The 137,517-nt window shown below is 32.0% G+C and overlaps 24 protein-coding genes across 37 annotated transcripts; 14 read left to right on the top strand and 10 right to left on the bottom strand.

Moving 5' to 3' along the window:
• The first annotated feature begins 7,559 nt into the window (after positions 1-7,559).
• On the top strand, positions 7,560-8,588 carry LOC137826598 (uncharacterized). Its single transcript, XM_068632621.2, has one exon. The coding sequence runs from the start codon at positions 7,711-7,713 to the stop codon at positions 8,305-8,307; it is 597 nt and encodes a 198-aa protein (XP_068488722.1). The 5' UTR covers positions 7,560-7,710; the 3' UTR covers positions 8,308-8,588.
• Positions 8,589-9,660: 1,072 nt separating this feature from the next.
• Positions 9,661-13,143, bottom strand: MEF7 (Tetratricopeptide repeat (TPR)-like superfamily protein). The gene has a single exon (XM_068632374.2). The coding sequence runs from the start codon at positions 12,898-12,900 to the stop codon at positions 9,808-9,810; it is 3,093 nt and encodes a 1,030-aa protein (XP_068488475.1). The 5' UTR covers positions 12,901-13,143; the 3' UTR covers positions 9,661-9,807.
• A 906-nt stretch (positions 13,144-14,049) lies between these two features.
• Positions 14,050-14,850, top strand: LOC137824407 (uncharacterized). The gene is made up of 3 exons (XM_068630045.2): positions 14,050-14,254; positions 14,386-14,455; positions 14,556-14,850. The coding sequence occupies exons 1-3, from the start codon at positions 14,077-14,079 to the stop codon at positions 14,698-14,700; spliced, it is 393 nt and encodes a 130-aa protein (XP_068486146.1). The 5' UTR covers positions 14,050-14,076; the 3' UTR covers positions 14,701-14,850.
• A 346-nt stretch (positions 14,851-15,196) lies between these two features.
• Positions 15,197-18,469, bottom strand: LOC137824406 (SNF1-related protein kinase regulatory subunit beta-2). 2 transcript variants are annotated; one of them, XM_068630044.2, is made up of 5 exons: positions 18,452-18,469; positions 17,539-17,717; positions 16,699-16,865; positions 16,455-16,617; positions 15,197-15,693 (listed from the first exon to the last, which is right to left on the bottom strand). In XM_068630044.2, the coding sequence occupies exons 2-5, from the start codon at positions 17,713-17,715 to the stop codon at positions 15,367-15,369; spliced, it is 834 nt and encodes a 277-aa protein (XP_068486145.1). In that variant the 5' UTR covers positions 17,716-17,717; positions 18,452-18,469; the 3' UTR covers positions 15,197-15,366. The 2 variants fall into 2 exon arrangements, with proteins under 2 accessions (XP_068486145.1, XP_068486144.1); XM_068630043.2 differs by lacking the exon at positions 18,452-18,469 and adding an exon at positions 17,852-18,152.
• A 7,668-nt stretch (positions 18,470-26,137) lies between these two features.
• FLA2 (FASCICLIN-like arabinogalactan 2) lies at positions 26,138-27,832 on the top strand. Its single transcript, XM_068628696.2, has one exon. The coding sequence runs from the start codon at positions 26,271-26,273 to the stop codon at positions 27,480-27,482; it is 1,212 nt and encodes a 403-aa protein (XP_068484797.1). The 5' UTR covers positions 26,138-26,270; the 3' UTR covers positions 27,483-27,832.
• A 1,729-nt stretch (positions 27,833-29,561) lies between these two features.
• Positions 29,562-32,918, bottom strand: LOC137825889 (nudix hydrolase 2). Its single transcript, XM_068631691.2, has 8 exons — positions 32,363-32,918; positions 32,223-32,288; positions 32,008-32,145; positions 31,763-31,840; positions 31,628-31,678; positions 30,960-30,994; positions 30,449-30,557; positions 29,562-30,044 (listed from the first exon to the last, which is right to left on the bottom strand). The coding sequence occupies exons 1-8, from the start codon at positions 32,504-32,506 to the stop codon at positions 29,832-29,834; spliced, it is 834 nt and encodes a 277-aa protein (XP_068487792.1). The 5' UTR covers positions 32,507-32,918; the 3' UTR covers positions 29,562-29,831.
• Positions 32,919-33,004: 86 nt separating this feature from the next.
• LOC137825888 (uncharacterized) lies at positions 33,005-36,760 on the bottom strand. Of its 3 annotated transcripts, none has more exons than XR_016514652.1 (8): positions 36,208-36,445; positions 35,178-35,305; positions 34,997-35,053; positions 34,774-34,866; positions 34,398-34,493; positions 34,184-34,308; positions 33,570-33,713; positions 33,005-33,503 (listed from the first exon to the last, which is right to left on the bottom strand). XR_016514652.1 is itself a non-coding variant. In XM_068631688.2 (8 exons), exons 2-8 carry the CDS (start codon positions 35,301-35,303, stop codon positions 33,267-33,269), a joined length of 861 nt encoding a protein of 286 aa, XP_068487789.1. In that variant the 5' UTR covers positions 35,304-35,305; positions 36,208-36,760; the 3' UTR covers positions 33,005-33,266. The 3 variants fall into 3 exon arrangements, 2 of the variants coding, with proteins under 2 accessions (XP_068487789.1, XP_068487790.1); XM_068631688.2 differs by having other exon boundaries at positions 34,415-34,493; positions 36,208-36,760; XM_068631689.2 differs by having other exon boundaries at positions 34,415-34,493; positions 36,336-36,475.
• Positions 36,761-37,685: 925 nt separating this feature from the next.
• LOC137825873 (protein ACTIVITY OF BC1 COMPLEX KINASE 7, chloroplastic) lies at positions 37,686-45,529 on the top strand. 2 transcript variants are annotated; one of them, XR_016514651.1, is made up of 18 exons: positions 37,686-37,923; positions 38,871-39,493; positions 39,689-39,832; positions 40,479-40,604; positions 40,823-40,910; positions 41,505-41,598; positions 41,931-42,024; positions 42,113-42,167; positions 42,332-42,423; positions 42,566-42,736; positions 43,202-43,258; positions 43,343-43,426; positions 43,759-43,843; positions 43,925-43,986; positions 44,072-44,146; positions 44,718-44,822; positions 44,930-45,124; positions 45,206-45,529. XR_016514651.1 is itself a non-coding variant. In XM_068631671.2 (18 exons), the coding sequence occupies exons 2-18, from the start codon at positions 38,906-38,908 to the stop codon at positions 45,277-45,279; spliced, it is 2,136 nt and encodes a 711-aa protein (XP_068487772.1). In that variant the 5' UTR covers positions 37,686-37,923; positions 38,871-38,905; the 3' UTR covers positions 45,280-45,529. The 2 variants fall into 2 exon arrangements, 1 of the variants encoding a protein (XP_068487772.1); XM_068631671.2 differs by having other exon boundaries at positions 44,983-45,124.
• Positions 45,530-48,341: 2,812 nt separating this feature from the next.
• On the top strand, positions 48,342-52,905 carry ACAT2 (acetoacetyl-CoA thiolase 2). Its single transcript, XM_068631670.2, has 13 exons — positions 48,342-48,550; positions 48,930-48,995; positions 49,207-49,305; positions 49,381-49,554; positions 49,645-49,750; positions 49,830-49,968; positions 50,051-50,194; positions 50,558-50,643; positions 51,311-51,410; positions 51,560-51,670; positions 51,753-51,794; positions 52,128-52,214; positions 52,608-52,905. The coding sequence occupies exons 2-13, from the start codon at positions 48,950-48,952 to the stop codon at positions 52,695-52,697; spliced, it is 1,224 nt and encodes a 407-aa protein (XP_068487771.1). The 5' UTR covers positions 48,342-48,550; positions 48,930-48,949; the 3' UTR covers positions 52,698-52,905.
• A 1,986-nt stretch (positions 52,906-54,891) lies between these two features.
• On the top strand, positions 54,892-57,305 carry TIM10 (Tim10/DDP family zinc finger protein). 2 transcript variants are annotated; one of them, XM_068628717.1, is made up of 6 exons: positions 54,892-54,997; positions 56,098-56,145; positions 56,322-56,374; positions 56,505-56,543; positions 56,740-56,809; positions 57,049-57,305. In XM_068628717.1, exons 2-6 carry the CDS (start codon positions 56,104-56,106, stop codon positions 57,097-57,099), a joined length of 255 nt encoding a protein of 84 aa, XP_068484818.1. In that variant the 5' UTR covers positions 54,892-54,997; positions 56,098-56,103; the 3' UTR covers positions 57,100-57,305. The 2 variants fall into 2 exon arrangements, with proteins under 2 accessions (XP_068484818.1, XP_068484819.1); XM_068628718.1 differs by having other exon boundaries at positions 54,963-55,093.
• A 1,005-nt stretch (positions 57,306-58,310) lies between these two features.
• On the top strand, positions 58,311-58,798 carry LOC137823529 (uncharacterized). Its single transcript, XM_068628716.2, has one exon. The coding sequence runs from the start codon at positions 58,311-58,313 to the stop codon at positions 58,518-58,520; it is 210 nt and encodes a 69-aa protein (XP_068484817.1). The 3' UTR covers positions 58,521-58,798.
• A 241-nt stretch (positions 58,799-59,039) lies between these two features.
• On the top strand, positions 59,040-61,305 carry LOC137823528 (protein NOI4). The gene is made up of 3 exons (XM_068628715.2): positions 59,040-59,616; positions 59,709-59,897; positions 60,949-61,305. Exons 1-3 carry the CDS (start codon positions 59,611-59,613, stop codon positions 60,988-60,990), a joined length of 237 nt encoding a protein of 78 aa, XP_068484816.1. The 5' UTR covers positions 59,040-59,610; the 3' UTR covers positions 60,991-61,305.
• Positions 61,306-61,890: 585 nt separating this feature from the next.
• On the bottom strand, positions 61,891-64,433 carry LOC137823527 (transmembrane emp24 domain-containing protein p24beta2). The gene is made up of 5 exons (XM_068628713.2): positions 64,319-64,433; positions 64,024-64,236; positions 62,590-62,776; positions 62,347-62,454; positions 61,891-62,188 (listed from the first exon to the last, which is right to left on the bottom strand). The coding sequence occupies exons 2-5, from the start codon at positions 64,234-64,236 to the stop codon at positions 62,055-62,057; spliced, it is 642 nt and encodes a 213-aa protein (XP_068484814.1). The 5' UTR covers positions 64,319-64,433; the 3' UTR covers positions 61,891-62,054.
• Positions 64,434-71,232: 6,799 nt separating this feature from the next.
• Positions 71,233-75,618, top strand: LOC137827231 (Ypt/Rab-GAP domain of gyp1p superfamily protein). Its single transcript, XM_068633489.2, has 7 exons — positions 71,233-72,630; positions 73,409-73,525; positions 74,312-74,490; positions 74,574-74,667; positions 74,745-74,822; positions 75,074-75,175; positions 75,290-75,618. The coding sequence occupies exons 1-7, from the start codon at positions 72,148-72,150 to the stop codon at positions 75,422-75,424; spliced, it is 1,188 nt and encodes a 395-aa protein (XP_068489590.1). The 5' UTR covers positions 71,233-72,147; the 3' UTR covers positions 75,425-75,618.
• Positions 75,619-76,976: 1,358 nt separating this feature from the next.
• LOC137827230 (Actin binding Calponin homology (CH) domain-containing protein) lies at positions 76,977-82,208 on the bottom strand. 3 transcript variants are annotated; one of them, XR_016514573.1, is made up of 15 exons: positions 81,915-82,140; positions 81,631-81,759; positions 81,369-81,539; positions 80,792-81,030; positions 80,530-80,701; positions 80,378-80,416; positions 80,154-80,222; positions 79,913-80,029; positions 79,367-79,578; positions 79,032-79,240; positions 78,744-78,943; positions 78,337-78,494; positions 77,979-78,075; positions 77,739-77,830; positions 76,977-77,415 (listed from the first exon to the last, which is right to left on the bottom strand). XR_016514573.1 is itself a non-coding variant. In XM_068633487.1 (15 exons), the coding sequence occupies exons 2-15, from the start codon at positions 81,715-81,717 to the stop codon at positions 77,257-77,259; spliced, it is 1,971 nt and encodes a 656-aa protein (XP_068489588.1). In that variant the 5' UTR covers positions 81,718-81,759; positions 81,915-82,208; the 3' UTR covers positions 76,977-77,256. The 3 variants fall into 3 exon arrangements, 2 of the variants coding, with proteins under 2 accessions (XP_068489588.1, XP_068489589.1); XM_068633487.1 differs by having other exon boundaries at positions 79,082-79,240; positions 81,915-82,208; XM_068633488.1 differs by having other exon boundaries at positions 79,082-79,240; positions 81,631-81,748; positions 81,915-82,137.
• A 3,715-nt stretch (positions 82,209-85,923) lies between these two features.
• FLA7 (FASCICLIN-like arabinoogalactan 7) lies at positions 85,924-88,285 on the bottom strand. Of its 2 annotated transcripts, none has more exons than XM_068628986.1 (2): positions 87,953-88,285; positions 85,924-87,001 (listed from the first exon to the last, which is right to left on the bottom strand). In XM_068628986.1, exon 2 carries the CDS (start codon positions 86,946-86,948, stop codon positions 86,175-86,177), a length of 774 nt encoding a protein of 257 aa, XP_068485087.1. In that variant the 5' UTR covers positions 86,949-87,001; positions 87,953-88,285; the 3' UTR covers positions 85,924-86,174. The 2 variants fall into 2 exon arrangements, with proteins under 2 accessions (XP_068485087.1, XP_068485088.1); XM_068628987.1 differs by having other exon boundaries at positions 87,839-88,041.
• Positions 88,286-92,633: 4,348 nt separating this feature from the next.
• Positions 92,634-94,932, bottom strand: SCN1 (Immunoglobulin E-set superfamily protein). Its single transcript, XM_068630116.2, has 5 exons — positions 94,280-94,932; positions 94,111-94,177; positions 93,446-93,664; positions 93,248-93,372; positions 92,634-92,931 (listed from the first exon to the last, which is right to left on the bottom strand). Exons 1-5 carry the CDS (start codon positions 94,478-94,480, stop codon positions 92,860-92,862), a joined length of 684 nt encoding a protein of 227 aa, XP_068486217.1. The 5' UTR covers positions 94,481-94,932; the 3' UTR covers positions 92,634-92,859.
• A 3,510-nt stretch (positions 94,933-98,442) lies between these two features.
• LOC137826453 (uncharacterized) lies at positions 98,443-100,165 on the top strand. The gene is made up of 2 exons (XM_068632421.2): positions 98,443-98,645; positions 99,247-100,165. Exons 1-2 carry the CDS (start codon positions 98,445-98,447, stop codon positions 99,805-99,807), a joined length of 762 nt encoding a protein of 253 aa, XP_068488522.1. The 5' UTR covers positions 98,443-98,444; the 3' UTR covers positions 99,808-100,165.
• Positions 100,166-100,931: 766 nt separating this feature from the next.
• Positions 100,932-104,100, top strand: LOC137826525 (PTB domain engulfment adapter). Of its 4 annotated transcripts, none has more exons than XM_068632515.2 (4): positions 100,932-101,240; positions 102,021-102,102; positions 103,176-103,334; positions 103,701-104,100. In XM_068632515.2, the coding sequence occupies exons 1-4, from the start codon at positions 101,061-101,063 to the stop codon at positions 103,763-103,765; spliced, it is 486 nt and encodes a 161-aa protein (XP_068488616.2). In that variant the 5' UTR covers positions 100,932-101,060; the 3' UTR covers positions 103,766-104,100. The 4 variants fall into 4 exon arrangements, 3 of the variants coding, with proteins under 3 accessions (XP_068488616.2, XP_090150746.1, XP_090150747.1); XR_016515221.1 differs by lacking the exon at positions 103,701-104,100 and adding an exon at positions 102,883-103,002 and having other exon boundaries at positions 100,933-101,240; positions 103,176-103,306; XM_090294620.1 differs by lacking the exon at positions 103,701-104,100 and having other exon boundaries at positions 100,933-101,240; positions 103,176-103,644.
• A 6,146-nt stretch (positions 104,101-110,246) lies between these two features.
• On the top strand, positions 110,247-111,831 carry LOC137826452 (NAD(P)H-dependent 6'-deoxychalcone synthase). The gene is made up of 3 exons (XM_068632420.1): positions 110,247-110,667; positions 110,972-111,215; positions 111,316-111,831. Exons 1-3 carry the CDS (start codon positions 110,348-110,350, stop codon positions 111,694-111,696), a joined length of 945 nt encoding a protein of 314 aa, XP_068488521.1. The 5' UTR covers positions 110,247-110,347; the 3' UTR covers positions 111,697-111,831.
• A 4,289-nt stretch (positions 111,832-116,120) lies between these two features.
• On the top strand, positions 116,121-118,009 carry LOC137826451 (NAD(P)H-dependent 6'-deoxychalcone synthase). Its single transcript, XM_068632419.1, has 3 exons — positions 116,121-116,633; positions 117,127-117,370; positions 117,471-118,009. Exons 1-3 carry the CDS (start codon positions 116,314-116,316, stop codon positions 117,849-117,851), a joined length of 945 nt encoding a protein of 314 aa, XP_068488520.1. The 5' UTR covers positions 116,121-116,313; the 3' UTR covers positions 117,852-118,009.
• An 821-nt stretch (positions 118,010-118,830) lies between these two features.
• SAR3 (SUPPRESSOR OF AUXIN RESISTANCE 3) lies at positions 118,831-125,220 on the bottom strand. 3 transcript variants are annotated; one of them, XM_068632415.1, is made up of 6 exons: positions 125,130-125,220; positions 122,120-124,685; positions 121,334-121,457; positions 120,285-120,433; positions 119,729-119,826; positions 118,831-119,347 (listed from the first exon to the last, which is right to left on the bottom strand). In XM_068632415.1, exons 2-6 carry the CDS (start codon positions 124,619-124,621, stop codon positions 119,152-119,154), a joined length of 3,069 nt encoding a protein of 1,022 aa, XP_068488516.1. In that variant the 5' UTR covers positions 124,622-124,685; positions 125,130-125,220; the 3' UTR covers positions 118,831-119,151. The 3 variants fall into 3 exon arrangements, with proteins under 3 accessions (XP_068488516.1, XP_068488515.1, XP_068488517.1); XM_068632414.1 differs by having other exon boundaries at positions 125,146-125,220; XM_068632416.1 differs by having other exon boundaries at positions 124,985-125,172.
• A 631-nt stretch (positions 125,221-125,851) lies between these two features.
• LOC137824098 (uncharacterized) lies at positions 125,852-130,687 on the top strand. The gene is made up of 16 exons (XM_068629555.1): positions 125,852-126,118; positions 126,201-126,355; positions 126,445-126,524; positions 126,596-126,691; positions 126,809-126,932; positions 127,411-127,469; positions 127,566-127,631; positions 128,052-128,122; positions 128,463-128,559; positions 128,965-129,039; positions 129,230-129,328; positions 129,624-129,767; positions 129,857-129,886; positions 129,971-130,033; positions 130,141-130,218; positions 130,309-130,687. Exons 1-16 carry the CDS (start codon positions 126,003-126,005, stop codon positions 130,387-130,389), a joined length of 1,434 nt encoding a protein of 477 aa, XP_068485656.1. The 5' UTR covers positions 125,852-126,002; the 3' UTR covers positions 130,390-130,687.
• Positions 130,688-131,478: 791 nt separating this feature from the next.
• On the bottom strand, positions 131,479-133,339 carry LOC137825459 (polygalacturonase). The gene is made up of 5 exons (XM_068631122.2): positions 133,231-133,339; positions 132,915-133,140; positions 132,527-132,612; positions 131,894-132,412; positions 131,479-131,745 (listed from the first exon to the last, which is right to left on the bottom strand). The coding sequence occupies exons 1-5, from the start codon at positions 133,330-133,332 to the stop codon at positions 131,527-131,529; spliced, it is 1,152 nt and encodes a 383-aa protein (XP_068487223.1). The 5' UTR covers positions 133,333-133,339; the 3' UTR covers positions 131,479-131,526.
• Positions 133,340-137,517: the final 4,178 nt, after the last annotated feature.

The raw sequence follows: 137,517 nt of genomic DNA, 5'->3' as shown, positions 1-137,517 counted from the left end.
CCCGACATCCGTCATTGTGTCTGTTGAGTTGTGGCTGAGATTTGAGCCCCAAATTCATCCCACAAGATTTTCAATAAATTTTTTATTCATGACTGCCAGAGCTAAAAGGAAGGTTCGTTTGTGTGTGAAACTTTTAGATTTTTTTCCTAAGTGAATACTCACCCGTTTGACCTGAAACCTATCGCGTTATGCCCCAAATTCATTCAAGATTCTTATGTGGAATTTCAGGAAAAAACTATTTCGGGAGAATTTTTGAGAAAATTTATGCAAAACCAAGGTTATTCTCTACAAAAACTTGTGAAATTTCACCCTATTTTCTGCAATTTTGTTATGGGTCCGTATTGTGTTGAAAAAATTGACACAAGTACTTTCATATGTGGTTTTCACCCAGTTAAGGAGGCACATCCATAAATAAATCACAAAGAGAAGATACAGGGAAGAAAAGTCACGATGTTTTGTTTTTGAAAAACCAGTTTTGTTCACTCTCGGTGTGAGACTTACAACGCCTTACCCCTTGGGTATTTTGGTATATATTTTTTACCCGACATCCATCATTGTGTCTGTTGAGTTTTGGCTGAGATTTGAGCCCCAAATTCATCCCACAAGATTTTCAATAAATTTATTATTCATGACTGCCAGAGCTAAAAGGAAGGTTCGTTTGTGTGTGAAACTTTTAGATTTTTTTCCTAGGTGAATACTCACCCGTTTGACTTGAAACTTGTCGCGTTTTGTCCCAAATTCAGTCAGGATTCTTACGTGGGATTTCAGGAAAGAACTATTTCAGGAGAATTTTTGAGAAAATTTATGCAAAACTAAGGCTATCCTCTACAAAAACTTCTGAAATTTCACCCTATTTTTTGAAATTTTATTATGGGTCCGTATTGCGTTGAAAAAATTGACACAAGTACTTTCATACGTGATTTGCACCCAGGTAAGGAGGCACGTCCATAAATAAATCACAAAAAGAAGATACAGGGAAAAAAGTCAGGACGTTTTATTATCGAAAAACTAGTTTTGTTCACTCTCGGTCTGAGACTTACAACGCCTTACCCCTTGGGTATTTTGGTCTGAACTTTTTAACCGACATCCGTCATTGTGTCTGTTGAGTTGTGGTTGAGATTTGAGCCCCAAATTCATCCCACAAGTTTTTCAATAAATTTTTTATTCATGACAGCCAGAGCTAAAAGGAAGGTTTTCGTTTGTGTGTGAAACTTTTAGATTTTTTCCTAGGTGAATACTCACTCGTTTGATCTGAAACCTGTCGCGTTTTGTTCCAAATTCAGTCAAGATTCTCATGTGGAATTTCAGGAAAAAACTATTTCGGGAGAATTTTTGAGAAAATCTATGCAAAACCAAGGCTTATCCTCTACAAAAACTTGTGAAATTTTACCCTATTTTTTGAAATTTTATTATGGGTCCGTATTGCGTTGAAAAAATTGACACAAGTACTTTCATACGTGATTTGCACCCAGGTAAGGAGACATGTCCACAAACAAATCACAAAAAGAAGATACAGGGAAGAAAAGTCAGGACATTTTGTTTTTGAAAAACCACTTTTGTTCACTCTCGGTGTGAGACTTACAACGCCTTACCCCTTGGGTATTTTGGTATGAATTTTTTACCCGACATACGTCATTGTGTCTGTTGAGTTGTGGCTGAGATTTGAGCCCCAAATTCATCCCACAAGATTTTCAATAATTTTTTTATTCATGACCGCCAGAGCTAAAAGAAAGGTTCGTTTGTGTGTGAAACTTTTAGATTTTTTTCCTAGGTGAATACTCACCCGTTTGACTTGAAACTTGTCGCGTTTTGTCCCAAATTCAGTCAGGATTCTTACATGGGATTTTAGGAAAGAACTATTTCGGGAGAATTTTTGAGAAAATTTATGCAAAACTAAGGCTATCCTCTACAAAATCTTGTGAAATTTCACCCTATTTTCTGGAATTTTATTATGGGTCTGTATTGAGTTGAAAAAATTGACACAAGTACTTTCATACGTGATTTGCACCCAGGTAAGGAGGCACATCCATAAATAAATCACAAAAAGAAGATACAGGGAAAAAAGTCAGGACGTTTAGTTATCGAAAAACCAGTTTTGTTCACTCTCGGTCTGAGACGTACAACGACTTACCCCTTGGGTATTTTGGTATGAATTTTTTACCCGACATCCATCATATTGTCTGTTGAGTTGTGGCTGAGTTTTGAGCCCCCCATTCATCCCACAAGATTTGCAATAAATTTTTGATTCATCACTGCCAGAGCTGAAAGGAATGTTCGTTTGTGTGTGAAACTTTTTGATTTTTTTCCTAGATGAATACTCACCCGTGTGACCTGAAATCTGTCGCGTTTTGTCCCAAATTCAGTCAAGATTCTTATGTGGATCTTCAGGAAAAAACTATTTCGGGAGAATTTTTCAGAAAATTTGTGAAAAACCAAGGCTATATCCTCTACAAAAACTTGTGAAATTACGCCCTATTTTCTGCAATTTATTTATGAGTCCGTATTGCGTTGAAAAAATTGACACAAGTACTTTCATACGTGATTTGCATCCAGGTAAGGAGACACGTCCATAAAAAAATCACAAAAAGAAGATACAGGGAAGAAAAGTCAGGACGTTTTGTTTTCGAAAAACAAAATTTTTTGACTCTCGGTCTGAGGCTTACAACGCCTTACCCCTTGGGTATTTTGGTATGAATTGTTTAGCCGACATCCGTCATTGTGTCTGTTGAGTTGTGGCTGAGTTTTGAGCCCCAAATTCATCCCACAAGATTTTCAATAAATTTTTTATTCATGACTGCCAGAGCTAAAACGAAGGTTCTTTTGTGTGTGAAACTTTTTGATTTTTTACCTAGGTGAATACTCACCCGTTTGACCTGAAACCTGTCGCGTTTTGTCCCAAATTCAGTCAAGATTCTTACGTGAAATTTCAGGAAAAAAAACTATTTGGGGAGAATGTTTGAGAAAATTTGTGCAAAACCAAGGCTATCCTCTACAAAAACTTGTGAAATTTCACCCTATTTTGATGCAATTTTATTATGGGTCCGTAATGTATTGATTAAATTGACATAAGTACTTTGATATGTGGTTTGCATCCAGGTAAAGAGACACATCAATAAATAAATCACAACAAAAAGATACAGGGAAGAAAAGTCAGGACCTTTTGTTTACGAAAAACAAGTTTTGTTCACTCTTGGTCTGAGACTTACAACGCCTTACTCCTTGGGTATTTTCGTGTGAATATTTTACCCGACATCCGTCATTGTGTCTGTTGAGTTGTGGCTGAGATTTGAGCCCCAAATTCATCCCACAAGATTTGCAATAAATTTTTCATTCATCACTGCCAGAGCTGAAAGGAATGTTCGTTTGTGTGTAAAACTTTTTGATTTTTTTCCTAGGTGAATACTCACCCGTTTGACCTGAAACCTATCGCGTTTTGTCCCAAATTCAATCATGATTCTTACGTGGAATTTCAGGAAAAACTATTTGGAGAGAATTTTTGAGAAAATTTGTGCAAAACCAAGGCTATCCTCTACAAAAACTTGTGAAATTTTGCTCTATTTTCTGCAATTTTATTATAGGTTCGTATTGCGTTGAAAAATTGACACAAGTACTTTCATATGAGATTTGCACCCAGGTAAGGAGGCACGTCCATAAATAAATCACAAAAAGAAGATACATGGAAGAAAAGTCAGGACGTTTTGTTTTCGAAAAACCAGTTTTGTTCACTAACGGTTTGAGACTTACAATGCCTTACACCTTGGGTATTTTGGTATGAATTTTTACTCGACATCCGTCATTGTGTCTGTTGAGTTCTGGCTGAGATTTTAGCCCCAAATTCATCCCACAAGATTTGTAATAAATTTTTCATTCATCACTGCCAGAGCTGAAAGGAATGTTCGTTTGTGTGTGAAACTTTTTGATTTTTTTCCTAGGTGAATACTCACCCGTTTGACCTGAAACCTGTCGCGTTTTGTCCCAAATTCAGTCAAGATTCTTACGTGGAATTTCAGGAAAAAACTATTTGGAGAGAATTTTTGAGAAAATTTGTGCAAAACCAAGGCTATCTTCTACAAAAACTTGTGAAATTTCGCTATATTTTCTGCAAGTTTTTAATGGGTCCGTATTGCGTTGAAAAAATTGACACAAGTACTTTCATACGTGATTTGCATCCAGGTAAGGAGACACGTCCATAAACAAATCACAAAAAGAAGATACAGGGAAGAAAAGTCGGGACGTTTTGTTTTCGGAAAACAATTTTTTTTCACTCTCGGTCTGAGACTTACAACGCCTTACCCCTTGGGTATTTTGGTATAAGTTTTTTACCCGACATCCGTCGACATCCGTCGACATCCGTCATTGTGTCTGTTGAGTTGTGTCTGAGATTTGAGCCCCAAATTCATCTTAAAGATTTTCAATAAATTTTTTATTCATGACTGCCAGAGCCTCGTTTGTGTGTGAAACTTTTTGATTTTTTTCCTAGGTGAATACTCACCCGTTTGACCTGAAACCTGTCGCGTTTTGTCCCAAATTCAGTTAAGATTCTTATGTGGAATTTTAGGAAAAAACTATTTGGAGATAATTTTTGAGAAAATTTGTGCAAAACCAAGGCTATCCTCTACAAAAACTTGTGAAATTTCGCCCTATTTTCTGCAATTTTATTATGGGTCCGTATTTCGTTGAAAAAATTGACACAAGTACTTTCATATGTGGTTTGTACCCAGGTAAGGAGGCACGTCCAATAATAAATTAGAAAAAGAAGATACAGGGAAGAAAAGTGAGTTCGTTTTGTTTTCGAAAATCAATTTTTTTTTCACTCTCGGTTTGAGACTTACAACGCCTTACCCCTTGGGTATTTTGGTATGAATTTTTTACTTGACATCAGTCATTGTTTCTCCGTTGAGTTGTGGCTGAGATTTGAGCCCCAAATTCATCCCACAAGATTTGCAATAAATTTTTTATTCATCACTGATAGAGCTGAAAGTTATATAAAAATAAAAAATATAAAAAATTAAAAATTTGTTCATATTCAAATTATTTTGTACTGCAGTAAATATGGAGAATTTTTGGAATTTGGATTAGGGAGAGATTTGGAATATTCAAATTAATAAGTTCATTCATACAAAGCCTTCTTACCTTTCACACATATTTATTCAATTTTATTTTTCTAAAAGTATAAAATGGAGTAACTTAGAGAAATTTAAATTTATTTACCAAAAAATATATTAATATTTTAAAAAAATCTGTAAAAGTAACTGATAATTAGTGTATAATTAGACTAATTAATAGGAAATTTGTGAGAGATTAAGTTAGAATTAGTGTGTGTGTTAAGATTAGTGTGATAGCACAATTTGTAAAATGAAACTAATTTGGGTCAAATCCAATGGTGAGGTCAGTAGAAACAAGCCCAATATAATACATCACAAACCTTTTCTCTTTTGTTATGGTTATAAATAAAACTTGTTTTAAATTAATTACAATTTTATCTATTCTAATTTAACGAAATACAATTTTTTTGTAAATCAATCGCTAACTTTTATTTTGTAATTCTAAAATATTTACGAAAATAGACAGAGAATGTTAAATGATTTATATATTATGTTAGAACATTTATTATCTTAATACTTATCACTAATCAAAGCTAGACTATTTAAATTTAAGTTCTGGTTTTAGATTTAAATATTGAGAATATAAATACTCAACACTAATTTTATTATTTATAATGATTTATTTGAAAATGATGGTATATACTATATAACACCGACACGGAGATACATATAATCTCTAAAATGTAGGTTACAGAAATACATATCTATATATTATATAATTATTAATTATATAAATAAAGATTTATGTGCACAAGTATATTTCAGTTTTTTGAGCTAAAATATGTTTTTCATAACTGATTCAAAATGATTTGTTCTTTATTTTTATAATCATAATAAAAATCTATACAATAAATTTAAATTTTTAAAAAATTAATGTATATTTTTTTTAAATTGTGTTAGACTTGTACTAGAATTATCATAAATCCAACAAATATTTTTTGAATTGGAAACTTCATTGATATGTGTCCCACAAGTGTCGATGTTCGATACTGTGTCCGACGTAAATACATCATTTAAGAGAAGTGTCCGAATCTGATAAGGTATATAAATACTTAAAAAGAAGAAAAATAGTTAAAATAGTTATGTTTTTTTGGACTTTAAGGAATGCAGAATCTCCACCAGAATAAAGTAAAATTAGAAGAAGAAAAAAACATTTGAAAAGGTGAATCTAGAAGACATTAAGTTTGATTATTGCATCAGTAGTTTCAGAGAATTTTCTCACCAAATCTACACTTTCTAACCTTCTTTATAAAACAATATATGAAAATCCCAAATCCACCAAGTAAATTAAATAAATATGGGTTTGGATTATTTGTCTCAATCATAACTCTAATCATGTTTACTAATTCAATATTTAAATTTAATTAAAACAAATTTAATATAATTTTTTAAAAATTATTTACATAATTGTTAAGATAATAATATTAAACAATTTAACATTCATGTTCAAAGTTATAGAATCTAATTGGTAGTTGGAGTACGAAAACAATTTCTGAAAGCGCGTTACTTAATTGTCCCTCTTTTGTTGAAAGATTAAAAAAAACATTAAAACCTTTGAATGTATTATTTATTATATAATTAATAATTCAATGCAGATTTTATATTTTAAAAATAACATGTGATAAGGTGCATCCCACATGATGTGATGTGACACATTTAATTGTTTTTATCTTATAATAATTAAAAATAATAGTTGACTGACTTTGGGTCGTTTTACAAATTATCCCTTATTATATAAAAAAATATTATTTTTACATAAAATCAGAATCCCAATGTAAAAATTATATTCCGGAATAGATTTAACTGACTAAATTAATAATTAATCGTGCTTTGGTGACATTTTAGAAAACATTATTGAGATCGATATTGATAAATAAAATATAAAATAATTGCATACAATTTTGTTAAATGCATACAATATTGATAATAAAAGATAATAATATGATATTTTTGATTCAATAATAAAATTGTCAATAAGTAAATATTAATCATTTTAGTTTACTCATAATGTAACTTATAACTAAAAGATAATAATAATTGATGGAAAAATGAATCAAATATTTATTAGTAAATAAACAATAGAAAAAAGGTAATTAAATATTTAAGATATAGCTTTCTTTAGTTATGGAATACAAAAATATGTTTATGAGGAAATCCAATTATTTATTTTCTGTCAAAACCCTTTTTACATAATTACAAATAAATTTAAAAATAAATTAGAGAATAGGACAAAAAAAATGGTATTGATGGCTACTATGAAAAGTGACATAGAAAAAGTAAGAGTAAAGATTCAAATGATAAGATGTAAATTGTAAAGAAGATTCTGCGGTTTCTTCTGCATAACTTCTTAAACACTCTCACCACATAAATAAATAAATAAATAAATAAATATATATATATATATATATATATTTCTTTCTGCATAACTTCTTAAATACTCTCAGTATATATATATATATGTTCTTTCACCAAACACAACACTCACTATCTTCGTTCACAGAGCACATGCGATAAACTGAATATCAGAACACAGGGCATAGATTATTTGAAGCATCCAAACTCTGAACTTCATAATCACTTACTATCTCACAATCCCACCAAGAGAATGAAGACAACAATCCAGTTTCTGGTTTGTTTTTCTCTGTTCTGTGTTCTGGTTTCTTCACTTCCTCTGTTCCTTCAATCCATGAAGCCATTCCTCATGGAGTTCTTCAGCTACATGGTTGAAAAGAGCTTCATGTTCCTTCTCTGTAATGGCCTTCTTGCTTTAATAGCCATCACCTCTGGTCTAGTTCATTCCTCTTCACCACCAACCACTCATCATCAGAGTATAGAACAGCCTGCAGCAGTTGTTCACTCAGAGAAAACTATACTCCTAGACTCCAAGGAATCAGACATTGCAGTTGCAGCACCAATTGCAGGTGAGGATACTGAAACCCCACAAGAAGAAGAAATGATTTTGGTGAATGTAGAACAAGAAAATGTGGTGTCATCATTAGATGAGCAAGGAGAGGAAAATGCCCTTGCTGTCATTGAAGAAGATGATCATCTTGGTGTGGATGACAATGAAGAGTTAAACAAAAAATGTGAGGATTTTATCAAAAGGATGAAGGCAACGTTCTCTTCCAATAACTTGGAGCTAAGAGCTGTGAATAGTTTATATTTTGCAAATCAGAATTCGCTGGTTGCTGCTGTTAATTAAGTAGTGGTTTATCTCAGAGTTTTTCTTCTTTAGAATTCATGACTTTAACTAACAAAAGATGTCATAGTTTTCCAAGTTTTTGGTACTTCTGGGCGCACATATTTTTGCTTGTAACAATCTCCACTGCGTGGTTGTGTCAGACGATGTTGTATGTTCTGTTTTTTGGACGATGTTGTTCTGTTTTCTGGACTATGTTGCATGTTCTGTTATCTGTATTGTGCTCCAATGTGTTATCTTTGCTAATTCTAACATATTACAAATAAATAGTTGTTTTGAATTGATTTGTAGAGTACGTAATCTCTTCACAATACAAGGGTTGATTGAACTTTGTCGGAGATCTCATCGATTAGAGATTAAGACATTTCATCATATATAAGTGGTGCAACCCTCACCTCATTGAGCCGGTTTTATGAGATTGAATTAGGCTTAAAACACACTTCTTAACCAAACTTCATAGAAGATTATTTTAATATACTAAAATAATAAACTATACTTTAGTTGAAACTCAAATTATGTTATCCTATACCTTCAAAGATCTCAACACCAATCCTTGACTGAATCCACTTTTATTTAAGTCTTAATCATCATCAACTTTATATTGAGTATTACCTTTTATAAAACATGATTTTTTTTCAGCCAATTTTTTCTTGTTTATAAAATCATCAACTTTTTTTGTCACAAGAATATCTATAATATAATAATCCTATAAAAAAAATCAGAAGAGTATTATATGAGTTTAAATGAGATTGATTCCACATTAATTTTGAGTATTTATATTTATACTGAAGATTGGAACGTTGTGCCCTACTAATTTGAAACGGTCCTTCTGGTTGGCAAAGAAAGTACGAAGCAATTGTTTACTTGACTTGGGTGAGTCAAGTCTTCTGAGAAAGCCAACAAAATCACAGGCCATTGTTTTGAAAAGGATAGAGAGACCTAATTTTCCACAAAAATCAATTCAACTTTACGAATGTGGGCCTAGCTTCTTTTTCATTCATAAACATGGTTCTCAATTTCAACTTCTTCTATTTTTAAACCAATCAACTTTTCCAAGACACGTTTATATGCAAAGAAATACAACAAAAAAAAGAACAAATCAAAGATTGTTACTTTTTACACCATTATAATCAAAGTGTAGTTTATATTTAAAATCAATTACATAATTGAAACTTACTTTCATTGGGTTGTTTTGTTTCATCAATATTTAACTTCAACATGAAAGCATTTATATTTTGTGTTTGCTGGATGAGGACAGGAACACACCTTTTATATCTTCCTTTTAGGACTTGGTTCAAAGTTACAGCAAGAAGGCACGTATGAACAGAATGAACACAATTGAATTCAGGTGTGAAAACAAGACAATTCCATAAATCTGCTTTATAGTTTGGATAACTGATTAATTTCACAAGTTCAGATTAAGAAAAGAGTTCAAAAAATGGCACCTATTCCTATATTTCAATAATCTTACACCAAAGAATTTCCATAATTGTTTTGCATCAGTCACCAATAATCCCCACAAGAACATATGCCATCATCAAAATGGTGAAATCTATTTGAATCTCGTAAAATTATCTTTCGATTAACAATCTTTGATATGTATTTGAAAGCAGTGTGACAGTCACCACAAACCCGAAGGTTCTTCATTATCCTAATTGGTAGCTCAGATTGGCGTGTGAGAACAAAAGCAATCGCTAGTTTCTCACTGTGATAGCTGATAACCTCTTCTTTGTTTTCATGTTCAAGATCATGGAGTGCATATTTGGTTTCAGGCACATATCCCACACCCCTCATTTTGTTCATCATCTCCTTGAGTTTTTCATAGATTTTTTCTTTTTCTGGGTGTGTTTGGTCTCCAGCCACAAACACATGAACTCCATCCTTCATGGTAACCCAACTACACCCAGCTTCCTTCTTCGCTGCTGCATTCCTCATTGCTAACCTTGCCTCTGCCACATCTTCCCACTTCCCACCAGCAGCATGCATGTTAGAAACAAGTACATAGTTCACACCATTCTGTGGCTCTAACTGAATAAGCATCTTGGAAGCCCTCCTACCTAGCTCTGTATTACGGCTATTAGCACGACAACATGCTACCAAAATTGTTCTCCAAATAAGGGCATTAGGATCCACTGGCATTGTTTTGATGAATTCCTCTATCTTATTAACATTACCTGCCCTCCCAAGGAGGTCCACCATACAAGAGAAATGCTCTATTCGAGGGGCTAGTCCATATATTTCACTCATTGATTTGAGATGCTTAAATCCTTCATCAACCAACCCTACATGACTACAGGCTGATAGGACACCAACAAAACTGACATGATCTGGTGATTGGCCGTGCTGTTTCATTTGTCTAAAAAGCTCTAGAGCTTTTTCTCCATGTCCATGGCGTGCATAACCACAAATCATTGAATTCCAAGAATATATGTTCCTCACAGGCATCAATTGAAAGAATCTCGATGCATAATCTATCTTTCCACATTTCGCATACATGTCAACTAGTGCACTGCCGACAACAACTTCAGATTCTAAACAAGCTCTTATTGCACATGCATGAACTTCCATACCACGCTCTAATGTTGCAACCGAAGCACATGCACTAAGAACAGTGGCAAGTGTGAAACCATCCAATCTTTGGCCCCTTTGCATCATAAACCATACCATGTCCATGGCTTTATGCAGGATGCCATTGTGAATATATCCAGAAATCATTGAATTCCAACTGACTTCATCCCTTCGCTCCGACATTCTAGAAAAGATAATCTCACAGTCCTCAGTCTGCTCACACTTCCCATAAAAAGCTAGAAGCGTATTCTCAATGGCATTGTTATCAGCAACGGAGTATTTTAAGATTAAAGCATGAATTTGACGGCCCAGTTCAAGAAGAGAGAGAGAAGAAACTGCTGCTAAAATATTTATAAATGTTACTCTGTTTAGTTTCCATCCAGCTTGCATCATCTCCAGGAAATATTTTATTGCCTGTAAGACTGACTCGTCTGAAGTTGCTAGTGCACCAATAAAAGAATTCCAAGAAACTTGGTCATACTTTGGCATTAGAAAGAATACTTTCTTACACTCGTCCATGTAATCAGTTTCAGCATACAACGTTAGAAGAGCATTCGAAACTGAAACATCCAAATCTAGCCCATGTTTGATCCCTTCAGTGTGTATTTGTCGTCCTAACATGATCCAACCCAAACTTGCACACGAACTCAAAGTACTAATGACTGAGAATTTTGAGGCCACCATTCCATTTCTCTTCATTGTATGGAAACAGGCAACTGCTTCATCAAATCGTTCATTGTGGTCTAGGCCAGAGATCATAGAGTTCCATGAGACAGAATCTTTACTGGGCATGAATTGAAAAATTGAACGAGCATTATCAATAGCGTTGCACTTTGCATACATATTCACAAGTGCGTTTCCAATCAAAATCCAGACATCAACCAAGGCATTTCGAATTAGATAAGCATGAACCTCTTGACCCTTTCTCTTCCCTTCTTTCAAATCTGAAAATTCACTAAAAGAACTTAAAAGAACTGCATAAGATGATGCATTTATTTCAACCAAATTGTTCATTTGCTTGAATATCTTAGCTGCTTCTTCACCATGGTGCTGCTTCGCAAGTCCGACCATTAACCCATTCATAGTCACTGCATTACGATCACTCATCTGTTCAAAAATCATTTTAGCAGAATCTATTAAACCATGCTTTGCAAACCCACTGACCAATGCACTACCAACATATAAATCTTGTACGAAGCTAGATTTTTCAATCCTCGCCAGCATCTGCTCTAGCAAAGTCAGTCCACGGTCAACCAGAGAGCATGCAGCAGTTACTAAGCTACAAAAGGTATATTCATTAGGCCTGCAGGTTAATTCTGTAGCTTCCCTTTGCATGCTTGAAAATAAATTAAAAGCAGAAATTGCATCTCCCGTACGACAATAGACCGAAATTATAGAATTCCAGGATGCAGAAGTTTTAATTTTTATTTCATCAAAAACACGACGAGCATCGTCAATGGAGGCCGAGCAATGTGAATACATGGACATTAGCACATTAGACAACACCATGTCCGAAGCATAAGGAGATTTGGAAATTAAGCCATGAATCTCCATCCCGAGTTTGAGCTTATTTGGACCAATCTCTTGGCATGCTCGAAGAGCACTACCAATGGCATAGTGATTTGGCAAGAGACCAGTTGAAATGACCCCTTTGAATAAAACACATGCCTCATCAGGCATGTCATTCTGTGCATACCCAGAAATTAAACAAGACCAGGAAACGAGGTTCTTTTGCGGCATTTCATCAAACAGCTTCTGTGCGGAAACCAAGTTGCCGACTCTGACATAGATGTTGACAAGAGTATTACACCAGAAAACATCATTGATAAGCCCATATTTGTAGATATGCAGATGAAGCTGATGGGCATCTTCCACGCTACAAGAATCTTTGTATCGATGATATTCCAAATTCAAAGTTGGAAATTGGAGGTGGTGATGAGATATGTTGCAGTGATATACTGATAAAGCTAACTGGGCAGAAATAGCATGACTTGCATTGTGTAACAATCGCCTGTAGCAGAGAATCATGCTTTCCAAAACTCTACCAAGCCATCATTAAACAGGATTCTTCTTCATATCAAAGTTTGCTGCTTTTCAATCACACAATTTTCTAGCTCCTAATGCTCATACCTCTTCAAAATTTGTGCCCAATTTTATCACTTTCACTTTGTAGTTAAACACTTATTTAGACAATATGATCCACAAAATATTTCTTAAAGTGAGAGACACTTAGTTTTTCATCTTCTTCTATTCTTATTCTATGTAGATCTTTTCTACCAATAAATTTGGAAATTTGACTTCTCATTCTTTCAATTATGTATATATATATATTTTTTAATATCCAGAAATGTATTTCACACTATTTCTATAACTAAAATTTCTTTATCCAATAGTTTTAAATTACTATTCTGTTATCTTTATCCAAAGCATTGTCATTCTTTATCCAAATAACCTTTTTATTTTACAATATTTTATCTTTATCTCTAAATTGAATATCAATAATTAATTTTAAAAATCATGTTTAAGACAATTACTTATTATAACTTTTAATTATTTTTTAAAATACTTATTTATTATTGTTATTACATGACTTAGAAACAATTAACTCCTTCTCTCTCGGCTTCTCGGTCACTTGCTATTAACTTGGACTTTCGGTTACTGAATCAACTAGATTGGACTCTGATATATAGGCTTAGACTTGTTCTCAACTAATGAATCTGAACCATCACTCAATTATTAAATTTGGTTCAACTCTCGGCTTCTAGGTCTAGGATCACGGGTGGGTGTGTATCGATAAGGGGCTCAAAGAATAAAGTCAGAATCAATTTGTTTGATTATCAGACAAAAACACTCTACTTGCATATTAAACATATCACTTATTTATAGAGGTTGTTGTTGGGTATTAACTTGATTGAACTTTTACTTTTCACACCTTACAATTACTAAGTATATTTTTAGTGTTTTTGAACTTATTTATTAAACTTTGACACTCTCTTATTTTATTCTATTATTTATTTATATATTTTAACTTTTAATATTCTAAGTACAATTATAAACTTTAATTTATAAAAAGAATAGTTGCTAAAGAAGTAATTAGAAAGAAAAAGGTAAATTACAATAAAGAAGTGGCTGCATGGAGGCCAGGTCATTGATCAGTCGGTGAGATAAGGGTAGGATCCACACCAATATCCACAACACTATGTGATGGATTCCTCATCACTTTGCATTGCAACACACACACACATCAACATGGCTGCCAAACTCACTCTCTCTTCTCCCATTTCCTTCAAAACTTCTTTTCTGCCAAAATCACTCCCACTTTCTCATGCTTTATGCTCCCCAAGAACTAATATTACTGGTGTTAAAGTTCATGCTAAACTAGGTAACAATCAATCACTCACTGTCACCTTCTTTTGCTTCACTTTTATGTAGTTATCATTATAATTATCATCCTGTTTCCCATTCTGGTGAAGTGAGATTGAGATGATAAACTTGGGAATGTGGCTCTATTAGGTGGTGGAGATGAGGAAGTCAAGAAGGGAGACAAGAAGAAATTCATCACCAGAGAGGAAGAACCACAACAGTAACACTTCCCGGTTTCTTCACTTCATAAGTTTTTTTCCCTTTATTTTCTGGTCATGTTTGTTTCCCAAATGCTACAAAAAGGGTTTTGTGTGGAGCAGGTATTGGCAGACAGCAGGAGAAAGGGAGGGAGAGAATCCCATGAAGACCCCTCTTCCTTATATTATCATATTTGGTATGTCAACTCCTTTTGTAATCTTGGCCATTGCTTTTGCAAATGGTTGGATTAAGGTACCCATTCGATGAGACAACACTTCGTTGTCTACTCTATTTGTTAATTCTCACCAATTTTAAGCACTTTACTTCTCAAACTACAGCAGAGAATTTGCTTACTTTTTCACTTATGTAAAGACATTATGTCTCGTATTCATGATCAAGAGTTCACTCCTACCACTATGTATGAGCATTATGTTACACTTATAGATAGAAATTGATGAAACTGAAGAAATGTAGCATGGTCTGTGGAATTTCAACCAATATGAAAACAAGGTTAGTCTTGTCTATCAGAAAGAAAGTGGTGGAAAGAAGAGAATATGGACACATAAGGAAGGTGTATACTCACATGGTAGTGCTATAATATGCATAGTATGTTCATTGGCGTGTCAAATTTAGCTGTGGGGAGGAAGAAAGTCATAGTTCATGTGTCACATTATTATATGCTCGATTAATCATTGAATTTTCATCACAGCATGTGCAGTAAGCATATTCAATTTGGAAATGTTAGTCCTTGAAAGCAGGACAATAGTCAACCACTATGAAAATATGTTGTATATATCCCCTGAAGTGTTTTTTACAAGGAAAGCAATATTTGATTTACCTATTCAAATCAATTCTCTACACATCAGATTAAGGACCTTAACAAATGTTCTCATAAAGGCAAGTACAATAGAAGACAAAATTCATACAGCTTCATCATCTTTCCCTGCGCAGGGACTTGTACAATTCAGCAGTAATATATTTGTGTTGAAACTTGTATGTTGATCGTAGTGCCACAAATTGAGCACTTTCAGTTTTGTGTATGAATAGATGATTCAATTCCAGATGAGTAGGCCTATGGATAACACGACTACCACTCGTAGATGAAGGCTCATGTCTCATTGCCAGTGGTAGTTGTGGTGGTAATTCTGGTGGGGGCTTGCTGAACTCCTCTTCATTTAAGTATGAGTTATCATAACTCGATGGTGGTGATGGAGGATCTTCAAAATCGGATAAGTTTGCAACTATTTCTGGTATATAGTCCTGAAAATGGTTAATCATAAAGCTGTAAGCATTAAGCATACAGAAAAGGACATTGAAAATGCATGTCACTTCAATAAATATATCATATAGTTTTATGATATAAGTTACATGAAGATTAAATTGCAAGAGTTGAAAGGATTATAAGTTACGACCATGTAATTCACTCAATACTCTTGAATACGAGCAATACATTCTACTGTGCAAACAAAATTTTATAGCAATGGATAGAAGACTAGTGAAAGCAACCTAAACTATCAGAAGTTACAACCCTACACTTTGTACTAGCAAATTCATTCTAGAGCAGAGATACTCTAACGAAAATACCACATGAAATTCAGCTTTAGCATGTAACTATCCATGGTTCTATGGTTTCCTCACCAGACAACAAATTTAAAATGAGAAAGTGATATATTGACAACTTGCATCAGTCTACAATCTCATTTCTTTGCCTAAAATTTCAGTTTTTTTACATGAAGTGACAAAACTATCCTTTCTTTCTATCATGAATGAGAAGTTATATATTGGAGCAGGTTGTCAATGTTTCATTACTGTGTTAAAATAATCCTTGAGCACGTGACTTAATGGATTTAGTATATTATTGAATAGATATTGTCCTCATGCATAAGCAAACATGGTCTCAAAATAAATGTCAACTGAACTGATGATCCTGATAATGGTTATAGTGAAAGATAAGAGTTGTGAAGATGCAATAAAGAGGAGATCATCTACATTTCCTGAAAAATAAAGTAGCATGAAACTACCTGCAAATCCAATATATTGTAGCCATAACCTGACTCGTCAGAAGCAGATGGAAACTCTGGAGCATGTGTCAAATAGCCATCTACAATGAAACGATAATGGTAGATACCTATTGGGAGTGTTTTAACAAGGAGAAAATTTTGATCTACTCTCTGCAGGGGCTCCCTGACAAGGTAAAATTTGTCACATCATAAGATGAAGTAAAAGCAGAACTCTGTTTGGAATTTAAAAGTTGTAGATGGTTACGTGGTCTCCCAGTTGTCCCATGATCCTGCAATAGCAACATTGGTGGCTGCATGATTCCACATGATCTTCACACTTTTCAACCTTTCATAAATCACAGATTCTACATATCCATTTTGTGGCAGGGGTTGCGTTACCACAGCATGTCCTTGCATGGCAACCACAGGTACCTTGAAAATAGCCATTTTAAATTTGGTGTTTCAAGGTAAACGTCCATTGTGTTGATGTGTTGTTGTACCCCTCAAGATATTTATGGTCACAATAGCTTAGCTTCATTCAATGTCACTTTACTCTTAACATGCAAGTTCTTCATCAGATTAAAAACATTAAATCCTTGTTGTATTTGCAGAAACTTTTATTCATATACCTGGGAGTGAACTAATGTTGCAATGGCATGCATGTATCAAGTCTCAGATAATTCAATAAACCTCATAATTCCCATTAGACCAGCATTATTTCTCATTTGAATGGCAAACAAAAGTAGAATTCAAAATAGTAAATCCACCTTAAATTTCTATCACTTGAAAGATTACTCTAATCTTTGTTCTATGAACTAAAATCCAACTTTAGCTGTACCATTCCACAAATCATTATTAAACAGTAAGTGGAGTCAAGAAAATGCTTTCTCAGCATCCCACTTTCATAAGATGCTTATTGCTCACTACTTTGATTAAATTTCACTGTATCTATCCCCTCTTAAAGCTAAAACCCAAATGAATACACTTTATAAAACTACAACATTAAACATTAACCTATACTTTTTTAAAAGAGAGAAAGAAAAAGAACAAACCCCATAATGTTTTTTCAATGAAAGAAATTAAGAAAGGATCATCTAACTCTGACCTGGGGTTGTATGAGCAAGGGAGGTAACTGAACCAAGGGATCTGTGAATCCGTTGGTACTGCGAAAGAGAGCTTCAGGCTGCACAAATTTCATGTCTTGTTCATGCTCATAGTTCTCTTCATCCTTTTTAACCCCAGAAGAACCTTCACCATCCTTTCCTCTGCTGTTACTTCCCATCACTGAAAGTGGATGAAACCCAAATTTTGATGCAAATCACTACTACCCTCAGAATCAAAACACAACACAAAAACTCCAGCACAGAAAGAGAATAGGGCAGATAAAGAAGAAAGAATTAGAAAGCAATCTGGCATACCCTTTTCAGAGCATAAATAGAACAAACCCTTGAAAGAAAACCAGGAATTGACTCAAGGCAGCAGAGTGGCATTGTGGTTATAGAAAAAAAAATAGTTTTTTATTTTTGCTTTTTTTAATATTTGATTACTCTCTCTCTCTCTCTCTCTCTCTCTGGATGGCACTTTTCCCTGCCTTAAAGCAACTGAACAAATATACAGAGTTTTATTCTCCAATGAATTTGGAAGATTCCACAGGGAACTAATAATCATGAGTCTGGTTTAAAGGAGAATGTTCCCCTGCTATCAGGAACAACCAAACACTGTCTAATGAAACTGTACATACTTTTTTCATAGTTTCTTGTCCTTGAGTTGGTCAATTAAATTAAACTAATTTCTGTTTGTAAAGCCATCAAACATTATAGAATATTGATTCGGTACCATAATGGATTACAGCAGCTAAACGAGCTTGTTTTGAGAGTAATGGAGTTGAAGTCAAAAGCTAGTGGAAAAGTGAAACGACATGTGAAAGGAAAAGGTTCGAAGTTGGTACTTGTTATTTAACTAAACTCATAAGATGGTATCTTCAAAAAATAACAAAGAAAAAGAAAATCATAAAATACCATTGTCTTGTGCTTCTGGTCTATGCAGAAAAGCATGAGTGTTGATTAGATTTGACATGTTAACTTTGTCTTTTTTCTATTTTGTCTGCAGCTTCTTGTCTTGCACAATAAAGTTCAATCATTTCCATACCAGTGCATTTCTTTTGCCAATAACAAGGCAACCCCAAATCCACAACCCATCACATGGATGCAAAAATTGGAGAGATTCCTCTGGGTTGAATTTAGTTTAACTCAACTATATTGAAAATACTTTGATGATACTAAAATAATATTTTTTAGTTCAACCCTGTTGTTAATTATTTTGGTGCAATATATGTATCTTTTGAGGAATACTTTAAGTTTTGTTGCAAATGATGCCTTTGAGCCAAACACAGAATTTGAAATCCATGTTTGTATGTTGTGATTTTTTTAGTCTGATAAGCTATTTTATATTATGCAGTACATCGTATCAGATAAACAATGCATAAAGAGGGTCTTCTTGTATTACAATTCACTAGGCTCTTGTTATCGAATCCAACGACAGATTTTTTATCTTTTTCTAATGCATCTGCTCCCTTGAAACGAACAAAAAATTGCGCAATCAGGTGCTAACAAATCTCTTTTTGGAGGATTATGGCTGTGTTAGAGGACTCTTTTAAGTTACAATATACACTTAGTTTAAGGGTGTGTGTATAAATAGGTCACTTGAACCTTCTTTTTATCTGTCTACAATTGTAGGCAAAAAATCACTTTCAAGGGGCATTTTGTAGTAATGTATAATAAAAAATATTGAATCAATATTTTTATTTCGATACCGTCAATATAATTTCACATCGCTCAAGAGGAGGTCAAAGGCAGTTTATATACTTCTTTCTCTTCCAACTCCTCGAGACGTCTTTTAAGGACAAAATTGTGACGGAACACCGACTTTCAAAGCGGACAATACCTCAGATGCAGTGATTGACCTTAGTGATGCTACCTCTCCTGCTTGAGGTCGGAACATTGGCGTCATGGGCGTGAAAATATGTCTTTTAAGGACAAAATCGTGACGGAGCACCGACCACTAAAGCAGAACATTGTATTTTAACCACTGGCACAAATGATCCTTTCTTTGACTCCATTGTGGAGCCAAAAAAATACATTTTAAGGACAAAACCGTTACGGTACCTCAAATGCAGTGATAAACCCTAACGATACTACCTCTCGAACTTAAGGTCGAAACAGTTTTCATTTTCTACCATTCTCCTATAGCGTGATTAAGATTGATGCATCCTCTAAAGTATATATGCTAAGTGAAGGTTGTGAAACCCAAATAAATTCTCCCATGAACAAAAGTAGACACTTAAGGATCTTTTCCATTAAATGTCTGCTTTTGCGAATTTAAGATGCAACATTAGCATCCCAAGATTCCAAAGTTGAAAGAAGCATGTGAAAAGCTAAGTGAAAGCATGAATAGATTCTTGTTTAGGCCTTTGGGAGTTAAACAAGTAGTTTCACCCGTTCATGGACTCAACCCAACTTTACCAACCAAGTATCTATCTATCTATATCTTCCCATGTGGTTTGTTTTATATTTCCAAAAGGAGTGAGCATAATAGGTAGTAGTTGAGCATGTCTTAATCCACTAAAGCTCTTGAGAGCTAATTATGGAGGAAGTGGGCATCTTCTTTTAAGCATCCAATCAATGATCACAAGCTAAAGTAGAAGGAATGGTACCCCATTTTAATACTTTCATTCTTTGTTGCTAGCTAGGTGTCGACTGAACATTACTAAATAATCTAACAAGTAACAAGGATCATATTCAAATCTAAACAAGAGATTAAAAGAGTCGGAGATTAAGGAGAATTAGAGAATATATGTAAAATTTTAGAACTTAATTAACATAATACTTATGCCTAGCATAGTTTTGGTACTTGTTTGATGTATGCTCAAGAATAATATGTTTTGTTTTGTGTTTTTATTTGTAAAGCAAGCTCACAATTTAGGGAATCGTCTAACTGCAACACGATGGAAAAATATCAGGAACTGAGAAAGTAAATGAGAAATATATAAGTGTACTTACTTACTAGTCGAGAGACCGGAAAGAGACCGAAAGACTATTAACGTATTAAAAGATGAATAAAGTTAAAATGATATAAATAAATAATAAATTACGATAACACTGTATCAATGCCCAACAAATATGTTCAAAAGACTAAAAATACATTTAGTAAGTGTAAGGTGTGAAAAGTAAAAGTTCAATCAAGTTAAAGGCCAACAATGAGCACTATGAATAGGTAATATGTCTAACAGGTATAGTGTTGTTTTGTCTGATAATTAAGTAAACTGATTCTGATTTTATTATCGAAACACCTTGCAGATACACATCCAAACAAGAGTGAGTCTGGACCCAATAGTCGGGAACAAGCCCAAACCTACATAACAAAGAGTCCAAGTCAATTGATCTAGTAATCGAAAGCTCAAATCATCAGTCAAAAACCGAGAAGTCGAGTGAAGAAGAAGGAGAAAAAAAGTTAACTATTTCAAAGACCCAAAACAAGAAGAATAGAGTGCAAAATACATTTTTTTTTGTGATCATTAAAATAATTCAAGACTTTAAATTTAAAATTTAAAAAATATATTGAAAATATGATGTAACTTGTTTTTCTCGATAAAACATAATAGTTTTTTTTTTTTTTGTTATGGAATCACACTAATTTGGTGCATGATCAGTAATTAAGAACATAATCAGTAATTAAGAAAAGAAGGGAAAATACGCCAAACCATCGTTATCTTTGCTTATATAATAAACACCTTAAACAAGATGTTAGCTTTCAGGCAAAGTCATCCAAATTTATTTTATTTTATTTTATAATCTATTCCTTTGGGTTAATTTGTTGTTAAAGTCTTCAAAGGGCATTTGCATCTTAAGAAGAAAAAAAATGTGAGGTGCAACATGAAGAAAACAAATTGGTTTCGCAATTTGCACTGTGAGATGCTCAAATTTGCATCTTAATTATATTATTATTAACAAGTTTTTTAATCATTGGCACTTAATTATGTTTTTTTAATTAAAAGATTCTTTTCAATACACTGTTTATAAAATTTAATTCAATATTCATCCAATAATTTATTGTTACCTCATTTTCATATTTTTATACAATTGGTGAAATATTAAGCTTGTAAATTGGTAGGTAATACATCATTAATTAACATTTTCAATACATAAAATCAACTTATTTTAATAATGGATCTTAGTGAAAGCTGACACAGTAACTCAAAGTGATTACTTTTTTTTTTTCACACGTGGCTGAAGATAAAATTTAGTTAGGTATTTTACTTTCACTTTATGATTTTTAATTAAAGTTTCGTACATGCTGACAATTAAATTTACCTAGGTACATGTATTTTACTCTGATTAAAGAATTAAAATAAATCAATGCAATAAATGTTAATAATTTTAATATTCATGTATCTGCGCGTATGGTATTATTCTTTTCATAATTATTATTTTTTACTAAATGCTTGAAATTTTACTTTTCTTAGACATATTATAATTTTAAATTAATGAAGTTATATGTACTCTTGCAATACAAGCTTCTTTGTAATTAATATTCTAAGTCTGGTCAAATTTTCCATACAAAATGAAAGTACATAAAGCCCAAATAGGCTCAAATTGAGAAGCCAACCCATTGAGGCCTCAAGCCCGTTGATATTTTCTTTCTTTAGGTTATTTCTTCCTGGACCTCGTAGCTTCTTTTGGCACCCCCATAGGTTAAGGGAAAATACCATTTTGTCTTTAAAAAATACATTTTGGACTTTACAGTCTAGAAATGTGTTTTTTTTTCCTATTTACACCTCCCGGGATTGTAAAATTCATGTTATTTTCTATCAGATTCTACAATCTGAAATTTTTTTTCTATAAAAAATATATTGGGAATTACAAAATCTCAAAGGTATTCCAGATCTAAAAGTACTTTCTAAATTTAAAAATACCTTCTAAGTTCTATAATTCAGAAATACCTTCTGAATTTCATAATCTAAAACACAGTTTTTTTTTAAGAAACTCATACGCATTTCACCGCTCGACTGGAAATTCCCTCTGCCCATACCGTACTCCAGCTTGGTAGTTTCCACCGCCTATCCAGGGTTGAGCCATGAAATTTGACGGCGAACTTAAAAAGCCACCTAAACTCATTCTAGATTATAGAATTCCATAATTCGAAAATACCTTCTAGATTTCATAATCTGAAACGTAGTTTTTTTTTAAGAATCATTATGGATTATAGAATTTAGAAGATATTTTCAATCCAACAAATACCTGAAAGAGTTTATAATTCAATTTTTTTTCATATTACTCATTTGAAAATGAAAAACATTGGGAGATACCCAAGAACAAACATCCATTTCTTTAATATTAAATGGGCCTAATAAATCATGCATCCAAAGTTCCAAAGTAGGACCTTTTAGCCATGTGCTTGTTTGGACCAAAAAAGTACCATCACCCATGTTTTTCTCACATAACTTACCACCTTTCCCTAACTAGAAACTCCACATTAGTTTTTATGCTTTCACCACACTAACTAAAGAGAAAGAAAGCGGAAAGGAGGTACTTCTTGTTCTCATCGATGTGGCACTTCTGATTCTAATACATCTTATAAAAATCTCCACTTTGCATCAACTCATTAACCTATGCTAGTGGCATACCTACTATGAAACCAACATTGTTTTAACATGCTTCACAACACAAGGTAGATGTAACACACAAGTTTCTTCTCAAACATAGATATAGCAAATATATTCTTCGTTGTTGGAGATCCCACGTTAACTAGAGATTAGAGCCTTTCATTGTATATAAGTGGGTGCAAACCTCAATCCTATGAACCGGTTTTATGGTGTTGAGTTAGATATCTTTTTACTAACAGTTAAGTCACAAACAATATTTTTAATCTTAAAGTATTGTTTTATCACATCATTTTCTTTCTTTCTTTTATATAGGATAGTGTTCTCTCTATCTTCTCTTTGTATATAGTTTTGTTTTGAACTATATTTCTAAATTGATTACAATCTTATATATCCAGTCAATTTCTATAATTAACGTATTTCCTTCTTTATAAATTTTTTTTTTTAACTCCAAAAATCGACATTAAGACAATTTCACTACATAACCGAACTTGACACATAACCGCACATGACCTATATGTTTCAGTCTTCCATTCCAACTTTGTTAAATCTTGAGCATCACCCTCTCTCTTTTAGCTGACAATGGTGCAGTTAATTTATAACTTTGGTCACTTATCCTAAAACCATAATCAAAGAAACGAATAAAAGTGTCCTTGGGTAGCTTCTGCAAGTTTCTTCTGAGTAAGACACTGTTTGCTCCATTCTTATTGAAACAGTCCAAGAATAGGGTACCCCACAAGAGTGTATTTTATGGTTCTTATTCCAAATTTGGTGGCTGAACCTTTAATAATTGCATGGCTGAGGATGACAACTATGTATGAACCAATGCAAAACATAATTTATTTGTCCTTCAACAATTATGGAACCCTTTTCACAGCAAAAAAATAAAATGCTTCAACTGGTTTATTTGAATATTCAGCCAAACTTGTCACAACTGGCAAAAGATTTTGCTCTTTCTAAATCATTTTGCCGCCAATAATAGTTTCAACGTAAAAACATAAATGTTAGACAATAACACGTATCATATGAGACACTATTAATACTTTGACAATTCAAAAATAAATAAAGAAAATATTATTTTCACAACTATAAATTGAAATGTACTAATTTATAATTATGATTTGATTAATACAATTTTAATATGGTGTGTGGTTGTTAATATATTATTACTCTTATTCAATAACTTAATAAATTAATATTTTATTTTTTAATTTAAAATGTTTTTTTTTATATTATTATAAGGAGTTGCATGTTCAAGATGTGAAACAATCTTTTTCATAAGACAACTTATATGATATTTTTGCATTAATTACAGTATCCTATCTGAGGATGATAATTGAGATTTAAAATTAATAAACATCCTTAAAAATTATCCATAATGGCTAACATTCTTTCCTATTGCATCGGTTGTAAATAAGTAAGATTTGAATAATATAATAATTTTTTTTCTATATATTGCTGCAATATTTATTGACTTAACCGTAAAATTCTAACTATTTATGTTAATTTTTTAAAATTATAAATAATGATAATACGATTAAATAATTTACATTTTAGTGTACTTTAAAAATATATATAATAAATAGGATATAGAATAATTTTATAGTAATATAAAATTTTACAGATGTATTTTATGTGAAGTGAATTTTTAGTACACGATTAATTTTGAAAAAAAAAATATTATTTAGTAATTTAATATTTGATAAAAGTTATATTACTATACTTTAACACTTTCTTATGTATTTATTAATTAGAGTTTAAAATATCTTTGAAATAGGTTAGCTGTTTGATTATTGTTGTTTATAGGAAATATTTTTATTTATTTTATGAATTTGTCAAAAAATAATTATTTCGTTTTATTGAGTATGAACACCGACACTAAAATTATCACAGTTTTTTCTTTAATACAAGTATAAATCACTTGTCTTGAATCCTTCTCTTTGTCATTGTCGAAAATGTGTCATATTATGGAAGATATTTTAAAACTAAATAACCTTTTGAGAGAATTTCAGTCCAATTCTTTGTATAAAATAAATTTCAGCATCTAGTTGCAAATCAAATCTCATAATAAAGTAAAATATATAATAAAAAAACTATTATTTTATTTTTATAAAAGTTGTTTTTGTTGCTAATCCTTGAACTACTTAAAATCACACATTATAAAGTACATGTTAATCCTAAATTGCACCCTTGTTTAAATTTCCAATTTATGTGACATGAATTTGCTCATTATACTAAAAACTAACTTAACTAAACAAGTTAGTAAGAAAATAATTTTGGATCTACCTCGTCTTTGTCGTCATAGTTAAGAACAAGGTTTTATAATACATTCTTTTAATGTCATTTTGATCATTAAATAAAATCTAGGTTTGTGTCATAATTTCATAGCTTTAATCAATAATTGCATGAAATACTGGGAAGTGATATGAAAAGAAAAGCAGAGAGGTGCATTAGATTAGTGGGAAGCGGGGCCTAAGAGCGTCGGTGGGATTATTCACTCCAACTGCTCAACAACAATGAATCATTCTCTCACTCCGCTTTCAAACACATTTACCTTATTTCAAATTCTTTCGAACTCAATTTATTTGAAAGATAGTATTGATATTGTTTATTTTGAAATTGATATTTCTTATACTTTTCAAATACATTTATTTTATTTCAAATTCTTCTCAACTAGATATTATTCGTTTTAAAAGTCGGTGTTTTTTTCACTTTGTCATTTCAAACCCATTCATCTTATTTTAAATTGTTCATACCACAAATCTAAATGATAACATTAGTAGAATCAATCATCGTATGAGATATTTTTTAGTTTAAAAAGTCAAAATTTCGTTCCAATTTTTAAAAACTTATAAAAGTGAGGTTAGATAAGAGTATGTTTGAAATTTAAAGATAGTAAAAGAAAATGGTAAGATTATGTGAAGAAAATAATGTGTGGTGATGTGTGTGATGAGTAATAAAGGATGATGATGATGGGGTCCATCTCCTACCCAATACCAACCTGGCATTGTTTGTCAGCACACAAAAACACCAAATGAATAGAAAATCATTCACATAAAAGAGTGATAGATAAGTGCTTATGCTTTACTTTTACTTATAAACCCACACTCACACTCTCTTCTCTTCTTCACTCTTCACACTCTTTCTTTCTGTTTTTTCTTTCTTCAAATTACAAGCTAATGAAGAACCTTCTCTTCCTTTTTCCCTTTCTCTTTCTCCTCCTCTCCTCCGCCGCCAGCGCCGCCCACAACATCACGCGCATCCTCGAGAAACACCCAGGCTTCTCCACCTTCAACCACTACCTCTCCGCCACCCACCTCGCCGACGAGATAAACCGCCGCCAGACCATCACCGTCCTCGCCATCGACAATGGCGCCATGAACTCCCTCCTGGACAAGCACCTCTCCCTCCCCACTCTCAAAAACGTCCTCTCCCTCCACGTCCTCGTCGACTACTTCGGCGCCAAGAAGCTCCACCAGATCAACAACAGCACCACCCTCGTCTCCTCCATGTTCCAGGCCACCGGAGCCGCCGCCGGCACCTCCGGCTACGTCAACATCACCAACCTCAAGGGCGGCAAGGTGGGCTTCGCCGCCGAAGACAACGACGGCTCCCTCCACTCCTTCTACGTCAAATCCGTCCAAGAATTCCCCTACTACATCTCCGTCCTCCAAATCAGCAACCCCATCAGCTCCGCCGACGCCGAAGCCCCCACCGCCGCACCCTCCGCCATCGACCTCATCTCCATCATGTCCAAACAAGGCTGCAAGGCCTTCGCCGACCTCTTGCGAGGCTCCAAAGCGCTTCCCTCCTTCAAGGAAAGCATCGACGGCGGCTTAACCGTTTTCTGCCCCACCGACAGCGCCGTCAACGGCTTCGCCCCCAAATACAAAAACCTCACCGACTCCCAAAAAGTTTCCCTTTTGTTATACCACGGCGTCCCCGTTTACCAGTCCCTGCAGATGCTCAAATCCAGCAACGGCATTATCAACACTCTCGCCACAGAGGGAGCCAACAAGTACGATTTCACCGTGCAGAACGACGGCGAAGACGTGAGCTTGAAGACGAAGGTTAACACTGTGAGTATCATAGGCACCCTCATAGATCAAGACCCTTTTGTTGCCTACAAGATCAACAAAGTGTTGATGCCCAGAGAGTTGTTCAAGGCCTCCGACGTGGACGAAGCACCCGCAGAGTCACCAAAGCCTCCGAAGAAGAAGACCAAGAAGGGGGGGCAAGGTTCCTCCGCCGCCGATGCTCCCGCCGACGGACCCGCCTCGGATTCCGACGATCAGAGAGCCGCCGATGAAGACAGCAATGGGGTAAGTGGATTGCACGACGTGAGATTGGTGGCGTTGTTGAGTGTGGTGATTGGATTTTTGAGTCTATGAGAATGATTACACATTCATGATGAACTTCCATGGAGTGTCGGCAGTGTACACAGCTGTGGTCAACCATGATTTCAAAGATTCTTTTTTTTGGTTTTTTTTTTTTATATGTGAACCAAATAAAACAGTGGCACCGACATGTTTGAGGCCATGTGTACCTTTTTTTTTTCGAATCTGGTAGTGTTACAGGTTTTGTATTTATTGTCTGGTTGTTCTTATTTTTATTATTTAATTGGCTTCTTCTTCCTTATTGAGTGTGGGTAGATCTGGTTTGTGCTACCTGCCAGCTGGGATGTGTTCATATAAACAGTTTTACTTTGGTTAGAATTTTAATGTCTTGTTGTATTATTCTACACCCATCTGTTCTATCATATTAGCTTTATCATATCATAATGTATGAGATTCTATCATTATTATTTTTTTAACAACTTCTTTTAGGTTTTTTTAGTTTTTTTCTTGGTTCTAATTCTTTTATGGAAGGTTTGAAAGTTAAACAATTCCGGTATACAACCTGTTATCATGTTATTAAAATAAAAGAGATATTTTCATTATTTTATAAAAAAAATTTAAATTTTGTAAGGAAGTTTGTTCTTTTGTTTTTATTAAATTTCTTTTAGTTTCCTTTTGTTTAACCTATTAACAGCATTTTCCTCTTTATGAATCACACACTTTAATGTTGTATTTGCTATCAGAAGAGGGAATATAAATAAAGAAAAAGTAGGTTAAAAAAGAAATAAATAAATAAATAAAATTAAATATTTCTTTGTTTAACAAATAAAATATAGTAAAACATTTATTATATAATTTGATTTAATTAACTAAAATTAAGAAGGAGAAACCTTTACATAAATAAAAATATATGGAAATAATATAATAATACCACATATTATTTCTCCTCCCTTATCTGTGGAATTAAATCTTAAGTAACTACACTTCAAAATATGAGCTTTTTAACTTCTTTTTTCCTTGTATGTGCATAGATTTTTTAATTACAAGTTTTCATTTCCCAAACACTGTAAGATTTCTTTCAAAAATTAATTTATGTTTTTAATGTTGCATTTATATTTTCTTAATTAAAAATCCACAATACCATATTTTCTTCTTTATAATTTAATTCATTGATTTTTTTAGTTATTGAATTGGTTTTGTTCTACATAAAAAAAACAGTAACTCTTTCAGGATAGGATAATTGTAAAAAAATGTTGTTAGTTAATATTTATCAGTGAATCAAAACCTACTTTATGATGGTAAGAGAAATAGCAAACTTGTTAAAACTATAAAAAAAAGTAACTAATGACATTGGAGACATCTTTAGCTGCTTGAACAACTACTTTTTCTTCAGCAGAACACCAGAATGAAACCAATTAAGTCATGAATTCACCACAAGCAAACAATTTTACTTCCTCATTACACATAGCTTTTCCAGGAACATTTTGCATCTCAATCATTAATATATCTTTTACTTAAAAGACTGATAGAAAAACATAATTGAAAATGTACTATTGCAGTTATTAATTATACAATGGCAGGGGATCCGTATTCTGTGCAGCTACCAACAGACACGGATTCTCTATAATCACAACAGTGACTACTTCAAATCTTAACCATAAAAGACAGTTTTTAAATGCAGAGAATCGCCCCCCCATGGCCTCAGACTTTCAGAAAAACTACCTAGTTCTAACAAAAAGTGTCTGTTCATTTTAGCATTTGTCCACACTAATTTTCTACCTTAACACTCTGCATATCGATATGTCTATTGTTGCTGAAGATGGACTAGTGCACACTGATTTCAGTAAAAAGTCTCGCAGGCCCCACTGATTTCAACTTTTACCATGTGATGGTAAAAAAATGAGAAAAAGGTTTGTCAAGTATAGATGAAACATAATACATAATCAATTATGTATTTCACTCTCTAAAACCTTCATACAGAAGGTAAAAGTTACTGTCCAAGACTATGCTCCCAGATTTCAAAAACAAACTCTCTTTGTGTTCCTAAGAGATCACCCCAATAAAATAATTCTGCATGAATATGTTCAGCTTATAACATGTTCGGATTGACAGTCCTCCTCTCAACAAGAAAACATGATATTAAAAAATTAACAAACAGTAAAATGAAACCATATTATTCATTGGGGAGTAAATAAAGTAAGAAGTATGATATATAAACACCTCTTTTTATCAAACATCTAATGAACATCTCTTATTTCTCTCTCTAGATATCTCTCACTATCACATTATGCTTGTATTTATCTGGCTTTTGTCTCTTTATCTGTCTAGGTGTCTACTAGAATTTGGTGTCCACAAATATTTTGCCATATACAAGTATATGTAGAGGAAACTTGCAAGGAAATGTCAAGCCTGCTCCTTTTTGGAAGCTAACAAAAGGCTGGCATCCCGGTTGCTAAAATACAGATAGGATTTTTTGCCAGATGAAGTACAACTACACACGTTAGAAAAACCAGTGTAGTTGCCATCCAACTTTGAAGAGCATATTTTTTCAACAAAGTCAAAGTTCTCATTTCCTTGCACAAAAGGCTGGGCAGCATAATCTTCAATTGGCATCCACTGAATGAAAAAACGAGCCATATTAGAATGTAAACGAACTAGTTTAAAGAAAACTACTGAAATAACAAAAATTTGCAGGTACCAATGTGAAAATAAAGGATTAAATTAGGCTACAAGCTATAAACTTCTTTGTATGTGTTATTTGTTTCAATTCCAGTTCATACATTTTTATTAATAATTACAACTGCCAACACCGTTTTTCTATTTATAAGGAGTTGCAAATGAAATGGTAAAAACGGTATTTGCATATCTTGTTTTCAATTATCAGCAAATTAACAAAGTGAAAGGTGAAATAGTATGGTATTTTGTTTAGTAAACATCAAAGGCTGTCGGCAGAATGAAAATGTATGATCCTTAAAATGACAATTTATCTGAAAATCAGTGAGATTCTCAATTGATGATACCTTCGCTGCCTCAATTTCCGAAGCCTGAATCTGAATGTCAAAGGATAGAGGTTGCAACATGCACACAAAGAACAAATCTGATTTCTCGAAGAATGACTTGTGGCTTTGCCTGATACCAAAGAGATGAATCAAGAACGGTGAACGTGAATGTGTCACATTCAATATTAATCCATATTTCAGAGAGACAAAAAAATATAAACTATATTTATATGCATAGCAGCACGTTTATTACTTGTGAAAAATATGTATATGAGTACTGATATATTAACACTCTCTCGAAAGTAAAAACATACACTTCACACATTAATAAATTAAAATTTTATTAATTTTTATTTTAGTTTTTAATTTAAAAATATTATTACATTATTATAAACAGTGTCAAATGTATGTTTTTTACTCTTCACAATGTCAACAAAACTTTTCTCATGCTATTTTCAATAGAACACTAAGCATAACAACCATCTTCCATGACCCTACATATTAGTTTATGAAGAAAGTGTCGTGGTCTTACCTGAAAGCTAAAACTTCAACAAACTTCGTCTCTATCTGAAGAAAAGAATAAAAACAATTGCATTACACTTGGAAACAATCCAAAAATTATGTAATAATAAATTTCAAGATTTTAGAAAAAGTAGGTATGAATAAGTTATGAGAAAATTAAGAAAACCCAAAAAATTGACAGCAAGAAGGCATTATAAAAGAAACAAATTAAGCAACGATGGGAGGATCTTATGGTATATGATATATTTAGTAAAGCGTGATAATTTATAAATATTAAATAAACATGAATGCTGGTCTTTAAATGTTTATTAAATTATTTTATTCTTATATTTGAAAACAAAGTTTTGTAAGGAAAATAATAATAACTTTTTAAAATGTTGTACATAATTCTTACATATTCAAAAAGCATTTGTCTTATTTAAAAACATAATAAGTGTGGGTTTGCTGTTATTTTGACCAATCTCAAGAGAAATTTAATATTTTTTTTATAAATTCGACATTACAACTTGACATCTCAATTATACTCGATTATACAACTTAACATCTCAATTATACTCGATTATACAACTTAACATCTCAATTATACTCGTACATCATCAGTTATACGGATAACTCATATAACAACTATTATGACAAAAGTATTATTAAAAACTATATATAATGTGTTTGCTTGCTTACCCCTGTCTCTTCTCTGACTTCTCTAACTGCAGCTTCACAAAAATCCTCACCCTGCAAATTGGATCAAAAGTTCAAAACATATATGAAAAGATAATTTTGAAGTTTAACAATTTGGTCTAAAAGATTTGAATGTACTTCATTAACAACTCCTGTAGGCATCTTCCATACACCTGTGCCTCCGAATACGCCATTTCTTTCCTGAACCACAAGCATCTGTCAAACAAAACAAGATAACTTCACCTGTAACGTTTCGAATTTTTTTAAACAGATTGACAAAATGAGCAATCACACCCCGAAAATAATCTCAAACGGGTGTTCTTCCCACTGGCAGAAAAGCTTGAACTTCAAGTAAAAAAAAATGAAAAAAAAAAAAAGATCACCTCCTTCTCGCTGTTAAAGACAAAAGCACCAATACCCACGCGATGTGAAGCATTTGCAGGAAATGTATCAGGAGTATCTGGAATCCAACGCACAAGCATCAAGTAATCTGCCTCAGCATGGTGATACCTAAATCCAGCCTAAAAAGGGAAAATGGCTTCTTCATTGAGAATTAGGCTTTGCAAATAAAGAAATAATCGAATGCATTTTTTTTTACCTTGACTGCAGAATCAACAAGATTTGAATGCAGTATGGGCAACTTGAGCCAGACCCCTTTTTTTCCCTGCAAAACACGCACTGAACGTAAAAAAAACGTTCTATTGGATTGAAATTTGAAAATGTTATGAATGAATCTACCTGTTGCCTCCAATTGTACATTGAAGCTTCCAATATGGAAGAGAAGAATTTAGGATCCATTGGTTCATGATTCTCCACGTTTACAACAACTCCTCCATATTGATCCTCAACTGCACTAAGCAATTCAACCCTTTCAGCTTCCATTTGGGCGTTGAATGACAGGTGTGATTCTATTCTAATTGTAACCTAAAACTTTCAAGAAATTGTGGTTGCTAACCAAAAAGCTTGAGCTTCAACGATTAGAGGAGCAATTTATAATCTGCGAAAAGGTAACATTTGCATGTCGATTGAAAGTCACAGGTATTCGTCACAAAATTGCCTTAGATTGAAAAACACCCGCGTTGCGTGAGAGCATTGAATAAGCTTTTCAAATCTCTGAATTGTTATGCGGAACGAAACTGTGTAGAAAAATACTAAGTTGAATTGCTCCTTCCTATTTAAGTAAATTAGTTGAAAGACTTTCGGTTATGACTATGAAACATAAAAGTTCATTCTTCAACTACTTTTTTGAAGATTTCTAATATATTTTGGCATTGTTGAAACAGGGGTTAGGAATAGTCAATGAGTACAAATTTTCGCTAAGTTTTAAGGATTTTTATTATTAATGTTTATTTCTTCCGTGTAAATTTCCTTTGTTGCCTATTGAAAAGCATAAACGCGTCTCATCACTATCACAAACTTGACCTGATCCAAAATTGCCAGCCATGTCAATCTTTAATGTTACCATGCAACTGTTTCTGCAACTTGAAACTTTGCATGGCATTAAACAGTCATCGCAAAGCTAAACTAGGGACCAATTTCCATCATACATTTAATAGATTTAATCCTGATTCAGTTACCAAGTTACAAAATATTGTCCTATTGAATGATACGGTACACCTAGTTCTCACCAAGTTCTTCTATGTCATGACTCCTCTTCAGCTTCAGCAGAAGCAATTTCTGAATCCAATTTGTTTATTAATTCCTCGCTTACATGCTTAGAAACAGATATCATATCAAGAATGATGCTTGGATCCAGCCCTACACCTCCTCGTTTGGCTATGCCACAGATGTGCCCTTGCCTATTAACAGAGATGGAAACAGCAGAGCTCATTTGTGATTCCTCTTCTGATGTTGCATCCACAATATAGTGCCTCCCAATCTAGAAAGCAGAGATGGTAAGAAATTATCACAAGTATGGTCAATGTGAGAAGATAGCACATGTTACCTTAGTTAGTGTAACTATGACAGGGACTCCAGATGTGTCAAACTGCAGAAACTCTTCGTCGCTTACATCAACTTCTGGTTGCTCATCATTTGATGCTCCAGCAGCAACTTGGACTCTTGGAATACCTGTATTGCACAAAGCAGCCTAAAAGAACAATAGTTATTATTAGCTGCAAAGGGGTTTTTCCAGTTAATTCTGAAAATATGTTTGCATTCTCTGATTCACAACTCAACATCATGGTATTAAGGAAAGCCATGAGAAAAATCTCCATGGCTGATAGCAATTTGGTCAGTGATATTTATTATAAAGATTCAAGAAAACAGCTAGTAAAAGGATATTTTTAACTTTGGCTTAATGAAACAACTAGATAAAAGACTAAAAGTTTCAGGTATCTAACTTTTAACCGTTTCTTATATAAGTCTTTTCAAACAGCCCACATGGCATCAATGGCTAAACTATGGAAATGAACAAGAAAACTTGTGAAGTAAACATTAAAAATTGACAACATCATAAACGGATGATCTCTGCAGTGCTAATTACTATAACCAGAAATCCATCACTGTCATCTTTCCAGCTTTTATGGTATATTAACCTATTTTCGTTTTAGGTTGTACCTTAATGGCAGCAGCTAGGGCATCCAACAAATTTCCATCTGAACTAACAACAAGCCCATCAATGTAGAGATCCCAACAAATTTTTCCTTCAACGACAATAAGTGATGAAAGGTCAATGCCAGCACCTGAGGAAAAATCCATGAGTTCAACAGATATATTAAAAAGAGGCGACAACATGGAAGGAAAAGCATATGGTTGTGAGGATAATCTTCACCCAAGAAGGAAATAGACCTGCTCCACTTTTACCACCCAAGAGACAGTCTTGAAGAGCAATTGACAGTTCTGCTGCCAACTCATCACCCCCTCTACCCTATATGCAAGCCAGAGAAATAATGTACCAAATAGAAAAGTAACTTTGAAACATTAGAAGGAATATATTGAACAAAAATGACAAATAACAGAACAACAATAGCAAACATTATTACTGATGAAAACGTAAAGGTTATTAATCCAAGGCACCATTTAACTATAATTAGAGTTTTTAAGGATCAATTTATTTGGTTTGCTCTCAATGTCAATGATCATGGTACTTAAAGTTGAATGACACGAAAAAAGAAGAGAAGCAAGAAAAGTAATATAGAATACGCAACCTCAAAGGCTGGCTCTGCAGTCGAACTGCAATCAATATATATAGAGGCCTTTCCTTTGTCAGGTTGCAACAAGCTTGGTTTTCCAAGTTCAGCCTGCATTGTGTAGCCAATATATCATGGTTAGTAAAATAACACGTTCAATTTACAAAAATTGTTTATAGTATTAAGCAAAAGGATATTAAAAGTCAAGAAATAAGAGACAAACATTTAACTTTTAACCAACCTTAATACTGGCAATGACATCTGTGGCGCCAATTCTGACTCGAGCAGAACCATTTGCCTGCCAACCACTTAGTTTATCAAACGAACAGATTAAAACTATTTAAAAAGAGAAAAAATTCAATGGTCTGCCAAGGTCAAATCATCATGACAGCCAGCCAAATGTCAACTGATTAAAGTATTACCTGGGGAATCACTCCAGTTTCAACCAGGATTGGTCGATATGCCAATCTCTTTCTACCATCACATCGAAGATCATGAGCAATGCCACCTTGTATGAAATGTTTTTCTCCAAGAGATAAACCCACCATTCCTGCAAAACAAGAGTTATTTTTTGAAACTTTGCAACTACAAGTACAAAGTGGAAACTCTTAAATACTCTGTTATTAAACTATTTCTGTATCAAGCATATTTGTCAAGCCAAGATAGCAGTGTACCACTGCATTACAGTCTAAGTAGTAAGTATATATTTTCTGATTATCCATAAAATTGCTGTTGGGAACAAAATGATCTTATTAATAAAGTTTATCACTTCTCAATTGAAATTCTTAGAACTTGTGTACATCTTAGTAGTATGCTTCCCTCCATGTGGAACAATATATTCTAAAACCATTTAGAATGATTTTCCCAACCTGCCGTTGAGTTACCAAAAGGCAGAAAGTCATTAACTTGAAATAAGGAAACCAATCCTAACTCAAGTATCTCAAATGCTTGTCATCATTGGCTATTTCTTTCACTGATTTGTCCAACACAGTCCCTTTCTATACACAGGCAATAAACTCAACAGCTAAATGTTCTAACGGCTACATTCTACTCAAAGAATTAGGATCAATAGACAAAACACAAATAATAGGTCTATGGCCTTATATTAAAAAAAAACGCAAGGGACCTGAGTTTCGAGAAGCACTAGTATCATATGCCACATCACAAACACTCAAAATAGAGAACAAAAAATTTACAGGACCTGAATTTTCTTCTAAACTTTAATTTTGAATTGGTATTCCTGAAACCAATCATCATAATACTCACAAAGAACTTCAAGACCAAAATGGCCTTCCTAAGTCTAACCTTAGGACCACAATATCCAGATAACAGCAGATATAAGCATTGACAAGGCTATAAACACATGAACCAAAATTAACATCAACGTGGAACCATGTAGCTTATGGTACACAAGCAAGATAAAAATCTTAAACTGAAAAAATTGTTAAAAACCTGAATTTGAACAGGGAAAATGTTAATCAACAGCGTTTATCGCGATTGCTTCACTGGTTTTGAAGCAGAAAATTGGCTCCACAAAACCCCAAACCCTAGACAAGAAAATGCACTAAGCTTTGCAATACCTTCGAGTTTGAAGCACACAATTGGCTCCACAAACACCTAAACACAAAAAAGAGAGTTTGTGTTGTGAGATTTTAGGTGGGTTTCTGAGTCAAATGATACAAAATGCAATTTTGTATCATTTGAAAATTATAAAAACAAAAAGGGTCCAATATTTTGAGAAATTAAAATCAAATTCTACATATTAATGCAACATGTTTTACCCATTAAATAATTAAAATTGAATAAAACATATATTTGTCTTTAGAATATCACTCTCTCTATTTAGAATAACTAAATTATACGAATAATCTTTAAAATAATAAAAATCATGTTATATAATCCCCTAAATTCTGAAAAAAAATCAAAATTATTTCTTTCGAAATATTAATTACTATCAAATGCTATTTTAAAATTTAGCAACTCATAGTATGTGAAACAATTACATGAGTTGAAATTTTTTCATGACTTTGTTTGAAATTGAACGGAAATGATTTCTTTGTATGTTGATGGACCATCTCTTTGAAAACAGCCATACATGTTGAATTGTGTTGTTCTTGCTTGTTTACTTAATCTAACCATCCAATCAATAAACATCAAGTGAAAGTGAAAGAACAGAAAGAGAGAAAACAGTCATAGAATTTTCATTTAATAGTTCTACCTTTTCTGTTTACGTTACGTGAGGAAAATTATTATATCTTTAATATCTAATTATTAATAATATTTGTATAAATTAATTTACTCATAATTTTATATATTATAGATACATTAAATAACTAGTGAGACACAATGAGGTGAAGATTTAGAATAATAAATTGAAGGTTAATGTTTTTAATTTTACTACATGAATATGTAGTAAGTTCTATGTGTTATTTGATATTTGTGGTCTATGGAGTTCGAACACGCCTCTTACATGGTATGTTCGTGTGTTGGACACATATCGACACGGACACTTGCAAAACACTTGTATGACACGTATCAATGAAATGTCTAATTTAAAAAGTATTTATTAAATTTTTAACAATTTTAGTACAGTTCTAACACAATTTTAAAAAGGAGAAATACATTAATTTTTTAAAAAACTCAAACTTATTGTATAATTATAATTATAAAAATAAGGAACAAATCATTTTAAATATAAAAAACATATTTCTGCTAACAAAACATACTTGTGCACATACATATATAAATCGGTGTTTCCGTATCCTACATTTTAAATATTATAGATATTTTTGTCGCCGCTATTGTGTCTATGTTTCATAGTTTGTGGCTAAGTGAGGAACAAGGCAATTAATGAAAAACAGATATGTTTTCCGTTTTGTCGTTAACAACGTTAAGAGGTAGTAGAGTCTTACACGTACCAAAGCAACTGTGTTTTCCGTTTTTGTCCTTAGCACCCAAACTGAAGCAGATGTCAGTTACTTGAACTGTTCCATTTAAAACTTAGAAGCAACAACATGTTACCTTGTCCCTCTTCCATTCTAATTCTGCCTTTCACCATAAACATACCAACACGTTTTTTCTTTCTGCTTCAGAAAAATTATGCTATATGTTGCCAACTTCTAAGGTTTGTTCAACCTCTATTCACTGAAGTCCAGAGATACACAACAGGTACAATCATTTTGATTCCACTGGTTTCAATTTGCTTAACTATTTCTTTCAATTCTACGTGAATATTTGTTACTGCAATACTGTTTTGAGTTTATGCAACACTTTTTTTAATATGATTACTGGTTGCTTCTGATCATTGGTGACTAAAATAAATGATTTCAAACTGAGTTTCATCACAGTATTTGATCTTGCTTTTTGAACTTGATTGGTTCACTTGCCATGATGCATAAGATTAACAAACTTTTTCTTCTTTTCAACCACATAAAATCATGTTCACCAAGTTCATGACCTACTTTATTATGTTTTTTAAACACTTTAATGTGTTTGCAATGATTATGAGATGAACACACCATGATTTTTGGAAGAGCCTATAACTTGACCTTTGAAATTTATATCACTGATACGAGTAGTACAACCTATGAGGCTCAGACACTCTTCTTAAATAGTGTGTCCGTATCGGACACCGACATTCGTAGGATATATATATCGGTGAAATGTCCAATTCAAAAAATATTTTATTGAATTTCTGACAATTCTAGCACGTTCTAACACAATTTTAAATTAGAAAAATACATTAATTTTCTAAAAACTCAAACTTATTGTATAAATTTTTATTGTGATTATAAAAATAAGATACAAATCCTTTTGAACCAGCTAAGAAAAATGTCTTTCTGCTAAAAAAAAATATTGAAACATACTTACACAAATTTTTATTATCAATTTATATAATATATAAATCTGTATCTTGTATCCTACATATTAGAGATTATACATATCTCCATGTTCGTGTAGTATCAGTGTTTGTGCTACATAAAGTACAACACATTCAAATATGGATTTGGCCTTGTCTGCAGAGTTCATAAACTGATTCAGCATGTGTCATTTCTTTTCCTCACTGTTTCCCTGTGTTCAGTGTTTCTTTTTCCTCACTGTTTCCCTGTGTTCAGTGTTTCTTTGTAAGGTGACTTAGACGACAAAAACAATGGCCATGCAAGGTTGTTATTGTCATCATGTGAAGTTGGTAACTGAAAGAAGAACATTAGACAGTCTAAGTTTTTCAGGCTCAGTTTCGGTCAATAAACTGTCAAAGAATACTAGGATAAGAACGTGTGATCCATCAGGGAACAATCAGTTTGCAAAGCTTCTGCTCGTGAGAATGCGTCAGACAGAATTGCCTTTGCCTGCATCAAAGAATGGAGCAGCAAATGGTAGAGAACAGAAAGTGGTTAAAATGGTACGCACAACTGAGCTAGTGAACAGAAAGACTATGTCAGTGAATAAGATGAAGACAGTGAATGGTTCAGCTTCGAAGGTTAATGGGGAAAATCAAGTGAGAAAAAACCTTATGACCAAGACAGTGAAGTCTAGAACTAGAGCTTCTAAAGAACTTCCATCATTGGAAGAGCTAAAGATCTTACCCTCAGATGAAGGTTTCAGTTGGGCCAATGAAAACTACAGCTCTTGGCAGAGGTCTATTGATGTTTGGTCTTTTGTTGCTACTTTAAGAATTCGGATTCTGTTGGACAACTCAAAATGGACATATTTGAGAGGCTTCACAGAAGCAAAACAGGTAGGTTCTGAATTTTGTTAGTTGCCAAAAAAGTAAAATACCATTTTCCATTCTGAGTTGAATTGTAGTCCTAGGTGGTGGAAAAAAGTTACTGTTTTATTTTTATATAATTGGTCTTGGACATGTTTTTGTTTGTGTCTGTATTTCTGTGTTTGTGTCTGTGTTTTACTGAGATTGTTTTTAACATTTGTTCAGAAAAGCAGAAGGCGGAAAACTGCCTCATGGTTAAGGGAGTGTGTATTGCAGCTTGGTCCAACTTTCATTAAACTTGGTCAGTTGTTATCAACAAGGTCAGATCTATTTCCACGTGAATTTGTGGTTGAGCTCGCAAAATTGCAGGTATTCCTGCAGTTCTTTTCAGGCTCATCATTGTAGACATGTCATATTGCTCAGACTTTAATTATCCACTGTCTCTTTATGTAATAAATCTTCCTCTCATTTTCTATATAAAAAGAATTTGTGAGGAAGAGAAAAACAAGCAAGTGAGAAGAGCAATATAAAGATAAATGAAAGAATAGAGATCCACCATAGTGTGAGATTAGAAATCCAAGTGAGAGACTGAAGAAACTTTGTATTTCATCCTTGTTGGGTGAGATTGACTATTATCCTCGAGAGAAACAAATATTGTAATCCTATTTCACAGTGGAGACATTTTCTAAATTATGTTTCGTGGGTTTTATTTCTCAACTAGAGAAGGTTTTCCCACATTAAAATTCTCTCGTTGTCATTATTCTCTTTTATTCTATTTTCTTCTATTTGCTCATTGCTTCTGCAAGTGCTTTGTTTTGTATCTACATTAAAGAGGGAGAATTAGTTATGATTTTCCGAACAAAAGTGCTACATTTTGATGTCAGGTTTGACATTACTATAATAAAGAGTGTTTTTGAAAATTATCTCACTAAATAGATTGAATCTAATAAGATTTATTTATATTTTGGAGTAGTATACAAAGAGTTTTATTTAATAACAGTATAACATTGTACAGGACATGGTTCCTGCCTTCTCTCCAAAGAAAGCAAGAAAATTTATTGAGAGTGAATTGGGAGCTCCCATTGACATGTTATTTAAAGAGTTTGAAGATCGACCAATTGCTGCTGCTAGTCTCGGGCAGGTGTTTGATTCTACTCCTGCAGATTTATATTTTGGTTAAACTAAAAAATTGTCATACACTTCATATTACTCATTTTGATTCGTACATAAAAAATACAAATATCCATTATTATCTCAAACTAGAACGTTTCTTCCATCTTGTAGCTAAACTGATGAGCTTTTAAATTACTGTTGTTATTAATATTGTAACATCAATTTTTGTGCCACATGAGTTTGTAGGTTCATCGTGCTATTCTGCATAATGGAGAAAAAGTAGTGGTCAAAGTTCAAAGGCCAGGTCTGAAGAAGCTTTTTGACATTGATTTGAGTAAGTTGTGGCCATTTTGTTTCTGCCATTAACAACACCTTGAGGTTTTGATTAAGAGGTGGACTTTAAGTCTAACTCAACCTCTAGAGAGTAGCATGATAAGCACAACAAACAATCGTTAGGATAAACTCAAAATGATTTTGATATCAAAGTGGACTTTAGGCCTAATTCAACCTCATAAAACCATCTTATAATGTGAGGTTTGCATCCACTTATATATTATGAAATGTCTTAATCTTTAGTCGATGTGAGATCTCCAACAATGTTACCAACTATCAATAATTAATCCAAAAGCCTGGACTGTTAGGCGCAGACTTTACCGTTTGGTATCAAAGACTTTGATTTCATTGCTTCTACTCGCTTTCAATGTATTCCTAAAAAATTGGTTGAAGTGTAAGTAAACTCTACAAATACTAATCTATTATAATTTTGGTTCTATATATATGATAGATGTGGAATCTGCAACAGTATTTGTTTGACACACTTCTTTGTTTGAAGACACTCTAAGCTGAATAAGGGTATATAAAGTTTAAGGATTACAATTTAGTGAATTATTTTGTTTGTGATTCTCACATGTTTGCTTGCTCTATCCAGAAAACTTAAAGCTGATTGCAGAGTATTTCCAGAGAAATGAAACTTTCGGGGGTCCACTTAGAGATTGGATTGGAATATATGAGGAATGTGCAACGTAAGTAATAAGCGTGCAAGTATACTGTTATGGAGATTTCGTGCAGTAAAGCATATGTTAAACTGTGTTCATTGCATTTCAGTAATTTCACCTTCTATTCATTACTATATCTTCCAATGTTTCCTATAATTTATAGTGTTTCTGTTTGAGAACTCACCTTATAAACCGGTTTTATAAGGTTGAATTAGGTTTAAAGTTCATTTTCTGATATGGTATCAGAATCATCTAGAATTTATCGTTGATCACTCTATCGGATCACTCACTATATAGTCTCAAGTACGATAGTTAAACTTAAAGTTCACTTGTTAATAGTTTCATATTCCATTTTGCAGTATTCTGTATCAAGAAATTGATTATATAAATGAAGGAAAGAATGCTGACAGGTTCCGACGAGATTTTAGAAACATAAAGTGGGTTCGAATTCCTGTAAGTTTCTTGCCTGTGAAAAATTTTAATGTCTAATAATTCTATTTTATTTTTAATTTTGACCACATCTCCATTTCTTTTGTTGTAGTTGGTATATTGGGATTATACTGCCTTAAAGGTGTTGACCATGGAGTATGTACCAGGTTTTCATCTTCACTAATGCATGTTCCCTTGTTTCTCTTTTTATGACATTGGTGTTAAGAGAGTTATGCATGAGAACTTGTTGGATACACGTCAATTAGAGATTAGAACATTTCATAATATCTTATAAGTCGGTTTTATAAAGTTGAGTTAAATTTTATGACAGGTATCAAAATAGACCAGGTGGATACATTAACTTCGCGTGGTTATGATCGATTACGAATCTCTTCACGTGCTACTGAGGCATACCTGATTCAGGTGCACAATCTAATAGTAACATCTGCTATGTTGAATATGGTTTTCTTTTTGGTTACTCTTTCTCTAGAAGATAGGTGTTGCTAGCACTCATGTAACTGAAAACATTGAGTTAATAAACTGTCACTTTGTTTTTGTCTTACAGATATTGAGAACAGGTTTCTTTCATGCGGATCCTCATCCTGGAAATCTTGCAATTGATGTGGACGAAGCAATTATTTATTATGACTTTGGCATGATGGGAGAGATCAAATCTTTTAACCGAGAGAGACTGCTTGAACTTTTCTATGCTATGTATGAAAAGGATGCCAAAAAGGTCTTCATTTTGTACTACCCTTGGATAATTTAAATTTAGAACATTGTTTTTTCCTAAAAACTAACAAGAAATCACAACTTGCTATCATGATAAGCTCTTTTGATAGAGTGTTGATATCCATTTGTTTAATTTTCTGATGACTTTGCCTCAATGGCTTAAAATGACTCTTTCTTGCCTCCACCTAGAAAAGATACTCTGATGCTCAAGTCAGTAAGAACATAAAAATATAGTGATTATAATGTAAAATATGAGTTGGAATTACTCCCTGTGAGTTGTTGTTCTCATGTTGTTGTTATGTCTCAGAGTTGTTCCTCTTGTCTGAGTTCTAATTGTATTTGCTTTGAATACAACTACAAATTTCAATCCAGCTAACCAGTGATTATCTACAGCATAAAGGAATTTGCGATTGGCATAACTTTAACTGAGAAACTTTACTATCCATCTTCACACTTCACAATGATGCAGGTTATGCAACGCCTTATAGAGCTGGGAGCCCTCCAACCTACTGGGGACCTGTCTTCAGTAAGAATGTGAACTACTTGCTGTTCAAATATTCCAATTCTTGTCTTCACACTTGGCTTCATAAATGATAAGTTTGCCTTCCAGGTGAGGAGATCTGTGCAATTTTTCCTTGACCATTTGCAAAGCCAGGCACCAGATCAGCAGCAGACCCTTTCTGCAATTGGGGAGGTTGGTCAACATTGTTATATTTGATCAGTGAATTCATAATATTTTGGCTGTTTGTTTCAATGGAGTGAAACCATGGATATAAGCTGAAGATGGATCATTATTGTTTTTCACTTGGTTACAACAAATTATCTAGAGAATCTTCAGTCCACAAGTTATTATTTATTAAGAACTGTACTATGCCTAACTCAACCTCATAAAACCGACTTATGAGATAAAGTTTGCATCCACTTAAATATTATGAAATCTTACCTCATAAGTCAATTTTAGTTTTATGAGATTGAGTTAGACTTAAAAGTTCATTTCTTAATATTATTCAATGTTTTCTGTGTCAGGATTTATTTGCAATAGCACAAGACCAGCCATTCCGTTTTCCATCTACCTTTGCCTTTGTTCTGAGGGCGTTTTCAACACTTGAAGGTGTGCACTTCCCAAAGAGCTTATTTTCAAAACATCAACTTAAAGTAAGTTTCAGTAATGATTCTTTCATTTTTCTGACAGGTATAGGTTACACACTCAATCCAAATTTCTCCTTTGCAAATATTGCTGCACCCTATGCACAGGTTCAAAGTTCAGATACTCCATGAACAATTATTGTTCTCATACTGCATTAAAATGCAGTGCTCACACTTTCTTCCTACGTTACAGGAACTTTTAGATATAAGGCAAAAACAGATTACTGCGCCACAGCTTGTGGAGGAGATAAGAAAGCAAGCAGATGATGTACCACACCCCTATAGTTTCTTTATAGTTTTTTTTTCTACCATGATTTTACACTTACTGTCTATGAGGCTTAGACAAGCCTCTTAAATGGCGTGTCTGTGTCGGATACGCGTATCGGATACTGACACTCGTAAGATACTCGTAGGACACTTATCCATGAAGTGTCTAATTCAAAAAATATTTGTGAGATTTCTAACAATTCTAGTACGATTTTAACACAATCTTAAAAACGAATACATCAATTTTCTAAGAACTTAAACATATTGTATAAATTTTTATTATGATTATAAAAATACAGAACAAATCATTTTGAATCAGTAATCAAAAACATCTTTCTATTAAAAAAAAACTGAAACATACTTGTACACATAAATCTTTATTGTCAATTTATATCATATTTATATACATATTGTATAAACTATATAATATATAGATATGTGTCTCAGTATCCTACATTTTAAAGATTATACGTATCTTTGTGTTCGTATTTGTGTCCTATCAGTATATGTAGCTTATGACATTGTGCAGTGTGCTTTCACTTGAATTGATATCCCTGGTGCAATGCTTTTAGGCTAGATCCTATACCATGTCAATGCCATACAGAGTCCAAAGAATAGAAGAGTTTACAAAGCAACTTGAAGCAGGGGATCTAAAACTTCGAGTCCGAGTGCTAGAGGTCAGTTTATTCACTTTTTGTTACATTATTTATATAGCTTTTCTCATTCTAAAATGACTTATAGTAGTTTCACACTATCACAAAGTTTTCTCTGGTGTTAACAAAAGGGACTAGAACATAACTTTTATGAACTGTGAGATCATTGAACTTGTTTTGGTAGTCTGAAAGAGCTGCAAGAAAAGCAACAACTCTACAAATGGCAACAATGTATACTGTATTAGGAGGAACTCTGCTAAATCTTGGTATCACTATGAGCAACCAAGGCAATGCAGCTATGGGAAATGGCTCTTTCATTGCTGCAGGTGATTGTGTTATGAAGCTTATTGTGGAATCATGTTCAAATTTCTTCATATGGCTGATAGGTGCAGCATTTGAATGTGCAGGTATTTTTATGACACTGTTTGTGAGATCCATGCAAAGGGTAAAGATGCTTGATAAGTTTGAAGAAATGATATAAAATTGCTTACCATTAAATTCCATTCTTTTAGGCTTGTGTAAACTTCCCCTCGTCTCCATTTTCTTACATGTAAACATTCAGTTTTTTTCTTTTAACTACACAAACGTATTGCAAACTTCACGATATCGGACACACCTCTTAAATGGTGTGTTCGTGTCGGACATAAGTATTGGAAACGATACTCGTACGACACTTGTAAAACATAGATCAGTGAAGTATCAAATTTAAAAAATATTTGTTGGATTTCTAACCATTCTAATACGGTTCTAAGACAATTTAAAAAAAAATACATTAATTTTCTAAACATTCAAATTTACTGTATAAATTTTTATTATGATTATAAAAATAAGGAACAAATCCTTTTGAACCATTCATGAGAAACATTTGCTAAAAAAACTGAAATATACTTATGCACATAAATTTTTATTGTCAATTTATATAATTAATAATTATATAATATATAGATTCGTATATTCGTGTCCTACATTTTAGTAATTATACGTATATTTATGTTTGTGTCCATGTCGTATCCATGTTTATACTACAGAGATGATGATTATGCCAAGCAAATAATTTAATAGCTAAAACAAAAAAATAAATCTCACCAGATCAATTTTGTAAAGTTAACTTAAGTATATTAAGATGATTCTAAAGGTATTTAGAGTTTAATTTTATCAAATTCATTAAAAATGTGTTGAGAAATATATATTGACTATAATATAAAAGTAAATGTAAATATAATTTTACTGTGAGATTGAATTACTCTTAAATTTCACTTTGTTAGTATAATAAATTTATTTATAATTTTTCTTTCAAACCCAATAATCTGATAGAAAAATTCATTTTTAACTAAACAAATTTTGTTTTCATTACAATTCTCACCTATTTCTCCTATGTCGTTTCTAATCCACCTATTACTTGTCTCTTGTGGAAAGAAAAATCAAGAAAAAGACGTATATATGGTTGGCAAATAATATTATTAATTATTTATTGACTTAAGAAACTCCTATTTAATGTAATATACTACATTAAATGACTAATGCATTAATTCTTTATTGACTTAATGCAGAATAATACAGTATTAAGAACTCGTGGTGATATATCTTTTCAATCAAGGCATTTTTATTTATTTTACTTAATTTAATATTTGAGTTGTTCATCATAAGCTTACAGTGCTATGAACACCTTCCAAATAGGGAGAATATGATATAAAAAATTATTACTTTTTTTTGTTAAAAGGAATATTATTTTTGTTTCCTATTTAAAGGTATTATGTAATTCTTGTTTATTAAACATTTTTAACAAAAATACATTCCATTTCTTGGTTCTAATTTATCATATTTTTTTAAAAAAAATCACTTTTATAGTTTAACCACGAATCCTACAATTAGCATAGAGAACTATTAGAGGTAGATTTGGAGAGACTTCGAGAAAACCAAGCTTTAATCGAATGAATACTTTAAAGAATTGCAGTCAAACTTGTTTAGAAAACACGAGCTTAGTTTACCTGCATAAATTTTTTCGATACTCAAATTAGTAAGAGTTAGAAAACTTTTTAAAAATATTTGATGAGTAATAAAAGAGCAGATGAGTGAGAACAATTATATACTCGTCTAAGTTAATATTCAAAGATAAATTGTTATCTAGCTTATTAAGAATAGGAAAGAAGATACATTTATTATGCAATTTTTAAGGTTTATTCGTCTCGATTCCCCGATTCCTTTTTGAAAATTAGAACATTTAGTTTATTATAACAAAATCAATTTTCATGTTATTTCGAATTATTCAAATTCGTATATACTTGGAAGTACATCTATCATTAACTCAAATATTTCAAAACTCTACCAATTTTAAAAGCAAAAGATTATACAAATAACATTAAACACTATTTAAAAAATAATAATTGTAATGTCTCCATCAATGTAGAAGAGGGATAGAACATCTAAAAGGTTGTTAGAAATTAGTTAGGTAGGTGAAGTAAAATGCATTGGCTGAGGGCGTTGGATGCTACGCTCAACTATACACTTCATAATCAATTTATTTTGTACACTATCCTCCATGCACATCTATAGACATGCATGCATGTTCTTTAAACTAAATCTTTATTATTTTTGTTAGAAATAAAATTTTATCAAATTTTATGCATTTTCAAGAAGTTAAGATAGATTAATTTTAATAGAATATTATGCGGATAAAAGAAAATTGTTTAATTTATTGGTAGCTGAATGTGAGGTGGCACGTGTGTCTTTACATGACATTAAAAAAGTAATAAATGTGCATGGCATGGAACGCATGCTAAATTTTATTATTCAAAAATAGTCTTTAATTTATCACACTATCTAAATCATTCTTCAATGCTAAATTACCTTCAATTAATTATTTTTAAGAGACCATTATTGTAATTGTGTTTATTTTTCATGTCTATAAGATGATATTGTCCTAATTAAAAAAAATATCAAAATTAATGTTGTATCAAAACATTTTCACACATTCTAATCATCATGTTATCTAACACTTATTGAACGAAATTGGAACCAAAAGAACGATTGTCCTTCTTTTCGGTCAGTTGGTCTACTATTTCCTCCTTCTTTGCTCCTCCCACCTCTCCACTTCTCGTCTCTGCAAACTCCGAGCTTGAACGGTACATGCAAAAGGCAAAGATTTAGGCGTTCGATACTTGGTACTATTAGTACTGAATGACGACGCACTTGATTCTTGGAATGTGTGCTTATTTGTATGATTATTATAGAACATTTGTTATTAGATTAGATTAAATATTTGAATCGTGATCTAATATTTGATTACTGATTAATTTCACTAATCTTTTATTTGAATATAATGATTCTGATAGATATATCGATTGGTCGACCTAATCGATAGAATAATAATGAGTTATTTGGATTTCTATCATCTAAAGTAATCATCCATAACTTAACACACTCTCTTAATGAATTTTTATATTATTAATTTATGAATAGTTCTTTGAAAATTTATTATACTAACAATTAATTTGAGTTAGTAATAATAAAATAATAATAATAATCAATAGTACAAAATTTCACCTAACAAACCCATGGAGTTGAAGTAGATGAATGAGAAAGTTGATGCCCAGCAAAACGTTGAGATGCATTGAAAGGCGCGTGTAACTCGTGGCCTCCTCCACCACGCCATATATAAGCACTCGCATCACCCATTTTCATTCGCTCTTCTTCACTCCTCTTTCGTCTTCTCTCACTCTTTCTTCTTCACCAACAACACATCGCAGTCAAAGGTACCTCTTCCAACCTTTCTTTCCTCAATTTTCCTCAGATCCGCACTTCGCTTACCATATTTGATGCATGCATCACCGTTTATCTGTTTCCTCATCGTTTGTTATTCACTCCCAATTCTCTCCTAGATCTCCATTTTCCCCTCGCTTCCTCTTCATCGTCATTGCATTTTGTTTGCTTAATCTCGCTTTGCTTTCTTGTGTTTTCCAATTTCTGAATTGTTCAATGTTAAGAGGTTAATTTGTGCCATGATATATCATTTCTGATGATTCTTGATTCTTGCATCCACCTCACTTGAATTCGGTTTTCAAATATTATGTATGTATGTTCGTTTACTAATTAGGCCTGAATCTCTGTGTATTTAATGTTTTTGGATTGCAGATTTTATTTTTCATCAATCAATGGCGCCAGCAGCTGCAGCATCTTCAGATGATATAAAACCCAGAGGTCGTTCATCAAATATTTTGGATTATATGCACTTTCGAAATAGAGTATATTGATGTTTCACGGTGTTTATATACGCTTTATTTGACCTTGTTAAGTTTTTTTTCTGTATAACCGTTCATTTCGTCCGTCAGGCACAATCATAAAGAAAATAATTAAAGCATTAAGTTTCATATATTTTCGTTAGTTGATCTCTTATGTTTGATTTCTATAGATGTTTGCATTGTTGGTGTTGCTCGTACCCCGATGGGGGGATTTCTTGGTACTCTGTCATCTCTATCTGCCACCAAACTAGGCTCCATAGCTATTGAAGGTAAAGCCTATTTCAGTGCTCATTACATTGCATATGAAACTTAGTATGTTTACATGTTTTTTTATTGATATGCAGCTGCTCTTAAAAGGGCCAATGTTGATCCATCCCTTGTGGAGGAAGTAATTTTTGGGAATGTTCTTAGTGCTAATTTGGGGCAAGCTCCTGCAAGACAAGCTGCTCTCGGAGCAGGAATACCTAATTCAGTGGTCTGCACTACTGTTAACAAAGTTTGTGCATCAGGAATGAAAGGTGGGCTTATTATTAAGAGGATTCTATTTGTTTCATTATATGTTTTTAAGATATAGAAAAGGGATATTAAATTTGTTCTGGTTATTGCAGCTGCAATGCTTGCAGCACAGAGTATTCAATTAGGCACAAACAATGTCGTTGTGGCTGGTGGTATGGAATGCATGTCTAATGTACCTAAGTACCTGGCTGAAGCAAGGTCAATATTGAATTTGATTTGACATTCTTTAAGATTGGTTCTAGTTGTGGCAGAAACTGATTCAATAGTAAAACTTCAGGAAAGGATCGCGCCTTGGACATGATTCACTTGTTGATGGGATGTTGAAAGATGGGTTGTGGGATGTCTATAAGGATGTTGGGATGGGAGTGTGTGCTGAGCTATGTGCAGATAACCATTCATTAACAAGAGAAGACCAGGTATTTAGGATTATCTTTTTTAGAAAGATTTTCGCAGGATTATTGTAATAAATTTTTTTGATGTCTCTGTATTTCCCCTCAGGACAACTATGCGATTCAGAGTTTTGAACGTGGAATTGCTGCCCAAGAAAGTGGTGCCTTTAAATGGGAAATTGTTCCCGTTGAAGTCTCCGGTGGAAGGGGAAAACCTTCAACAGTTGTTGATAGGGATGAAGGCATAGGAAAGGTAACCACATAAATCAGTTGAATCACGGTAATAATTGTATGAATAGGTTAGCCAACAAAAGCACTTGTTTACCCATTAATATTTGCCAGTTTCATGAGTATCAAATATGTTAGAAGGCTATAGGTATCTAAGCACGGGTTATGTGGATATTGGATAATATTGTGAATATGTCCATGTCTATTAAGGGAAACAATTAATCAGGAGTTGGGATTGGAATTTATAGTTTTTTTTCTGTTCTCATAAACAACAATTTTATGCAACTTCTAGCTGCAAATTTAGTAAGTTTATAGTCAATAAATTTTTTTATACTCGCCGTGGAATGCAAGTCAATATATTGTTATATTTTTCCTTTTCCTATGCCAGTTTGATGCTGCCAAGTTACGCAAACTTCGTCCAAGTTTCAAGGAGACTGGAGGTTCTGTTACTGCTGGCAATGCTTCCAGCATAAGGTTAATATATCATCAAAAATAGCTCAATTTTTTCATGCATAACGATTTCTAGTTGAATCCTCTTTTCAGTTATTTATTGTTATAAAATAATAAATTTATTATATATATATGTATGTATATATATATGTGTGTGTGTGTGTGTGTGTATGTATGGTGGGAGAGGAGACTTTTTTATGTGTGACTGAAAGGGATAAGTACTCACCATTAGATGTTATTATGAATGATAAAAGTTTGTGAGTAGTTTTAAACAGTCAAATGACTTTTTTAATTGGCTATGTGAACTTAAAAAACTTTTAATATTGACCATCCATATATGGTTGTATGGTCCAAATTAGCTTATCTTATTCTTATAAAAAAAATGGATTTTCCACTATATAAATCTCTTATATGCATGCTGGCTCAGGGTGTAGTTTGGGGGAAAAAAATGCTTGTAAATCTGCCACGTGTTCCTGGTAGTATAGATAGCAAAGAATGTCATAGGAAGACAAGTTTTTTTTCCTATATTATATTTGAGCCACAAGTGATTCAGTTAGAGTTGTATTTATAACATATTTAATATTTTATATGTTTCTTTGAGTGTTCATTTATCATTAATTTAATCAAATGATAATTAACACCAATCATTAGTTTAATATTTTAATGCAAATGAAAATGCTCTTTCTAACAGTGATGGTGCTGCTGCACTAGTTTTGGTGAGTGGAGAGATGGCAGTGAAGCTTGGGCTTCAAGTTCTAGCAAAAATCACTGGATTTGCTGATGCTGCTCAGGTACATAAAAATATTTTAAATATGAACTACATCTTCAGACCATAAGAAATAAGAAATAGAAAAAATCATATTGGTATTCACATGATTTCTAGTATTTGGTATTATATTATTAGTATAATTTCATACTTATATGAGGTTTGGCTGTGCAGGAACCGGAGTTATTTACAACGGCTCCATCCCTTGCCATTCCCAAAGCCATTTCCAATGCAGGGTTGGAGGCTTCCCAAATTGACTTTTATGAAATTAATGAAGCCTTTGCGGTAGGATTTAATGCGGAATTATTGTAGTACTTTTTCAATTCATGATGCCATGGATTTTAACTGTTCATATTACTGTCTGTAGGTTGTGGCTCTTGCAAACCAAAAACTTCTTGGACTAAATTCGGTAAGTTCTTCTCCGTGTCATCGAGTGAAAGTTGTAATCCTTTAGTGTATGTGTAATAAACTATTTCCACTTCACTGTCTTGAAGAGTGGATGCTATTGTAGAGTGCAGAGCATGTTACAATTTGTCTATAATCCATCATTTAACATCACCGTGGCCATTAATGGCCGTATCCTTAATTATCTTAAAGAGTGCATGCAGTCGTAGGTTCCAAACCCATCTTTGTACAGAACATGTTGGATGTTTTTTCTAAAATCTATTATTTAACGTCACCGCTCATTAATGGCTGTTCCCTTCCATTTATTCCTTTTACTCAAGTAACTATTATTTTGCAGGAAAAAGTAAATGTACATGGTGGAGCCGTTGCACTGGGCCATCCTCTTGGTTGCAGTGGTGCTCGCATTCTGGTCACACTCTTGGGGGTACATGTTCTGTTCAAAACTTATTATTTTACAATTTATAATAGCGTGTTTGCTATGCGTTTGAAGAAAAAATTCTATCTTAGCGCTCCTCTTAAATTCTTTGTTTAATTATTTAAATCGATATGCTCAATTATTCAAAAAAGTTAATAATTTAGAAAATAATAGCAACGTGATCATTTGTCCTTTTTTATTCTATTTTTTGAATAAATTACATTGGCAATCTAGTGAGAGTAGCATATTACGAGACTGAAATGAACAGATCTTGATCATCTTAGATTTTTTTTAAGTGATGGTGTCCTATCTAACTTATAATTCTGAGCATCTATGTATGGCCTTTCCATAATATTGAATGTTCCTTTTGGATTCAGTTAATCTAAAAGTTATGACCTGCAGGTACTGAAGCAGAAGAATGGGAAGTATGGAGTGGGTGGCATTTGCAATGGAGGAGGTGGTGCATCTGCCCTTGTTGTTGAGCTTCTGTAATTTTTCATGTTCCCTAAATGTTGTTTCAGAGTCAGCCTTCCTTTAGCACCCTACATGCATATTTCAAATGTATTACAAGGACCAGACTTGAAGGGTGGACACAAATTTAGCCACATATTTGTTAGGTTTTAATCTTAGATACTGTGAAACTGAAGTTTTCTTAGTATCCAAGTTGACCATTAAGCAATAAAAAAAAGGCTTTCTGTTATATGTTACTGGCGTACTTTGATTTATGGTTTTGACTTAGTGAATCATTTCAACCCTCTTATTCCAACCACAACATTACACAAATTCTTGTTGTGCTTGCTCTTGTGTTTGCCACTTTATTATCAATGTGGTTATTGTTGGATAAAGCTGATCCAAATCAGTATTCAGACTATGATTTTTTAAATATATATATACTAATCAATCAGCGTTTTATATGGTTTTTATTGCACTCATGATTTTCAGTACAAATTTTCTTTTAAGTTGTATCTTGAAGACACTGGGAAACAACACCATCAAACTTAATTGAAGAAGCACAAAAGACGCAGAAACTGCAAAACCTTACTTCTAAAAACTACAATAACTGATCTATTATTTTTTATCTAAGAAGGAAGAATGTAAAAAAAAAACATAAATTAATGAACTATGTTTATTCTTGTTAGATTATAGTATAAAATTATATAGTTATTTTCCTATTTTCATTTTATAATTATTAAAATATAAATTAATCATTTTGATCTTTATATAATTAAAATTATAAGAACAATTAAAATCACAAATGTCTTAGAATTTAATTTGATTTTTAAATATAATTTAATGGCACAAATGACTCCAAACTCATGCTAATAATGTATTTTCAACTTAGTTCGGTGAAATGTAAATCCTTTTTAGAAAATGAGTAGTTAATCGAGCAATAAACATAACTTGATTTTCTATAACTGAGATCAAAGAGAAGTATAATAGAAATATTATATTTATAAGTGTATTTGATAAAAAAAAATAGTAAAGACGGAATATTTTTCATGGGATCCACCAAAAAATATTATTCTTAAAGTGGAATGAAATATGATGAAATATCTCTTTATTATATTTTCCCCTTACTTGTTTATTTCACTCCTCCTATCCAATCCAATGATCATGGTTGATAGTGAAATAGCATGGGATCACCTCCGTTTTTTCACATAAAAATACGTGTTCTTTTATTCATCACCACATATCCAATCATAAACAAAAATAATAAAATATGTTTATCCAATCATATATGTATGCATATAAAATAATACATTAAAAATTATAATAAATAGTTGTACGAAATTGTTATTGTGTAGGCCAGAAATGTTATATCTTCATAGTTGCACGTATTCTTGGGTCCTTTTTGGCTTCTAATAATCTTCTATCTCAATTTTTCGATACTCAAGTTAGTATTCGATAATAGAGATAATAAATGTTAATGAATGTTAATGTGTATTTTGATTTGACATTGATCAACCTATTTATAAATATACATTGGATTCTTATGTTAGTGGGCCTAAATTAACAAAATATCATAATTAATCTTAAATTAGTTTCACATACTTTAAATTGCCAAGATGAACGCAACTATAGTAATTAATCACTACATTATTTCAGAGTATGTTCTCTCATGCTTAGGACATCTAGGTCGTGTAAACTTAACAAGTTTTACTTAGAGAGATTTTAATGACTTCTTCCATCGAGGTCGACACATATTTTTTTACAAGTAAATTTACTATTTTTATAATGTCAAAATAGAATTGCATAATGTTTAGACTTGTCTTATTTTGTTTTCTATGATTAAAGAGTTTGGTTGATGAGATCATTTCTCATATTTCTTTTTTATATATTGAATAGAGGCAAGATACCAAAACTTCTCATACCCTCCATATATAAATCATGGATATTATTTGGATGAGAAATTGTAAATAGAAAATAAAAAATATAATTTGTAAAAAAATTTAAAGTTTGAAAGCTTAATTTGTTTATGGTGTAAAAGTATTATTTCTGAAGGAAAATTATTAATTTAATAATTTTTAGAGTTATATATAACTTTTGATAGGATGATTTAAAAATAAATATATATAATAAATTTATAATTAAATGACATAAAAAATATTAAAATAATAATATTATGAATTATAATATAAAAATGTGAATTGTAAATATATAATTCCTATTTCTGAATTTAAAAATTAAGGTATGATTGTTATTTGGGTAATTTAGTTTAAAATGTGATATGCTGTACCCCTTCTCCTTTAGAAAGATCGAACCCTACCCTAGCCGCGTTTCTTCATCAACTAGTACGTTTCTCTCTCTCTCTTTTCCTTCTTTCTCAACTCAAATTTCTTACAAACCTACGGGATTTGGGATTCAAGCCCGAATCGTTTTGTTGTGTTGTGAGTTTTATTGTTTTCTACATTTAGTCCAATAAGAATCTCCCTTACACACTGCTATTTTTCTGAATTTTGTGTCACTTAATCACCTCTGCATGTGCTTAACTTGTTACGATTTTAATGATTATAGTTTTGAAATAGTGTCTATGATAATGGAGTTGTATGATTTCCCCAAGTTAATTTGAAGTTAGTTGGGGATTTTAGCCACTAAATTGGGTTGCTCACACGAGCTTTGGTCATTGATCTTTTTGAAAACCTATTTATTTCATTCACATTGTTTCTGTTGGACTAAATTTCGCATATAGGCTACACCGTGTAAGATTGAAATAACCCATTGTTCAGAGAATTCCGCTTTTTATCTAGAGATGTCATTTTTTGTTCTGTGAATCGTAGGGAGGAGGGGAGAGAGATTTGGCTGGTTGCAGATTTATGCTTATACTTGAGACTGGTCATTATAATTGATGTGAACCACAAGAAGGATTAAATTGATTAGAAACCTGGGAAATTTTTGGACTTCGTAGGTAGTAGAAGCATGGGGTATACGGACTTACAGAGAAAAATCATTTGATGAAGTGATGAACGAATCTAGCTGAACATTATGACCATGATTTGTTTGTTTCTCAATCATGTTGTTCCAAGGGATTTGTAGTTAGGGTTTTAAGGAATTCTACATGTTATGTAGTTCAGTGTTCTTTTATTTGGTTTATTCTGCAAACTTTTACCCCAAAATTTAGACATGAGTTTCTCTCAGCATCTGTTGATCCAGTTCATATACTTTTGGTTCTCGAATTATTCAAATCTTAGTGTACAAGGATCGCCTGTGTGCTTCTTAACATGACTTGTATGAAATATAATAAGACTATTCTGGGTGAACATGATGCATCATGCATAAATTTGGTTAGAAATAAATAGAGGACATTTTGTTTGGTTGTAAATGGTTGCAATTAGAAATAACGAAATCTACATCAACACCAATCCAATTCTAATAGTCGGTTATCTTATTTCAGGCTACAATGGCTGCCAATATCTCACCTTCTGCCTTTGAAAAAGAACAGGTAGGTATTCCTTTCTATTCCTCCAATTTTGGAAAAACTAATCTGGTTATTGATGTTGTTACCTGATAATTTGAAAATGATTTCAACTTTAACTTTGTGTTTTTTTGGAATTATTTGATTATTTAGTTTTTCTTGTTTTTTGATGTGTTTCAATGATTCGTGTGATAATGAAACAGATATTTGGAATGGCTGAAAAGGAGATGGAGTATAGGGTCGAATTATTCAACAAGTAGGTTTCCCTGTTCTTGCTCGCCTTGATAGTTTTGCTGTTATCAGCAAGTATAACGTAGAGTCTAGCTGCTTTTTGTTTGAGAAGATTTATTTCATTTGGCTAACGCTTTGGTATTTTTACTATTCAGGATGACCCAGACCTGTTTCAAAAAGTGTGTTGACAATAGGTGGGGAAACTCTTGTCTAATTTTATTAACTGCTTGAGAAACTGTCATGTTTGATGCTCTTCAAATGCCATCCAGTCCAGTCCTGACAATTTGGAAATTACTCTCTGATTTCTCAGTTATCCGCTGTTGCATTCTTTTGATGATGGCTCAATGTGAATGTTATTATAATATTTGTTTTAACACCTTTTCTTCTCAGGTACAAGGAGTCTGAGCTAAATATGGGTGAAAATAGTTGCATTGACCGATGTGTTTCAAAATACTGGCATGTAAGATTTTGCTTATCACTGACACTTTTTTGAGTTGTCTGTGACCTGTTTCTTTTTTTCTCGTCAAACTTAATATTATGCTATAAGATATTTTTCTCATAGGATGTTTTATGATGAAATCTTAGTGGGGTAAGGCAAATAAAGTGTTTGTGGGTGATGGAATTTCTGGCTTCAAAATGGTTTTTGCTTTAGATGTAATAGGAAACTGCAAATAGTGATTGTCTGTTTTGTCTAAGCAGGTGAATAATCTAGTTGGTCAGCTGCTTGGTTCTGGGAAGCCTCCGATGTAATCCAAGTCTATGGTGTTTTCTTTTGCGAGTGAGCTACATGTAGGCATCAATTGCAAAACATAAATTTAATACTTTTGCAAGTTTTTTTTGTCCATGACTATTTTTAGGTCAATCTGCTTTGTTAAGAGAAAGATTGATTAGCTTTTGAGTTGAGATAGCCATTGGTGAACAATAAAAATAATTTATAGTTCATTTTTTGTTTCTAATTTATGTCTTTTTGGTTCTACCCTTAATTTATCAGTGTTTTTCTATTACATTTGTTTCAACTTATCATCTTGCAACAGCATTGATCTTTCTCCCCATGCGACATTTGCAGTTTTTCGTTTTCATTTTTAAACAATTTTTTCGAATAAATCTAATTTCTTCGAATATAAGTTCATTGTCATATTTTTTTATAATTTAAAAAATATACATTATATAACAAACTTAAAACTATACAGTCAACTAAAAAATATAGTTCTTAATTTATTATTTTATAAATTGTTTAAATTAAAATTCAAATATAATTAACAACTAATGTATGATTAGTCTGAAAATATGTGTAAATTAAATTGTAAAAAATGGAATGACAAGTTACTTGCCGATTTATCTGATACAATTGAAGAGGATTAAATTTTAAATTTAAGTTATATAAATTTTAAGTTATTTAGACACCTTATATTGATTGAGTACGCATTATTCTATCATAAAATGCTCATTTATCAGTGTTACGTTAGATATAAGAAACAAGAAAGAAAAAAATGTTCAAAAAACAGGGAGAGAAGAGAAGAGAAAATAAGTACAAATACATTTTCAGGTGCTTTGAATTAAATGCGAAAAATATAATAAAAAAAGTTAAGTTATACATCTAATTGTTTGGTTGAATAAAATAATAAAGAAAGTGTGTCTCTAAATAATAAACCTTTGGAGTGAGAGCTAATTTATATTAGAATCTATATATTATATTAAGAGTTGTTAAACTATATTTATTTTTATAGTAAAGACAAAAGTGAAGTGGAAGAGAGAGAGGGGTAGTGTTGTAGGGACAGAAAGGTATCCGTTGGAAAATTGAACGTTAAGGGGTTCATGACAGAACAGAAGAGAATCCAATACCAGAGCCACTTGTATGAATAAATGCTCCCTCTTATTCCTTCTCCACTCAACTCAACAACACTTCATTTTTTACTCTCACCCTCTCAATTCAGAAAACAAGAAGAAGAAGAATATCAAAGATGGGCATGGTGGTGGTGATCTCTCTCCCTTTCATAATCTTCTGCTTCATTCTTGGCTTTGGATGTTACTTCTTTGGAAGAGCAAGAGGAAGAAGAGACATGCAGACCAACCCTCAAGTTTATGGCATGCCAGCTCCACCACCAGGTGCTTCTGCTTCTGCTGCCAATCTTGATTCCCACTCCAAGCCAGACAACACTCATAATGTTTGACTCAGATTCCACACACATCGATTAGAGATCAGAGTCTTTTGCAGTTATATTTACACGTCTTTTGCAGTTATATCTGCAAATCTCTTTCATAAACCAGTTTTATGAGATTGAGTTAAATTTAAAGTTTACTACACAACATACCATTTCAGCTTCTCTCTTCTATTGCAAAAATATACCTCATATGTATCTTCTTTACTTTGCTTTCCTTTTTCTCTCTGTGTTGTTGTTGTTTCCATCTTCAAACATCAATCAACTTTCCTTTTGTTTCATTATCTAAATTCGATTTTCTAGTTCAGTCAGAGCCCTGTGGTATTAGTTTTGCATTATACAATGTGCCTTTACCATGTTGCCAATTCTTCAAGCAGATCCATTCTTTGTTAACACTGCAGATCTATTGAACACCTGACAAGAAAAAAAAAAGGTAAAAGAAAAGAATCATAAATGTGATGGGTGATTCATATTATGTAATCAGAAGAAAAAAAATTAAAATTTCGTAAATATATATGATTAAGAGTTGGATTCCTAATTCGTATATGTAAAAAACACATGGGATCCAATTTCTATGGATCAAATTCCCATGCTTAATGTGAATCATTTATGAAGTTATTATTAATTTAAGATCCCACAAAAAAACATTAAATACTTTTTTAAATTACTGTTCTAATTAATTTAAATATTATTTTTTTGTGAAAAATGGTTTAAAAAAATACAAGAGGTTTCTTTCTTGTTAACAATGTAAAACTAACTAGAATGATGAACATTATCATCATAAATCTTTAGAATTAACTAAAAAATAATTTAAAAAATATAATCTATATTAAGAGGAAGATTTTGATGGTTGAGCGTGGTTGGCTGAAAATGGTGGAAATGTAGGCCTCACAAATTTGATTGACATTGGCCCAATCTCTCTGTTTCCTTTCAGTTGCTCTGTTTCTCTGTTTTTCTGATTCTTTCTTCTTTCTTCTTTCTCCTTGGAAACTCAATATCAAGGAAAAGAAGAAGGTTGAATCAACAACACTACATTGCATCAAATATATATAAATATATTCAGTTCAAGGTCCCATCCATCCTCCAACTTCATCTATCGACCATGGCGGTAACTATGCAACCCAATTTCATCTCCTTTTTTGTTACATTTCAATTTCAATTTGATTATGAACATGAATTGCAATGCATAATTATGAACAGGAGAAGGGTAGAACATTGCCTAAGTTTGGGGAATGGGATGTGAGTGATCCATCATCAGGTGCTGATTTCTCAGTAATCTTCAACAAAGCCAGGACCGAGAGGAAGCAATGTGCTAAGGTCCACTTACCCCCTACTGCTTGCAATTCACCACAATACAACCCTCAACTCGCTCTTCGCAAGTCCCATTATGTAAGTTTTTTTCTTTTCTTTACTTTTATGCATTAATGATTCAAGTTGGTATCTACTTAGCATAGACACTGACATACGTATCATCTCTAAAATGTATGACATAGGTACACAAATCTATATATTATATAATTATTAATTATATAAATTGACAATAAAAATTTATGTGCACAAGTGTGTTTCAGTTTTTCTTTTAGTAGAAATATATTTTTATGACGGGTTCAAAAATATTTGTTTCTTATTTTTATAATCATAATAAATAAGTTTGAGTTATTAAAAAATTAATGTATTTCTCATTTTTTAAATTGTGTTAGAATTGTGCTAGAATTGTCAGAAATTCAAATTGGACACTTCACCGGTACGTGTCTGACAAGTGTCGGTATCCGATACATGTATTCGACACGGACACACCATTTAAGAGGCGAATGAAAGCCTCATAGGTTGGTATGCATGCATTGGTAGAAATTTAACCGTTTGTGTCATCGTCCTATTCTCAAATGGGGACACCCTCTTGAATCATAGAAAACTACTTTCATGTCTTTTGTTTATGTTTATGCTTGATTAGGAGGAACTGGTATCTGTTCAAGTAAGGTCTCGTTGAAACCATAATATAATATATTTGAAAATTTTGGATTTTGATAGAGCTATACATCCATGTAACACTGACACCAATCTAGGGTGATAATGAGACGATGTTGTTACATTTAATTTGATGCGTTGTGATTCTATGTTTGGATTATTCTCTTCTTAATGCAATAAAAGATACTCGATAAAAAGATACATAGTTGCATTTGATCCTTTGTTCCATACAGTTGTTGTTTTTATTTCTGCAATTGTAAATTGATGTGCTCTTGTATCTTGTTATGATATGTTATTGTAGCTAATATGTTGGTTGGATACTCAGCTGATTAGGTGATGAAAATTTTGTGTTGGATTATTTGTATAAGGATTGAGATACTCCTGAAGTGTCTCATTTTATTTTATTTGTTTTTGCTGATAAATAAAAACAGTTTCTTTGTGAGTACTAACTTCTGAATAAAATTATTTTTTGCAGAAAAGATGGCTCTGCTGCATAAAGGTATCTGCTGAGCCCTGAGGGAAATCTTGAGCTTCATTTAAGCTATGATGGGTCCTGCTGAAATCTTAGATATATATATACGTAGTGTAGATTTGGGCTTGATTAGGAAACAAATATAGCATGATACATGCAATTTCTGGGGTTTCTTAATGTTCAAAACTAGTTGGTTTCACACCTCATTCACTCCACAATTTTTCATTTAATTCAAGTTTCCCTCCATTGTTTATAAACAGGAACTTGATATTTGATGTAACTGTTCTGATTAGTGGACTTCGCTTGCATCGTTGTCAAATGGAAAACAAATCATAATAACACAACAATTCAAGAACTTCATTTGTGTTTTAGACAGTTTCATTCACACAAAAGTAGAGATGAGCAAAATGAATAATCCTTTTCTGAAATCTGAAAATCGATTGTACCCTTATGCAGATCATGGTCAACAACCAATTTTCCTACGTTCTATTGAAAAATACGTACATCCAAGGGGATTTATACTGAAAGTGTGTTTACATTAAGAAAGATATACCTATCCTCAGTTAAAATTAAATGTACATGGTAATTTGATCCAAAATGAGAAATAATGCCCCTTGACACATACTTTATCAATTTATACAATAGTGAAAGTTTCTGCCGTGTTATTGAAGTTGGTATGACACTGATACAACACGAACACGAAAATACCTATAATTTCTAAAATATAAGACACGAAAACATTTAGGTACATAAGTATGTTAAATTTTTTTGAATGGTTCCAAAAGATTTGTTCTTTATTTTTGTAATTTATACAATACGTTTGAGTTTATAGAAAATTAACGTATGATGTGAGGTTAGCACTGCAAACCTGCCACAAAGTACATAACAAATTCTCTAACGCCGTAGCAGCTTAAGCAGGGTAAATAAAGTGAAAAGTATGCCAACTGAAATGAACTATAATTAACATTAAACAACATCTTTCCACATGTATTATGAGCAGAGGTGAACAACTAGTTATATAAATATCCATGTGATGAAAACAGAAGAAGAAAAAGGTTGAAATATCATTCTCGTCTGTACTGTTACAGGTTCTCAAACATTTGGAAGCTCTAAACTCTTGAGGTACCCAATTTTCTTTCAAACAATCGCTGTAGAAGGTACACTTGGAGCGCACTAGCCCCAATCAGTGCAGCTGATTCAAAAATTGCCTTGTGTATTGCTCTTCTGCTCATTGCATCGTTCACTGCATACATAAAAACAATATTTTTATACAAGATTGCATACAAAAACAAGGTTTTTATCTTTTAACACAAGCATATCTTTAACTGATGAACATAAAAATTGTATTCAGAGAAACTGTGAATAGTAAGATAAACATAAAATTAAACCTAAAATAATTACCTATTGCTTGGCGATCAGTCTGAGCCTCTAACCAGTGCTGTTCAAACTGAATGTTGTATAGAGCTTCCTCCAACTTCCCTATCTGCTCCAGCAAAGGGGTAAAATGCTCTGCAAAGACAGTCACAAAAGTTTCAATAAAAATTCTCTCATTGTATAGACTTTCCATGCAGCTTAAACATCAATGTTTTACACTAAAAAATAGAGAAGAGCAAATATAAGTGGACTTCATAGAAGAGGCATTACCATCTTTTGCATGTTGCTCAAAGTAAGAGAAGTGACCGACATGTACATCAAAATCGACAGTTTCGTGATAAGGAGACTTGTTGGTGAAGCAGAACTTATGGACCCCTGATTTGTGAGCCACAAAGTCAAATTTGTCACTGGTCTTGTCCCGGAAATCATGAATTTGCTCACCAGAAGGTCCCTTTACCTAAAATTCATAAATTGTGGTGCAATGAGATTACAACGTATGATTGTGTTGGGTACGAAGGAAAAGGATAATTTCAAAGAAAGGTTATTCCTATCAATTGTGTATGCAGAATGTGGATTTGTACAGCTGCTGGAGATATATTCAAAGATTGTAGCACAAAAATACAAATATAGATGTTTAATGTGGGCCATTTATTGTTAGAATTTTAAGTGTGTTGGGTCCTATATTGAATAGGAATGAGCTTGAATTGCAGTATATAAGAAAGAAGACTCACATACCCATTGTCTTAAGGTTTTGGATTGAAAGTTTCTTATATAGAATGTTTATGGCTCAATCGTGCCGAATCTCCAGTCTCACATACTCATTGTCTTAAGGTTTTTGGTTGTAGCTTTCTTATATGAAATGCTCATGACTAACTGGTGTTGAAAATCACTGGCGTTTACCCTCAAAAGAACGGTATTGATATATAATTGTAAATGTAAAAGGTGATACATATAAACAGCTACATACAATTCACAACATCTCTGTAACTACAAGTACTCGTTCTTACTAAATTTTTAAAAAAAATAACTGTTTTTGCTCAGTGAATCATCTCCTAACAGTCGATAAAACTTGTTGCTTCATTAGGTGTTTTACCATGAGAACATTCTTGCCATAACACCCTCCAAACACTTCAGCATGGGCAGTGAGTAAAAGTGTTCAGAATGGGGTGTACGTTTAACAACAGATACCAAGATCTAGAAACAAATGAAGTTTCATGGTTGTGGTGAAGCACAGAAATCCCTCTACTAAACATCAATCAAAATAATCTCGGACTTTATTTATTTCTGTGATGTTCCGAGACCAATTTGAAGGACTTTTTAATATTTGAGAAAACTACCAAGCATGATTTCTAACACTTGGGAAATTACCTAGATAGAATTCATTTTTCTGTATTACGAATCATGTAGTAGAGAGAGTAATATTTCAAGGATGAACTTGATGGCTGTTCAAATATAAAACCCTAAACCAATTTTTTTGGTTTAAACTTTGCATTCAAGTGCCTACGGTTCTATTCCCTTCCCTGAACAGAACTTCGAAACAAAATCCCATCAATTATAAATAGCAAATAGCGAATATGAACACCCCATAGAAACGCCGAGTAATTGCGATTCTAATTAAGAGTTACGAAACACAAAATTAAGGTAAAACAAAACAATATAAAAGGAGATCGAAAGAGAGGGAAAAAGAACAAAAAAAAAACATACCACGAGATCGACACCTTCGTCGCCGTAATGCCAGGGAGAATCAGCCTTAATTACAACGAAAGAGACATGAACAGTGTCACCCTCGTACTTGACATCATGGGAGAAACACTCATCTCTGTCTATCACAAATCGAATACCCTCTGACCTCTGTAACTTCCCCAATGCCCCAATTAACACCAACACCAAAGCAAGCCGCAACGATGATAATCTCATCTGCCAAATAATCGGTTAATTCAGATACTCATCTCAAAATCACGGATCCACAGAATCATAACATCATAACACACGCAAATACCTTTGTCACTGTCTCTTCTCGGAAATTTGACGAAGAAAAATATGAAACACGACACAGTCGCTGATTTTTAATATGAACTCAGTGCTTGCTGAAACTAGAAACGGCGTCGTTCTACAACCTTCCGCTTTTTCCACGTGTCTATATGTGTTTGGAGAGTTCTGGTCACTCATCCAATAAAATCTCGACACGTAAGATATGTTTCAAACTCGGCCTCGTGTGCAAACAAAACCAACCTAAGATGAGTTCGGACTCTCACCAATTTTGTTCAGATATAATAATAATAATAATAATAATAATAATATGAATAATAACAATTACTTTATCAGTGTAAACGAAGAAAAATAAATATTTTAATTCTTTCACTCCAAATAAAAGTAACTATTTTAAAATCACTTTTAAACAAAATAATTCAATTTTCACAATGATTTCAAATACGTTTATTATATATTTGAATTGTTCATATTGAACTTGTATTGAATCTTAATTTATCAAAATCAAATCAAATAAGATTATTAAAAGAGGTAAACAAAATTATAATTTTAATTATGTGTTCATGAAATATAAATATACTTACAGTATTTTGATATATTTAGATTTTATCTTATAGTTATTTCTAACATAAACTAACAAACAAATATATAAGACCTAATAAACTTGCTTATCTTTAAATAATTTAGTGACAACAATATAATACCATACCATAATCAATTAAAGGATAATTCTTATTGTTTTATAAATTATTTCTAAAAAATAAAATGTCTTAAATAAGAAGATCGAAGAATTTATATAATATATGGAGTGGCACTTTTCTCAATATTAGTATTTACACTCATTCACTATACTCTAATATATATCGATTGTTCTGGGAATGCTCGAAATATACAAATTATCTTATTTTATTCATTTTTATTTTAATAAATATGTAATAAAGTAAATATTTTTTTATCAAATATTTATCAATTCTATAACTAATCGCAGACTATCTTCTAACAATATTTTATAACTTATTTGATGATAAAATAAGCATTCTGAAATTTTAAGATTTAAATTCAATTTCGGACAAAGACGAAATCATAGATGTTTTAGGAGGACAACGACATTGCCGATAATTCACTATTTTTTCAACATAATATATATCTTATTTCAATTATTTTCGTTTTCAATAATTAAAATAATATTATTCAAGTGATAAATTATTAAATAGTTTAACATTGTCTAATTATTAAAGTAAAATTGCACTATTAATGTCAATTATAAAAATGAAAATTATGGTATTATTCTAAGGTGGTGCGTGAAGAAAACATTGAGGTGCAAGAAGAAATTACCCCCACTTGATAATTATTCTTTCGGCCTGGGGGAGCCACACTGGCAATATACGTATGTTTTCATTTTGGGCCTCTGCATTCTGCACCCTCATAAATTCAAATTGCACCCCTACGAAAAGATAAAATTGCCCCTATTTTACATGTTAAATTCTGAAACAAGCTTTTTAGAAAGACTTTTTCAAAATATATTTTTCAAAATACATGAAATAATGTCTTCTAAAATAACTTTTTCAGAACAAATTCTCAAAAAACAGATTTTTTTTTTCTAAAACGTATATGATAATTTCAAAATGAACTTTTCAGAATCTTATTCTTCCCGTGAAGGATGAAGAATGGAGAGCGGTGGCTGCCACGAAATACATGAGATAATATTTTAATCTCTTTCTCTGGGTGCAATTAGTAACTATGGGGTGCAGGAAGTAAAAGTGTTGTAAACCATTTCATACCACCAAATATTGTTATTTTTGTGTAAATGAATATCAAAATGTTGTATTTCACTCTGTTTTATTTTGTTGGTGAAGGTATTTTCTACACGTGGCATTTCACTCACGAATGAAAGAGGAATTTCACTATTTCTGTAATAGTAATAGTAATGGCATTATTGCAGCACATATTTGTGTGGATATGAAAAGTGTAGCATGTTTTACAATTATATTTATTTATTTATTTCTCCAGTGAAAACTATGTCGTATACAGTAATTAAAGCACCTTTCAGATTCATCATCATTCAAACACAATGAACAAATGCCAAAAAGGAATACCATACTACTGTTTTCACAATACTTTAAGCAGCTATTTATTGTTTTAGAAATTCGTACTTGTATTGCTAATGTGTTGGTTCTCATTTCTACTTCAAGTCTCTTATTGGTGTTCGATTAAAGTTTAATATGAAAAAGGTATTTGGACGATCAAATTAATATTTTAGGTTAAAAGTATATAGTGAGGACTAATTAAAACGTATCTTCCTTACTATTTGTAAAGGGTTTATTTATAATGTTGGGTCATATACTCTTGTTGTGATGATGGGTCAAATTTATCAAATATGAGTGTCGACTGATTTCTATGAACATTTTCTGATTTATAGAGATTTATATTTAGAGGATATTTTTAATAAATCTATGTTAGCTTATTTATTGGAAGTGTTACCTAGATTCGATGGGATATGATATTATTTCACAGTGAGTTTTCACAATTGTCATCACTGTTATTTATTAAGTGTCTTAAATGTATTTTGATACAGTTAGTCGATATCGAAATAAAGTGACTAGCTGGTCTGATACCGATCGGTAAAAAAAAAACTATGTTTGTATGATATATAAGAGTAAACTAAGTTAACTTATATTAAAAAAATAATAAATTTAACCTAATTCATTTAAGACTATACCAGGTTAGATTATATCTAATAAAAAATTTATAAAGTTAACCCAATAAAAAAATCATTGAATTGGATAATAAATATACTAAAATTCAAGGTGTACACACTAGTAAGCTAAGTTCCTATTCTTTAATTATAGAGAATATTTAAAAGCACGAGTAAGATCTTATTTTTAAAGGATCCATTTTCTTCTTCTTTTTTATAAATAGGCTACTTATCTTAATTTTCTAACTTTTATAATTCACGTGAATCTAAATATACAAAAATGGTTAAAGAAACATTAAAGTGAATAGAAAAAAAAAATTTATGAATCATATAATTGATTTCACATGGTAATACATAATTTTGTCATTGTTTTTTCAAAACATAAAATATCTTAACTTATTATAATTTGTTTTATTTATTTTTTCTCGTAGCTTTTTGATGAGTTTTGATAGCGAGATTTTCTTAAATAAAATAATAATAATAATGACATAACACGTGAAGGTGAATGGTCGTTATCTTTGTGCCAAAGGAAGTAGGTTGGTATCATCACTCTTTACTTGTTTCTTTTATTTGTTTTTTCTCTTCCTTTTTCCATAACATTTTTTCTTCTTTCCTCCTATTAATATATTCAGAGTTAAAACCAATATCTCACTAATGTTTATTTATTTTAATTCAAGTTACTAATTAATACTGAAATTTTTCATAAGTATTCTTGGAGAGAAAAAAGTTAATTTGTTTTTACAAATTAAAATTATTTAATCTAAATTCTTAAAATTTATTTTCTAACCTATGAATAGGTTGATTTTAATTTATATAGAAGTTTATTTTACTTTTTGATATTTTTTTTTAAATCCAGTATTACATAAGAAATAAAATAAATACTGATTAATCATTCTTATTACTAAATGTAATTTACAAATATAAAAAATTGCGTGGATGAAATGAAATGGCCATGAACCGGTGAAGAACGGCTTTTTTTTTTATTCCAGAAGAAAGTGGGTCCCATATCCACGTCAACCGGCCGGTTCGGCCCAATGTAGAAACGGAGCCGGCCCATGTAACAAGAACGAACACAATTACATAATTTTTAGCTTAATTTATATAAATAAGTTTATATTGGTAACCTATAAAGCTCATATACTTCTCTCGAATGATGTATCTGTATTAGACACACGTATTGGATATCGACATTTGTACAATATTTGTAAGACGCGTACGAGTATCGGTGAAATGTTAAATTAAAAAAATATTTGTTGGATTTCTTACAATTCTAGTACGATTCGAATAAAATTTAAAAAAGAAAAAATACATTAATTTTCTAAAGATTCAAACTTATTGTATATGTTTTTATTGTAATTAAAGAAACAAGAAAAAAAAAAAATTTGAACCAGTCATGAGAAACATTTTCCTATTACAAAATTTTTTTGAAACATACTTATGAATATAAATATTTATTATCAATTTATATAATTTATAATTATGCAATATATAAATTCGTATCTCTATCTCTGTATACTACATTTTAGAGATTATATATATCTTCATATCCGTGTATGTATGGTATCAATGTTCGTGCATGTGTTATACAACTGTTAATCAATAAAAAAAACATTGTTAATATAATTAATAACTAAAATATATGATATATAATAATTTATGATTGAATAACGTATACAATCTCCATAATTTTATATTATAATTTAAATATTATGTCCTTATAGGTAAAACAAATAGAATGAGGTTGCTTGAAACTTTTTGAGGCTTATCCATAACTTTGAGAATAAGAATAGTCTCAACCACAGGTGATTTCTTTCTTCCATTTGGCGCTAGTGAAATGATGGGCCAACCTAATGGGCCCAAATGGGCCCCACGTTATGTGAGTTTTGCTCAAATCCAAACAATCATTTTGTGGGCCACACAAAACAATAACATAACTGCAAAACAAATGTCAACAAAAAACGTGTCTTCACCATCTCCTTTTAAAAATTTCCTTTCACTTTTACCAATTAATATGATTGCACAAATAAATCAAATGCGAGAAAAGCATTAGAATTTTATTTTTTTTTGGGTAAAATAAAAACTTTTTTCTGAAAACACAAATCATGATGAAGAGAAACCATTAGACGAAGCAAAGTAGACAGAAGAAACGGCACCATTACAAAAATTACCTTTTGCTTTATAAAATATGTATTATTAAATGTTGTACTTATAAATGGGATTTAAAATAAATTAGGTTGGATTTGATTCATTTATTTGAAAAATAAAATTCACTGAAAATGGTTAGTAACATAACCATTTATTTATTCCAAATTTTCTATACATAATTGAATATATTTAGTTAACATTTTAGTTAAGAGACATGTCTCATTCTTAAAACATACAAATAAACTAGCAAAAGTGATTTATAGTCTTAGTTTGTGTCTCACAAATCGGTCTTATTTTCTTTTAACCTAGGTAGTTTGTTTTTGTTTCTTACTCGCATTTAACTTTCATGAGTATTCGCCTAATTCCATGAATCCAGTAACCTCGTTCCTATCTGGAAGTAAATACAAGTTCTTATAAATATCGTGGTTGGAAATAAGTCACTCAACAATATTACTGGACTCGGACTCGGTCCATGATCATAAAATTCCTAACCTTTGACGTAAACCAATAAGACTTTGAAAGCTCATAAATAGTCTATCTTGTAACAGATCAATCCATGATCCCACAGTCTCCAGTCTCTAACATAAGTTAATAGAACTTAAAAAGTACGATGATCATTTATCTTGTATAAGATCGGTCACTCAGTCCATAAATATAATATTACACATAAATAGAATATTAAAAATCATACACTTGTGTAGACGTTTGATTGCTAATGTTTTTTGTTTTCATTTTTTTAATTTGATCATCAGCAGCAGAGTCATTGGCACGACTTACTGTGGCACTATAAAAAATTGAAAAGATTTTGTTGACACTCTGCACGTTCTGGGAAATCGTATTGAGCAATCCTTGTAACGTGATGCATTCAAATTTTGAACTATTCCTTCTTACTAATCATCCTTTTGACTTTATAATTAAAACTAATTGCTCATAACTGCACCCTTATTTTAATTATTGTTACTTTCACCACAACCTAATTTCAATTAATTACTTATATTCACTCAATTTTACTTTTATTCCAATTTAAATTTAAATTTATAAACGTTATAATACATTCAAACTTCACTTTCATTCTTTAATTCCTCTTAATACAACACCCCAAAATCTCACTCACATAACTAATCTTTCTTCATTTATAAACTAATTTAATAGTTGTCACCGAATAAATTGATTGCACTATAACTCCATTAAGACATTTTCTTATAAACTCTTCAAAAATAAAAAAGATAAAGAGTTTTTTCATTAATTATATGATGATAGCAATGTTTTTACAATTTTTTTTCTATCACAAGGATAATTTTTTCTTATATTTCTTTATAATTGATGTCCATGTTCCTAACTTTTTTGAATTTGCTCCAACAGAGATTTCTGAATAAATAAAGTAATTTCGCAATTTAAAAACGTGGTTACGTTTATCATCCTTGAATATTTCAACTTTATAGCTTTAAATATATTTTTGTAAAGACTAATTTATAAATTTGACACAACTTGAAAGGTTCTTAAAATGTTTTTTTTACTATCAATACATTGATTTGAGTTGAAACTTCTCCAAAAAAATAATGTCATATTTGATAGACAATATCATTTATAACATGATGCTTGGCAATGGATAAACATAATAAGTTGTTTTTTTAGCATAATTATATATTTTAAAAATAAAATGTTACAAAACATATTTAATCTCCGAACTATTAACCCACAAGTTAAACAAAACAGAAAAAAGAAACATCATTAAATATACTTAGGTTTAAATAGATTTCCCACAAATACACTATCATTACTCCATTTGAGATATATAAGTATTTAAATTTTTAATTTCACTACAGAAAGAATTGATTATATATATATATATATATGTATATCTTTCTACAAATCCTTATATTTTCTTGAGAAAAAATTAATAAAAAATGCATTGAATTGCCTGAATTACAATATATACGTTCAATACTTACCATAAAAAATAAAAAATATCAGAAAGAATTCAGAACTATTGATTTAATATTAAAAAAAATCAAAAATTAAAGAGGATAAAATTATGCAACAGAGGTATAAGAAAAAGACACTAGACATTATCTCCAAAATTTGAAAAGTGTGCCAGAGTCACTGAACTTGTTTAAACCTTTTTTTTTTTTCATTAATTATGCATTTTAGTCCATTCACCCTAATGAACATCTTGAACGTTATAATAATTTTTTTTAAAAATTTTATAATAAATATAATATATGAAAATGGTGAAATTGAAATGAGTGAGAAAAAAGATGAAAGAAGAGAAAGATCGGTTGTAGCAGAGGAGGAGGCGAGAGGCAGTGTCCCTATTTCTCCGTTCTGTTTTTACATTCTTTCTATGCAAATATTCTTCCTAAATTCCAGCCTTTTTTTCTTCTTCCTGTTTTTATAGTCCATTCCTTTGTTCATCTTCTTACCCATTTCAGGAACTCACTTTTTCTCATCCTTTCTCTCTCTATCTTGCATTCATCTTAAAGGATTTCAAGTTTTTTTTTTTCATTTTTTTCCCTTTTTTTTGATTTTTTTTTTCTATTTTCTTTCCGACCTGGTTCTCATCTTATCCCTTTTGCTTGAATATTCAAACCCCTTTTTTTTTTCTGTCCACAATTCACGTTTATTGTGTGTTTTTGATAGATTCACCCGAGATATTTGAGCTAGGTACATCAAAGTGTCAGGCTTTCTCCAGGATGCAGAAAGGGTCTTTCAAAGTTTTTCCCTTTGGTTATGATTTCTGACTCAAACCCCTCTTTCCCCAAATCTTGTTGCACCCATTTTGTTCGGACAACTTTGCGGCTTCTCCTCACCTAATCTCGATTACCCAGGTCCTTGGAATGGACCATTTCACGGTTTCAGACTAGTGGGTGATTTTCTTATTTGACAAGGTCCTTCCTTTTCCCAATTCATAAGACAACCGATTCTGAACACCGAAGCAAAGCCAAGCCAAGCCCAGCCCCTTTGTTGTGGCCATCTTTCTTGATCTGACACAGGAAAAAATGTACGGGACCAAAAGCAAAATTGACCTTGCCTTTGAGTACCAATCTCAGGTTGCAGTTTTGAGGCCCAGCATCCATTCCAGGAGGGCAAATCTGACTGTGAAATTCCAAGACCTTTATGGATTCACTGTGGAAGGGAATGTGGATGATGTGAATGTGTTGAATGAGGTAAGGGAGAAGGTGAGGCAACAGGGAAGAGTTTGGTGGGCATTGGAGGCCAGCAAGGGGGCGAATTGGTATCTGCACACTACCATCGGGCAAGGCAGTGCCCTCACGTCCTCCTTGAAATTCTCAGCTATGACTAATGCTATCACGTTGAAGAAGTTGATCAGGAAGGGGATACCCCCAGTTCTTAGGCCTAAGATTTGGTTTTCCTTGTCAGGGGCAGCCAAGAAAAAGTCCACCGTGCCTGACAGTTATTATGATGATTTGACCAAAGCAGTGGATGGGAAGGTCACCCCTGCTACACGACAGATAGATCATGTGAGGAGCTCACCCCTTTCTTTTTATGATCATCACACACAGTTGGGTTTGGTTTTGAATTTGATTACAAGTTTCTTTATTATGGTTCTGGGCATCATCGTCCTTCTGGCTTGTTTGGTTGCCTTTTATTTGACAAGTGCCTGCAGCTGTGTGGATCATTTTCAAATGAATTTGATGGACTTTGCTGTGTCTTCATAAGAAAATTTCAGACAAATTTGCTGCAGATTTAGATGAATGATTGTCTATGTTGCTTTTGTGTTTTTCCCCTATGAGTAAAATTTATTATTTATTGAGGATATTGAGAGGTAAGGAAGATCTGTAGGAATTGAAGCATTTGTTAGCCCGATGTTTGTAACCTTTACAATTATAGGATCCTTGAGCCCTATTGGTATATCCCATTTCAATAATTTACATGTGGATGTTGTATAAGGATAGCATACCCCTCAGGAGTGCACAAAATTTAGATGAGGCAAAATGAAGCTTTGAGTAAACTCTGATCAGAAAGAGATGGGAATTTGTGTGATCCTTGGTAGTCAAAGATTAGAGATGAAGTTTGTGTAGGGCTGTAATTTGTTGGGAGGTGGATGCTGTTTATCTACTTAATAAACAATGTGCAGTTCATGGTTTTGGAAACACAGCTTTCATCAGGGTGTTGGATGCTATCCTTAAAATGATGTTTGATTATTGATTTTTGTGTGAAATAATTTGAACATGTCCACTGCTTATGATGCTCATTACATTTATTCTGTTTCTAATAATTTCATAAGCATGTTTGCAGGACCTACCACGAACCTTCCCTGGCCACCCGTGGCTGGACACTCCTGAGGGGCATGCTACTCTCAGGCGTGTTCTTGTTGCTTATTCCTTCAGGGATTCTGATGTTGGGTATTGTCAGGTGGGTTTGCTCTGTTCTTTCTTTTGAAGTAGTTTCTCTCTTCTCAGTGCATGAAAGACAAAAATCTGACTTGTTATGAATATAAATTTGATATTACCTACCTTTGTATGTGGCTTCCTTTTTCATTCAATAAATGCTTCTCGATTTGAACAAAAACCGTTTCTTTTGTTCTTTTTCTCCGTGATTAGATGTGATATGTTCACAAATTAGCAACATGCTGGTTGAATATTCTTTTGTTCCCTCTCAACCCTCACTCTTGTAAATTAACGACATGGTGTGACTGAAGCAGGTATTAGTTTCTATGTTGTTCCTACATTTATTTTTCTCAACTGCTTCAGCCACTGTATTTTATGTCTTGAAAATTTCAAGGTAGGTGTTGTAGCCAAGAGGGATGCCTCTCAATCTATAGCATATAGTTTAACCAGAAACAATGGTTTCCAGCTCGAATAGTCTCCCTTCTCCCTTATACTAGGTCCTTCCTTGTATCTAGTATTCTTTCCAACTCTTATTCCATCATTATTCTCTATGCCGCATATCCAACCAATTATCTTCATTAACGCCCTCTCTTCTTTAAGAAGAGTAAATGAGATCCCTTCCATTAACTCTATAGATCGGCTTCCGAGCCGTTTCACTCTATTATCGAGATTGGCCCATGACCTCATAGTAGGTAAAACATAGCACCACGAAGTTTCTTCATAACACTTTTTACTTGAAAATTAAAAATATTGAATGCATACTTGGGTAAATATTTTATCAATTGCTAACTCTACTACATTACTGCTGCAGGGATTAAACTACGTTGCAGCATTGTTGTTGCTTGTCATGAAGACAGAAGAAGATGCATTTTGGATGCTTGCTGTCTTGTTGGAAAATGTCCTGGTTAATGACTGTTACACAAACAACTTGTCAGGATGCCATGTGGAACAAAGAGTGTTCAAAGATTTACTAGCTAAAAAGTGTCCAAGGTATTTGTATATGATGTTTTAACTGTGTATCATACATGTTTGATTCCTAGCACCTTCTGAAAACCGCAGTAATGGAAATGCAGGATTGCGAGTCATTTAGAATCTTTGGAATTCGATGTTTCCCTTGTTGCCACCGAGTGGTTCCTCTGCCTCTTCTCCAAAAGCCTGCCTTCCGAGGTTAGAATAATGGGGCAATAAATTCTACATCAAAATGTTAAATTGTTCCTCATATTAATACTTCCTCCATGAATCAGACAACTCTTCGAGTGTGGGATGTTATCTTCTATGAGGGTGCCAAGGTTATATTTAACGTGGCCCTAGCGATCTTTAAGGTACCACTATCGTAGCCCTTTTGTTTTTTTTTTATATAAAAGCTTTCATGTTAGACATTACTGGGAAACTTGACATTTCAGCTAGGCTGACACCTTAAGTAAGAACAATCATCTGTCATCACATGAAAAAAATATTATTTAAAAAAAGAAAATATTGTAGCCCTTTTGTTCTTTCTTGATTTTTTTATCGAAATATAAAGAATATGGTACATTGGAAAGGATGTTTCAACAATGGTGAGTCTCAATTGCAGATGAAGGAAAATGAGTTGAGTCTAACCCATCATGTTGGCGAAGTGATCAACATTCTGCAGATGACCACTCATCACCTATTTGATCCAGACGATCTATTGACAGTAAGACAAGTTTTACTATCTCCACTGAATGGTTTGCATGTTTTCAGAAGAAGGGAAACCTTCAAGGAAGATTCACACAAAGGTTGTTGAATGAAAGTTTGATTGTGGTTGCAGGTGGCATTTGATAAGATTGGATCAATGACAACAAACACAATATCTAAGCAAAGGAAGAAACAAGAACCTGAAGTGATGAAGGAGCTTGATCAGAGGATTAGACGGTTAAATTCCCTTAGAGCGAGTGACAAATAGCATTAGCTTTGTTGTCTTTCGTGTTTTTTTTTTTGGTACCTTTGTTTTTCTAATTTAATCTCAAATGGTATCGCCCTCGGGGCATCATGACACAAGCCCTGTTCAATTTCAGGTTGTTTGTAGATCATAAGTGTAAATTTTGATATGGACATCATAATATATTAATTAATCTTGTAATTTCTATCACCATCAAAGTTCACCCCTCTTCAGTTATATTATTCTCTAATAATTGAATTATGTTATTTAGATTAAATTAAGGATGGTGGTGTTTCCTATATTACAAAAATCATCTTATGGACTATTATTGATTAAGCTCTTTGTTTAATCAGAATGTTTTATTAAAGGGATTAGTTTCATCAAGTTGAATGCGTTTTCTTGCACAGGAGAAAAAGAACTATCAAATTTCCTGAGTTAGCAACGTTGAATAGGAGTGAATGAATGAATATTAAAAGCTATATAGCATGAATGAATATTCAAAAAAATCATTCTTAAATTTATATAATAAATTAAGTTTTTAAAAAATCAATGTATTTATTTTTTTAAAATTTATTAGAGTTATGTTAGAATTGTCAGAAATCTAACAAATATTTTTTAAATTTGACATTTCATCATATTCTATACGTATTATACGAGTGTTAGTATCTGACATGTACACACCATTTAAGAGACATGTAACACACTATTTAAGAGACATGTTTGAGCTTTCTAGATTAAAAGTATTTTATTATTACGGCTTGTATGAATAAATGCATTCACGTGGTTCATGTTGTTTGCCATCTTCTGATTCAATTTCTTTCTACTTCTTAATTCTGGACAATCAAATTGCCTAGTTCATATTCAAATATTGATATTTGTTCTACCCACTCCTTAAGAAAGATTTCACATTCAAATATTCTAAATCTAAAATCTTATTTAAAGGGTAATCCTAATAATAATAATACAAATAAAATTTTGTATGGTGGAGTCGATTGCAACTTTTTATCTAATGATGAGTTGATAAGCAAAGATGGACTACCATGGGATGAATTTGAATGAAGACATTAATTTGTTCATTTTCTTTTTTGGAGTCTGCGTCTCTGCGAATTTACAACTATATATGTTCATGTGTTTGGTTCAACAATCAACATCGATTAAGTACTTGTGTTCATAATGACGGTCGATGAAAATTGCAAAGATCAACTAAAAAAAGGTACCCTATTTGTGTTCTTCTAATAATATAGCTTTAGAACATTTTACTCACCAACTTTTTTATTAATGGCAAACAAGTTCAGAGGAAATATGTCCTGTCTTATGAAACACGTCATTTTTATAACTTTAAAAACTAAAAAAACACAAATAAAATAAAGATTTGAAAAGAATTAAAATTTCGTGGTACTGAAATTTAAATTTTGTCATTAAAAATAAAATTATGCTGAAACTTATTATATCAACTAAATACGTTAATATTATGGAAGGGGAAAACGATTGGAGACAAAAGATTCGCATTAGTAAAATAAAGCGCATAAATAATCACTGGTTCCTTGAATCCGTATCTGCATGCAAGCATTAAAAATAATGTTAAATTTGGACGGAAAACAAAACGATGCCTTCCTCCCATATTATTATTGGGAAATCTTGCATGCAATTTTCATCAAAGAATATGCCTAAGTACAAAATAATCTAAAATAAGAATTTACAAGATCCTTATTATCTGTGGTTTTTCATAATAAACAATAAGCTTTCTTTGGAACAGGGAACCAAGAGGTTGGCATCTTCTTTTAGTTCTATAAACAAAATTGTGTTTTGTGTCCACTCATTCTCCATTGGATATGGTTTTCTTCAACCTTTCTGACTTAGGGAGTGCTGGCATTCTCCGAAGCAGTATCATCCTTTTCGTTTTCACTTTCCGCCGGAGTTACAGGTGCTGATTCACGGTGGAAGTGTTCTTCAGGTTTCTTCAGGCTCCAGTACATTATGCTAGCAGCTAAAATGAGTATCATCTTCTGGTTCACCTGTCAAGGTTAAATGCAAGATAAAGGAGAGTTGGACATCAAATTTCTTAGCCAAATAAAGGACAGATAAAATGTCTGGTGGAATAGGTAAGCACTAATATAACAAATATGCAAGATTTACTAATATCCAGTGTTGTGTTGAGTGTAACAGACTTAGCTCATAGTTTATATTATTCTGTTATTATGTGATCGATTCTGTTATTATTTTCATCTATAAAAGAATAATAACAGGAAACAGCAACCTATTAAATCAAAACTGCCCTTTTCACAGGCAATTGGCATAATTACTGGCAAAATTATGTTTAAAACATCTAGGAACTTACCTCTATTATGTCTTCAGGTAACAGAAAAATGGAACACCCAAGTTTTCGGGCAACACTGATTATATATGTTGCATTCAACTTCTTATCTTCATCTGCAATTCAAGACAGAATAATTTAAAATTTCCAATTTTTGCCATAAGGTAAAATATTCTCTTCACATTAATATCAAATATAATGATTGATGAGAAATTAAAGAGTTCTAGACAGAATTCTAGAAGCATAAATTCTCAGTCGGAATACCAGTTTCCCCTTTAGTAACAAGACTCCAGTTGACAACCCTTGGCTCCACAGCACTCAAAAGCTCAAGGAAGAACACGCCACTGGAAAGATTCTTATCCTGGTGAAGCAGAATACATAAACATTAACAATGAACTGTAGTCCAAATCAAAGCAACCATCGAACACATTGTTCCTTCATAAAAACTGAACAATCTTTTTTTCATTCGAAAGCCTTGTAAAATTACTTCTAATACTATTGATAACAGATTCCTGTGATTTCGCAACAAACATGAGCAGTACAAACAAATGTAAAATTAATAGTACCAAGAATTGTATAATCACACACCCACACACATAACTCTCAATAGATGGTTCTATACCTTGAAACTGTCCATTTGGGAAGTTCTTCCTGCTTTTTTCACTTTATTGTTTGCCCAGTTTAGAATATCAGCATCGGTAATCTCTTTGCCTTGGGAGTGAGATCGCAAATTTCTCAGAAGTTGAAGCATAGTAAACCTCATTAGCTGCCACAAAAATGCTGGGGACAAAAAAAAAGGAGATGAATATTCCCTATACATATAATTAGGCAGATTTTGAACAAAATAATGACAAATCAAAATGTTAGAATATCAGTATAAAGTAATGAATATACCCAAAAAAATACCCGATGAATGATGACAGAACAGAATTCAAGCAGATGTTAAAAGATAGGAAACCCACTACACAATTATAAATTGTTCTCTACCTATAAGAAATCATCACAAAACAGGGATAAAATGACACTCACCCAGTAAGAGCTTCTTATTCCCTTGTACAATATCATTGCCAGCAACATTCACTAATGAAAAGTTTAGGTCCTTCCCAATCTTTATAACTTGGTTGCAATTCTCAACTTTTCTGAATGGCATCTTAATTGGAGGCTTTGTGGCCAGCTTCCAATTGACAGATCCTGGTGAAACCTTGTCAAGAACTTCTAATAGAACCCATCTGCATAAAAGGAAATAAGGACAATCACAATCGATAAAGGTTAAAGAAAATATTAAAAGATGACATAAGTTGAAAACAGAAATGATACTAAAACAGAAGACGCAGATGGTGAGCCAACTGAACAATGGAAAAACTTGCCCATTTCTGACATCCTCAAAAACATTATTGACATAAGTGGCAATTCCAAGACTGTTAATCCATAGTCTGAAGCATCGTTCTTCCCGAGATGTCTCTGCATCATCAGTCATCATCTCAGCAAAGGACATCTTCTGACTGTCAACTGTTGTAAGACCATTCCTACAAAAGTACAAGTAAAAGAGATATTGGATTTGGTTAAATGAAACTTACAATCTGAATCAGTTCTTATTGCATGAATTTTCAATGAAATCGTTAGCATATTGCAACCTCTTTAACTAACCATACCTATGCTGGAAAATTTGAGCAACAAATGCAAGATTAAGATTAGGTGATCCCTCCACTATGTCCTTTGGAGTGAGGTATCTCTTGCAATCTAATCTCTCTGCCTGCTCAAGAACCATGTTAGCCCTTTCTGTTGGATCACTTGTGGTTAGGGCAGATGGGCCAGCCACTTCTGGGGCAAGAGCATTAAGCAAGTAAGCATAAGCCTCTCCATCCTGCAAAAAGAAGATATTGTATATATGATAGACACATGCAACTTATAATCATATTATATCTCTCTATGAAAATATCTGCCAGGCACGTAAAAAAACTAGCCACAGAATGATTCAGCAATTGACATGATGTAGAGCAGTACAGTGATTCTTTTCCTTGAAAACTAGTCTATGGTTGTCAAGGCCAACAGCAAGAAGGTCTGCAGTTTCTTTACTGATTTAAAAGGCATAAAATAAAGGCAGTGTTGGGTATAAGAAAAGGTTCCTAACAAGGAATACTGGATAACAATTGTACTAGAGTAAGTCAGCATGCAAAGTTAATAAGAATTTCCCTCACCTTTAGGTCAGAAGAGAAGTTTGTAACTTCTTTCTCATATCCAGCTTTCTTCAAGTGGAAATTCATCCATTTCAGTAAAACCTTTTCGGGTGCTAAACTGATAAGCTCCTCCACCTCCTGCCAGCATGTTACAATATAATACAGTGGGTTATTTCAATCACATTTCTGACATGTAAAGGAAAGAAAAAACCATTGTACTTTGTAAACTACAAATAAAAGGAACAATATTATCCAGTATCACCTTGTCATCTTCCACTAATTCCACAAGTTGAGGAGTTTTCTTCAGATTGAGATCAGCTAACAGTTGAATCTAATGTTGCCACCATAATGAAAAGTCAAACAAACAAAAAGGATAGCATAAGTTTACACGTGTTACCAATGAATAATAATCAACTCATTATGGTGTCAACCTCCTTATCTGAGTTCCATATTAAGGAAGGAGGGGGACATGTTTCAGTAGTTTACCTTAAGTACTTGTGAAATCAGACCAAGTAGCAGATGGGGCTACAAATAATCAAACAGGAAAATTTTAAAAAATAAAATGAGTTAAAGTCTGTCGAATGAAATAAAGGAATCTGGAAACATGAAGAGAAGGGAAAAAGAAGGATTAACCCTACTCTTCCTTCAACTAGATCCTGTGTACCAATATTGACCACTGTGCACCCAATAGCCTTGGCTGAATTCAGGCCAAGGGTATGGTTCTCATTCCTTTCCCATGGATTAAGAATTTTTTTTGTGTTAATAGCTCGCTCATCTATGGTCCCAGGAACAGCAACATTAATAAGCTTGCTGGAGCAATAAAATAAACAACGAAGTCAGGGTGGAAGAAAGGGGAGATAATTTGCTTTAAATGAGCTGATATTGATGAACGAACACTACCATAGAAGGACTCCATCTTTTGCAAGATCAAACAATGCATCTGTTGATGGATCAATTGGAAGAAACTGACCCAGGAATTTATCTTCAGCCAAGCAGTTGTTAATATGTGCGACATAAGAAGCTTTCTCGGATTCATTAATTGCATGATGAACAGTTGTTGTAGCTGCCTTCAAAAATGAAGAAGAACTTCTTGTACCACCATCTTTAGCTATTGCTTGGGCATGCAGATTTAAATGCACCTGTCATTCAATGTCCCTGATTAAATTGCTATGTCCAATGTAAATATAAATATAATTAATACCTACAAAATTACTCATAAACAAATTAGTATATACCAGCTCACGCAGATATTTAAAATTAAAACAAAACAAAATCACAACTTCGTGTCATGTTAAGTGCACATACACGAAGAGGCAATTTGAACATCAAATGACATTGTAACGTTTATTATCCAAAAATTTCTTTGAGAAAGCAATCAAAAGGTCATTCTTACAAACATGTAGAAACTAAATTAAGAAACACATGAACATGTAGGAGCATAGCCTTTAACTTTTCCGGAGGCAAAATAAAAACTCACCCTTAAGAAGGACTCGAAATCAATTTCTTCATCCATGTTGCCATACGACTCTGCCAAAGAAGCTTTAATCTCATCCTCGGTGAAGATTTCAGAAAAAGTCTTCAATTTCTTAAAAATAGATGGCAAATCTCCGACAGTAACACGTCCCGATTGAGTCCTTTCCGACACATACTAAACGAACGCAATACACAGAAGGCGCGTTTGAGTCCGAGATTGCGGTTTCGACGAAAAACAACAGAAGAAGGAAGAAAATACAACAGACCTTGGATTTGAGGGTTCGAAGTTCGACTTGAGTGAACTGGCTCTGAAGCTCTTGATCAGAAACAAGGACGCCGACGAAACTAGACATGTTTGACTATGTTGGAGAAAAACAATAAACACTGGAATAACACTGACACAAAACACACGAAATGAAACGTTCATTAGCCAATATAGATACCGCATTCGGAATCCAATGAAATATGCGTGAATATCCAATCACACGGATCCAAGGGGAGATTACGACAACACAGGAAACGATTGAGAAATGAGAATTGAGAAAAGTACCTTAGAGAGTCAGAAAAGGAGAGAGAGATTCGAAGGTTTCGTCATCGTTTTGGTTTCTTTCTTCTTCTTCTTCTTCTTCAGACAGAGAGAGAGAGAGAGAGAGAGAAAGAGAGGTGTTTGTTTGAATGCGCGAAAGAGGAAATGGGGTGGGGAGAAAAAAACGTGTTGGCGAAAGGACCCGCGAAGACAAAGGGAATGGAACGCAAATAATCAAATCAAACGTTACGATGCTTTTCTATTTCCCTCAATATTAAACAACAGTGACACCTGGCATCACTTCACACTCCTCTTTTCTTCACTTTCTTCCTCTTTTGGTTCTTTTCTTTTGTCGCTTTTCTACTACTTTTTTTCCCTCAAAGAAAATCAATTATACACCTTTTTCAAATTTTAAATAATGCTAAACAATTATTTTAATTCATCTCTTTTATTAACAAATTAATCTTCCTACAATAAATTAATATTGAAATGGATTATAAAAAATAGTATTATTTTCGGACGGGTTGTAATCTATGAGGATCAGACACTTCTCTTAAATGGGCGTATCCGTGTCGGACACACGTCGACACTCGTAGGACATTTATCAGTGAAGTGTTCAATTCAAACAATATTTGTTGGATTTTTGAAAATTCTAGCACGGTTTTAATACAATTTTAAAAAGTATAAATACAATAATTTTCTAAAAACTCAAATTTATTGTATAAATTTTTATTATGATTATAAATATAAGGAACAAATTCTTTTGAACCAGTTATGAAAAATATATTCATGCTCCCAAAAGAATCTGAAACATACTTTTACACATAAATATTTATTTTCAATTTATATAATATATAGATTTGTGTCCCCGTGTCCTACATTTTAGAAATTATACGTATCTCCGTGTCCGTATCCGTGTCGTGTCAGTGTTCAAACAAATTATTGTCTTTCTTTATTGTCGATTGGTAGGTCTATTTTTCCTTCTAAAATGGTCACCTTGTCCTTCTTGCACTTCTCCACTTTTCGTCTTCGTGAACTCTCGGTTTGGATGATACATGCAAAAGTCACTTAGACGCTCAAACAAAAATGCGGTGTTCGACACTCGTTGTTATTAACATGGGATAATAAAGTACCTGATTTTTTTGAATTTGTGTCTATTTATATGGGTCTGATTAGGAATTTTGGTCATGATCAAAAGTATATTACCTAATGTTTAATCACTGATTAGTTTCGTTAATATTTTGTTTGAACTTAAGGGTTTTGGTTATGTCGGTCAGTCTTGACTGGATGTCGAAATTCCAGGTGTCATACGGACCCAACAGATACAAGTACTTTTTAGTATTTATTTGTTAAAAATAATAAAAAATAATACCTACGTGTCATTATAAAAATTAAAAATAAAAAGTATAACCTCCTCGTACGACATTTATTCCTGCTTTCCTTGAGATATACTCCAACGCTTAACAATTCACAGGTTTGTCTTTGAGAACAAGGTATCAAATGTCTATTTATCCAAAAACAAAAACCAAAAGAAAACTTGTTAGAATATATGTTTCCGAAAAGTACATATAAACATAAACAACAATTCGAAACTTTTTTTTTTTTTTAATGTGATGTTAAACTAGAAGCATGTTATAGTTAGGGAATGAAGATAGTGAAAAAATAAAATTGCAGAACTTAGTGATACCTTATGGTCCATCCCTTACTTTCACACGCAATCTGCTTTCGCATTAACTCTAACCGACCAATGCTAACATTAAAAACACCGATTATTTTAAAATATTGTTTCAATATTTTTTTTTTTCGTAGTCCTTCAAATTAACATTTAACTTTTTACGTGTAAAATGGATTGGATAATGTTTACGATACAGGTAACATATACCCTAATATGAACACTCATACGATATGAATATGGACACAGAGATATGGACACAGAGATACATATAATTTTTAAAATGTAGAATATGTCACACTAATTAATATATTATATAATTATGAATTATATAAATTTATAATAAAGATTTATGTACATTCAGTTTTTTGTTATAGCATACAGATGTTTCTCATAGCTGGTTCAAAAAAATATTTGTTTCTTATTTTTATAATCATAATAAATTTTTATATAATAAATTTAAGTTTTTAGAAAATTAATGTATTTTTTTCTTTTTAAAATAGTGTTAGAACCGTGTTAAAATTGCAAAAATTCAACAATTTTTTTTTAATTGGATATTTCACTGATACGTGTCTTACAAGTGTCGTGAGCTTAACTTAATTTTAATTCTGGCATTAATGTTTGACTAAAATCTAAACAATGTTAGAATTATTATTATATATTTATTAGTTTAATAGAAGAAAAAAAAGTAGAAAAGAAAATTATATATTTTATTAATCAATAATTATTACACACTTACATTATTAAGTATTATATTTATATAGTACATAAAAAAATAAAAATAAAAAATAACAAAAAATAATATAATTATATTTAAAAATTTAAATATTATATGAAATCGTATTTATCATCTTGATTAGCTTTTTTTAGTAATATTGATAGAAATTATTATTTTTAGATTGTTATGGGTTACTTCTTTTTACACCAACTTGATACTTAGTCAATATTCCTCCACGAATCACAAAGACTATATTTTTTAGGATGTAAATTAGATTTAAATTTATTCTATTGGTGTTTTTCACAGTAATTTTTGAGTCGATATGTATAATTATTATTTTTTATCATTGACACTCATAAAGACCCCAAAATGAGACCAAAGACATCATTATATGCAACACAACACAGTTCAAACAAACCCCTTGTGCAATCTTCAAAGAGTATAAAGGAATACAAATTTCAAAATTAAGTCACCAAAAAACTACATTAAATTTCACCTCAACAAGTGTATTCATGAAGAAAGCTCAACGCATGCTGTTATAGCCTTTCATCATCAACCTTGATTATTTTTATTCAGAGTTTGAGTCACCTCTCATATGGTATTAACATGTTATTGAATTTGTGTAGACCTGAATATTAAGAAGTAGAGTTGAACTATATATTTTCGATAATGATCTAATAGAATAGAAAGTGATTGTATAAGTCTGATAAATTCTGATTATGATAAATTTAAAATAATTATGATATCATATTAAGAAGTGAACTTTAAATTTAACTTAATTTTATAAAATTAATAGAGGTACCCGTAAAAGACACTCTGACGTTAAAATCAGACTTCGACACTCAGCACCCAATGTATTTAGTACTATATGAATGATTGAAATTTGTATTTATTTATATAATTTATTATGGACCTTTTATTATTGGATCTGACTAAGAATTAAATCTACAATATATATTATTTAATGTTTGATCTTTGATTAGTCTCATTAACCATTTGTTTGTGGATAATTACTTGGTTGATTTTGACCGGGTTTTAGACTTCGAATCAATCGTACCGATCCGATGTGTATAAAATTTACATTTATTTATACGTTATAAAATATCATAATCTTTAATCAATATATCATAATCTTATAATCTTTATAATTTTTATTCTATGTGTAATTTTAAAAAAAATTATAGAAAGTAACCACTTTCTTATTATCTTTGTAATTATTTTGAAGATGACATTGCAAAGATCTGTTGGCCAAGATTACTTCAGCATCTCATAATCATCAAAAGCTTTCTTTTTCGTCACGGAACTATCAACTTTAATCAATGATATTTACTAAACCCAGCAGGGCAAGTTTGCAACGGAAAATTTTACTTGCTATGCATTTTTTATTCTTTAATGGGCCAATCGCAACGCAGCTGATAGCTGTGAAGGACCAAAAACAAATGCTATTAATATCATCAGTTATTGTTTAACAAAACCGCATCTCTTGTCACATGCCACAAAGATAGCAAAAATTCATGGTCTTCACCAGCTGGAAAATTTCTTCATTTTTAATCCAGTTTCTTATACAAAAGTTACAAAAATTGTAAATCAAAGTATCATTTTCCTTCTTGTAAATCGGCCAATTCATTATCATTTTCAGGGAATAGACTTTAACTTGAAGTGATGGCATTAAAACTCTCCAAAAAAGGTATACAGGGATAACATAACAACCACATAACATGACAACCACATGCTATGAGATTTGAAAAAAAAAAGTATAATAGCAGAAATCACATTCATACAGATATTGAATAACACTTATGTTCAAAAAAAATGGATTCAAATCAAAGCAAGTGCACCAAATGTAGATACATAAACATAATCTAAATTAAATATTCAATTGGGAAGAGTCTCATCAGAAGAGCACCAGCACACCAAAAGATGCCAAGACAAGGTTGGCCCAGATTCCATAGCTGATGAGCTTGTGAGAAGAGGAGCCATCATGTGTAGAAGATGGAGAGGATGCTTTGCTATCTGCACTGTGTTCAGTGGGAGAATCTGCAGCTGGGGCAACATCAGGAGTTGGTGCTGGAGCAGGTGCTGGAGGTATATCAGTGCCAAAAATGGCCTCAGGAAGTAGCACCTTGTCAACTTGGTATATAGCAACAGGATCTGTGGCATGAACAGCACTGCTCACCTTGGTTTTTGACCATCCTGAACTAATCAGCACTGTCCCAGAATTATCAGTGAAATTCAAAGTGTAATCCCCTCCAGCAAATGTGGGAGTAGAGCTGGTTTCACTGAGATTTTTGAAGTCAGACAGAGAATAGAAATGTGGCAAGGCATGGAAGAGGATCACTTGCTTTATCTCCTCAGACTTGAGTTTTGATAGAGAAGATTTCTTTGCAGATGTGAAGGCACTGTCCTTAGGAACAAAGATGGTGATTCCTTCTTCAGTGTTGTTGGCTTGGTTTTGGAAAGTGTCAATCACTTTGGTGGATTCCAGGTATCCAAGGAAGGTGTGAAATGGACCAGCAACACTGAGCAACTCAGTGAGGTTCACAAAATCTGGTGCTGGTGCTGGTGCTGGAGTTGGGGTCAGTGATGATGAAGGACTTGCAGTTTTGGCAAATGCTGTAGTGAGAAGCAGCATAATGTTGCTGACAATGAAAAGCATAGAAAACTCCATATTTTCCTTCTGGTTTATCCTCCCCTTGCAATATCAATAGTCTCTCCAAATTCCTGTGAGAAAAAAAAAGCTCCACAGTAGTTAGAACTTAGATCTCATCTCAACAAAACCTACCCCACCTTTTGCAAAAGTCAAATAATGCAGCTAAAAATGAACACCAAGTTCAAACTCAATCTCCAATAAATAAACATTATAAACAATCATAAACCCTTTAATTTTTACCACCAAACCTTCTCTTTACATCTCACTGAAAAGTTGTGTATAGCTTACTAATAATAGCTAGAGTAATGGCTGCAGCCAGATCTTACAAAAGTTAACATACACGAACAAAAAGAAAAAACTCAACAGAATATGAAATGCACAAGATCTAGAAATGCAAATTGAACCAGAATGAGCAGAGGGAATTTCAGATCGGACCATGACATGTACCATCGAGGAACACTTAAAATGTGCTACTTTTGCTTCACAACAGTGAAAAATGTGAAATTTAGGACAGCATGCGAGTCCCAGAAGAGTAAAATTCTGAATGCTAAATTCAAGATCGAGACCCTAGTGAAATAACAGTTGAAAGATTTTATCTTTCTTTAAAAAAAACATCATGGCCCCAATGGCAAAGTGAACGAATCCTTTAGAAAGTTCCGAACTTGGTGAATGTAGGTGAGTTAGGGAAGTGAAGTACACAGTGGCAGAGTTCAAATCATTTCATGAACCCCATAGGGGAATGAGACAGATCTAGAGTAGCTGATCCAAAATCAGAAGCACCCACTTGACAAAAATGACATTCAGATGTGAAAAGCAAGAAAAGCTAAAAACTTTGCACCAAACCATTAATTGAGAAGAACAAAATTAAAGCAAAGGCATGAATGACAGTGAGATTGAAGAGCACAGACCTGAAAGAAGAGGAATTGAGAGAGAAAGAGAGAGAGAGAGAGAGAATGTGAAGAAGGACGAAGAATGAGAGATGGAGAGAAAGGGTATATAAAGATGGAATGGAGGGTACATACCAGCTGGAAGGGAAGATGGAGAGAGAGAGAGAGAGAGAGGGTATAGTGATTCTGTTCTACTTCTTCTTCTTCTTCTTCTTCAACTTGTTGAAGTTCTACTTGTTGTGTGAAGATATAATATACTATAATGGAAAATGCATATCTGGAACACACTTTTTGTAGGCTTGGATGGTGCCCTTTCTATATCTGCTTTAACTAATTACTTCCTTAGCCCATCATAGACCAACCTTGCACTCTACCCCACCATTTTCCATCTCCCCATTTTTTCATCTTCCTAACCGACACACATAATGCTTCCTACATTATTTATTTACATCACCAAATATGAAGCTGACATTTAGCCATACCAATGCTATACTCATATCTCACCATGTTCATCACACATCCTATCATATCTTCCACTTTGTTTTACTAAATTATGTTTCTGTTTGCCCATCAATTCTTTTATCAATTCTAATTATAGTTGCTTATACTGTTCGATTATAATGCTAATAAATCATACTATTCATGTATTCATGTATTAAGAAATATATACTGCGTATACAACACGAACACAAAAATATGTATAATCTCTAAAATGGAGGACACGAAATACGAATTTATATATTGTATAATTATGAATTATATAAATCAATAATAAATATTTATGTGCATAAATATGTTTTGATTTTTTTTACAGAAAGATGTTTGTCATTACTAGTTTAAAATGATTTGTTTTTATTTTATTTTTATAATCATAATAAAATTGTATACAATGAATTTTTAGAAGATTAATGTATTTCTTCTTTTTAAAATTATGAGTGTCAGTGTCTGATACGTGTATCCAATATATATACATCATTTAAGAAACGGGTCGAGCCTCATAACATATATATATATATACAAATCTCATTTTATAAATCGATTTGATAAGATTTGATTAAATTTAAAGTTCACTAATTAACTTCACAACTAATTTTAGTTCATACTTCTTATTTTTTAAATTATTGTGGTGACATGTAATAGTTTCACAAACGAGAAAAATATAATTTGTTTTTAACAACCTAGTCTTACTATATATCATATATGTATGTGTATATATCATGAGTAACATACATACATGCATAGTTTAAGCAAAAGAAAATAAAGTGATATGGTTTATGGCACTACATAGCACTCATATAAAAAGTTAGTGTATATTGGAAGAAGTTGAGGTGGGTTGAAAAAATGTGTATCCATCACAAATCTAAATAAGACAAACACAATACCTAGTTGCCAACAAAACTACATCCTACACCTTGCAACACCACAAGCCAAAGTTAGATGAAGAAATATGGTGAGATCTTCCAACCCTTTCAATATCCTTTCTTCTACACAATCTAACATCAAAACTTTCATGGTGTGATGTAAAAAATATACATAACAAAATATTTTATTCATATTTCATTAATGGATAACCAAAATTCTAAGAGACATAAAAAAAAAATATAATTTTGTGAAATTAAACACATTAACAATTAAAACATTTCTTTTATTTGCTTATTATTTTCACAAATGTCCATTTTGTATTTACACCAAAAAAGAAAAATTAGTTATGATTTTCCCAACAGTAAGAATTAATTATAATTTTTTTCAATACATTATTAATTTTTAATAGAATTACCAATGGGTTAGATTTAATTATGTAAAATCACCACAAAATATAGATGTGTATAACATTACAAAACACAAAATTGTATAATATATAGTGAATTAACTAAATAAAGATTTTTAATAATTGAGTTGTATTGATTGTCTTTTAACAAAAAGAAGTAACGTGAATGAAGTTACAATATAATTGTATAATTTATACTATTAAGTAAGAAAGAACTATACTCATGACTCTCTACCTGATAATATATCGTATTAATTTATAATAAAGGTTTTTCATTACATGTTACTTTTGTTTTTCTCCTATTTAAGAATGATAATGTTAATTAATTTTTTAATTGGGAATTTATTTATCAAATTTAGTTGGACGCATATAATGTTAACACCATTATTTTAATTTGTATATTGTAATTTATACAAGTGGCACGAGTAATTGTAGAATTTACAATAATTTTGTTATTTGTTAAACTAAGTGGGTCTCATGATTTGTTTCGTATCATTTTGTTAAAAAAAATGATTACATAGAAATTGAATGAATAATATTGCTTTTAAGGGACTTCATCTTACTTTTTAATAATGTGAAATAAAACTATTTAATTTTATAAAATATATTTGTCAAATCAAATATACGAGGTGTAGTTTGATTATTCTATAAATATAGTTATATATTGCTAAAAATCAAGATCAAAATAATTTATATATTTATTTTTTTAATATATTTTTTAAAGATAAAATTATGATGAAATACAATACATACATTTCTAATAAAACACAGATCAACCGATAAAAGATTCCAGAACAGAATAACTTTGTTTCTACTGAGTTTTTTACGATATAAAATAAACTTTTTAAATGCAACAACCTTATTATCTAAATTGTACCAAAAATGTGTGCTAAATAGTATTAATAAAGCATGCTATAGTATATTATGTGTATCTTGATTACAACTTCCAAAAAAAAGCAATCTCTTATTAGTTTATCTTAGTAAATACGTTACAATTATAGGATTTATTAATTAATTAGTACACAAGACTTTCATTACTAGGGAAGATATGAAGGTAAGTTTGATTTTATTTTTTTTAGATTATTTTCATTTCATTATTCTTTAAACTTATTAACTCTTCAGACTCTCATGTTTTGAGCCACCTTCAAATATATATGTCTTATTCTTTAAAATATAACACGTTTCCATTTTGTGGCTATAAAGTACCTATAATTTTTTTATGATAATAGAATACATGTAACTTTTTATCATAATAAAGTACATATAACGTTTAAATGATAAGTTTAAGTAAATATATTTTGTTAATTGAAAATACTACTTAAAATTTAGGTTTATTACTCAAACTTTAGTCGATTATCTTTATATGACAATTTACATTATGGATGTTGGGAAATAAAGATTATGTAATGTGCAACTTTGTTGGATAGAGTGTTTATTGTGATGTAAAAAGCTATAATTAATAATTATTTAAGAGTTTAGTAATTAGAGATGGATATTTGAGTTTAAATTTAAGCTATACATATAAACCTCAGTCCACAGTATATATGGACTTTCATTTTTATTTCTTTTCTTCCTCATCCTTACAATTATCTTTCGTACTCCACAATTTTTAAAATGACAAATTCACATTTTTTTTAAAAATATTTTTTGATATTATATTGTGTGGTCATGGAAAAAGGAACATCTTCGGTAAATTTCAAAAAGCTTTTTAAGTTTCATTGACTTACGTCAGAGGTTAGGAAATTGTGTTTTCATGGACCAAGTTCAGTAGTGTTTTGAGCGAATCACTCTCGATCTTGACATTTACGAGATCTATATACTCTGAATGAAAAATAGGGTGAAGAACATTAAAGTTGACAGATATGCAAGATTAAAATCATCATTATTATTAAATATGATTAAAAAATAAAAAAAGCTAGATTAAAATAAAATGCAATGTGAATAAAAAAATAACATTGTTTATAGAATTAGAAACAATTGTTTTTGAGTTAATTGTTTGTTGTAATAAGAAAATATCTTTTGAGTAAAACATATATGTTTTGAATAAGTTGGCTAATTTAGGGTTCATTCATAGAGAATCATTTCATTGGTATAATAGACTTCCATCTAGTCTGTTATTAGAATTCTTTATGAATAACTATAGTCTACTTATGTATCGTTTTTGTTAACATGTGGGTTTTGGTCTAGTCCCCCCATATTTTTGTATTTTCTTTCTTTTTCTTTTTTTTAATAATACTTTTTTCATGTGATGACAGATGATTGTTGTTAATTGAGGTATCAGCCTTGCTGAGAAGTCAAGTTGCATTGTGATACCTAACATGACAACTTTTATATATAAAAAAAAAACATATATGTTTTGAAAATTTTTTAGAACACTATTTTTTAAATTTCCAGAATAGGATTTTTATAATAAAAGTTTTGAAATGGAATTTTTAAAATAAGATTTTCAAAACTGGATTGATAATGATAAAACCCATGAAATAAACTTTTATACAATGGATATAACATATTTTGGAATGAGTTTTCGTGAATGTGCAACAGCGGGGGTGAGAGAATATTTTAATATTTTTATGTTAGTACGAGGGGTGCAAGAAGCAATTTGCACAATTCACTGGTTAAACAGGATTAGCCTCCTGAGACAGTAAATTATCCACACCTCTAACCCAAATATATTTTATAATTTTTCGTATTTAGTGTTAAAATTAAAATAAACTGATTGATTAGGCTTACGTGATTACAGAGGGATATGACTTTGTTTTAATTTTTCAATACACTAATATATTTACCAAACCATTATTAAATTCATTTCTCAGAGGCTAAAATGTTAGAAATATCTAAGTATTTAATTTTTATTTATTAAAAATAGATTTATTGTATTTGGATAATTATTGTATTACATGATAAAAAATCTCATATAATATTTTAGATTTTCACTAAAGTAGTTACAACTCATAAAACAATTACAATTCAAACTCTAAATATGTTTTTAATAGTTGCACCCTTGGATAAAAGATGAAAGACTATAAAACAATTGAACAAGCAAAAGATAAAATAAAATTAAGGCATGTTTATTGGGAAAGTTACAAAAGAATGCTCTCTCTTTGTGTGTTTTTAGTTGAATACAAAAAAATATTTGAGTACAAACAAAATTCCAGTAACTACCATATATATGAATGTCTTAAGTCAATAGAATAAAGATAAAAATAAAATTATATTTGACTAAATGCAGAAGAGTTACTATTGCAGAAGCAAATTGGGTAGATTGGCACCATGTTCAAGCCCATTCCTTCCTAATATCAAAAGTATAGTTGATCTCCAAATAGCACTTGTTGTCATCATCAAGAAACTGCAAAAGAAAAAAATATGATTCATCATCATAAAACACTAGAAAGAAAAATCTAGAAATATTGTTATCTGTCTATGAGGCTGAGACATGCATCTTAAATGACATGTTCGTGTCGGACACGTATCGAATACTGACATTCATAAGACATTTATCATTTTGAATCAATAATGAGAAACATCTTTCTGCTACATAGTTCTATGTGCACTTTAAGTCTAATTTAACATCATAAAATCGATTTATAAATAAGGTTAGCAGTCACTTGTATACTATGAAATGTCTTAATTCTGAGTCGATGTGGGATGTGAAATAATATTACCTTTGATCTTGCAGAATATGATCCTCTTGCAAATAGTCCAGAGGGTGTGGTTTCTTCAGGCATCTCATGTGTGTAAGCTTCTGGTTGAGGGCTGAAAGTTCCAAGCATCTCTTTTGAGCTATCCACTGAAATTAGAATGATGATTGTAAGAGAGTTATTTGAGTTTAAATAGGAATGGATTGGGCAAAAGATAATTACCCTTCACACCAGTCTTCCAAACAGTATTAGTGTATTTGAAGCCAGACACAATGTTATTGTTCACTTGGAAGGTGAATTTCAATCGATAGTGACTACCTTCTTTTAGAGTGAACCATAAACCCTTTGGATTCCCATCTTCAGGAATGGGAAGAACAATGTCATCTCTCTCAGGAGAGACTATAGATAAGCTAGTGATTTTCACTTCAGGGTCCAAAATTTCTGGAAATAAAGATCAAGTCACATAATCTATTTAAACACTTCAAAAAACTGATATACGTTCGGACACTCCTCTTAAATGACGTGTCCGTGTCGGACACAAGTATCGAACATCGACACTCGTAGAATACATAATCGATGAAGTGTGTCAAATTCAAAAAATATTTGTTAAATTTTTGACAATTTTAACACGAGTCTAAAGCAGTTTTAAAAAAAAGAAATACATTAAGATTATACGTATCTTTGTGTTTGTGTCATATCAGTGTCTGTGTTAGTGTTTGTCCAACATAGGATATACCTAACCATACTCTAACATGTTACTGACTATTATAACAGTTATCTCATAAGCCATAAAAAAATGATTCTAACTAGCCTTTGGGTACTCGGATTTGAAAATGAAAATGATTCTTAGATACCCTTTGGAAAGATTAATTAAGAGATTAAAAAACCTGCAACATTGTTCACATCTACACTTCCAAGGAGTTGTTCCTTCCATCTCCTTAAACTCTCATCATCCTAATTGAACCACAGAAACCAACCAAAGAAGGTGAATTAACTGATAAACAAAACACAGGACATTAGTTGGGAATCTTAAGGTTAATTTGACAGAAACAAAACCTTATCTTTCTCAAGGTGTTCTTTAAGAGTGCACTGAGGACCCAATTGAATCTTGGAAGCAAGTTCCTCCTCATCTTCTTCAGTTGCATAGATTGAAGCCTCACTGGTTTGCCTGCTCACATGCTCATCTTCACTTTTGTGATTTTCATGATCTGTTGCCTCACTTTTCTCCCCAGCTTCTTTGTTTTCATCAAACCCCATCTTCTTGGAACTTGATTCAGCTCCAACAGGGAAGGTGGTTAACTCATCAACCGTCACAACGAACAATGATAGTGAACAAAATCCCACTAAACAAATGGGATAGAGAAAATGCAGATTACCCAATTCAACAATGCAAAAAAGTTTTGAAGGAATCTGTGAAACTGAAAAAAACAATTATAGTTTGCATCTCCCAAAACCCAAAAATGATCATTAACTATAAGCAAAAAGGGAAAGAGAGACAAAGGAAAAATGACACATTTGTCTGCTACCGTGGTTTTTTTGTGGTAAGATGGTCAATAATTCAGGAGCAAAGAGAAATTTATGGGTAATTTTAGGAAATGTTCATGTGGTGATCCGAAATCTTTGTCTTGTTTTTGTTCTCAAGCATTTGCATTGCTATTTTTCTTGAGAGAGAATCACGGGTTGGTTAAAACCTTCATTCTGCAACAGACACTCATCTTAGGATTTACTTCAAATTATAAAATGTTTTTTTTTTACATATTCTATTTCATTGAATGAGTTCCATTCACCTCTTTGTCACACCATTCAAATTGTAGTTAAATTTATAGAGTCATAAATTATATAAAAAAAGTGATAGAAAATTATCTATGAAAATGATTTTACAATTTATTAATTGATAGATCTTTTGTAGAGTTAATAGAAAACGAAGTTTCTAGGATAGTATATGCCTTAATTTTTAAAGTGCAAATATAATTTGTTCGAATTTTCTATCGATATTTGTGTGATTTTATATCAATGGATATTGGGCTTATCCAAAATTAAGAGTTTTTAATGCTGTCTACACCACTTTTTCTTACACTACCCACTTATTCTTCATGAAAATTTGTTTTTGTGTGATATATATATAGTTATGTTGTAATACTTCTGAAACAAGTTTTTGTAATTTGTTTCTCTTTATACCATGGAAAAAAATGTAGTGTAGAAATACATTCCATAACTAGTTTTAATTTAATAATACATTAGAATATAACTACATCTAGTTTTTGTAAAATTTGTGTTAAAGTTGAGGGAAAGTGATATTTGGAGAATATAAAAATAATTTAAAAGGAGAAGTGTGAAGAATAAAATTATTACTTTCCAAAAAATTGTTTCAAAACTGCACTACAAATTGAGTTTCCACTAAATCTGCAAAAGAGAAACAAAAAATGAAAGTGTGAAGAGCAAAATGACTGCTTCTTCCTGCACCTCCATACCTTCTGGTGCCACCCCTATAAATTTTTCTTATTTCAAAAATACCCTTTTCAATATTCCGGATTACATAATCTGGAAGTCTTTTTCTAGATTCAGAATTAGCTTCCGGATTATGTAATCCAGAAGTCTTTTGTGATTAGCTTCCGGATTATATAATCCGGAAGTCTTTTCTATACATAAGATTAGCTTCCGGATTATGTAATCCGAAAGTCTTTTTTTCAGATGTGTTATTAGCTTCCGGATTACATAATCCAGAAGTCTTTTCTAAATATAAAATTGACTTCCGGATTATGTAATCTGGAATTTATCCGGATTACATAATCCATAGGCTTATCATTTCAAATCCAAGGGGGTGAAAAAAAAATGGTATTTTCATATTTAGTATGGGGTGACACAAGAAGGTATGGAGGTGTAGGAAGAAAGAGTCATATCATAGACTTTTTTGGGGAAAGAGATAGCAAGACGACCCCATTAAATTGCGTTGAGTTATGAAAAAGGCTCAAAAGCTGTAGGGAAATTAACTGAAATTAATAGAAACACCTCCTTTTTTTACGTCTACACCTCCTTTTTAACTTTAATTTGGAAATTTGGAATCAAGCAACTCTTCAATAACACCTTTTAGGCAGTGTATTTTATTAAACTCTTTAACTATATTAATAAAACTAAATAAAAAATTAAAAATGTCTGAGGATAAGATATAAAATAACACATGTTCTCGAACGGGTTTGGGGATCTGGAGAAGACACTCCAACGCTCAAATTAGTGAGGTATCGACAGCATTCGACTATCAGAGTACTGTAGATAATGACATACATTTCTCTTTGAAATACGTACTATTTATATTACCTCAATGGACATTCGTTGTTGGGTCATATTAGGGGATTACAACACCTATAAAAATTATCTTCTTTCTTAATCATAGATTGTTTCGTAATATTTTTTTTTATAAAATCTTCATATTTGACATCACTATACAACTTGATATTTTCGATTGAATCGTAACGAAAGAGCAGGTATTATTACACCTTTTCATGCCCTGAACAAACACATTTGGCAATAATTATTTTTTATGTGTCTGTTTCCAGTTTTACAGCTACAAGAGGCACTGTTATGTATGTGTTGTTAGGTAAATAATTCCAATGTGAAAGATGATGTGATGCACAAATTTTAATTCCTAGGCCTCATCATTCTATTTTGGAACCAGTAGGATCCACAATTCCACACTGTTTCTGAGGGATTCTTGTCACAGTTCTTCCTCATGCTTCAGATCTCCAATTTTTAAATTTTGTTTCTAGGGTTCATGACTTCATTTCACATTTCATACAAAATTAACACACATTTTTTTACCCATAGCCCAACAGTGCAATATGAAACACAACAGAACATGTCAATGGTGGCATGATTCATAGACTTTGATTTTACAATTGTAGTCTCATCTCATCACATCAAAATCAAAAGGAGAAACAATGGTCGGTGCGTGATTTCCACGTGGCACGCAGCGATTGGGTATAAGTACGGTACCAGATGTGAATCTCCTGGCAGGGCCCACTAACATGGGCCCAAGGCCCACCAGCCGACCAAGGCCCACATTGTTTAGGTGAACGACGGTTTGTTGCTTTACCTGCGTCAGGGTCTGATCTGGAGCCATTCTCCATTTATTTATTTTATTTGTTTGTTTGGGATCCATCAATGGAACATTTCATTTCACTGCATCCAAAATCACAGAATTCTAACCATTTTTTTCTGTAATCTATCTTTTTGATTCAATAAAGTGTTTATGGTGATGAATTGAAAAGTTATGACAGCAATTTTTTTGCATTATAGAATAAAGAGATGAAAATCACACATGGGGTAAGAGTTTAATTGAATCCTTTTATTTAAATAATCTATCTTCAAACTAATAATTGTAAGAATCAATCCAAGTAGTGTACTGATATACCATGTCATGAAAATTTTCTAAGAAAACGAACTGCTGAAAAAAAAAAATATAAAAATAAGTGTTTTTAGACAATAGTCGTGACGATCTTAGACCTAAAACATTCAATCTTAGACCTAAAACATTCAGTATAACCAATAATAAATGTCCTTTTAATTAGTGTGTGATCCGTCTTCTTCCTTTGTCTTCTTTTATATATATATATATATATTGTTATCGCTAATTATTAGGGATTTTCTTGATTTAGTGTAATGGAATAAAAACCCTTTAATACCAAGATCTACATCCTTCTACACGCTACCTTGGACTCGATCCAAAATTCTAGAATCTCGTAATCTCATACATAAGCAAATGAGACTAAAAAGCTGATTATTCCTTTTACATGCTACCTTGGACTCGATCCAAAATTCTACGTCCCGTAACCTCATGCATAAGCTAATGAGACTAAAAAGCTGATTACTTGTTAATCTCCAAACGACCACATAACCCTCTTTCGGACTCGACCCAAGACTCTACACTAAAAAAAAATGTAATTTACTGATAAATTAGTTAAAAGAAGCATATGTTAAGTTTTTATTACTATTATTATTTTACCACTAAATCAGTGTGTATGAATTTGATAGTTCACCCTGTAAATCCGACTGCACAAAGCACAGAAACTTAGAAAGAAAAGAATGATGATCTCAATGAAAATCGTTCTCCATTATTCAGCTTCTCAGTTGAGAGATCCGAAAGAAGCATTATAAAATAATAATATAACCTCATCTCTAAGCCTTTGTCACCATTATTGCCAAACATGCTTAGTAACATTGAGTGATGGAGGGTCAAATCCCAAGATTCTTCAACTGTCCCCACCTCTCCCTTTCTTCCATCTACTACACCCCTTTATGTCTATATAAGCCACTCTTAATGCTCATTTCTTTTCATCAAAACCTTACCCTTCTTCTATACCACTCTCAACTTTCCTCCTTCTCAATCACTTCCACATTCTCTCCTATTCCAATGGCCACTGTTGAGGTAACTCTACTAAATACTTCCTTGCTTATCTTCTTTTGGCATTACTTCATTTGTTTTCAGTTTCATCATCATATATTTATACTCCTTCTGTTCTTACTTCTATGTTATCTTAAGCAGGAAACTATTATTCACTTCTTTAGCTTTCATTATTCCAATGATCATTTTTTTTTCTGATAGCAGCCACTTGGGATCTTATCAATGTATAAATAACTCTGTCAAAAGAGATTGAAGTATGAGAAAATTATACAGAAAAGTATGAAGTAGTTTAAATGCAAATTACAATTTGTTTGTCATTACAGACAAAGAAGCCTCTGCTATCAGTCATATGAATCATATTTGTTAGAGTATTAATATGAAGAGAAAGATGAATCTATATTAATCTAGCAGCTTTGTTACTCCATCCATGTAGTGTATTTTGCAAGAATTATGAGAAGGGTACATTAACCAATGGTTACTAAGAAAAAAAGAGCAAGAAGTGTTGAAACTCCACTTCCACCACCTTATTATGTTTTTCTTTTCTCAGCAACAAAGTTGAAGTTAGGATTCTAATGAACAAAATATGAATTTTCATCTGAATATTTCTTTAAATTGGAATTTTTAGGTTGTATCAGCAAAGGTTGCCCTCCCTGAGGACAAGATAGAGGCATCGTTGAAGGGGGAGGAGGAAAAGAAAGAAGAAATTGCTGCGACTCCAACACCAACACCAGCACCAGAACCAGAGTCTGTCACTGAGCAAACCAACGAGGAAACTACAGAGGCCCCAGAAGCTGCAGCTTCAGAAGACAAGCCCTCGGTTGAAGTTGAGACTAAAGAAGTGGCAGAAGAGGTTGTGTCTGAGACTGCCACGGAAGAGCCAACAGTTGAGAAGACAGAAGAGGAAATTTCCGAGACAGAAGCTGCTGAGGAAGCAAAAGAAAATGCTGATCCTGTTGAGGTGAAAACAGCAGAAGCAGCAGAAGAAGCTGTGGCAGAGACCCAGAAAGAAGATGCTGTTAAAGAAGAGAAAGAAATAGCTAAGGAAGAGGTAAACACAGAAACCCCAGAAGAGAAAAGTGAGGTGGAGAAGGTTGAGACAGAAGGGTCAGATGAAAAGAAAGAGGAGGAAGTGATCGCAGAAGGTGATGAGAAGAGCGAGGAGGGTCCAACTGAGAAGACTGAGTAAAGAAAATGTGCAGTTTATGAGAGTGATTGCATTATGTGTCGTTGGTTGTTGCATGTGTTTGTTTTGTTTGCTTAGTGGTATAATAAAAATGTGTAGCTAAATAGGAAGAATGGAGGGATGTGAGAGGAGGTACTTGAGTTCAGAAATGCCAACAACTTCGTACTCAAACCACATGACATGTGCATCAGTTGTACTCTTTGGATCTGTTTATGTACTCTATGCGGGAATTAGTGTGTGGCTCTCCATTCAAGGTAGTACAAGTACGAATGAATGAAGTCTGTTATGGTCCTTGTGTCATTCTGCATGCAGCAGGATAACTTTGTTTGATCAAATAAATACGTACATTATTAGTATCTTATATTACATTGTGTTGCCAATTCAGTGTTTCTTTTCCATTCTCCTTAATCAACCAAAGTTGTGATTGTGGGATGTTTTCGCTTCAGTAACACCAATATAGTCTCACATAATTCAGGAGTTAAAGATCAAAGACAATATAGAAAACACTTTTTAAAAACAAAATCGTGATAAAATACCGATATCTGATTAATACCTCAGATCCTATCAGTCGGAGTTGAGATTGTAACATTTGGAGAAACTAAACTTATCAACTGTACATCTGCATTTTTCTCTTGTAATGCACAAATGTGGTGTATAGATCATACTATGTGTTATAACAAAAATGATGTATACTGATGACAGAACAATAACTACACACAAGATTAAAGGGAGATCTCTATGAATAATGACATTAATCATATGATGATTCACATTAATTAACACCTTTCTTAAAGGTTAGATATGTGCAACTCTTTTTCATTTGCATATTTTTTAATTTATTAGTTTTTATTTATAAGGGACAGCACAAGAAAAATAGATTAAAATGGGTGAAAGCGAAGAAATTAATTTATAAAATAACAATATAAACGAAATCTATACACCTTTATACGAATTTTAGCGTTAAAAAAATAATAAAATGACAAATATTCTTATCATTGAAGTATTTTTTTTTTTAATTTTAAAGAAAGTGTAAAACCAAAATTCTAAAATATTTGCATATAACTAATTTAAATAAACAAAAAGTAGAAGTTATTTATTTTTAGAAAAAGAATAAATTAAAGTGATATTTGGACATGCAATTTGAGGCAGTAAAAGCTGCAACGGATAGAGTTGAATTGAGGAGTTGAGTTTAGCGATGTGGGATGTGTCTATAATCTATGTAAGAGTTTGGCTTTGGTAGTTATTGTGGGGAAAAAATGGTATCGTTGTTTTGGAACTCAGCAATGGTGAGAGGCAGAGATGAAGTGTATGTAGCTGCAATGCCTCTAAGGGCTACAAAGGGACCACCCCAGTTGCTTCTGTCTGCTGCTTACTCCCTCAATTTCTGGGATTTGCAGCATTTCATGGTCATCATCAAACCATCTTCACCTTCTCAGGTCAATTTCCTTTCTTCTTCATATTTTCATTTCCTTCCTAGTACTCAGTAATTACCCTTCAATTCATGAGATGAATGATGTTCATATTTAATAATTTCCTTGCTGATTGATATATTATTATTATTATTCAAATGGGTTTTCATCTGATAGTATATTTCAAACTTTGAACATTGCAAAGTCTCACTTTTTTCAAAATAAAATTGAACCTGTTATCTGTTATCAAATGGGTTGTAACCAAGAGAACAATATCTCCGAGGTTGGTCGGTTTACCTTTCTTCACTTCAATTCAAATGATCTCTTCTTCGTACTCTTCTCGCTCCTCTGCTACTTGTCTTCGTGATATCCGGATTCGGATAGTAACTGCAAAAGATGCTCCGACATTACTTCAGTGTTCGACACTCGATTCTATTAGTACTGAATGATGATGTACCTGATTTTTAGAATTTGTGTTTATTTACATGATATCATGAGTGCTTTGTTATTGGGTCGGATTAAAGATATGGATCGTGGTTAAGAATGTATTATCTAGTGCTTCATCATTATTAGTTTCGTTAATCTTTTTTGGATGTGATGGTTTCGGTCAAAGTATTGGACTTTCACTCAGTCGTACGAACCCAACCGGTAAAAAACCAGTCTTTTGTAGTTTCTGTAATTTGATTTACTGCTTATTGGGAATAGAAACGTTGGCTTCTTTTTGTTTCAGTAATTTAATATCACCAATGACTGCCATTTTGTTCAAGCTTGAGTTCTAAGCTAGTCACATTGATAATGCCTTTTCAGGTTCTGGTTTTTGATTTTCAGCCCAAAGATCCCGAAGATTTATTTGTGGCTTTAGCTGCTATGTGTGGTAGAGCAGTGCCAGGTGAGATTAGTTACATAGATTACTAGTCTCTCACGTATTCAGAAAGTTGACTTCTTCTCAATGGTGTTGTTTACACGTTTGATCCTAGGCATTGCAAAGGGGAAAGGTTGAGTCTGTTGTGTATTGTTCTGTATAAGGATTGTCACCATGAAGTGATTCATATTTATTCATTTTTTCTTGTTGATAAAAAACAATACACAAAAATCTTGAAATAATGATGCTTGAAGAAATATATACCACAGGCTGTATAATAATGCTACTCACCTCTTTCACTTGCCACAAATGCATACAGTCTTATACTCTTAACATACACGAGTCATTTATGCTTTTATTGCATGTTACTCTTCATACATCTGATGTGTAAGAGAAGAAAACTTTTTCATGAATTAAAACTAGCTTGTATATAGACCAATTTGCAGAAATTATCTCCTATAGTGTATCCAGAAATTGATTTTTAATTTATACTTACACTGATTTTAGTTTAATAAGATGTTTTTTCTTCTATAAGTACTTCTGAAGAAGTTTAGATGCATGTCTTCTATTTTTACGATGAAGTAAAGTATATTGGATTTAAAAGTTTGCATACCATATGGAACTCTCAATTAGGCCCTTTTGTGTTATTGCTGCTATTCTAGACTGTGATTGCAGTTGGGCAATCATATAAAAAAAATCACAATCTGAATGTCTTAACGATGATGAAAGATGTTGTTGTCTGTGCATGTTGCAAATACTTTGCTTCATTATATGAACTTTTATGTTATTTATATAGTTTCCTTGTAGGCTCTGTTATCATCATCAGTGAAAGCATATGATGAAATCTGCTGTCATAGCATTTCAGAGGAAAATTTTCAATGTGCTGTTGCTATTGTGGGAGCTTCAGCATCAAGAATTTGATTCCTGGTGCATTTAGTTCTTCTAAGATGACATTATGATGCCAACCTTTTGTCATAGCAAACTTGACCATTTTGGACCGATTTATTTGTGACAGCTTTTTGAACTTTCTGATTGGATTTTATCTCCATAAATGTTGTTATATTACCTTAATAAAATCATGAACTCTGTTCTATTCCTAGGTGTTGTTCTGGCGAGGAAGTTACAAAAGTTGCCAAAAAACAAATGCTGGCTTGTTGGATATTCAACTGAGGATGCAGTGGAAATAGCAAGAGAATTCAACAAAAAATGGGAAACTGATTTGAGAATTGGCCTGCACGATTGTCGCGATTATACCAACAGTAAGAATTTATTCAGTGATGGACCTTATGTTGTATATGCCCTTTTGTGGAAAGAACTTTTAGCTGCCCTGCATGTTTGCATAATTACTACTTTAGTACTCTATCTATCTTGGAAATCATGAATTATATTTGTTCTTACTATGGACTAGACCGAATATCTCATAGCGAGTATCTGATAATCTTCTGCTGCTATTCGTCTGTTAGACTCAGGTATTTGCAAAGATATTTCGACGCTAGTCAGTTTCACCATGAAATTGTGTTAAACTTATATGATCGATTTACAAATTCTATCATGCAGTACTGTTTACTATATTGGTTTTGTTTAATTTTAGCATGAGGTATTGAATTTTTGTGGTGAATTCAAAGGTTTGGTTAAGCAACTCACTGGCGAAAAAGATGTGCTGGAACGTCTGAGAAACATTGGTGGTTAGAGGGAATTCATTGTCTTGCTAGATGATCAAAGCTATGCTTTCAACTTTTTCTTATCACCTTCATTGCTTCACTTGGAATGATTAAACACTAAACCTTAAACCCTAAACATTATTTGAGTTCTAAAGAAATGATACCTATTCATTTGTAGATAACTTAGAGTGGTGATAGATTATGAGAACTATCACGTTGTGGTTGTTGTATTATAGTTAAATATACTATACCAGAGAATGACAATATTTATCTTGAACTTCATTTTGTAAAATGAATGAAATCTACACTTCAATGTTAAAATAATACGATGACTTAATCAAGTTGCAATCAATTAACCACAAATGTGGGCCATTTTGATTATTGGGTTTCTTTTACTTTAAGCACCCCTGTTTCACACATGCACCACTCGGTAAAAATAATTAAATTAGAGAAACCGTGGCCGATCTTGCTGGCGTGGCAGTTTTGCTGTTTGATACCCCTTCTTTTCATTTAAAATCCCCACCCCCGCGCTTCACTATTTGCACCACACTTTCAATATATACACCACTTTTACCAAATAAACCTGAGTCTGTTCTGCTGGTCCAGTAGTTTTCCTATTCGCCATAGTCAAATTAATATCCACACCACCTCTTACCTAAATATTTTTAAAATTTGGAATAATTGTATGTTTAGGGTTTAGGGTTACTTTACTCAATATTCCTTCTTTATAAAAACATAAAATCCAAAAGAATATAAATATAGAAAAAGTCCATCTCACACTAACACCTACTCAAATAGTTTAATCTTAGAATTGTGTAAACCTGATTTATGAAAATATGTACATAAAAATTCAAAAAATTCTCTTCATGCATTTTGTTTATATTTGTAAAAAAAAATAATATTTTAATAAATCACACTTATTTTACATATTTAATTAAACATAATGTCTTCATATAGTTGTAGAGTTGTTAATACTTTGTCTACATATAATCGACTTCTGAACCTCAAATCTAATTTGCTTATCATCTTCTTAATTTTTTCATAATTTTTTACAATAAACTATAGTAACGACTTCATCTCTTTATTTTTATTTTACATAAATTTTTTTTATTCATGTTCGTAACGTGACTTTGTTTCTGACATGAGTATATTAAAAATCTCTTATTATCTAAAGTTGTGTGATAAAAGTATAATATATAACTCAAGAATAAATATGTTTTTAGAACATGATCCAATAGTTTTCCTGCAAAGATTTTCCACAGTAGTTGTTTTTTGAAAAGTAAGAAAGTCATAGCATTAACTTTTCGACTTGGTGTTTGATAGAGAATAGACTTACTAATGCTTACTTAAACTCAGTTTAATAGTCAAGCCACGGGTACTATACTATTTAGTCAACATCTCGTGCTTTTACTTCAATATATTATATTTCCTACACATTCTTATAACTTTATTAATCTTTATATTATTATTACAGAAAAATATTCAGGATTAATAAAGTGGTTAATTATATCTTAACATATACTTTTTTTAATATTTAAATTCCATATAAAACAATCAATCTCCAGATCGAACAAAAAACTATTACACAACTTACAAAGAAAATCAAAATTATGGATGAAAACTGAATTTTGGATTCAAGTTTGTCCAACTTCCATGATATTTCTTCTTGTCACTTTCAATCTTTAAATGGTATGTTTTTCTTTATTTTTATGCTGAGTTTTATTCTGTTTTGATTTTTATGTCCATCAATGATAAAGTGAGACATGTACTAATATATAGTAAAAAAGGTTAAAATGTTCGAATGATTGAGAATCAATGATAAAGTGAGACATGTACTAATATATAGTAAAAAAGGTTAAAATGTTCGAATGATTGAGAAGACTTAATGACTCTTTTAATATAAACACAATTTGTAAATTCACAATTAACCGTCATTAAGTCAGTTTAGTGATAAGTCGTGATTAAGGTATGATTGACCACTCTTTTGGATCCACGAGCAAGTCCATGAAAACTGAGATCCATCCAAAATGTATAAATATCATAGGAGACTCAGCGTCAAAAGTAATTTTTCTATCTCGACTCACCTGCACATTGTACTCAGACTAACTTGATCGTCAGAGTGCCTTTGCAGATTCCTCCACTCATCTCTGTGAAAGGAAGAATCGATTGAAGACCATCGCACTTGAAGACCATGAAGACGAGGAAAAAAAAAATCACTATAGAAGGAACTCAACCTTATAAGAACATGATAAATTAGGATGATGGTAATTGTTTTAATTAGGTTCAAAATGATAATCATATCTTATCATTTAATTCAAATTTGAATTCAATCCTATCAAAATTTAAAACAAGTAAACAAAATTTAAAAAACATTAATATAAAGTCGGATTGGAACTATTCTAAGCATAATTAAAAAAAATCAGATTTAGTTTTAAATTAAAGTCCAAATGAACTTTATATAGCAAATAGTAGGGTGAAGTTAAGTTATGATAATCTATGTTGATAAATTAATACATGTAATTAATTAAAATACATCCTAATCTTAACCAATTAAACAAAGAACTTCATAAGTTGTATCAAAATCAATAAAAAATTCCAATGAGTGTTCTTAAATTAAAGGTGACCGACACTTCTTTAAACAGTGTTCATAATGTTTTTTGTGTGTTTTAAATGCAATTCACAGGCTGTAAGTCGTATAAAGGACAACCTTTTCCTCTTTTATCAATTTTTTAGTCAGACTTGTGCTAAACCATACCAATCACCTTAATTATTTTGAAAAAAAATATATTAATAATTTTTTTAAATAAAAATTTAATCATTATTCATTACTTTCTTTCTAAAATCATGTTGTCTTAGAATTTTTAGTTTAATTTGTTGGTGTTAATGTAATCTCTTTATTGAAATTTTATATCTCGTTTTATATTTCTTTTGTGCTGTGTGTTTACATTTTGTTTTTAGAAATTTTATTTCCACTTTTTTTAAAGGATAAGTAAGTAAATATATCTTATTTGAATTTTTTTTTTTAAACTTATTTTTAGGTGTTAATATTTTGTTGTGTGCATGTAATATGTACACAAAAAGTTTTGTTTTATTGAGTATGATGAAGAGTGTTTTGTTTTTTTCATTTTTAAGTGGTGATGATTGTTTATGGTGATTGTTTGTGGTGGTTGGTGATGAACATTGATAGTTGGGATAAAGCTTATAGTTACAAACCTAAAAAAATAACTTAAAAGGTGAAAAAATGGAATTTAAAGCTAAAAAAAAATATGTTTTCGTAAACGTTAAATATAACGATTTTTTTTGTCAACTTTCACACATGTGGATGAAGAAGAATGAAAATGTTATAACTGAAAAAACAAAAATATACCACTGAAGATAAATAAGTGGATGCAGCAACTACTGATGTTATTTAAAAATGTAAGTTTATGACTCATTTAAATTTTTTAAAATGATTAAAATAACTTTTTTACTATTAATATGAAGGTGCAAGACAAATATATGGAGGTTGAGGAAGAATTTGGCTTACATTTAAGCTTACCAATGTTTTAAAAATCAATAATTTTTCTAAATACACCCCAGTGAGGGGCCACACATCTAAAAATTAAAATCAGAGTTGGTATGGATTATAACACAATATTATGACGTTGCTGTGAAGAAGAAGCACGTTGGTGTTGTATATATTTAATATTTAATATTTAAAAAGTCTTAATTGTAATTTGGTAGCTAATGAAGTAGATATTTTTTAAATATAAAAATATATTATAAGCGCAACAATTCAAAGATAATCCAATAAAGTATATTAGTCAATGAGAAATATCCATAAAGTTTAACCAAAGTCATTATTTATCACCTAATAAGAACAATCCTTGATTTCCATTATTATCTACGAAAATTGATTTTAATGTTTTATATTATTGGTGTATTTATTAAGTTACATTACCACATTAAAATTATATTCATTATCGTTATTGTACTAATATTTTTTTTTATCAGCAATAAATAATGAAAAAAAATTATTACATTCAAACAGAGGATTAACAAGATTAATCAGTGGTCAATCATTAGGTAATACACTTCTAATCATGATCTAAATCCCTAATCCGATCCAATGATAATAATATAAATAGGCACAAATTTCAAGAATCAGATACGTCACCATCCAGTATCGAACATCGAAATCCCACTTGAGTGTTGGAGTGCCTTTTGTAGGTATCATCCAGAGTGTGGAGTTCACGAAGACGAGGAATATAGTAACTAAAGGAGAGCACGAATGTCGCTTCGAGAAGAGGAAAGAAAGAGTAGACCGACCGAGAAGGAAAAACAATCATTCTCTTGACTCCAACCCGTTTGAGAAAAATTACAATTTTAAAACAAACCAATAAATTAATCTCATATGTAAATTTGTATCTCAATAATAATGTAAAAAAAAATATACATATATATATATATATATATATACTTCTCATATATATATATATATAGTTTGAAGATATTAATGAAAATGAAAAAATGATCTTACATATATGTATAAGTTGGAAAATTAAACAAGACCATTGTGAATTTTATAGAAAGGGTTGGTTGAATAGAAAAGCATAAAGATTGACTGATTCAACAAAAAATATTAGCCCTTATCTTAAAATATTGTTTTGGTGCCAGAATCATGCAACCTAGCTACCCACTATTTCAACACTATAATAGGTGACGTTTATAAAGGTTAAGTAGGTAACTGTCAATTTACACCATTTTTCTTCCTCATATTATCATACGTGTAATTTAATTTCGTTAAACATTCAATAAAATGCATCTATAAAACCTTTTAATTTCACACTAATTTCATTTTTTTCTTATATTTTAAAAAATATTTCATTAATATACTCATTAACCATCAATAAATTATATATATTTTCGTGTGTTATACATGCAACAAATCTACTTTTTTCTTGACAGCCCTTAATTGTTAAGCAGCTACAATAATCACTACTATATAAAAAAATATGTAATCTAATTCTAGTATTATTTTCTCATTTTCAGTCATCTATTAATATTTGGATTACACCTTAATCTAGTTAATGAGTAATTTTCACTTCACTAAAAGATTAAATTATATAAAAAATTTAAACACGTGTAATATTTCTAAAATATCCTTGACGATATTTATAATTCTCTTTATTTTTCAAATTCAAATTTCCTTTGAAATTAACCATGTTAAAAAATAAATGGGGCAGGTTTGCCTTTTTTTTATGTATATTAACATGACAAACAATAAAAAACATTGAAAAACACCAATGTGTTTTAACCTGTAAAAAAATATTAAGCTTACTTTTAATATACTTCATATCCCACTAAAAAAATCAAGTGGTAGTAGGAGAATTTAGATAGTTTTATTCCACTGTCTTATCAGTTTCTCCATTTTTTTTCTCCTTTTTTTGTAACTCTCTAATTATGAGTGAGAGTGGAATACGTCTCTTAAATGATATGTCCGTGTTAAACACACATATCTGATAATGACACTCGTAGAAGATATATTAGTGAAGTGTCAAATTTAAAAAATATTTGTTAGATTTTTGACAATACGATTCTAACACAATTCTAAAAAGGAAAAATATATTAATTTTTTAAAAATTTAAATTTATTGTATAAATTTTTATTATAATTATAAAAATAAGAAATAAATCAGTTTGAATAAGATGAGACACATCTTTCTCATAAAAAAAACTAAAAAATAAGGAATAAATCAGTTAGTTTAAGATGAGACACATCTTAAACATATTTGTATATATAAATATACATATATCTTTATGTTTGTGTTTGGTTCGTGTCAGTATCGTATTGTAAAATTGTATAGATAGATGTGCAATATTTTTCTCTCATCAATTATTCTAAAATTTGTAGACACTCGATCGAATATTTCTGACGCGATCATCTTATCCTGTTACTAAAAATAAAAATCACGATATTTTATTGAAAGTAAAAGCAAATAACATTAGGTCTGAAAGATATTTTTCTGAATTTCGAAGATTACCTACGACCAAAACTGGTCACAACAAACACAGGAATTAAAAAACTTCCAAGCCGCCAAAGAAAATCATAAGAAAACAAAAGCGGAAAGAGAATAACTCAGAGAATGGTGTAGGAAAAACAAAACAACAAAAGCTTCTTTAACTCACCATCCCAACCCAACAACCATCGAGATTATTTTAGACATGTATTGGATGTTACTGTCAGAGAACAAATTTCAATGAAGTGTGTCTGAGAAAGACTATGTTTAATAACTAGAGGAACTTGGAGTGAAATTGATGTTCCCTACCACAAATACTTATAAATTTGAAAAAGGAAACTTTTCATCCCAATTTAACTGACAAATTCGTTGGTTTTTCATTAAAATAAGAATATAATGGAAGTTGGCAGAGCCAAGCTTCACCCACCTAACACCAACTTCAATATTCCAAGCTAATCTGCCCAAAAAGTTGGAATACATGTAACACTTTTTGCAGTATAAAAAGGTACCACCTTATAGTTAAGATCATCACCTTCCACCAACTAGTGCAGTGTAGTAGTGGTGATTCTTGATTACACTACAGTACTGTATTAGTAAACTAGCACTTGCTACAATGGTTGCTATTGAAATCCCAACACTGGTGCTGCCAAATTCCTCTTCCCAGCAGAGGGTGCCTGTGGTTGGAATGGGGTCTGCACCAGATTTCACTTGTAAGAAAGACACAAAAGATGCCATCATTGAGGCCATAAAGCAGGGCTACAGACACTTTGACACTGCTGCTGCTTATGGCTCTGAGCAAGCTCTTGGAGAAGCCCTCAAAGAAGCAGTTCAACTTGGTCTTGTCTCTCGTCAAGATCTCTTTGTCACTTCCAAACTTTGGGTCACTGATAATCACCCTCATCTTGTTGTTTCAGCCTTGTGCAAATCACTTAGGTATGCGAACCTCATCTTATAAACCGGTTTTATAAAGTTGAATTAGACTTAAATACATTTTTTAATAGGTTATCAGAATCATTTCAAATCTATTTTAATAATAATTTATTAGGTTTATCAGGTTATTAAGTTATACTTAAAGTTTATTTCTTAATATTTTATAACAAACATTATATAAAAGCTCTTATGTAATTATAACAAAAGTTTATATACATAATTCAACTAGTAACTTGTTTTGCTTCAGATTAACATGCTTTTCAAATACCATGGATAACTTTACCAACACTAACTTTTTGGTTTGCAGAACTCTTCAACTAGAGTATCTTGATCTCTATCTCATTCACTGGCCCATCAGTTCTCAGCCGGGGAAATTCTCATTTCCAATTGAGGTTGAAGATCTCTTGCCTTTTGATGTGAAGGGTGTGTGGGAAGCCATGGAAGAGTGCCAAAAACTTGGTCTCACACGAGCCATTGGTGTGAGCAACTTTTCTGTGAAGAAACTTGAGAAATTGTTGTCTGTTGCTACCATCCGTCCTGTGGTGAATCAAGTAATAATCTTGTTTGTGTTGTTTTAGTTTTCATTTGTTTATGTGAATTGTTCCTGATAAGATGAATTAATATTTATTTGTAATTCAACAACTATTTCAGGTGGAGATGAATCTTGCATGGCAACAGAAGAAGCTGAGAGAGTTCTGCAGTGCAAATGGGATAGTGATAACTGCATTCTCTCCTCTGAGGAAAGGTGCAAGCAAGGGTCCAAATGAAGTGATGGAGAATGATGTTCTGAAAGAGATTGCAGATGCTCATGGAAAGTCCATAGCTCAAATTTGTCTGAGATGGTTGTATGAAGAAGGAGTGACTTTCGTGCCTAAGAGCTACGATAAGGGAAGGATGAATCAAAATCTGCAGATATTTAACTGGACATTGACAGAGAAAGATCATGAGAAAATAAGTGAAATATATCAGAATCGTTTGATCAATGGACCCACAAAACCCCAACTCAATGATCTTTGGGATGATGAAATATAAACTACAACTCTCAGACGTTGAATTTGTCTTCGATTGGAATTTAAACTTCATGTTGCTTTTGAACTTTGAATGAACTTTTGTCATTTTGTTTTCTGAAGAAATGAAACTATATATGGACTCATTTCTACATAATATGTTTTTCTTTTTCTCAAATGTATTCTCATTCTACTAAAATACAATTATACATTTGAAAAAAATGTTGTGATGGATTTAAAAATAAATAAATAATAAAAAATAAATTTAGAATTAAATAATATAAAAGAATTAAAATAATAATATTGAGATTTATAGTATAAAAAATTAAGTTTTGAAGGTTAATAGGTTTATGAGAGTAAAATACAATATATGGGTAAGTGGTAAAGCCTATTATAAATAAATTATTACTAAATTAATATTATATTATTACTTTTCAACCATTCACGTCCCTACAAATATCACCTTGTAAACAGTGACGAGTAAAATAATGGTTGACTCATAAGTAATTGTTTCATTGGTTTAGGAAAGTAAATAATAAATAAATAAATAGATAGTAGGTATATTACAAGAAAATTATTAAATAAAAATTAATTTTAAATATTAAAATAATTAAGTATCATTTGATTAAATTAAAAATATTTTATAAATTAAAAAATTATTGATATTTAAAGTACTTTTTACTATTAATAAAAATATTTTATAAAATAATTTTTATATTAATATTTAATTATTATCTACTAAAGTTTTAACTACTTAATATTTTATATTTTAAATTAGTTCTTATTAATTTTTTAAAAATTAATTTAAAATTTAAAATATTAATCACTAAAACTTAAATAATTAATTTAAATATAAATTTAAAAATCATTTTATAATAACCTTTATATGTCTTTGTCATAAAACAACGTGTTTTTGAAAAAACTATTGAAAAGCTGAAATTTTTGTATGGAGCTGTGTGCTCAGAGAAGATTAACTTTGAATTTATTTAAATATCGAACCGAAAGTTCATCTACAAAATATTTTTTTTATGCTAAAGTTAGAGATTATATAAAAAATATATAGAGTTACTATGAGTGATGACATTATAATACTTTGATTGAGATCTTTTTATTATTATTGAATTTTTTATCATAAATATATAATAAAATAATAAACTCGAATTCTTATCTTCGAATATATTAAAAATAAAATGAATTTATTCTATGTGATGGAGTTGTTATTATAATATTTTATTTAATGATGCAAAAACTTTTAAAACTTATCGAGACATAACAGAGTAAAGCTTGACCAGCAGAAAGAGTTATTAACATTTGACTAATAATAACTTGTGTTTGATAACAATTTTTTTTTTCTTTGAATTTACCAAATGAAGAATTAATATGTTTTTGTTAGACAAAAAGAATAGAAATTAGTGGTATAATTACATAAAATTAATCAATATTCAATTACTTTTAAAAAAAGAGAACTAAATAAGTTAAAAACTAATAAAAAATTATTTTTTATTAATCTAAAATGATTAATAATAATGATGAATATGAACATTATCAACCTTATCATATGACCGAACAATTTTCAAGAACTTAGTCAACTTTTGAGGCCCCATGAACATTGAATTCTTAACAAAAATCTTGAATAGCTATAGGAAAAAGAAACTCCTAAAAAAAAACACGAAAATCAAGACAATAAAATATGAAAAATAAAAAATATCTATAATTTATATAATTAATTACTCATAATTTATATTTTAAACTCAAATTATTATTATTTAAAATAAATTTACATAATTAAATATAAAATAATATGAAAAAATAATATTTAATAAATAAAACTAAACGTTAAATAAATTTATGTTAAAAAATATAATTATTAATTAATTATAATAATTAATAAAAATTATAATTATAAATAACAATAAAAAATAAAACAAACGTGTGACTATTATAAAATATAATAAATAACTGCTATTACTTGAGTTTAATCTGATAAAAGTTGTGATAAACTAATATAATATAATATATTAATACACCAATGCTTTAGCTTTTATAGATGTGATATAACTTTTACAGTGTTTTGCTTTAACACTTTATTTATACTTTTAATAATTTATACATATTCAGAATTCTTTTATACTTTTAATGTGATCTGAAATATGATAATTTGTAAATAATTATATCTCTCATCTGTTTAGCACAGATACTGATACGATACGACACAGAGATACATATAATATCTAAAATGAAGGATATAGGGATACAAATCTATATATCATATAATTTTGAATTATATAAATTCAAAATAAATATTTATGTGCAAAAGTATGTTTTAGATTCTTTTGACAACAGTAGGAAGATATTTTTCATGACTGGTTCAAAAGAATTTGTTTCTTATTTTTATAATCATAATAAAAATTTATAAAATAAATTTGAGTTTTTAGAAAATTATTGTATTTATGCATTTTAAAATTGTGTTAGAACCGTGCTAGAATTTTCAAAAATTCAACAAATATTTTTTGAATTGAACACTTCACTGATGAGTATCCTATGAGTACGAGTGTCGACACCGATACATGTGTCTGACATGGATACGTCATTTAAAAGAAGTGTCTAAGTCTCGTAGTCTATGATATTAAATTAAATATGTTGAAGATATTAACGAAACAGAACAAGAATTAAAAAAAATACACATACGATGAAAATTATTGCTATATTAAATTAAATGCAAGTTCAATAACCATCTTCGTATTTAAAGGTGATAATTTTTTTTAAAACAAAAGAAAATAAAAATATATAAGAAATAGTTCCAAAAATCGTTGTCATAAGTGGTAAAAGAAATTCTAAAGCATGTGCATCACTTTGACTGGCAAATGTTGACTCCAAATTTCTTCTTCAACAGGTTCACTCACTAAATCAAAAATGTATTTGAATAAATGCTACAATCCAATTTTTTCCATCTGCTCTATAAATGTGTGGAAATTTCAGCAATTACTGTTTAAAATGCACGTGTCATTGTTAGAGAGAGTAAATTCTTTAAAATGACATAATATTTATATTTTACTGTTTAAATATATAAATATTAAAAAATAATAATTAGAGATGTAGTACCAGAAAATTATGAAATAGAAACAAATTTTAGAGAAAAAAAATAATTAGTAGAGATTGAGATTTTCTTTTTTAGTTTCTAAATTAATTTCTGAGTTAGATAGTTTCTAAATTGTTAATTAGTTACTAAAGTTTTAACTACCAATTACTTTAGATTCTAAATCTGGTAGCAAAATTTTTGGTAGCTAATTAGATACCAATTTAGAAACTATTTAATAATAATAGAAATTAATTTAAAAATTAAAATATTTTTTTTTAATATTAATTTTTACTTAATGATTTTTTTTTAGTGTGTGATGTAATATTCATTTGATCCTATATTTGATCTTTTACGCATTTAACACATGAGTGCCACCAAAGTTGTAATGTTGTATGATTCATCATGCTTTGATAACACGTAATGAACTCATAAAAAAAGATGAATCATGAACTGAACTTGCTGAGACAGATTCAAAGAATCATGTAAAAGCTTACTTTTCTGCATTCACAATACTTTTTCCAAAACAAGCAAATGTAAAATTGTACCTAAAATAGTACCTGAGACTCAAACTCACCTTATTGTTAACATGTCGGTGATTTTTTTTTCTTCCTTTTTAAGTTTTTTTTATCGATATTCAATCAAAGTGCATATGAAAAAAATACTTCGAAAATCAAATAAGTATCCGACAATCAAATAAATATCTTAGGTAAAGAATAAATATTGATAATTGATTAAAACGTACTTTACTTTTTTTATAAGATTTATTTATAGTGTTAGACTATAAATCTTTACTATAATGAATCGGATTTTAGTTGGGCATCATGATCCGTAATTAATCGAGAAGTATATTAGTATATAGACATTTTAAATATCTAAACAATATTTTCACCATCTTTCAATTACTCAACATATTCATCAGTAACATGTTTGTGGTGTATATCTTTGTCGGTCTCTTACATTAGATAAAATAACAAATGAATGTTACAGATCACTATACACATAATGGCATATTGAAGTTTATAAATTATGTTTTAGGTGGAGTTTCAACCACCAAGATCGTGGATACAAGATTTCCTCCAATTTTTTTAGACAAGTTCTCAATCATTGATCAGTTTCATGCAAAAGATGAAAAAAATACACAATAACAGGACCCTCTGCAGTTATTTATAATTAAAAGGGTTCATGATTAAGATACCATGGAAAATTATTGTGTAGTTGAAGATAACTTTTGTTTTAATGCAATTGAATATTATTATTTCATCATATTCAAATTGATGATGACAATAGACAGACATTGATCCAAAATGGTATAGAACACAAGTCAACTACTGTTGAATAAAATAAGAATGAAATGAATGGAGGTAGATCTCACCTTAACTCACCTAACCTCAAATTGCAGACATTTCAAAGGTGGAATTCAAAGACAATAGAAGCAGATGAAGACACCAATTTTGTTGTATAAAAGGGAGACCACCACCCCAGTAGTTCCATCAACTGCAACAAGTAGTGTTACATTACACTAAAACTACAAAAAACTATACTAGTAAATTAGCACTTGCTACAATGGTTGCTGTTGAAATCCCCACAGTGGTGCTGCCAAATTCCTCTTCCCAGCAGAGGGTGCCAGTGGTTGGAATGGGGTCTGCACCAGATTTCACTTGTAAGAAAGACACAAAAGAGGCAATCATTGAGGCCATAAAGCAGGGTTACAGACACTTTGACACTGCTGCTGCTTATGGCTCTGAGCAAGCTCTTGGAGAAGCTCTCAAAGAAGCAGTAGACCTTGGCCTTGTCTCTCGTCAAGATCTCTTTGTCACTTCCAAACTTTGGGTCACTGACAATCATCCTCATCTTGTTGTTTCAGCCTTGCGCAAATCACTCAGGTCATTCAACTCAATTTATGTCCATTTTTAAAAAACTGCATGTTTGATATCGAGTAAAGATTTGAACATTTCGTATTATATAAATTTTTTTGTATTATATAAATGCAAACTTTACTTTATAAACCAGTTTTATGATATTGAGTTAAGCTTAAAGATTGTTCCGTAATACGGTAGCAGAACCATTTTGAATTTATCTTAATGATAATTTGTTAGACTTATCAAGTTATGAAATTGAATTAGACTTAAAATTCACTTTTTAATACTTAATAATAATAAGCAGCAAGTGGGTATAAATTATGAAAATATAAAAAAATATACTGATAAAATGAATTAAATCCTAAACCCTAAACTATAACAAAAGTTTATATCCTAAACCCTAAACTATAACAAAAGTTTATGTAGATAATTTAACTAGTAACTTGTTTTGCTTCAGATTAACATGCTTTTCAAATACCATAGACAATTTGACCAACACTAACTTTTTGGTGTGCAGAACTCTTCAACTAGAGTATCTTGATCTCTATCTCATTCACTGGCCCATCAGTTCTCAGCCTGGGAAATTCTCATTTCCAATTGAGGTTGAAGATCTCTTGCCTTTTGATGTGAAGGGTGTGTGGGAAGCCATGGAAGAGTGCCAAAAACTTGGCCTTACACGAGCTATTGGTGTTAGCAACTTTTCTGTGAAGAAACTTGAGAATTTGTTGTCTGTTGCTACCATCCTTCCTGTGGTGAATCAAGTAATAATCTTGTTTGTGTTGTTTTAGTTTTCATTTGTTTATGTGAATTGTTCCTGATAAGATGAATTAATATTTATTTGTAATTCAACAACTATTTCAGGTGGAGATGAATCTTGCATGGCAACAGAAGAAGCTGAGAGAGTTCTGCAATGCAAATGGGATAGTGATAACTGCATTCTCTCCTCTGAGGAAAGGTGCAAGCAAGGGTCCAAATGAAGTGATGGAGAATGATGTTCTGAAAGAGATTGCAGATGCTCATGGAAAGTCCATAGCTCAAATTTGTCTGAGATGGTTGTATGAAGAAGGAGTGACTTTCGTGCCTAAGAGCTATGATAAGGGAAGGATGAATCAAAATCTGCAGATATTTAACTGGACATTGACAGAGGAAGATCATAACAAAATAAGTCAAATCAATCAGAATCGTTTAATAAATGGACCTACCAAACCACAACTCAATGATCTCTGGGATGATGAAATATAAACTACATATTATTGTTCTTGTTGTTTGAAATATGTAATAATTTGCACTTTGTAATCCATGTCTGTGGGACCTAAAATGAAGAACTTTCCAACAATCTCAATGTACTTGTGTTTTGAGGTTAAAATAATTGATTATACTTCTTATTTTATGTTGCATAATTTATTCTCTCCTATTTATTCCCTACTGTCTCCTCATTTAATGTATTTATTTTTGTTGTTGATAAAAAAAATTCTCTCTTATTCATTTAATTTCTTATCAAGCTAAAATGTATTAATTAAATATATTATTTAGAAAAACAAATAAATAAAAAAAGAAGATAGCAAAAATAATACACATCAAATGGTTTTTTAAATTTATTAAATTATTGGAGTACGAGATTATGATTGATCTATCCTTTGACACGCGTCCAAGGTGGGACATCACCCACGTGTCTCCCACCATTGAAGAGGAAATAGTAACCGTTAGATTTGTTTGTTCCAAAAAAATCAATGTTCTATGCAGAATTAATCATCGAAATGGAAAATATGGATCAACTTCCTCCTAAATTTTCTCGATCCATCTTCCTCGTCAACACTGGTAAGTGGAGGTGTTTAAAATCAAATCAAATTGTTTTGAAAAGATGACCAAAATCCAAAAATCATATATTTTTAATTATGGCGTGGTTTGATTTTCAGTTTATATTGTGAAAACTAAACCAAACTGTACACTATGCTTATATGGAATTAGTTACAATTTTATGTTTTAGTTAAATTATAAGTAAAATTAATATATAATATATAATATAAAAACAAAAAACTCAATCTTCTCTTATACTATTGAATCATCAGATTGAATTTAGAATCCAATAAACGATCATATCAAAAATTCAAACCAAAAAATCTAATGTAATTTATAATGGTATAGTTTCATATATTTCAGGCTTGCAAACGATACTAACATTTGGCTTGTGTTAATATTTTCCTAAAAAATTGGCACGTAATTTGAAATTTAGAATACACAATCCCCAATTTATTCCATTTCAAAACTCAGTTGTATGACATCAGGTCATTGTAGAAATTCATTAGACAACAGACAACAGACAACAACAAAACCGTATCCCATCCATACTTATCACTTGGCATACAGACAAAATTAATTAATGTGATTTAGCGGCATCTCATGATTGCCATACAAGACCAAGATAAAAAAAAAATGCACAAATCTCATGAATCATATGCAGATAAAAAACCTGCCTTGCAGACACATCGAAGTTCTATTTTCTCTTGGACTTATATCTGACAGTAAATGGTAAATTGTGGAATTACGTAGATATCTCTGAGAGGTAGGTGGTAAAAAGATCCACTGCATCCTGCAAGTGACCAGAGCGTTGGTCTTCTGGAATGGGAGCACTGAAAGCAGTGTCAAAGCAGTTAAATTGCTCATCACGGGTTGCACCCTCACCTACAGCTGATAGCAGCAAATCACATATCTCGCCTGCCATTCTTGAATACACCACCCTACAAAATCAGTAGAAAACGTGAATATGGCAAACAAAACGGGTCTCTTAATGGATGGTCAATCACACGGTAAATACGGTCAGCTAATAAAATAGTGTCAAAAATACAGGTGCTGAATTTGATTGGGTTAAAGACGTGGCTTGAATGATGTAAAACTAGCTTCAATAACACTAGCAACTAGAGTAAAACTGCAAATATATTACTGTGTTATCATATTTTGTTTCTTAATCTTTATAAGTTTGGTGGCCAACAAAAAAACAGTTTTGGATACGTATATTAGTCAATCTATAAAATTAGAAACAGAGCTGTACGAACTAAAAACAGGTAAAGAAGCAGTTACTGCAAACATTTTTCCATGCACCGAAAGGAAAACGTATATACCTTGCATCAACAGGTAGTCTGCCACCCCAAACGTTCAGGGATTCATTTAGCTGACTGACAAAATCCTGACAAGCAGCATTTTTACTTTCAAGAGAATCCTGAAACAAGAAATTATACGATTTTAATTGGGTCCTAATCTCTAGAAATTGAGACCACAATGTGAATATTCCCTCTCCTGATCTAGCTAACAACATAACCAAATACAAATAGAAAATATGACAAGCATGTCAACCTCTTCCATAACAACCTTGTTTCATGAACCATACTTAACACAGACAGGAAAAATTCACAACAGTTACCTAACTTCATAAATAATGTTTTAAAGCCTACTAGAAGATTGTCCCATGTAATGATTGCAATTAGAAGTATTTCAAATGACAGGGTAACAGGCATTATTGTCTTCTGAACCACTGTAGAAATTCATACCATTGCAATACATGGTTCAAGCTCAGGATCAAATAAATTAACTTTTAGTTACACTTTACAATCAAACTATGACAGAATCAAGTAACAACCATTATTCACATAAATGATGATGGGGATGATATTCACATACCAATTTGGTCATGGAATTGGTATCACCCTGAAGTGAGTTTCTCATCAAATAAAATGAAATATAAATTCCAGCTCCCAACTCCCAGTTTTCAATTTCCGATTTATGGTCCTCCATGGAAGTTGCTATACTCCATATCTCAGCATGTTTTGCTGCACAAGATATAAAATAAGTTATCATGATACACTTATCTGAAATTAAGAGGATTAAATACAATCATTTTCTGCTATTGAAAAGAAATACAGTAATAAAACAATTTCCATCAATTTTAAGTAGTGATGATACAGGAACGGGACCAACCACATCCTAATGAATTTTCATGTAGTTTTTGCAGAGTTTTTTTTTTTTGGTGAGAACAAATATTATTTCGTACTTCAAGGTTTTCCAGAGTTACAACTTTGTAATTCTAGGGTCAGATGATATCTGGGCCCTCTCTTACTGCTTTTTAGCTTTTATCCTGAGTCAATTGGTACGCAAACCAAATACAATAGCTATCAATCACACCAAGAAGCACAGCAGTATTAGATTAGGTGTTATTTATGCTTGAAGATTACATGTATGGATTACATGCTTCAAAGTGAAAACATTGTTTAAGAGGATGCTTGGAGAATCAAGACAACCCACGTGATCTTGTGGGTATTCCAGAAAGTAGCCTAGAGTTTGAAATTGTCTTAAAGCAGAACTGATTAAGAGTTCAGAAGGAAGACTGTTTCAATTTAATTGGTCAACAAATATACTGGTGTTTTAAAGGCCCATACCTTAGATGCCGAACCTCTTTTAAAGCATATAATTTAAAATGGAAAACCCATGACACAATTGGAGTATCATTTTTTATCAATTAGGAAGAACTGTCAGTGCAGCAATGACCTAATGGGCATTTATGTGAAGTTCAGATAATTGATAATTCTAGCCTTTGTATGATTCACAAAAGTTGCAAAAGATTATTAGTAAAAGCTCTAAACAAAATGCCAGAAGTAATCAGAAAAAAAAGACGAGTCATTTACAAGAATTTAGTAGTGCTTTTTACCAAGCAAGATACACACACAACTTACATTGCAAGAATAACCTATGAGCAACTGATGTTACAAAAATAGTATGAGCTTTCTGCCAATATGCACACTGAAGAAATTGCTCAAGGGCTTTTGAGTGATCCCCATTGTAATTATAATAAATTGCCTGCACCACCACAACAAAAACATTCAGAAAACAACAAGAGTCACTTAAAGAAATACAAAACCTTTCAACATTTAAAGCATTAGCATAATCCATTAATCAGTAAAGAATACCAGGACAATGATTTCATTCAGTTTTAGTCATATATTGATCATAACAAGTGCCCGTATGAATCTAATAAACAGTTTTTGTCCTTTAACAAATATAAATCCTATAGGTTCTAAAACTCTAGCCAAGTGAAAATGTCATATATATACAAAGTGAATTAATAATATCATCAGAATATGCAGTATGCTTGCATAATGGAGCAAGAAGGGATGGAATAATAATATAGGAACAGGATGAAACTCCAAATCTCCAATACCCTTTGAGTTCCCTACCATTCCACCTTAATTTTCGGGGAACACAAATTGTGTTATTTTGGAGAAATGATGGGAATGGTACCCTGATGTACTGTTCCACTCCAATCAGATTTTAAACTCCCACAAACACGAACTTATTCTCTTTCACCTAATCCTTTAGATTCCCATCATTATCTATCATCCAAACATAGTACAAGAGATAGGTGAAATTGAAAGGGCACTGCAACACATTATGCATGCACGCCACCACTGCTAATTCTTCATTTGTAAAATAATAAAGAAATAAGAAAATATGGTACATACCAAAGCCTCGTGCATCCAGTCTGTGGGAATGCCCAAGTCCTCAATGAACTGTTGCTGAGATTCGTCTGAACTCCAAGTTTCACAGTATTGGAACAATATTTCCCTAATCAAATTTACATGAAGATATGGATAATCTTCCCGAAGGGGCAAGTGAAGGACCACATATATGGCCCAATGACATTTTCCTAAGCACAATAGCTGAGACACAAATGACATGTCTAGAATATGAAGATCGTTAGAACTGATAACACCCACAGCTTCCAAGACTGCACGTTGATGCCAAATCATATGATAATCAAGTGGATCTGGGGAGGAAGAGAATGCACTAAACATAGCCTTCAGAAAGCTGAATTTTGTCTCTTCATTAGCATGAAGAAGCATTAGATAAAATGAAATGTCAAAGTGCTTATCCGAGTTCCAACTGATAGTCTCTTCTAATGTTCCTTCATCAATAAAAAGGGGAACAGGATATGGAGCTGTTCCTTCATCAAGAAAATGCTTGTAAGTCTGAAAAGCAATGGGTAACGAAGTGTTTGGTGGTAATTTGTACCACATTAATAAACCTACGAACCTCCTCCAGTCAATTTTGACATCATGCAATGCATCATGAATATTCCCTGCAAGCAATTCATAGAGTCTCAATCTGTCCTCTTCAATAAAACTAAAATCCAGCCCTTTACTTCTCCAAACATCAAGTTGTCTTGCTATATCAGAGCGATTCACAGTAGAACCACCAGCCTCACTTAATAAACAAGCCAATCTCACATCTCCTTTGGACACAGCCAGTTGTACTGCCTCATCCAGTTGCCTCCCAGTCAAGAGTACAAAAATATGTTGCAGATAATCAGAATCATTTAGAGAGCTTATTTGATTTTGAACATGATAGGAAACACTCTCTCGCAACCAATAACTAAACTCTGCCCTCCTTATTAGAGGGAGAGCTTCTCGGTCAACATCTTGAGAAATTTCCTTCATATCCTGCATCATATCTTCCTCATTGTCAGCACCCAAAGATTCTACTTGACCTTTTTCTTCTCTATCAGAAAAAAGAACTCTAATTAATTCCCAGGTCATTACTTGGTGCGTCAGACCCAAACGAGTAGAGGAAGATAACCCAGGAACACTCAGTTGGCTTTCAATAAGATCACAGTACTGACGAGAAATCTCAGACAGGATCGTTCGATTAGCTTCAAGCTTTTGAAGTTTCAACCTGCAGGGACCAATTTCAACTTCTTTCATCACATGGTTCATTCCTTTGTGAAACTCTAATGGAGATACCAAAGCATGTTCAATAAGTTCCTCACTCACTTTTTTATTTTCATCCCTGACCACATTATCAAAAGCAACTTTCTCCAAATTGACAACAGATGATAACAGCCTGTGATCACCATTGCTTCCTACAGGTGCACCAGAGTGCACAAGAATGCCATTGGGTCCCCACCCAACTCGAAATGACTTACCCATAAATAAGCCAGCATCAACTATATTGTGAGCATAGTTTCCAGATACTGGAGTTTCATGTTTGAGATCTAGATTAAAACCTTGCGATTTAACTGTCCTAAGAGGCATGCCCTTATGCTGCTGAACCATCAAAATGCCTCCAGGAGAATTTGAATCAAAATTACCATGTTTATACTCAAGTAATGGAAATGGAGTTTTTCTTGCAACTGGTGGGGTGGACCGATGGTTAACTACTTGAGCAGAACTTTGTAAAGGCCGTACATACTGCTTGTCAGAAGATGATTTGCGACTTAAGTCTTCTACCTCTTCATCATCTGGAAACATCAATAATCTCATTTCTCGCATTTTAACAGGATCAAGCCTAAGATGAGAAGGAAGAGAATGAGAAAGCTCAACTTCATTGGTATTTGATGGCGATTCTTTCTCAACATCATACACCTCAGCATCATCCATAACGATGTCCTCCTCATCATCATCTCCAAACCCAAATCTGCTGAAGTGTTCAACTAAAAATTTCCACTCACCAGTCACTAAATCAAAGGAAATAAATTGCGCTTCCTGTCTCTCTGTAATTTGTTTTAATTTGTTAACTATAACAGCTTCCTTCCCCTCCTTAGACTTCAGTATTTCACCGTCCACTACCAAAACCACTTCAGCTGCCTTGTTAAGGCCCTGACCAACTGCAGGCTTATCATTTTCATCACTGTATACAACTATCTCGTGCCTACGAAACTTCACAATTTCATCTATACGTAACCCCCTCACATCAGTTTCATTAAGATACCTGACATATCCATAGCCAAATCTTCCAACAGTGAAATCAGAAACACGGCCGCAATAACCAGGTTCCACAAGCTCCCTGGCCACCAATTCCTTCAGAGATGGTTTAGTATAATAACCGCTCGAGTTCAAGATAGGCAAAAAAGCTTCAGTTTCTGTCATGACATCAACGGACGGAGCAATGCAGCCTTTGTAAACCCTTCTTCTCTTACAAGTATGCAGACCAAATGAATCAGTGACACCTCCAACGTCACATTCCATCACAAACTCAGGTCAAAGCAAAATCTACACATTGAAATTTGAACGCAATTCCCTGCCGTATTCTCTACACCAAAAAAAAAAAAAAAAAGATAGAATAAGCACACTGCAAGGTGAACTGAATATGCCATGTGAAACCATCCCGAAGCAAGCAAATAATAGCAGAAAAAGTATGAATTATACAGGTATCAATCAATTTACCTACCTCTTAGGTTAACTTCCAAAACGTATCAGAAGATATAGAAGAAAAGAAAATATGCAATTCAGCTACACTACACAACAGAGGTATTCACATTTGATGAATAAATTTGAATTTAAGAACATGAAAAACACGGATTGTTTGATTCAGCAGCTATCTAGATCAACCTTAGTGAAAGTGCGGCACAGCATGTAGAAGCGAAGAAACAGAACGAAAGGAAAAACCTAATGGAGTTAAGCAACGCGTCGCTGTGAGCACAGTGCGCAAAGAAAAAGAGAGAAAAAAAAATGAAGAAGAGTGAAGTTGAGTTACTCTGAGATGAACTCACGTTGCAGTAGGAGCAGTAGTCAGCAGCAACCACGCCTGAGAGGGGAGAGAGGGAGTGGTTTAGCGGGATTGGGATGGAAAATTCAAGTTGGGCCTAGTTTTAATATTGTTAAGAATACCTTGGGCTTTCTTTCTGCACCTCCACGCGTTTCTTCCTGCACCTCAACGCTTTTCTTCCTGCACCCCATGCCTCAAGAGTATCTAAATTACCTTTGATATTTTTTATTGTTTTTTTAAATTTAAAATATGAAGCCTTTTACACTCTCTCCAGTTCCTATTTTACTCTCCTCCTTCTTCAAATTTATAGATAAAATATATTGACATAATAGAAATATTTGGGGTTTCTTTCTACACCTCCATGTGTTTCTTCTTACCATCCTCACATGTAATATATGTTCTAAAAAGTTTATTTTGAAATTTATATTTCAAAAAACTTGTTGTAGAATATATTTCATGCATTTTAAAATTTTTATTCTGAAAATTTTATTCATAAAAATCTTATTCTGTTTTGGAAGACGTGTCCCAAAATGTATATAATGAATTTCAATGTTTTAATAAAAAAATTTCTGGAACAGATAATCCAGAAGTCACTTTAAATAAGGGTAGAATAATAATTTTAAAAATTGTGGGGTGCAGGAAGTAAAAGGCGAATAATGGATGCAGGAAGAGTAGCCTACTATAAAGAAGATTGGGCCGTTATTGGGCCTAGGCTAATGAAATTTGCACCGCTAAAGGGTTGTTCTTCTCCTTCTTCACCTTCTGTTTCCTTTTCCTATAAACCCTCTGGAGTAGCAAAACCAGTGGCTGCTGCTGTGCATTCATTCGGTTGCGTTGCGTCGCGTCGTCTCTGAAACGAAAATGATTTCTGCGATATCGTGGGTGCCGAAAGGGATTTCGAGGTCGGAGCCTGTCGTCGCTGATCCTCCTAACGAAGAGGAAATTCAAGAACTCATAGCCAACCACAAAACCCCAAGGTCCTTTACGTTCCAACAAAATTATCAAATCTCATTCATATATAAACCCTAACATTCACTTTTTAATTTCATTTATGTACAGTGACGACAGTGACAATGAAGACGCCAACGACGAAGTGGTGGCGAAGGCATTAACGGTGGCGGATGCAGTTGGCAAAGCCTCCACCGGAAACTGTGACGATATAACCGCTGGCTTAAAGGAACTTGACATGGACCGTTACGATGAAGAAGACGAAGGTGTGTATCTTTCTATCATCATGTAACTCTATACTCTTCTATGTGATTATTGATCCCTTGTATCCATGTTCCTACTATGCTTTGTTTAGGAGTTGAGTTATTCAGTTCCGGAATTGGTGATCTTTATTATCCGAGTAACGAAATGGATCCTTATATCAACGATGCGAAAGTAAGTTTCAACACTTGGTCGCTTTATGAGCATGGTATTTCTTATAACCGTACGTTGTTGTTATGCTTCAGGATGATGATTCCGATGAACTCGAAGACATGATTATTAATCCAACTGATTCTGTCATTGTTTATGCTAGTACTGAAGATGATGTGAGTCATCTTGAGGTGAGTTCAATGTTTTTTGGCAAGTGAAGTCGAGTCATGGTATATTACACTGACACTCCTCTACTCTGTTTACTGTTCAAAAGGTATATTTACCACACTTTGCTTTCTGTACTCCAGGTTTGGGTACTCGAGGATGCAGATTCCAATGAAAGGAACCTCTATTCTCACCATTGTATCCTTATTCCAGCGTTTCCACTCTGCACAGCTTGGCTCGATTGTCCTCTTAAAGGAGGAGAAAGAGGTTTAAACCATTGGTCCTTTGCACGATATCTCTCGTGTGTATATTTGTGTTGATCAAATTGTTTGATTTTTTGTTTTGTGCAATTCAACTTTTCCCCTTCCCCAGTTTACAACACTTACTTGAATTGAAGGACTTCTAGAAAAGTGAAAATATAAAAAGTCTGAAGAAAAACTTGTAAACCATCTTAATTATACGATTTGATGATTCTACCTCCATTTTAGCATGCTGAAAACATGAACAGTTCATATTTCATCCAAAGGTGAATTGAATAAGTTGTAGTTAAACGTTAAATTTCATCACAAAATAGTGAGAAGTTATGTTAACTTCTCTTGTGTGGCTATTAAGTTTTTTTTTCAAGGTTTGGATTACCCGAAATCACCACCTTTTGTGATTTCTGATTAGAAATACTAGAAACCTGTTTGATATCTTTTTATTTATTTATTAATATGAGCTTAATATAATTTCATTGTGGTCACAGGAAACTTCATAGCTGTGGGTTCAATGGAACCTTCCATAGAAATTTGGGACCTTGACGTTGTAGGTGCATTGAGTACATAAATTTAACTGTGCTGTCATTTACAAAAATAGAAATATTTTTTTGCCGGATGCCTTGTAATTTTCCATTGTTCTCAGATTGATGCGGTGCAGCCATGTGTGGTTTTGGGTGGATTTAAAGAGAAAAAGAAAAAGGGAAAAAAGGTTTGTTCTACATTCTTGTTAATTTCAATCCCCTTAGAATCACGTGATTACCAAAGTTTGTGCTTTCAAGTCATTGTTGATATTCCAAGCCTTAGCAATTCATTGCGTGTGTAATGGTTTTCATAAAACTTAATTGACTATGTCTTTTTGTGATTCATGAATTTTATAACTTTTATTGGGGATTGTGAATAGCCTTTAGTAGGATTGAAATTACAGAGGTCTTTGTGCATACGAGGATTGAAGCAACAACTGTCAATCCATATTTTTGCCTTGGATCTGATAGAAAACCCTTTTTATCATTATTTTCTTTTAAAGTTCACATTTTTTAATCAAATATGTTTGGCCATTTCTTATTGAAATCTAATTTCCAGCTTTCATAAGCATTTCATTTTCTTATTCTTTAAACTGTTTTGTCAGCAGAAATCAATCAAATACAAAGATGGCAGTCATACTGACTCGGTACTTGGTCTTGCTTGGAACAAGGTGTACAGGTTTGTAGAATTAAAACTGAATTCTGCTTTTGTCTCCTTTGCTTGATGCTTTCTTGTATCTGTGTGTGTGTATAGAGAGAGAGAGAGATTAAGTTGCTTCAAGAATGTCTCAAAAGAACTACTCTTCATCCTCACTATTTGTTGAATCTAACAGTTAAAGGTGAGTTACTTGTTAAAACCATTATTTAAGCAAACTAAAGGGTGAGGATGGGGGATAACTCTCTTAGATATACGCTTGGAATAACTTGATCCTTTCTTATATATACACTCACACACACACATCTATGTATTTTTTTTACTCATCTTTGATACCTCTTTTGACATTTATTCTTTAAAAAAGGAATATACTAGCGAGTGCCAGTGCTGACAAGCAAGTAAAGATTTGGGATGTGGTTACTGGGAAGTGTGATATCACAATGGAGCATCACTCGGACAAGGCAAGAAATTAGCTAGAATATAATTTATTTTTTATCATAAGGTCAATACATTTTATCGATGGAATGACCTTTTGTTCTTCATGCTGACACACTCTTGTGTAATTATAATATAATATAGAACTTTATGATTTAAATCATTATGTACTAAGATGAAACAATTATGATATTATAGAACTTTGAATTAAACAATTTATTCAAAGCAGATATTTGTAGGTACGAAATTTTTTTATAAGTCTTTCCCGTTGCTTTCTTGATCAATGCTCCCCATTTTGTTCGCAAGGGAAGAAATTTGTCTCTTAGTTGAATCATTGAATGCACTTTTTTTAATCGCTAGTTACTACTTTAAAATGAGTCAATACATTTCCTGATGTCTATTATTTATCTCTTGTTCATTTATCATTATAGGTTCAAGCAGTTGATTGGAATCATCATGCACCACAGGTTCTTCTTAGTGGTTCGTTTGATCATACTGTCGTCTTGGTAATTATCCAATATTCCTCGGTTACTCAGCATTTCTCTATTTTCCTCTGCCGTTGATTGCTTATTATACTGTGATCTTTGGTTGTATAGTTATGTGCTGAAGGAGGGCATTGTATCTGAACCTTGAAATTTGGTTCTTTCGTTCAAAATTTGTTTAGCTACATAACGTTTATATCTATTACATTTTCAGAAAGATGGAAGGATACCAACACATTCTGGCTATAAGTGGTCAGTCACAGCAGATGTAGAGAGCTTGGCATGGGATCCGCACACTGAGCACTCTTTTGTGGTGTGTTAATAGTTATTTCTAAGGCCGGAGTACTAACATTACATCTTTTTTATAAAACATGTTTTTGATAAAAAACATACGAGCTCTTTTTTGCATTTTTGATAAAATATTTGCTAACATTCTTTAGCTACTAACTTTCAAGTGTGTGTGTATGATTATTTAATTTATATTAACCAAAAAAGGGTTTTGGGGGTGGAAGAGGGGCCAATTCTTATTCTGTTGGATCAAATTTCAGTTTTTATGTTGCGGATGAACAAGTATTACTTAACTAATAGTGATTTAATTGTAATGTTAGGTGAGTCTTGAAGATGGTACTGTCAAGGGTTTTGATATTCGGGCGGCCAAATCTGATTCCTCATCCGACCTGAGTTCAACTTTTACACTTCATGCACATGACAAACCTGTTTCCTCAGTATCCTATAATCCATTAGCACCTAACGTATGTGTCTTTTTTAACATTTTGTTTTGGTGACCAATGATCATGTATTTTAGTTTAACTGTGCCATGTTGAACAACTTTTTCATGCAGCTTCTTGCCACTGGATCGACGGACAAAACGGTAATAATGAAGTCAATTTTGTTAGTGTCCTGTACACTTTGCTGATTGGAAATCCTCTTATCTAGCACCTATTATTTGTCACAGGTAAAACTTTGGGATTTGTCGAACAACCAACCCTCCTGCGTAGCATCTAAAGCTCCGAAAGCTGTACGCTTTTTTTTTTTCACTCTTTTCTGATGGGAAAGTTTCTATTAATCATAATATATATATTAATTTGGAACTGATGAGTTCTCCTTTTAATGGTGTTTGTTTAGGGGGCTATCTTTAAAATTTCTTTCTCAGAGGACAATCCCTTCTTGTTGGCTATAGGAGGCTCAAAGGGTAAATTGGAAGTAAGTGAAAAGGGGCGATGAACAATACTTTCTTGCATATTTTTTTCTCTGATTCTGTGTGAAATAACTGTTGTAACTTATGATATGTAGTTATGGGACACCTTTTCTGAGTCTGGCGTCTCTCGAAAATACGGCAACTACAAAAACAATAGATCGCAGTCTGGGACTTAAGATCATGTTGAGTTTGTCTTCCTTCATCTACTGCTCAAGCTATGTTGCACAAATCAATTTTGGGATTCACTGCAAGAAGTGTTCTTATATTTTATATTATTGTTTTTTGTACCCTAGTAACATGATTTGAACTAACCGATATGAATGGGTTCGATGTAATTTTATTAATTGATTCCAACACTTCATTGTTTTTAGTTTGAAGTTTTTTTGTCGTTGTTGAGAAAAGCCCAATAGAAATTACAAAGACATGCTATGTTTTACTTTTCGTTTTGATAATGTACATATAAATTATCGTTTATGCAAATTCTTGCGATGAAATAATATTGGATTGAATGTTCGCATTTGCATAATGACATATTATAGGTTAAAAAAGTAATTAACATTTGTTATGTTTAAAAATAACATTAACAGAGACACAACAAAAATTCTTATAAAAATAGCAACTAAAAGGAAAGTTTATATAAAATAAAAAACTGTATATGATTTAATGACTTAATATTTAATTAAAATATATAATCTAGTAGTCCCTTTAATTTTTACATATATTTTAATTTTTTTTATGAATTTAAATAAAAGAAATAAATTTCTTTGACATTCTGTCGGAAAAATAAGGTGATTCTTTATTATTTTCTTTAGTAATTGATCAAATTTATAAAATTTGGTACTTTGAGAGCGTGGCCTCATCTTTCTCTTTTCTATAAATTTACTTTTCACATGTTAGCCCTTTATTGAACATTTGATGTACACTTTTAAAAAAACTCCAAACTTATTGTAACTGAAATATTCAGTTATAAGTTTTTAATGCTTTCGTTTTATTTGTTCAATCAATATTATCTGTAAACCTCTCGTTAGTACGTTAATGACTTTTTTTTTCATTATTATCTAAACATACGTTATATTTTCTTAGGCCATTGAACATTATATTTTACGAGTGAGCAGATTAATCTTATTCCAAATTTTCTTAATTGAATTATCTTAATAATTTATGTCAATATCTTTTAAATCTTAATGAATACTGCAATTATAATCTTAAATAATTGTTTCTGGTAAGTTCAACATCTATTTTTGAGACAAATTGTTACTTCTCGATACATTTTTTTTTAAAAACAATGTCAACATTATGTCAACCCAATTCTCTTAAGCTGAACATTTAGGAGCTTTCCCTGTAATTTTGGGTTTGACATTAACACATTTAGCAACTATGGGAGCTCCATTGTATGTAAGAGAAACCTCACTTAGTTCCACACCCTCACATGGTACACTTCTGCTACATATAAGAGTTACTCCTTCCTTGCTTCTTGAAGTGCCCTTAATATTCTTGAAGGTAACCTTGCTTATCTTTATTTTTGATGGATTCTAAGTCATTGCAACCATACACACACAAATCAAAAAGACACTAAAAGATCAGTGACTTAATTCAAATAATATCAATTCTAGTATGACAACAACACAAATGGTAATGAATAAAGACATCTAAACTAACTTTTGATTAAAAAATATGTACCTCTTTTGAGCATTGATTCCAAGGACAATACTCCTGGTCTATGATCACTGGATGCAAGACATTAACCATAGTAAAATCTTCAAAATGCATGTTAGTAACAGTAGTAACCACTGCAGTGTTAGGCCAAGTTTTGATCCTTACACCATTATCTGTTCCTGTCATAGTGCAGTTCTTGACTAAAAGATTTTCCACAGGCTCTTCTCCTGCATACTTGCCAAGGCTTCCAACACTGATGCCATGACCAGGTCCACACTTCACATTTTTGATGATTACTTCTCTACTTCCATCCCCCAATGAAACACAGTCATCTCCAGTAGCAATGTTGGAGTTAAGAACTTTCACATTAGTTGATCTTCCAATGTGAATTCCATCAGTGTTGATGCTGGTTTCTGGAGCACTGATGTGGAAGTTATCAAATGTGAAGTTGTTGCATCCCAAAACATTCACATGAAAGTTTTTGCTGTCCTTAGAAGTTACACCTCGAACTATGGAATTGTTAAGAAAATTGAAGCCAAAATTCTGCATACATTTTAGTTACAAGAGACTCAACTCATTAGCATCATTTAGAAGAAAGCTAGTGCTAAAAATTTGAGAATAATTGGCATTGTACATGTTCATGTACAATTTATTTACCATGGAATTCCTCTTACAATTTTGGTGTGTTCTGCAGTTGTTATGCTTCCAAGCAATTGCACCTTTGCCATCAAAGGTACCTTTACCTGATTTTTTTTTTAATAAATAAAATAAAATCAAGTATTTTATGGCTGTCCAAACCCTTATACAAATAATCTTAACACAAACTTCTTATCTCCAAACCAGTGGAGGATCCAATAAACATTACAAGATATCAGTTACATTAACATACCATAACAAGATATACCTTTACCTGATAAGGTGAAGTGTCTAAACCCTTATACAAATAATCTCAACACAAACTTCTTATTTCCAAACCAATTGAGGATCCAACTGACATGACAACATATCAGTTACATTAACATGCCATATCAAAATATACCTTTACCTGATAAGGTGAAAGAGTCAACATATTCAATTTTGATCCATTCATAAGCATCCTTGAGTGCATAGGGATCAGCTGGTGCTTGAATTGTGCCATCAACCTGAATTTCAACAGAGGCTTTGCAAGGACCTTTCACATTTACTGCATTCATCTTGTATTCTCCACTTGATATAAGAATTTTGCTTGCACTTGTTGATGCACATGCTTCTTTCCAAGCTTTTGTGAAAGCCTTGAGACAACACAAATTTCAAATAAAAACTAGTAATAATAACATGGAATCTTCAATATCTTATAGCTAAATTTAGCAGTAGTGTTTTACCTGTGTTATATCTTTGTTTCTGCCAAATTTTTTAATATCAATGACTGTTGATTGAGCTGTGCAAGAAATAGTCAACAATAAGAATAAAACATTGGCTACCATGTTGTTGTTGTTGTTGCTGAACTCTGTTTCCTTGTATTCTTTACTTTTGACAGATGAATTTTGTTAAGGAAATTTGGGGAACACTATTTGTATTGCAAACTTCTAGTAATCTTGTTCTTGTAGTTCATCTCTGATTATAAATAACAATTAATTATAATTTAATGAACTTTTGTAACCTATATGCTCTGCATTTCTTGAACTTAAATAATTTAATGCTTCTGTAATGATATTATTATTATTATTAATATTAATATATAATAATAATATTATTATTACAGTTAAAAATAATAATAATGTTATTAATAATATTAATATTAATCTATAATATAATATATCAAGAAGATTCCTCTATGTTTATATTTTTTTCCAATTTTATCCTTTGTGATTATAAAATATGAAAAATTTGAATTTTAAAAAAAAACTAGAAAACGAATTTTAAGCAAAAATTTGAATTTGAAAAAAAAAACTAACAATATATAATATATAAAGAGAATTTCTCTCTTATATGTACACATTTCTTTTTCCAATTTTATTCTTTATGATATTAAAATATGACAAATTGAAAATTTAAAAAAATTTAGAAAACATAATTTTTTTAATATAAGAGATGAAAAAAATAATGAAAATACATTTATCATACATAATTTCTTCTGTATACCTATCATTCTATTCTTTTGTATTTACTATATAATAAAGATTAATCATTCAGACATTTGCCTACACAATAGTTAATTGTCATATTAGTTGTTATAATAATAATAATCTTTTATGCAAATCAAATTTTTTGCATTTATATAATTTTTATAATTTATTCAAATTTTTTTATCATAAATTATATATTATTAATTTATCATATATACATTAAATTAGTTTTTTAAAACTCAAAAAATTATGGAGAGGGAAGGCTCTAAATTATGTTTCTACTTAAATAATAAAAATTTACTCAATAATTTCATAAATACAAATATATGCATTAATAAAAAAAATTACTTTTTTAGTCTTCCACTTAAAACTTAAAGAAGGATTTATAATTACAAGAGCATAATATTGTAAATTCATATTTTCTTCTTTAGAACATATATACATAAAATATATGTTATAATTACTTTTGTAAATTTAAATATATTAATTATTTTTTTTTATAAATTTATAGTATAATAATGTGATTTGATTATGGACATGTCTTCTTAGCTGGGTGCAACATCATATGAGAGTATTTGTGTGATTTTTTTAATACAATATGGATCTAGAATAAAATTGCAAAAAATAGATTCAAAATAAAATTGCAGAAAAAATGACGAAATTTCAAAATTTTTGAAAAAGGATAGTCATGGTTTGCACAAAATTTTTGAAGTTTTTTCCAATAATAATTTATGAATATCGACAGAATTTGAAACAAAAACATGATAAATTTCAGGTCAACAAATGAGTATTCAACTAGGAAAAAAATCAAATAGTTTCACATACAAACAAATCTTTTTTGCTATACCAGTGATGAATAAAATATTTATTGTAAATCTTGTGGGACCAATTTGAAACTTAAATCTCATCCAAAACACAATAAACACAATAACGAATCTCTGGAAAAAATTTCAGACCAAAACACCAAAGGAATAAGGTGTAATACGTATGAGGCCGAGAGAGAACAAAACTAGTTTTTCGAGACCAATATGTCCTGAATTTTTTTCCCTACATCTCCTTTTGTGATTTGATTATGATCGTGCCTCCTTAGCTGGGTGCAAACAACATACGAAAGTACTTGTGTGAATTTTTTCAGATTTTTTAAGCGCAATACGGACCCGGAAAAAAATTGCAGAAAGTAGGGCGAAATTTCACAAGTTTTGCTAGAGGATAGCCTTGGTTTGCACAAAATTTCTGAAAAAATCTCCCGAAATGGTTTTTCCCTGAAATTCCGCGTAAGAATCTCCACTGAGTTTGGGATAAAACGCGACAGATTTCAGGTCAAACGGATGAGTATTCACCCAGGAAAAAAATCAAACAGCATCACACACAAGCGAACCTTCCTTTCAGCCCGGACACTGACGAATAAAAGATTTATTGCGAATCTTGTAGGACGAGTCTGGGGCTCAAATCTCAGCCAAAACTCAGTAGACACAATGAAGAATGAATGGTAAAAATTTCAGACCAAAATACCCAAGGGGTAAAGCGCAGTAAGTCCCAGACCGAGAGTGAACAAAACCGATTTTCCGAAAACAAAACGTCCTGGCTTTTCTTCCCCGTATCATCTTTCTGTGATTTGTTTACGGCCGTGCCTCCTCACCTGGGTGCAAACAACATACGAAAGTACTTTTGTGAATTTTTTCAGCGCAATACGGACGCGAAATTTTTTTTTTCAGAAAGTAGGGCGAAATTTCACAAGTTTTGCTAGAGGATAGCCTTGGTTTGCACAAAATTTCTGCAAAATCTCCCGAAATGGTTTTTCCTAAAATTCCACGTAAGAATCTCCACTGAGTCTAGGACAAAACGCGACAAATTTCAGGTCAAACGGATAAGTATTCACCCAGGAAAAAAATCAAACAGTTTCACACAGAAGCGAACCTCCTTTCAGCCCGGACACTGATGAATAAAAAATTTATTGCGAATCTTGTGGGATGATTCTGGGGCTCAAATCTCAGCCAAAACTCAGTAGACACAATGACGAATGTCTGGTAAAAATTTCAGACCAAAATACCCAAGGGGTAAGGCGCAGTAAGTCCTAGACCGAGAGTGAACAAAACGATTTTCCGAAAACAAAACGTCCTGGCTTTTCTTCCCCGTATCTTCTTTCTGTGATTTGTTTATGGTCGTGCCTCCTCACTTGGGTGCAAACAACATACGAAAGTACTTGTGCGAATTTTTTCAGCGCAATTCGGACGCGAAATTTTTTTTTTTCAGAAAGTAGGGTGAAATTTCACAAGATTTGCTTGAGGATAGCCTTGGTTTGCAGAAAATTTCTGAAAAAATCTCCCGAAATGGTTTTTTCCTGAAATTCCGCGTAAGAATCTCCACTGAGTCTGGGACAAAACGCGACAGATTTCAGGTCAAACGGATGAATATTCACCCAGGAAAAAAATCAAACAGTTTCACACACAAGCGAACCTCCTTTCAGCCCGGACACTGATGAATAAAAAATTTATTGCGAATCTTGTGGGATGAGTCTGGGGCTCAAATCTCAGCCAAAACTCAGTAGACACAATGAAAAATGTTTGGTAAAAATTTCAGACCAAAATACCCAAGGGGAAAGGCGCAGTAAGTCCCAGACCGAGAGTGAACAAAACCGGTTTTCCGAAAACAAAACGTCCTGGCTTTTCTTCCCCGTATCTTCTTTCTGTGATTTTTTTATGGCCGTGCCTCCTCACCTTGGTGCAAACAACATACGAAAGTACTTGTGCGAATTTTTTCAGATTTTTTAAGCGCAATACGGACCCGGAAAAAAATTGCAGAAAGTAGGGCGAAATTTCACAAGTTTTGCTAGAGGATAGCCTTGGTTTGCACAAAATTTCTGAAAAAATCTCCCGAAATGGTTTTTCCTGAAATTCCGCGTAAGAATCTCCACTGAGTTTGGGTCAAAACGCGACAGATTTCAGGTCAAATGGATGAGTATTCACCCAGGAAAAGAAATCAAACAGTTTCACACACAAGCGAACCTCATTTCAGCCCGTACACTGATGAATAAAAAATTTATTGCGAATGTTGTGGGACGATTCTGGGGCTCAAATCTCAGCCAAAACTCAGTAGACACAATGACGAATGTCTGGTAAAAATTTCAGACCAAAATACCCAAGGGGTAAGGCGCAGTAAGTCCCAGACCGAGAGTGAACAAAACCGATTTTCCGAAAACAAAACGTCCTCGCTTTTCTTCCCCGTATCTTCTTTCTGTGATTTGTTTATGGTCGTGCCTCCTCACCTGGGTGCAAACAACATACGAAAGTAGTTGTGCGAATTTTTTCAACGCAATACGGACGCGGAATTTTTTTTTCAGAAAGTAGGGCGAAATTTCACAAGTTTTGCTAGAGGATAGCCTTGGTTTGCACAAAATTTCTGAAAAAATCTCCCGAAATCGTTTTTCCTGAAATTTCGCGTAAGAATCTCCACTGAGTTTGGGTCAAAACGCGACAGATTTCAGGTCAAACGGATGAGTATTCACCCAGGAAAAAAATAAAACATTTTCACACAGAAGCGAAT

Source organism: Phaseolus vulgaris, chromosome 8, assembly GCF_051622355.1.
Source record: "Phaseolus vulgaris cultivar YP4 chromosome 8, ASM5162235v1, whole genome shotgun sequence".
Classification (NCBI taxonomy): Eukaryota; Viridiplantae; Streptophyta; class Magnoliopsida; order Fabales; family Fabaceae; genus Phaseolus; species Phaseolus vulgaris.
This window is presented reverse-complemented; position numbering and strand designations above follow the sequence as displayed.

Excerpts from the sequence above, each read along its gene's own strand:
- LOC137826452 (XM_068632420.1), top strand. The coding sequence starts at position 110,348 with ATGGTTGCTATTGAAATCCCAACACTGGTGCTGCCAAATTCCTCTTCC. Across the intron at positions 110,668-110,971 it reads GCCTTGTGCAAATCACTTAG|AACTCTTCAACTAGAGTATC; the intron begins GTATGCGAACCT and ends TTTGGTTTGCAG. Across the intron at positions 111,216-111,315 it reads TCCGTCCTGTGGTGAATCAA|GTGGAGATGAATCTTGCATG; the intron begins GTAATAATCTTG and ends CAACTATTTCAG.
- LOC137824407 (XM_068630045.2), top strand. The coding sequence starts at position 14,077 with ATGGATTCCTCATCACTTTGCATTGCAACACACACACACATCAACATG. Across the intron at positions 14,255-14,385 it reads TAAAGTTCATGCTAAACTAG|GTGGTGGAGATGAGGAAGTC; the intron begins GTAACAATCAAT and ends TGGCTCTATTAG. Across the intron at positions 14,456-14,555 it reads AGAGAGGAAGAACCACAACA|GTATTGGCAGACAGCAGGAG; the intron begins GTAACACTTCCC and ends TGTGTGGAGCAG.
- LOC137824406 (XM_068630044.2), bottom strand. The coding sequence starts at position 17,715 with ATGGGAAGTAACAGCAGAGGAAAGGATGGTGAAGGTTCTTCTGGGGTT. Across the intron at positions 16,866-17,538 it reads CCTTGCTCATACAACCCCAG|GTACCTGTGGTTGCCATGCA; the intron begins GTCAGAGTTAGA and ends GCTATTTTCAAG. Across the intron at positions 16,618-16,698 it reads TGGGACAACTGGGAGACCAC|GGAGCCCCTGCAGAGAGTAG; the intron begins GTAACCATCTAC and ends TTACCTTGTCAG.
- LOC137826525 (XM_090294620.1), top strand. The coding sequence starts at position 101,061 with ATGGTATCGTTGTTTTGGAACTCAGCAATGGTGAGAGGCAGAGATGAA. Across the intron at positions 101,241-102,020 it reads AACCATCTTCACCTTCTCAG|GTTCTGGTTTTTGATTTTCA; the intron begins GTCAATTTCCTT and ends ATGCCTTTTCAG. Across the intron at positions 102,103-103,175 it reads GTGTGGTAGAGCAGTGCCAG|GTGTTGTTCTGGCGAGGAAG; the intron begins GTGAGATTAGTT and ends TTCTATTCCTAG.
- MEF7 (XM_068632374.2), bottom strand. The coding sequence starts at position 12,900 with ATGATTCTCTGCTACAGGCGATTGTTACACAATGCAAGTCATGCTATT.
- LOC137825873 (XM_068631671.2), top strand. The coding sequence starts at position 38,906 with ATGGCCATGCAAGGTTGTTATTGTCATCATGTGAAGTTGGTAACTGAA. Across the intron at positions 42,424-42,565 it reads CTGAGGCATACCTGATTCAG|ATATTGAGAACAGGTTTCTT; the intron begins GTGCACAATCTA and ends TTTGTCTTACAG. Across the intron at positions 45,125-45,205 it reads TGGCTCTTTCATTGCTGCAG|GTATTTTTATGACACTGTTT; the intron begins GTGATTGTGTTA and ends TTGAATGTGCAG.
- SCN1 (XM_068630116.2), bottom strand. The coding sequence starts at position 94,480 with ATGGGGTTTGATGAAAACAAAGAAGCTGGGGAGAAAAGTGAGGCAACA. Across the intron at positions 94,178-94,279 it reads AACACCTTGAGAAAGATAAG|GATGATGAGAGTTTAAGGAG; the intron begins GTTTTGTTTCTG and ends TGGTTCAATTAG. Across the intron at positions 92,932-93,247 it reads CATATTCTGCAAGATCAAAG|TTTCTTGATGATGACAACAA; the intron begins GTAATATTATTT and ends TTTCTTTTGCAG.
- LOC137824098 (XM_068629555.1), top strand. The coding sequence starts at position 126,003 with ATGATTTCTGCGATATCGTGGGTGCCGAAAGGGATTTCGAGGTCGGAG. Across the intron at positions 128,560-128,964 it reads TGGAGCATCACTCGGACAAG|GTTCAAGCAGTTGATTGGAA; the intron begins GCAAGAAATTAG and ends TTATCATTATAG. Across the intron at positions 129,768-129,856 it reads ATAATCCATTAGCACCTAAC|CTTCTTGCCACTGGATCGAC; the intron begins GTATGTGTCTTT and ends TTTTTCATGCAG.
- LOC137826453 (XM_068632421.2), top strand. The coding sequence starts at position 98,445 with ATGGAGGGTCAAATCCCAAGATTCTTCAACTGTCCCCACCTCTCCCTT. Across the intron at positions 98,646-99,246 it reads TTCCAATGGCCACTGTTGAG|GTTGTATCAGCAAAGGTTGC; the intron begins GTAACTCTACTA and ends TGGAATTTTTAG.
- ACAT2 (XM_068631670.2), top strand. The coding sequence starts at position 48,950 with ATGGCGCCAGCAGCTGCAGCATCTTCAGATGATATAAAACCCAGAG. Across the intron at positions 48,996-49,206 it reads AGATGATATAAAACCCAGAG|ATGTTTGCATTGTTGGTGTT; the intron begins GTCGTTCATCAA and ends TGATTTCTATAG. Across the intron at positions 49,751-49,829 it reads AAGTACCTGGCTGAAGCAAG|GAAAGGATCGCGCCTTGGAC; the intron begins GTCAATATTGAA and ends GTAAAACTTCAG.
- LOC137823527 (XM_068628713.2), bottom strand. The coding sequence starts at position 64,236 with ATGAGATTATCATCGTTGCGGCTTGCTTTGGTGTTGGTGTTAATTGGG. Across the intron at positions 62,777-64,023 it reads ACGAAGGTGTCGATCTCGTG|GTAAAGGGACCTTCTGGTGA; the intron begins GTATGTTTTTTT and ends TATGAATTTTAG. Across the intron at positions 62,189-62,346 it reads GACTGATCGCCAAGCAATAG|TGAACGATGCAATGAGCAGA; the intron begins GTAATTATTTTA and ends TTATGTATGCAG.
- LOC137825889 (XM_068631691.2), bottom strand. The coding sequence starts at position 32,506 with ATGGAAGCTGAAAGGGTTGAATTGCTTAGTGCAGTTGAGGATCAATAT. Across the intron at positions 31,841-32,007 it reads TCTTTAACAGCGAGAAGGAG|ATGCTTGTGGTTCAGGAAAG; the intron begins GTGATCTTTTTT and ends TTTGTTTGACAG. Across the intron at positions 30,558-30,959 it reads GTTGAAGTTTTAGCTTTCAG|GCAAAGCCACAAGTCATTCT; the intron begins GTAAGACCACGA and ends CTTTGGTATCAG.
- LOC137827230 (XM_068633487.1), bottom strand. The coding sequence starts at position 81,717 with ATGTCTAGTTTCGTCGGCGTCCTTGTTTCTGATCAAGAGCTTCAGAGC. Across the intron at positions 80,702-80,791 it reads AAAGATGGAGTCCTTCTATG|CAAGCTTATTAATGTTGCTG; the intron begins GTAGTGTTCGTT and ends TTATTGCTCCAG. Across the intron at positions 80,030-80,153 it reads AATTAGTGGAAGATGACAAG|GAGGTGGAGGAGCTTATCAG; the intron begins GTGATACTGGAT and ends ACATGCTGGCAG.
- LOC137827231 (XM_068633489.2), top strand. The coding sequence starts at position 72,148 with ATGTACGGGACCAAAAGCAAAATTGACCTTGCCTTTGAGTACCAATCT. Across the intron at positions 73,526-74,311 it reads CTGATGTTGGGTATTGTCAG|GGATTAAACTACGTTGCAGC; the intron begins GTGGGTTTGCTC and ends TTACTGCTGCAG. Across the intron at positions 74,491-74,573 it reads CTAGCTAAAAAGTGTCCAAG|GATTGCGAGTCATTTAGAAT; the intron begins GTATTTGTATAT and ends ATGGAAATGCAG.
- FLA2 (XM_068628696.2), top strand. The coding sequence starts at position 26,271 with ATGAAGAACCTTCTCTTCCTTTTTCCCTTTCTCTTTCTCCTCCTCTCC.
- LOC137826598 (XM_068632621.2), top strand. The coding sequence starts at position 7,711 with ATGAAGACAACAATCCAGTTTCTGGTTTGTTTTTCTCTGTTCTGTGTT.
- LOC137823528 (XM_068628715.2), top strand. Across the intron at positions 59,898-60,948 it reads CTCTTCGCAAGTCCCATTAT|AAAAGATGGCTCTGCTGCAT; the intron begins GTAAGTTTTTTT and ends TATTTTTTGCAG.
- LOC137823529 (XM_068628716.2), top strand. The coding sequence starts at position 58,311 with ATGGGCATGGTGGTGGTGATCTCTCTCCCTTTCATAATCTTCTGCTTC.
- LOC137826451 (XM_068632419.1), top strand. The coding sequence starts at position 116,314 with ATGGTTGCTGTTGAAATCCCCACAGTGGTGCTGCCAAATTCCTCTTCC. Across the intron at positions 116,634-117,126 it reads GCCTTGCGCAAATCACTCAG|AACTCTTCAACTAGAGTATC; the intron begins GTCATTCAACTC and ends TTTGGTGTGCAG. Across the intron at positions 117,371-117,470 it reads TCCTTCCTGTGGTGAATCAA|GTGGAGATGAATCTTGCATG; the intron begins GTAATAATCTTG and ends CAACTATTTCAG.
- LOC137825459 (XM_068631122.2), bottom strand. The coding sequence starts at position 133,332 with ATGGTAGCCAATGTTTTATTCTTATTGTTGACTATTTCTTGCACAGCT. Across the intron at positions 132,613-132,914 it reads TGACTCTTTCACCTTATCAG|GTAAAGGTACCTTTGATGGC; the intron begins GTAAAGGTATAT and ends AAAAAAAATCAG. Across the intron at positions 131,746-131,893 it reads GGAATCAATGCTCAAAAGAG|AATCCATCAAAAATAAAGAT; the intron begins GTACATATTTTT and ends GCAATGACTTAG.
- LOC137825888 (XM_068631688.2), bottom strand. The coding sequence starts at position 35,303 with ATGGTGGGTTTATCTCTTGGAGAAAAACATTTCATACAAGGTGGCATT. Across the intron at positions 34,494-34,773 it reads CTGCAGAGCCAGCCTTTGAG|GGTAGAGGGGGTGATGAGTT; the intron begins GTTGCGTATTCT and ends GCTTGCATATAG. Across the intron at positions 33,504-33,569 it reads TCATAGTTACACTAACTAAG|ATTGGGAGGCACTATATTGT; the intron begins GTAACATGTGCT and ends TCTGCTTTCTAG.
- TIM10 (XM_068628717.1), top strand. The coding sequence starts at position 56,104 with ATGGCTGCCAATATCTCACCTTCTGCCTTTGAAAAAGAACAG. Across the intron at positions 56,544-56,739 it reads AAAAAGTGTGTTGACAATAG|GTACAAGGAGTCTGAGCTAA; the intron begins GTGGGGAAACTC and ends TTTTCTTCTCAG. Across the intron at positions 56,810-57,048 it reads GTGTTTCAAAATACTGGCAT|GTGAATAATCTAGTTGGTCA; the intron begins GTAAGATTTTGC and ends TTGTCTAAGCAG.
- SAR3 (XM_068632415.1), bottom strand. The coding sequence starts at position 124,621 with ATGGAATGTGACGTTGGAGGTGTCACTGATTCATTTGGTCTGCATACT. Across the intron at positions 121,458-122,119 it reads ACTGGATGCACGAGGCTTTG|GCAATTTATTATAATTACAA; the intron begins GTATGTACCATA and ends GTGGTGGTGCAG. Across the intron at positions 119,348-119,728 it reads AGACTACCTGTTGATGCAAG|GGTGGTGTATTCAAGAATGG; the intron begins GTATATACGTTT and ends CTGATTTTGTAG.
- FLA7 (XM_068628986.1), bottom strand. The coding sequence starts at position 86,948 with ATGGAGTTTTCTATGCTTTTCATTGTCAGCAACATTATGCTGCTTCTC.